This window comes from Papilio machaon, chromosome 22 (genome assembly GCF_912999745.1).
Source record: "Papilio machaon chromosome 22, ilPapMach1.1, whole genome shotgun sequence".
In the NCBI taxonomy this organism is placed as follows: Eukaryota; Metazoa; Arthropoda; class Insecta; order Lepidoptera; family Papilionidae; genus Papilio; species Papilio machaon.
In genome coordinates, this window is record NC_060007.1 from 3,928,172 (window position 1) to 4,072,350 (window position 144,179).

Below are 144,179 nucleotides of genomic sequence, written 5' to 3' on the forward strand. Positions count from 1 at the left end.
TTGTAGGAAAAGTTTCATTCAAAAGTCTCGCAAAAATAAGTTCAACGAATTTGATTTGTAGTATAAATGATGTAAATTTAAAATATTCATTCATCAGCTTACTAAACGTCCTCACTGAGGGTCTCGGAGCCTACCCCAAGTTAGTGGTGACTAGGACATAGTCAACCACAGCCAAGTGCGGGTTGACTTCACACATATCATTGAATTTCTTCTCAGATATGTGCAGCATCACGATGTTTTCCTTCATCATAAGAACGTCGTATAAATATACATATTTAAATCGAAAATCACATTAGTACATGGCGGGATTCCAACTTAGGACCTGCAGATTGCAAGTCAAGTGCTTAACCCCTGATTTAAAACAAGATGAAACAAAAGTATTAGATTTTAAGTTTTCATTTCATTTTTTTTTATTTTCCTTGTATTTTTTAGTTCGTATTAGCGATTGATGTTATAGGATGTTATTATTTCAGATTTTAACTTCATTGTCCTGTATCGAGAAGTATGGTAAGCGATTTCGAAGAAAAAAAATGTAGTTTTACTTCTCATTAAAATAAAGTCAAAAATGATACATTTCCTTAAAGTGATTATAAAAATTCCACCGTATATTGAATACTTACTGAAATTTTTCTCAGAACCGCAGCCACAGTAAACTTGTCAAATATCTGATTTGTGAGAATTTTCTTTGAAAAAGAAACAACGATTCAATAATAATTTCTATAATTATTGTAATATAAAAAAGTGTTGGTAGTTATTCAACCCTTGGAATAGACAATAGATATTTCTTCTTAAACATAACAAATATGGCGGCGGCGGTGGGCGGGGCGTGCGGGGGGCGGGGCCGCGGCGCTCGTACAAAAATATCGCTTTGCTTCTCGCACGCCCCGCCCACCGCCGGCACACGCCCCGCCCATTGCGACGCCCCGCCCCGCCCCGCCCCGCCCCCGCGCATACTTCTATACTTTACTCTTTATTACAATATATTGTGATCTAAGAAAAATAATATTTTCGTCTAGCGCCCGGAATGCGGGCGATTGGTAAACAATTTTTTTTTCTATATTTAGTTTGTCTCTTACTTTATACACTCGCTACTCGTTTATAAAAGAAACGACCGGCTTCCCCCTCCCCCTCCCCCCTCCCCGCCGGCAACCCCCCTACAAACTATCCACAAGAGTAAAAACATTCACTACAAAACATAATTTAGAATATCGTTAATATTAACACATTATGCGTTTCACTAATTTTACAATATACTCTCACTTTTGCTCGCGGAATACTTTTAGTACTTGCCAAGTTGAACAAAAATTAATAATTATAATTTTAAATACTAAAAGTACCCCGGTATAAATAGATAAATTATTTTGGCTAAGCGAGACATTGGCTTAGAAGCAGTTTGGGTCAAAATCGAGGTACAGAAATTGTAAAGGAATTGCACTTAGGAAACGATCTCTTGGCACTATGTCTTACACTAAATAATTTGTTTGTGACATAATTTAGTTAAATTAAAACATTGAAAAGGCGAAAGTTTCTTTGTAGGAAGATACTGAACAAGCGCGAAAGTTGAAAACATTTACAGAAGTGACGCTGGAGGGACATAAGCGGTAAAGAAATATCAAAGACTTATACAAATCGTTCTACTTTTACTTGTGATATTAAGTATTATAATAAAATATAAAATATATATTATAATTTAAAAAACGTCAAGAATTTGAACTTAGTGTTAGTTTTGTGAAGCAGTGTACAGCGGGTCGACTAGTGGGGACGTAGGGGTTGCTATCTTACTAATTTTACACTTAAGACACAAAAGCGATTTCACTAGACCTTATTGCCACGCTTAATTTATTGCTACGACATAAACATACCGCACTACTTATATATATATTTATTTTAATGTAAATATAATCAATAATCAGTTACAACATCAGATAAAACAAAATATATAAAAAACATTATTGCAATAGATTTACTTCGTCTACAACTGAAAGGGGGTTCTCAGTTCGAGCATCTGTACAAGTGCAGTTTATTAGGTACAGTGCGCTGAGATGACACTTAAACACGGAATCCTACAATCAAACAATCGCATCCATCGTCAAACAACGTCCAAACCAAATTGGAGGCTATCCAGTTCTCACTAAGGCACAATTTAAGTTTCCACTTTGAACTTTATTTTAACTATAAAATAAACAAAGTCAATTCCCCTCTTGAGTGATGAGGCGAGAACTACTTACCCCTAGCAAATTAACCGACGACCAAACAAGCCGCGTCTTATCCTTATTGCATTTATTTAGAACAAGGCATTTCGATCCAATGCCCGTTTTCACTAAGCTATATTACTTAAAATAAGTATCGAATTACTCGTATAAAAGATTTTTATCTTTGTCTAGGAATATATTGCGTATGCGTTCATAAACATGTCATTCCAAACACATGTTTTTTAATGAAAACGGTCATTAGCAGCTTATAATTATCACTAAAATTCTACTGAAGGCTGCACTTTGTTATTTGCTTGTTAAGTTTATTATTAAATATATAATATAATTATTAAAGTTAACCTCAAAATACATGTTTAACATCGATATAACATTTATGTAAAGTACAGATATCTTTGGCTTCTTTCATTTAGAATATTGTTATTGAGGCGCTTAGATGTGGCGAGCTAAGGGAATTAGTTATTTCAAGAGGTAAGTATAGGAACCACACTTGGTCCAACATAAATGTTTTTCGTTTAATAAATCATAATAATAGCTGTCACCCGCGACTCTGTCCGCGCGGAATTAAAAAAAAAACTTAATTAGTAGCCTATGTGTTCTTCCAGACTTTGTTCTACATCTGTACCAAATTTCATTAAAATCCGTTAAGCCGTTACGGAGATATCTTCTAACAAACATCCATCCATCTAAACTTTCGCATTTATAATATTAGTAAGATTTTAAAATATGTGATTCTTTATAAATTCTTTTCTTTTAATTTTGAAAATAAGATAAGGACTATTATTACATTAATTTGTCAATCTTAGCTCGCCAATAGCTTTATTATTAATATATGTATTGCTGCGTTAATATATATCTTATATACCTAACTATCGTATACAAAAGCTTGTAAAAGTGTATTCACGCATCGTCACCCATATTTTGGTTTCTTTCGACCGAATGCAAGCAAAACTACAGGTTGTTAATTTAATATTAAAGAACGTAACGTCTTTTTTGTTAGAAATAATGCTCATTAGGTGACGAATTGTTAAAGTACAAAAAGCAAGTACAACCGCGAATTTACACTTGTACAAAAATATACTACCATCCATTTGATTCTATTCGAAAAAAACCAAAGAACATTATTTTTGTACAGGCGTCTTGATAATGGAAGTTAATGACCATAAGCAAGGAAATCTTTGTAAGACGCGTTAAAAATTCCGATGTGTCTGCATACGTAGTGTTTCGTTAAGTTACCATTAATAAAAGCTTTTTAAATTAAATTAAAAAAAATCTTTGAAATATTTATATTTTAAGTCGTTTATAGGATGAATGCGTGCTGAATTTAGAAGAAAAAAATAATTCAATTGAATTCGGTGACCTTCCGTTTTTCAGAACTGCAAAAATTGACAGACAATTGATATTAATTATTTAATACTAATTTATAAAGCACTGTTTCAGATCGTCTCGTTATAATGAGGTATATATATGTCGTTTTAATTTTTTACACATAACCTCCAAATTGACAACTCGCTGTCAAAATAAATGAAACGAAAAAAAAAGGAAAAATAAGGAAAATAAAGAACCAAAAATATTCCATACATAAAAATTAATGTATTCTATTATCAATAACGTAGGGTATAGTTACACAAATAATAAAATTAAATGAAAACAAAATTTATACATATTTCTTAACGCGAATATAATAAAAAAAAAAACAAATTATACATACTATCAACACAAGATTCTACTTAAAAAAAAGAAAACAGTAATTTTTTTTTACAATTTTCTAAAACAATCTCCAATCGTTCCGCCGACCAGCGCTCATTGTTCATTGTCTTAAAAATATTTGTCAATAAAAAAATTTGGCGTCGATTTTAGGGAACTTTTAGATAATTAAAATTGACTCGGCTTCGATCCGAGGCCCGTCAGATTGCAAACGGTGAACGACCACCATCATTCGGCACTTATTTGACGTAAATAGAGCTGACAACACACAAACACTCCGTCATTACAACACTTTATATTGCGATACAAGGTCACTTAGCTTTGTCAAGGGATACCTCACAAGTAAAATAGCGAACGCATCGCTCAGCCGTAATCTTAACAGTTAGCTTCTTCATACACAAGACAACGTAATTTTTCGACACTCATATTGCATCCTTGTATCGCGAATTTCTCGTAACGCGTTTACCGTACACTTGCTCCGCCATCTTGGAAATCGTAGCTACTTTTCTCTCGACGTTTTGTAAGATTTCCGTTGCCTTGTGTAAGAAGAGCCGTAGACAACAAAACAAGAATTATACTGAAAACGCAAAATTAAGAACTAAGAACTATAACAAAAAGATAAATAACCGAAGTACATGCATGCGAGTTTTTGTGATGATAAATTTAATTTAAAAAAAATAATAAATTAAGCCAAAATTACAATAAATTAACATGCCGAAATAAAAAAAATATATAACAAAAAATTAAATAGCATTTATAAAACAGCCGCCATGTTTTGTCTAAAATTTAACATTTGGCGCGATGTTTTCAAAAATCGAACCATCCGACGAATAAAGTTACAACTCTTATGTTATCTGCTGAGTCTTTTCGTCAGATGGATCGAAATACTAATTGAAAAGCCGTTAAGTAAATTCCGCGCGTACACGCCGTCGCCGTATAATTAATTATCAAATATTTGTGCGAACCGTAAGTACCGTATCAAAGTAATTGTGATGGAGTTTACCTTTTTGTGGGTAAATAAGTCGAAAGCCATCTCGCTCGAACTAACGTAGGTAACTAGCTTGGGGTAATGCGGGGCCGAGGGGCATCACTAATACACTAAACACTAGGGATGCTCGATATATTTCGATAAACATCATCTTCAATGACCAAGACCGATAAAAACTATAAAATCAATTTGATACATTAGTTTTTGATCGAACTGAATATCATCGATGTATCGATAGATCGATATTACGTCGATATCGATCATCCCTACTAACAATTGAACGCTGCAAGCTCTATTAAGAACACCCGCACTGACATATCGACACATCTGACGAAAAGAGTCACATGTCATATGAAATGTAACTCTTTTCATCGAATTAATCGATATTGAGTTTGCTCGCGCGCAACGTCGCGGACATTCACACACTGACACACTCGACACTCATACTTTAATATCTTGTCCACTTAACTTATATAATTTACATATAAATTAAAATATTAGAGTGAAAATTACACAATTTCTTACAATTTAATATGTACAAGGCATCTTTCAAACTTTGTATTTGCAAGGAACAGCTGTATTACAGTCCGCGCCTCGACTGAACTCATCAAATGTACGTAAACCTAACACCGAGACAAACATCCCACACACGACCCACTCAATACATCCTCGCCCTAAAAACATTCATACAAAAACCTGTCTGCCAACTATCATATGTATAAATCATTACAAAATGTATAATATATTTATTTACAATCACAACATAAATTTGATAAACGACCGAGATAATTTGATGTTGCGGTTACATTTTCAATTCTGTTAGTTTGGAAAACGTCCAACACTCGATTCGAATACGTAAGTTTTTTCGATCGAAATTCGCTAACACGGCTAAGAAAAGAAATCTAGCATCATCCTAAAAATAATATTATTGTCACTCGAATTATTTGTTTTTAAAAGAAACAAAGAATTATTTTATTATGAAAACATATCGGCGTTTACTTTCTATTTAAGAGTCACTCCGAAAAATACCTAATGCTGATATGTATAATAAAAACATGTCTGATTGTTTGATCGTCAACATTGTTCTACGACCATGACATAAACGTTAGGAACATGCGGATTCTGCGCACGACCGAGCCCAGAAACTTTAAATTATTGCAAAATATGTCTGCTGCAAATTAGTTTTAAACTTTCCGATCTCCAATTATGAATTTTCATCTCCATTCTAAACTTCCTAGATATTATTTTTTAAATATCTTTCTCGAAGGTATTATTTTACATATACTGTTGGGGAGGTTGTTCGCGTTAAAAACGTTTTTAAGTTAGGAATTTAAAAAAAGTTATCTAACAAAAATAGGAAAAGCGATCTTTGAATCCAACTTAAGTCATTCAATGAAAGAAAAGTTAAGATAAAAAATAGACTCGGTTAATTCTGAGGTATAAAGTAAGTTTTTCGGATACGATGGTATAAAGTTATTCACTTGAAAGTACGAAAGCATAAACTAGCGAACATTATCCTGAATTTCCACTATCGAAACACATACAAAAAACATCACCATCTCTGTCATTTTAGAAAAAAAACCAAAGATAGTTATATGTTTTAGTACAAGTTTTCCAACAGTGTAAACTCAGGGTAAGAACGTAAAGTGTCCTACAATGTTCCCAAAGAGATATTAAATTCGATTGGCCCACGCGCTCATTTATATATTAATTATTTTCATCTAAGTTCCGAAAGTTATACGAATCAATTCGTTATATGATCCCGATATTGATAGAAGAGGATAGTTACTACAAAAAAAAATACGTACTTAAGATATGAATAAAAAAAAATCTAACTTCTAGTTTATTTTACAAATAGTTCGCCCCCGAGCCGAGTCGCTTTGCGATTATTTTTCTATTTACACTTTGTTACAATTTACATGAGTTTTTTTTTGGTCAACGTTTTGGAGAAGAGAACTATGAAAATGAAATCTTTGCAGATCTCAATGTATCATTGTTCATTGTAATACTATATTAATACATTTGGATTAAATCAACCAACAATACTTCAGATTGATTTAAGATAAAAGCAAGCGCGCTATGTCCAATAACTAGTACATAAATCTTAATTATACGTATTTAATTTACCTCACTTCGTATTTCTATTGGATCGTTTTTTTTAAACCTTAAAAACTGTAACACGTTTTGTTTAAATCCCGAGGTAATTTTTCACTTTAAATAGTTTTACAAGATTTAAAAAATACTTCGACAATCGTTCACAAATATATCTTTTTTTTTTATTAAATTATTATTGCTGTTTCCTTTGCTTTTTTGTACCACGACCAATATAAGGTCATACATAGAGTTATGGTCTCATAAATTTATTTGTGAATGCTTGTTGCAAAGTTCACTATATGAAGTACACTTTACACAATTTATTATCAATTTTCCCAAATTTATTTACACACAATACGACCCGATGTCTTTTTCACAATTATTTAAATGCAATCAAATACAATTCGATAACAATTTTATTAAACATCCACTCCATTGATGTCTATGTTCCGTTTTAAAGATCGAATCTATTATCTATACCAAACTCCCAACTTTCAATCAAACAATTTGGGAAAATTTGAAAGCTACGCAACAACACAAATGTATAAAAGTATTCAAAAATATATTCCTTTATACACAAAAATCGCACATCTATACCAAACAATAAATCTTCTATAACATTAATATCATCAAAATGTTAAAACTTTTATGCAACTTAAGTGTAAACATATTTGTAAACGTTGGTGTTACCATATCAGGGCAGGGTAAATAAAGTCTGACCAGGAAGATAAAAAACTTTGCCAAGAAATGAACTCTTTTTTACTGGCAACTCTGACACAAGTCAGTCATTTTAGAACTACGATTTTGAGTCAAAAAATAATAATTTTTACAAATACCAAATATTTCAAATAAAACCTTTTAGAGTCTATTATTTAGTTGCCATATAAAATTCAAATGCGATGTTTTTTATTTTTCTGGTCAAAACTTTATAAAATGTACACGGTTTGAGTAGTTTTCCTTACTGCTCGGTCTCTAAAAGTGATAGCGTGATGATAAATATATTATAACCTTCTCTGATAATTAGACTGTAAAATAGAAAAAGTTTCTTTTAAATTCTATTTATAGTTTATAATATTAACGCAAACAAACTTCTTCGGTTTAAAATATTAAATATAGATAAATAATTATAAAAAATTAAAGATATTATATAATTAATTGTGATTTTAATAATTGTGATGAATCAGTATTAATTAAATAAATAATATATTAAATCAATATCACATATATTTCATATTATTTAAAAAAATATATAAGTCTCAAACCGTGTACATGTCATAGTTTATAAACATCAAATTTGTAAAACCCACATTCGGGATGTTTAATCCAAAATTTTATTCGCAATACACCGCACAAATTTCCATCTTATTTAAAAATACACCGTGTAATTTTACACAATTTTAAAAATATGTGATGTACACCTGGAAATATATTGTGTAAAATGGGTAATGTGTATTGTAATACCCGTAAAAGTTCACAATATAATACGGCACAAGATACGTTTCGTATTTATATTATCTTCAAACATGCAAACTCGACAAATAACTACAAAATTTAGTAAAAAAAAAAGTTATTTTATATTCCTGTGTGTTTTTACAGAAAATTGTAATATTTTTGATTTAAAAAAAATTAAAAACAGTCGCTTGCAAAGATAATATAAATGCTCATACAAAATACATTGCGCGTCGCACATACCGCCACAGCACAGCGTCCATTGGCGGTCAAGTACGGGGGGGTTACAAGTGGACAGTGTATCGAGGGCGCGATGTACACTGTGCGCGGTGTCACTCTCGCGGCGCGTTCTTCAACAGAGTGATGGCGTACCGCACGTACTGCACCAGATGACGGAACGTAGAGAACAACGTCAGCGGACCACATTTACGATCCACTGCTATGAATAGATCTGAAATTTAATAATTATATGTCGATGAAGGACCAATTTGCATCAATGCGACGTTATAATGCAATATGTAAACGTTGGCTCAAACCTACTAATAGAATACAGTGACTCAATAGAAAACATCCCTATTTATCTACTTACGTAACGTCATCTATATTAAAATGTGATTTTTAGTTTTTTCCTTCCGATTTGAAGTGTTGTAAGCTGTTAACATTAACACATTGTTTCAAATTTATTACAATATTTTGCAGCGATTCCAAGTAAGCTCTGACCTTTTATTAAGACTTGATCCATGATAATAATCGAATGGTGGGATTCAAATCTGTAACCATACGGTTGCATATTCATACCTTCAACTATAAGGCTATTGGTGTTTAAAATCGTCCAACTACTTCCTTTTCTCATTTTTTATATCAAATTCCTATTATTACTACAAGATATAAACAGATGTATAACAAAATGACATACCTTGGTTAGGTCTGAGCCTGCAAAGTCCGTCTGCCTGCTCCCAGAGATCGTGTGCGACGTACAGGAAGGTGTAGTACTTGGTGAGCTGCAGCAGCGCGTGGTGCGCGTGCGCAGGCACTGAGTGCGCCAGGGAGCAGTACCCGGAGGAGGCGGAGGCGGCGGACCCCACTGACCCCACCGACCCCGCGGGGGAGGGCGTCGGCGACAGCGGGGACACGGACTCCGCGCACGCAGGCTGACACACAGACATACACACACGTTACTTCATGACCCAAGATATACCCCAAATAGAGGTCCGTGGTCTCTGCCTACCTCTCTGGGTTACGGTTATGTTGTACTTAAATCAATATCTTAAAACATAAAAGTGTTCTTGTGTTAAAATAATTCTGTCCGATCTCCAAAAGTTAATTTTGTTTTCGAAAAATGACAAAACAAAACACATTTTATTTAACAAACTAGTTTTGACCTTCGGAAACGTAACTTTTTTTTTTTTAACATATATTATATATTAAGATATGAAAACAAACCTTTTGCTGATATTCCTGTACAATTTTATAGTACTCCTTTACTTCTCTATTGTACAATTTGAACATTCGTAAATAAAGTAAGGCTTGCACTCGGAGACTGGAAAAAAAAAAATAATACATACTCAATTAAAAAATATCATTACCAGGATTATTGTTAGATCTTTACGTGGATTTCCTTCAAAACCTATCATACAAATTATGATATTATTTTATCTTATATACCTAAAAAACTAAGCTATTATTAAATATACATTTTATAAATAACTAGCTTTTAGAAATAAAATAAAAAACTTTATAAGTATCCTATGTATTCTTCCAAATTATGTGCCAAATATCATTAAGATATGTTCAGCCGTTACGTTAAATATCTTCAAACAAACAAACATCCATTCATCCAAACATTCGCATTACTATGATAGTAAGATAATAAGAGTCTTACCTTAAAATATCTAATTTACTGAAAGGCGAGCTGAGTGTGGAGTGTGGCGAGGCTCTGAACCTCTGCGGCATTGACTGTATAGACTTGATGTAGGCGATAGTCTCTCTGTACACTGTGAATGCGCGCTTCGTGTCTAACTCTAGCTCCAACACTCGCCCAGTTAGTACGAAACATAGAACTGACTCCAAATACAACATAACTCTCGCTAACGGCTCCTGTTCACGTTCAGCTGACGACCTCAACCGAGCTGCCTCGCTTAAGTAGTACCTGCAATATTAACTACACGTTTAATATTACACTTTAATCTGATAATTAAGAACAAAAAGATAAGTCAATAATGGTGTCATATACCACAATACTCTAAGAGATACCACACGATCTGTGCGTCAAATGTCAACACTATGCGTAAATTCATTTGGATATTCAGTCTTTAACTGTCACCCGCGACTCCGTCCGCGCGGAATTAAAAAAAAACTAAGTGAGTAGTTTATGAGTTCTTCCAGACTATGTTCTACATCTATGCCAAATTTCATCAAGACCCGTTCAGCAATTCTGGAGATATCTTCAAACTAACATCCATCTATCAATCCATCTCAACTTTCGTATTTATAATATTAGTAGGATTACGCAGTTGTCTGCGATTTCGTCCGCCGAATTAAAAAAAAAAAAGTGATAAATGTAGCTTATGTCACTCGAGAATACTGTAGCTTTCCAACAGTGAAAAAATTTTTCAAATCGGTAGAGTAGTTTTGGTGCCTATTCAATACAAACAAACAATCAAATCTCTCCTCTTTATAATATTGTACAGATAAAAGTTATGGTACAAAAATTTGGATTACGTTATCGCATCATTAGAACCATATTTTTCGTCCGTTTGTTTCATAGAGTGGCATCTCTCTCTTTCTAATGTTCGACCTCTCCTGAATACGAGCAAAGTATTTAAGTATATACATATATAAATGTGTTGTCTGTATGTACGTACTTGTGGTCCCGCTCCTCGTCGGAGAGCGCGTCTGCGGGCAGGCGCTCGAAGTACGAGTAGTAGATGGGTGTCTGTCCCACAGCCGCCCGCTCCTGAGACACGCACGCTGCCTCCACACCCTGCACGTTACATCGTTACATACAATTCTGTCATTTTAGTAGATGGATGTATTTTGGGATGGATATAATTTTATCTTATGTCATCTTTGTATCCTAATGTGTCAGAGAGTGTTACACTTGTGTGTCATACCGACCTGGTCAGTGGGCGGAGTGGGGGGCGTGGCGGGGCGGGGCGCGGGGGCGCGGCGTGGCGGCGCTCGCAACATCCGCACTGTGTCCGCGTGCAGCCGACACAGAGGTACACGCACCAGCACGCGACCTCGCACGCGCCGCTCGCTCACTGCCACTGCGCACACCATATACGTCACACACGTCACACACCTCACATTACAAACAAAACACAAAGGTAAATAGCTGAAATAATATCATGCTAATTATAGTAAAAATACTGACCATTGGACGATGCTTCCTCCATCCTCTCGGAGCCGCGACCCGATTTCAAGCCCGATCCGACATCCGCCTCCGCGTACACGAACCGCTCCAACGTCAGCTTGTCGTTCGGCAGCCGCTCCAGTGACGTCTTGTCGCCCGACAGACGTTCCATAGGTAACTTGTCGCCGGACAACCGCTCGTGCGACAGCTTCTCGCTCGACAACCGCTCCAGCTTGTCTCCCGAGAGACGATCGATCGACATCTTATCACTCGATAGTCTTTCGTTCGACATTCGTTCAGATGACCGACGCTCGTTGGGTGTCCGACCGACCGTCAGTCTGTCGTTGGATAACCGATCGTTATTCGACATTCTGTCGGAGGACAACCGATCCGACGCTATCCGATCGCCCGGCATCCTATCCGTGGGTATCCGATCTGACACTCGTTCGTTGGGTATCCTTTCCATCTGTAAACGATCGGCGGCCATCCTGTCTGAACTTCTGTCGTTCGGAATTCGATCTGAAGGTACTCGATCGGTCGGGAACCGATCGTTGACGGTTCGATCGGGTAATCGATCAGATAATCGGTCCGGTTGTAATCGATCACTAGATCGATCATTTTGAAACCTATCCGTCGACATTCGCTCCGGCTGGAGCCGATCGTTGGGTATTCGATCGTTCGACGTCCTTTCGGTCGGTCGATCGGGAACTCTGTCGGCGGAGCGCCTGTGGTCGGGCCGCTCAATGGACATGCGCTCCTGTATCCTCTCGTTGGCTATTCTCTCGGCCTCCCTCCTCCTGGTCAAGGTCTCGGGCTCCTGCGGCGGAGAGACCCTGGCGATGGCCTCCTCGTTTCTCCTCTCGTTGGAGCGCTCGCGATGCCTGCGCTCCTCGTCGTCTGCGCCTGACTCTGGCGCCGTAACTTCGATGATCGTCACCTGACCCTTGCCCTTGCCGCCCTTCCCTTTGCCACCTTTACCTCCCTTTCCTCCGCATTCATCGCCTTTTTTCGTTGTGAATACCTGGAAGTTATATTCTTACGTATTATCAACACTTTACTACTCAAAGTTACTATTTGAGAATCAAACAAGATGTTACCTTTCTAAAGATCTGTGTCTTGGGGTCGTGCAGGGCGTGGTGCGGCGGCGGGTCGGGCTCGGGGTCGCTGTCGCGTGTTGCGGGCGAGGCCTGCCGCTTGGGGGGTCGGCCGCGCTTCTTCTTGACGGGCCTCTCCTCGGAGGTGCGCGGCTTGGGCGGCCGACCTCGCTTCACCGGGGCGTTCGCGGGCACCGCGTTCAAGGGGGACGCCTGTTAATAGAGAAAATGTCACTTAGTAAAAGGAGGAAGTGGATAAAGATAATCTGTAAGTTTGTAAACTGACCGTGTTGTGCGAGCGCGGGGTGTCCTCGTCGCTGGAGGCGGCGGACACTCGGTTGGCGAGGGATCGCCGGCGCCGCGACGCGCCGGGCGACGGCGACGACGTCTCAGAGTCCGACAACTCCGAAATTGGACTCTGTTGAGTACACAATAACATATCATAACATATGGCAATAGAAAATATAATGCAGCAATCTTATTGCAGGTATAATTTTGTTGTTTTCAATGTAAAAACATATGAAGTCTTTAATAGTTAATATATTTCATTACTCAATGTCAAAATTCATTCAAACAAATAAAATAAAAGAGGGAGCCATGAATCCACAAATTATACTTTCCGTGGAACAAACTCCTACATTGTTATTGTTAGTTTGATTGTTTCTCCGCGTTTTATCAATGCAACATAAGATTGTTTCTCTACTTTCTAAGTTGCACGTTCGATAACTAGAGCAAACAAGTTTGAACTGAGGTTAGATGCTATTGAAGTAGCTTGTAGTCTCTTTTTAGTACTTTTTTCAGAAATTCAGTTTTGTTTTGCCTAAATCATACACAAAATCATGTTAGTGTTAATTATAATGACAAATATTACTATGACCTTATCTCAATGTTAATACAAGGCTAGATAAGTTCGCTTTAATTGGGTAAAGGTCGTGAGTTGTGATGAAGATATGTGATGCATAACTGACCGGTTTGCCTTTGACATCTTCGAGGGCGTGCCGGAGGTCCTTGCCGGCGTCGTAGTGCTGCGGCGGGTGCTGGGAGGGGGGCGCGAAGTTGCTGAGACTCCAGGAAGGACGTTCTGCGGCGGGCTGCGCGGCGGGCGCGGCCGTACTCGCCGCTGTCGACTCACTAGACGACGATTCCGACTCCGAATCGGACGGGGAGGACTCGCTGCCACTACTGGGACTACCGCCGGAGCCGATTGGGGATATGATACTGAAATTAAGATTAACAAGTATTTAGATAATAGATTTCAATCAAACAGTAGTTGATTACACTTTTTATAGAGTAAAGAGACACACGAAAAACACCTAATGCTATGTCATCCGGCCTCTAGGGAAGGTCTATTCTTAAAGGACTCTAAGTCGAAATATCCAACGAGTATTGAGTCATAGTTAACTATTCTGAGATCTTTAAAACCAGCCATACCTTGGAATGGAACGTCCAACGAAGAAACACAAGATTTGACGGCGACTCATTGTTTTGAAAAATTCTGAATTTGGGTAACTACATTCGAACCCGGATAAACGATAGTTCAAGGGATGTCTTTCTCGCTTATGGAGGTTGGACGAGACTGGACAGTGATTCTCGCTTGTAGAAGTTTCTCGGTTATCGAGGTTTGACTGTATTTATTATGTAGGGCGAAACATGATTACAATGCTAATGTTTAGGATCCTTCAAAAGTAATTAAAACAATAGTTATACATTTGAAGAAACGCAATTACTTTGAGGTGACTCAACCCTGAAAACAAATACCGCTGTCTAGACATGGAATTTTCCTTACTGGTGAATACGATTTCAGTCTAGTGAATCATTGATTTTGTTAGTACCAGACAAACATGAGCCCTTTGACTTATAGAAAAACATATCGACTAGAGTTTAAAATTGAGATCTAAAACGATACAAATTGTTTTAAAAATTAATTTATTAATTAATTTATTTATTAATTTTTACGAAAAAATAAAATTTAAACATAAAAAAATTCTAAAATTATAAATACAATTTTGTAAATTATCTAGAATCTACACTTTTTTTATTTACCTTGTTATCAGATACGGTCAAACTTGTGTGTTACGCACAGAAATAAAAAAAAATCTATCTACAAAATTTATTACATAATAATAGGCTATTACACGTTATCATTTATTAGCAATTAAAGCATTGATTTCAATACAAAATGTGTTTGAATAACTCGGGAACACGTGGCGCGATAAATGCTGCCATAAAGAACAATATTCGTTGAGGTGATTACGACTTGCAATGCGCACGTGTTGCTAGGCACGTGGCCGTGCAGACACGCAATTAACACCTTTATGGTTGTTCTTATAATGACTCATTATATTAAAACTAACATTGAACCCTAAATAATTATAACATTAACTTGAGTGATACAACGCGTAAACAAAAACATAAGACGCTAACGCAACTAATTTCATCCATTCAAATAATGACTCACCACACCTGGATAATTTTTTGAACGCTATAATAAGTCGATTAGAAACTCTTTTTCTAGTAAATCACCGGACTAATTATTAAGGACATACTACATCAAAGAGCCGAACAGAAGTTAGGTACAGATTGTTGAAATTGCTGCAAATAATAAAAATGTCAACTTACGGTCCAAGCCTCGCGGTGGTGACCGCGACCTCGTCATCACTCTCCGACAGCCCGAGGTCCTTGTTCACTACCTCACTACAGCCACGTGCGGTCACATGCTGACTGAAAAACAAATAAAAAAACATTGCCAGATATAATAAAAACAATATAACCCAGTAACTCTAAGTTAATCAATGTATGTTTGCACTTAAAAGCCTTATTATCTTACAAAAAAAAATACTTACGGTGACACTGAACTCCTCGAATTAGATATCCGATTATCGAGACCTGAAAAGAAAAAAAAGTCCATTAAAAATAAAAATCATAACACTAAGAGACCACCCGGTAACATATTAAGGTAAACAATTAGAAATTACGAAGTTTACTTTGGCAAACACCATAAGTTAGTTGAAAATAATTACAAAGGTACTGTTGTGTACACACACACACAGACACAGCGTGTCAATATTGGTGAGTAAATGTTTGAACAAACATTTTGCTAAGTATTTTCATATTTATTATCTATTATTGTAATAACAACACAAGTTTGTATTTGGTTTTTGTCTAGCCAATGTAAATCTGTGTGATTATGGGTATCCACTATCAAAACAAATTTAGAAAATATGTTTTCATTTTTTTTTAAACCGCGAATTCACCCTCGCAGAATTAAAAAAAACTGAATAAGTATGTGTTCTTCCAGTCCATGATCTAAATATGTGCTTAATTTCATCAAGATCCATGGGGCCGTTCTGGAGGTACCTTCTAATAAATCTATCCACCTAAACTTTCGCATTAATAAATTAGTAAGATTACCGTACAGCGGTTGATAAATGTTGTTCAATTAAAGAAAAAAAAAACTTCAAACGGGATAATCTTTAACATTGAAATTCAGATTTTAAAATTGATTAGGAGAAAACATATAAATGTTATAAAACAAATCATCTCAATTGAAGTAATACTCGAGATCGAAATGCCCTGGATGATTACGCCAAGTGAACGGAATCAATAAAGTGGTCATAGCCCTTACTGTTCAAATCATAATAGGGCGAAATATCACATCTTCAGTGTCAAAGAGTGTTCTAAAGTCATAAACAAGTTAGCTGTAAGTCCTAAGTTAAATTTTATAAGTTAGTTAAACTTTATACTTTGATTTATTACAAAAAGAATAGGAATATTGCATTTTTTTGTGTTCAGCTTTGGCCTATTTTTGTTTTCACATCAAGAAACAAATTTCCATAGAGAGGCGAAATAGTGGCGCTTTAAATACCTTACAAGCATTAGCGGTTGATTCAAAATGTACTATAACTAGTTGAAGTACAAGCAGAATTTCGAATCATTTCTAACTTAATAAATAAAGTCTATGTTTGTGTATTTTGTTAGATGCATGAAGTAAAACGTGTTAAAATTCTTAAATTACACTTTATATTATTTCTGATTGGGTTTATTTTTCAAGTAAGGAGTACTTTAAACATTCATTACTTTAAATCATTCCTGTGTACCTTATGTCTTTGAAACAAAGTTTAATTTTGAACTCGTAACAATTTGGTAAGTCTGTACTATGGTTAAGGACACAATGTTTACTCGGGCACTGAGTAGTTGTGCAAACATTGCACACATCCTATAAAGTTGGTAGCAGGTTTGGTTCCCAGTCGATACCTTGTTGACTTAAGCGGTCTACGAACTCTCCAGTGAGCACCAAACACTTTAATGTGATTTAATTAAAAATTCAAATCACATACTTTGATGTTCTACTGTTTAACAGAAAGCGTCGAACTAATTTAAAAAGCAACAATCATATGTTGCATTTTTTTAAGAAAGAAAAAAGAAAGAAATGATTAAAAAGAAAAGTAGTGAAAAAAGATAACAATATGGTGGAAGGAACAGAGATATTGTAGCCTTTGTTTAGATAAAACTTTGCTCAAGTTAGTAGTATTTGAATCGAGCAGATTATTCCCCGACACAAAACAACATCGCAACTTGAGCATGAACTTTAGTTATAAGTAATTTATATTATTGCTAATTAAAGTTAATGAATGAACGCATGAAAACTGCGTTCTTACGTGTTTATTAGCTTGTTTTTTTCTTTTATTAATAAACGCCATTAAAAAAAAAACGGAAAATTACTTTTGAAATTACAAAATTAGGGTTTTCATAAAGGTTAAAGTTTAACGGCGCACCGAAATAAATCTATTAAGTACAATAGATTGTTATTTGCCTATCACTGAGCTAAATAAAAGGCTTCCTTTACCTTTTAGTTTCACCCTCAGTGTCCTGAAATGAACTCAGACATCAACGACCTATGAGTCCATTGATCTGTAACCTTGGAGCGATACCTAACGCCGAAAAACCGCAGCAAGCAGTTGGAAAATTTCGATAAAACTACTTAAGGTAATTGAATTTAGACATCAATTTGCTATTACATGATTAATTTCAGTCATCATATTCGACGAATGACGTTGCAAACTCTTTGTCAAAGATGATTAAACTTTAAACCAAAATCTAAGATAAGTACGTAATATTAATTAAGTTTAATATGTAATTCTAACGGTTGAACTCAAAGTCAATTTAATGTTCACTAAAGGCCTCCTTTAGTGTACAATTTAAGATATTTACGTTAAATTATTGCATAAATAACCCTGTGTGTAGTAATAATATCAATAATAACATCAGTCATACTTGAGTGTGCTTTTTGTGTAAATAGGTATTGTAAGTTCCCTCCCACATAAAAGACGTAAACTTAAAGTTGTATCCATTTCCTTGGGATCACGTTCCTGAGACATGTGGCCTGTTTTAAAAGATAAAATATCTTTTGTAAATGTGTCGCGACCCGCATGCCAAAATCTTAACGGTATACTTGTGACGTCAGAATCCGATTGGCGAAAAACTATCGCCACAGATGTTAATGGATACAGATAGATTATATATTTAAAAAAAAATAAAGAACTTCTTTCCCACGACTTACGTAATATGTCATATTACATAATGAAAATTATCTATTCGTTAATAGGATCATTTATTTTAGTTGTCTCGCACGACTTCTTCCGCGCAGAATTTTAAAAAAAACTTAATAAGTATGTCCTACATCTGTGGCAAATTTCATCAAGATCCATAGAGCCATTCCGGAGATACCTTAAAACAAACATCGACCCTAAACGAGTTCGATTCGTCTTCTTCCGTCGAATGTCATACAACTACAGTCAGACGGGTCTTTTGGTTTTTCTAGTAACAAATGGTACTATAAAGTAAAACATTCTACACAGGATGTTGTATAAGAAAAATCTAGTGACCCATATATACAAGTGGACAGGAAAACCGGTGAATCGCAATCCGTTTGATCTAGGAAATTATTTGCGTCATATCCGTTGGCATGCCTTTGTACACTACACTACTCCGAAATATAAACACTACATCATCTGTTGAATAATAATTACACATGGTTACAGCGGCACAGTTTTTTGCAAAAGAATTACGCTTCTTTTTAACTATACATTGGAAAAATAAAACGTGAAAAGAAATAAACAACGGTCTTTAGTCAAAAGCTAAAAGGTAATTCCGATATCTGACAAAATGAGTAAACAATGTCAATACTGAATATTTCAACTTTCTAATTACAAGTATATCAGTTGATTAAATTTAGTTTTTAAATGAAAAACTACATCACTTAGTATTGATAAATAAATTGAAGTTATGTTTAAAATAAGAAATGGACACTAAATGATTTCAAAAACATTACATTGTACGCTCGCAAAGAACTCCAATCATTCAAAGCTGTAGTCGCTAATGGTGGGAACTGGGAAGACGCGGCGTTACTAATCATGAACAATGCGCGTCACGCTTCACGTGCGGTCCCCGTCACTCAAGCAACCGTCTGCCCACTGCCCACTGCCCAGAGGAAGTCTGGGTTGCCATTATAAAGCCAATCATATACCACTAAATACTAACTAAAACTAAATTGATTTAAAACAAGTGATACTTTTATATTGTGACATTTGCTCAGACATTGTTTTTAAATTTACATCCACGCTGTCAAGTGAAGTTCAAGGTGTTTATAATGACAAAAGCTATATTTTTCCTTATTTATAGTTACATAACTTATACAAAAAACTTTGAAAATCACATTAGTTAAAGCAGAATTTCGACGTGCAAAAGGTTTTCTCACATAAATCACAGCAATCTTTTACCTTTGGGAAATAGAAATAAAAAACCATGTATAATCTTACTTATTTCTATCAATAAATCATATCTATTTAAGGCGATGGTCGGGTAAATATTTCAAATGACGTATATCTAGGATAAAATGTACTACACTGTCGAGCGAAATCTTTTTAAGATGGCAACATTATTAATGTCGGCGTCCGGCGAGCGAGTCGGGTCTTTCGTCACCGTACACGTAACTAATGCTTAGGCCTTTTGTTTACGTGAATGTCACCGACAAGTCGTGTACGCCAATCATTTATAATTCGTCTAGTCAAATCGTAGAATACCAAAAGAATTCATTCACAAATGAATAGTGTTATATTTCGCCCTTTTATTAAATTGAGACTATTGGCTGCTATTTTCTGTGTAGAAAATAGTGTCAATAAAAGAATCACCGTCTGGCGGTCGCAGATGACAGTGAAATGTCATAATTATAAATTGACGAAAAATAACACTGTGAATGAATTAATTAAATACGTAATTTGTCGATTCTTTAAAATTTATTTAGACAAATTACAGACGAACGTCGTACAAAATTTGCCGGTGACATGAATAAAGGCAATAAAAATGCCTTTCTCAGAAAGTACCCTGCTTGCGCTAAAGGGGTCGATGCATTTAACGTCTTTGTACCACTCCCTTTTGTTTTATGTAAACAAGCCTATGAATAAAGGCCGCGTTGAAGTCTTTTTTTAATTTTCTCAAGTTACTGACATAATTTTATTTAAGAACAATTCCCTGACGGGGATCGAAGTGGAAAGTCATCCGAGACTCGTAGTCGGGATAAGGCTTTTGTGTTGCTAATTTGTTTACAGATTGTTAGTAGGCGGTCGGAAACGTGGGAACAAAATTTTCCTAGCTCCTCTGTTTTATAAAAACTTGGGTACCATTTCGTAGAACATTTTTCTTAATTAGATGATATCATAAACAGTAGCAACGTTCTATTAACTTTCATACAACATGTCCCCTTACACTACTTTATTAAGAGCACAATAAAGTAATAAATCAAGGCGGGAAAGTCCGGGAAACCCGTACACGTTTGGTTACCTTGCATAACTACGCATTAACATTGCCGCGAAGCAAGATTTATACGGAAAGCGTCTCGTATGCAGGTAAAATTACAGAGCATTCGGAGAATAAAACTAGCCGAGCGGTTTTAATTGCTTCTTGGGAATTATGGGGTAATGGGAGAAGAGCCATTGTGTGCGGCATCAACTGTACACACACACATACACACAGAGAAGCAAGGGGAGGAACACACTTCGTTTAGATATTTGCTAATCATTCAAAATTAAACTAAAAAGCACATAACAAACAATAGTAAACAAATCAGAAAAAAACGCATAATACGTCATCGGTTAAAAATAAATATGTTCGTAATTGTAAAAAAGTTCAGTACAAAATTTGTCACAGATAATTTCTGATGATCCAGATCCTAATTCCTTTTAAGTTATCATCATGTATATACGATATTATACGTGTATTGTGCTTTTTAAAACGCACCGCAACATCTCCCTTGTCCTTTGTTCGTAGGCGATATGTTAACGAGTCATTTATTATACAATCTTGACACATTTAACTAAGGACTTCCAACGCTACATTCTACGCGTAAACATATAGCGGGAATTATTATTATAAATTTCCAACCGCGTAAAATTTAAAACAATAACAAATAATAACTATAAAATGCTTCGAGGAAAGGATAATTCGTCGGAGTTTGCTTCAGCAGTTGCACTAACGATTCAGATATGATTTAAGATGCTTAGATTTGGTGAATATTATTTAAGACCGTTGATCGGGTGATTTCAAGTATATTAATACTTTATATTCGTATGTTTTATTTGTGTTATATAAATAAATTTCATACTAAGGAAATTATTAAGTTAAGAAGTGGGACACAGATTGCAGTTTATTTCCCACCGGAAACCTCTCTATATTGCTTCCTACAAGCTTTCCAACGTAACTCAATATAAAACATGCCCTTTGGCATTGAGTTTGTAAAGTTAGTAAAGTTGTTTACAAAATTTTGTGTTATTGGAAGAATAAACGCAGTAACTACAAGGGCTTGATTTTAGCTCGTAGCAAAAGTTGAAATTTGTGTAAATAAGTAATTTTGATACAATCAGAATAAAATAATTTACTATGTAAATTATTACTCAGTAATTTTTTGACATATCGAGGTCATTGAAAATTTTGTTATTATCTTACTAATATTATAAATGCGAATGTTTAGACGGATGGATGGATGTTTGTTTGAAGGTATCTCCAGAACGGCTTAACGGTTCTCGATGAAATTTGGTATAGATGTAGACTGGAAGAACACGTAGGCTACTTATGTTTTTTTAATCCCGCGCGGACGGAGTCGCGGGCGACAGCTAATAATTAAAAATTCGAAAAAAAATATTAACGAGAAATTATTTTTTGAAGTTATTATTTTTAATACATAAAGACATAATTTAATTGCTTTTAACTTTACAAAAAAGTAGATGAGAAAGTCTTCAGAGATTGGAAAGCGTCCAATTGTGTGCGATTCTTCATAGCTTCATTAAAATGTTTCTTTATCTGTATTTGTCAGTTACTACCTACTATCTTGCTGGCAATTAAATTGCGAACCGGAATAATAATAGGTGAAGCAAAAGAAGCGAAGATGTTTATTTATAACATGCAAATAGAAACCATTCAATTGTCAATTGTATTAACCGTGGATTTCTAAGACCAAAATCTCTGTATAAAACATATCGAGATAACAATGTCTTTTGAAAGGAGACTTTGGTCTGGTATTATTAAAAATTACATACTATACTATTATCAAATAAGCAATAGCGTAGTTACTTTAGCTAACTGTTTTCACAAACCGACTAGCACAGATAATAACACAATCATAAACAAAATCTTTCCTACAAAATTTCGCTTAAAAAAAAGAGGCCAAAACAATTGTAAAAAAAATTTGTTTAGACTACAAAATGTATTACATCTGTCAATGTGCAATAAACTTGTTGAAGTGCAAACAAAAACAGATCGTAAATTACGTTCAATAACAGTAGAGGAACAAGTTATCATTCAATACCATTTCCGTGAACGTCACAATTATGTCAAAACAATTGAAACATGAAGCGTGAAGTCATATTTATACTTTTGTCCTTCGAATTGTGAGATGTGTATGCACTACTCTGTCACCATTTTATATAACCTTAAAATATTTTATTTAAACATACGTATGAATCAAAATTAGCTGTATCTACGTGTGTATTTAGATAATAAATTGCTGTAGCTATTTATTTCTTTTAATTTTCAAATATTTCACCATAATTTCTAAAATATATTAAACAAAAATAAATCATTATATTACATCTTTCTCATTAGAATAAATCTTAAAACATTTGTCTGGAAATAATAAATTACATAGACAAAATGCTGCTTTATTAAGCATATAAAATAAATAACAATATACAAAAGCTTAAATCATTTGCAGACAGGAAAGGGAATGTTAGAATTAAAGAAAGTCAAAACAAACCATAAATATAGTCCCGATGTAAGAGAACATCGCCGCATTCGATAAGATGTTGTAACAACGTCAAACGGTTCTGGTATCCAAAATCCGACGTCAGTAATCCCAACATTATCACATTGTTACACAATCACTCAATAAACATCAAACATAGAACACTAAACTGTTGTACACCTATAAACACTGTGAATGAATCGACTGTTAAAATACGAATGTAGTTTTGGCGGGAATCGACAGATGCGCGAGCGCAGGCCTCGTTCAAATCGTCTTCCGAAACCCATTAAAGACGGACAGGTGGTGACAAAGAGTGTACTTCCCCCCTATTCACGGCACACGTCGTTCGACGATCGAACGAGCGCCGCGATATTTAGCAATTCTTGTAGTACAACTTCCGTTGAACATACTTGGTATTTTATGAGTAGCGTGCGATGACTTTAACGATTTTATAACACGAATTATGTGAATAAAACATTGACATATTAAAGTAAAAATATCGTATATAATATAACCTTATTTTTTAGATTAGAGATTTAAAATTTTTAAATAATTTTAAGTCTGTTTAAAAGATCTGACGAAGGGAGTATGCAACACAATAGTGACGCGGAGCATAGTGCAGGAGCGAGGGTAGGTGGGGAAAACGCCCGTCGCTATTATTACTCGGGACGCGAGGCGGAGGGTTGAATCGAGGTTTGATTATTCTCACATCAACATGTATGCATTTCATCGATTCGTTGCTTCGAGACGAGATCCATCGCGAAAATAAAAATAATACGAGTACATTACTATTGCGTCCAACAAACTCTGTATTTATTACGCGCAAAATCATTGAATAAATGTTTCCAAAATGATACGCATTAAAAAAAGTCCAGGAAAAATATCATACGATCGATTCCAAGAAATCGGACGGCAATAGGTATGAGAATACCGGACGTTAACCTCCCGGGTTAACGTTTACCGGATGACTCGAGACGAGACGAGAGTGTCCGGACACGGCCGGGCACGTGCAGCAGCGGCGAGGCACGGGCACGGGCACGGGTACGGGCGTGGCAACGGAACAACGCGCGCGAGTGTACTGACCGTACGCGCCTTTCGGACGTCACTCGATGCACTATTCATGCACTGCGTAAGAATAATGAGGATGTGACCCGTGTGAATTAGTTTTTGTTTTGTCCAAATTCTTGTCCGGAACAAGATAAACTGTCGCTGTACATCGTTCTGTTTTAATTAAAATAGAAACTGCATGTTCATAAAGCGTAGTAAAAGCATTTTAATTTCTTTTATTCTAGATTCGAATCCCAAGTAAAGAAATATCTTTGCTATATTTTTCTACCAATCTGTAATTTCGTCAAATATTTTGAAAAGGGATACAAAGTTCGAAGATCAGTATTTCTTTACAAAGAAATTCTGACAAGAAATCGAGCAAAAGTTAGCATAACCGATTAAAAAATAATCTAGTCTAACAACATTCTTCAAAAAGTCATATTCGGTATTCAATACGTCAGTTGTAAGCAGGCGGGGATCATTAATTAGTTATTTGGTGCATAAATCAGGCGTCGCAGCTTCCATACCGAGACGGGATCGCGGGGAACATGATCTATTTCCGTAACCACAACGTCGGGTATGAAGCGATATTTTATACGACGCTTAGGACACTATTTACGGTTTAATTTAGGACAAATACATTGACTTTTATATCCAAAACGTCCTGTAAAACGTAAATAAAAGTCACAACATGTAAGGGATATAAAATTTAATTATAATATGTAGCTGAAATAATCAACCTAAAATAAAGTAATTATCTAATAGGTACAGATGTAACTTATTTTTTTTTAATGAAATGAAATATAATCCTATATAATATGCAATATAAATATCCCTAGTAAGCTCAAGCTAAGGGCAAGACATGAGCGGGTGTAAATGCAAGGCTTGGTACAAGGGGACCAACGACCACCTGTTCACCACCTGGCACTGCCATGTGCCAACAATGCTTTATTACCTTCGTCTCATACGTATCCAAAGAAATTAACAAATTAAAATCTAACATCTATAAGAAGTAAGGAAAATTAAATACTACAAAAGACTTTAATTTCATAACAATAAGGTGCGCGAACTGGAAAAGATAGTAGTAAACATTTTCAAAGCCAATTTTCCTGGCAAATATCATGGGGTAATACAATTAATAACACCTTTCTTAAATAAATAAAACTGAAACGAAACCTAAATTCAACAATAAAAATGATAAATGATATTTAATGGAAAAATCGTAAACGAGTTTTCGTAAGCAATGCGAAGTCGACGACATCGTAAACCTCCGAGGCCGGGTCGCGCGTCGCTTCGTCGGCGGGTGTTTGACATTGAAACAAAAGATTAAATAAAACCGAATGCGCTGACGCGGGCGCGCCGTTTATTATTATTGCCTTGAATCGTCAACAAATCAGCTGCCTTTTTGCAAGTTGCGTGTTAAGAAGAAACAAAAGAAAATACTTCTATATCCATCAAAGGGGTAATTAGGTATTTTTTTAAAATATTTCCAAATATCCGTGGATTTTCCCTGCCATAACACCCGTAGAAAAATGTATTATATTCCTCAGAGACACATGTTTTCGTATAATGTTTCGATAGTAGTTAGAGCGTCGGTGGCTCAGAGGTTAAACACTTGCAATCTGCAGGTCCTGGGGTCGAATCCCGCCATGTACCAATATGTTTTTCAATTTACATATGACGTTCTTACGTAGAAGGAAAACATCGTGATGCAACCTGCACATATATTGGAAGAAATTCAATGATACGTTTGACACATAGTGGGTGCACACGGTGGTGGGGACACATAGTGAGCTGATGATGATGATGTTTCGATAGTGTAAATTCGTGATAAAAATGACTCACTTTTTACCTAAATAAACTATTTGCACCGTACAACTAAAAATAGAATTAGCATCACAAATAAAAGCTGATGTATTCATCGATAAGATTACCCCGACGCGACGTACGGAGAGAAGATAAGTGAAGTGACAGATGACGTCTTTCATCTGACAGAGAATTAGTGAGCATACACTTTGTTGTACAGCCACTCAACTCACGAATGTTCGGAACAATAATAACCTAAATCATATCATGACGCTGTGAAATCTTGATACTGTTTTATTTATAGACTGTAAGTAGATGACGAAACAGTTAAAGTAACATGTTTCATGGTAAGTAAATGTGGGAATTAATAGTGTTATATTAGAAAAAAAAAATTTAAGTAGAGATCAAAAAAAAAATGTATTTATCATAACAGTAGGATAACGAAATAAATTTCTTTCTTCCAACAATATATTGCTTAAGGTATTTTTAATTTAAAAACCGATACTGGTCACCTAAATAACACTGAATAAAAAAATTAAGAAATTATCCACATTATTCTCCATGCCGGTCCCTTGGTGGGGGTGTTGTTCAATGAATCTATCGCTGCGAAATCGTAACCCTCTAATAATAACCAAAACAAACCTACTAAAATAGAATGCACCCAATCTCTCACTTTGTCACGTGTTTTGCATGAACTTTTACATTAGTCGTATTACCATACCCTCCTTAGCAAATTAAAAAAATGTCATGACTCGATGGCGACGCCAAGCTTATCGATTAATAAAACTTCAATGATAAAAAGCAATTTAAAAGTTGATTCAAATATTAGGCTCCGTATGGGACTTAACATTTCTAAATTTTGAGAGGTAGTTAATTTATCTATGATAAGAGTATTTGCTGAATTAAAATAAATAAATGTTTAAAATCTAATGATATTTACGAACGTTACAAAAACTACTAATGGAACTCCAATCGATTGATAAAAAATGTACAGAAGCGAAGTCAATTTTAAATTTAATAACAGCATTTTATTCTTAGAAATCTGTACAAAACAAGTAAGAATATTGGTAACAGTTTATCAAACCAATCCCTAAATTGGTAAAACATTCAACTGGCAACCCGGAGAGGTATGAAAGGTAATCGTTCTAAAGCATTCAAGGTTTCTCTTTGAAATTCCAATTTGGTCGGGTTATAACACCCCTTGACGTTTTATGAGCAAGATTGGAGGAAGGGAGGTTTCATGTCGTGAAGTGAAAAACAATTTGTAATAGGAATTCTAACACATTTGCAAGTGATGGGGTTAAATTTGAGAAGATCCTAAGGAGCTCGTAATCTATTTATAAAAATGATTAATTTATTGAAATATATAACAACTATTTAATAAAGTAATTATACTGTAATTTGAGTCATTTTTTAAAAATAAATCTAGTTATAATTTTAAAGTTCATAAGCTAAATGATAATATTAATCTTACATAAAACTGTTGTGGACGTAAATGTTAATGGTGATAATAATGGTGGGGATTTCTCTGACAAAATACTCATACAAAAATATTGATCTATCAGCTTTATAAAAAGAATCTTTGTTCGGATATGACAGTGGAAACTTAAGCTTCAAATTTAAAATTCACCTAAAAAAATGGTATAACTTCTTTGCTCTCACAAAGATTTTAAAGGACAAAGAGATCGTAATTTTACATCATCTTAAAATTCTCGGAATCTAGCGGCAATCGCTTCATTTAGAGATCCAATGATTCACACATTCGTATCAACTGACTACCATTAATATAACGCTCTGAAACGGCGCCGAGAAATCTTCCAACAACTACTTATTTACATTACTTATGTAACATAGATTAGGATTCGATTACTATGACGTCATTAATTATTAAAATTAAACATACGAACTATATATGTAGTTATTAATGGAGAGGTAAGTATTTATTAATATAGATTTAAAACTATGAATACAACAGAAATATATAAGTAAAGTAAATAATATACTGTAATTTTAAAAGAATCATTATTCAAGTAACATTTATGCTAACAAAAAAAGACTATTTAAATTTCTGTTTTCTATCATACTTTAGCTTCGACTTCGAAATACTCAAATAAAAAAACAACACTGAAATAAACCACCGAACAGCGACAAACTTCAACAAAGAAAAAAATTTGTTCCCAGCGCGGAAGCGGAAAGTGCGCCTTTAGCTTTCAGACGCGACTGCATCTCGTCTACATAATACCAAACCGATCAAATTTAAATAAAATAAAACCTTAAAACTTCTACAATTAAGTTCACTTTCCTACCACACCAATGCGTCAATGTCATGAATTAAGAAACAACTGAAAACGAAGAAAATTGATTCATATCTCAATGCAATATAATTCACATTGATTTAACTGTAAAAGACTGTTACGACGTATTGCAAGAAACGCTTACGGGCGTCTCAGACGTCCTTGTGAATTGTCTCTCGAATTTTATAAAATTCGAACAAAGAAAAGCGCTGCTATAAAATTATTACCGTTAATAATGTCCGCGGTAATTTTGTATTTGTGTGAACACACAAGTAAAAACGTAAAGAAATTATCAATCAACGAGATTTTTATTGTTTTCCAAAGATATGTTACTAAATATTGGTAGAGTGCGGTGTAGAGGGCAGTGCTTATTTCGCTATTTTAACGAAATCAAGTGACCGTTTGTTTGTCATTTTTTAGTATTCAAAATACCCCTGAATAAATAGTACATATTCATCGATTACAGAAACACATTTATCGTATTGAATATAAGACGTGCCATAAAAGCTATGGTTCTGTAAGTACATGTCATCGGGAAGACTTCGTAACGTAGTGACGAGCGGCCCCTACGGTTGTTGACGACGTGCCCTGCATGCTAATGCTACGGCCCGCATTCGAACCCCCCACACCTCCGACATTCGATACACAGACCCCACAGACTATGTCATACCCTCATAAAATTACTGTCATTTTTTTATAACATCGCAGACCATTTTATGTCATTTTGTCGAAAAAACTGTTTTTATATTTAGATAATTTAATTCAGTAATTTATGTTCTAGGTGTAAATAAAATGGTGGTTTTAAACTATTTTTTTAATACTAAATAATAATACTAAAAGTGAGGCAGAGTAGTAGACAATGCAGTACTGCATTTGAACGTACACTCGCTGTAAAATTTGTACTATTCTTTCTCAGCATATGCACACTAGCAGTACTGTTCTGTAGTACTGTCTTCGTGTGATGCCAGCTAATGCGATGCAAAACACTTCCTCGCAGATGTCTACGAAAAGGGAAATATAACTGAAGGGAGAAAGAGCGAGTGGCGAGACCCTTTGCAAACCGCGCCCCACTCGAGCTCAGCTTTGTTCCCTAAGACACGAGATGCGCAGTTGTACGTTTGTTACAAGCTTTCTACCCTTTGAAGGGTCCGTTTGAAGCAAGTTGCTTTAAAGAAAATTAAAAGTGTTTCAATTAATGTGTTTATTTTCAAAGAAATGTGGCTTTTCATTTTAGTATATTTTTGAGGGGTACGAGTTATTACCCTTTACATACTACACTAACAGCATCATATGGGTTTTTGTACAGAAAGATTTCTTACCGTAGGTTTCCACTGCCGAAGTTTACATACAAAAACATATTATCATCCTCATGATTCCCTTTAAAAAGACAAACATAACAAAACGTTTTCTTACAAGTATTTCGACAATGTAAACTCACAGTTAAACAAGCAACATCTGCGTAAAATACATATGTCTATTTTGTCATAATAGAGATATTTAAAACATTGATTTGAATATATAATGGCTTTGAATATTCATATAATTGAAAAATATTTATTTCGAAGAACAGCCTATAAAACGCTTCGTGAATTTGCAGAGTAATAAAATGTCTCGAGACCAAAGATCCCGGCGCCCTATTCAAAGGACGCTGATTACGTTCGTTTTGTTATAATACTGAGAGAATTTGTATGTATACAGAAGCGTTTGGGAACATGAATATCGTTACTTATAAAACGAATTATTGACTAATTGTTGGTTTCGGATACCAAAATCTCTGTTGAAAACTTGTAATCTATTTCATACATGGATTTTGTCTCATGTCATGTCTCAGACACCTATGATAAGTGCAAATGTACCTAAAAGAGAAAACTAAGAATATTAAATTGAAAAAATAGATGAAGTCCAAAAGTGTTAAAAATAAACTTACGCATAAAGTAAAAGAAAAATCCGAGCCTTTAAAATTTTAACACAGATATACGCTTGCAACCAATAAGCTTTTAGCAAGCGTCAATAGATTATAGCGGTTGCAGTCTACTCTCAATATAGACGAATCTACGTTATCGTACTACGTAGTACACGTAGTAAGTGGGTGGTAGGGGGCGGGCGTAAGGGAGGAGACTCCGAAGCAACCTCCGCTCAATAGATGGCGTTGCGCGATTAAATTGCCACATCGAGACACGATTTCAGATCCAACTAGTCGCGATTGAAAAGCCCCGATGCAAATCTCCATCGCCCATACAAATCAGGATTATCGACAGAGTTAGGTGTAAAAGATTGTCTTTTACAGTTGAGGAAAAAATCCACAATAATTTATAGTATTTCTATTTCTACCAATATCTAAAACAAATGGAATTGTGTTTTTGACATTATCATGTTAGAAATGTTACTTAGGATTTAATTTGGATAAATATTTTAAATTAAACATTATAAAATCAAACCGTACGTATATTGAAACATGTTTACAGAACAAAATAAGTCCATCAATGCATAACAGGAAGTCTTAGAAAAAACAATAGCATTTCCATCTATAAACATCGTGAAAAAAGTGCAAACTATCCGATCGTAAAATAAAGACATAAAGGTATCTTTCACTGGGAAAACAAAGACTAACCAAATCTTAAGGAAAAAAGAACAGCAGTAATAATAAAACTATTTAACGAGATACTTAACGACATCTAGTTAGTGGAGAACCACTTAAAACAACTAAACACGTATAAACACAAATATGTCTGTGTCTTTACCCTCCTAGATACATTAATTAAAACTTAACTGAGAGGAGTCGAGGAAGAGCGTCTTATTGAATCAACACAAGTTAAATTTTAAGATCACGTAGGAAATTAAGTCTTAGTTAAGGAGGGAGATGAATCTCTTTTAACAAGTCTCGGATGAAACGTTAGATGGAAATTCGTTGCAGTTTTAAATTACGCATCGATTTACGTCGCCGTATTATGAAAATTATCATACGACGGTGACATCGTAATTTAATGTTTATGGAAAAAAATCATTAGAAATCTACAAAATAGAATAGTAAAATGAATCTTAAAGTTTCTCTGTAAAAAATAATATTTAAGTTAAAACTTTAAAAAACCATTGGCTTTTAATTTATAAAATGACTAGCTATCGCCCGCGACTTCATCTGCGCGGAATTTAAAAAAAAATAATATGTAGCCTATATGTTCTTCCAGACTAATTTCCAGACAAATTTCATTAAGATCCATTAAGCCTTTCTGGAGATACCTTCAAACAAACATCATTATCCATCCATCCATTTATCTAAATTTTTTAATTTTTTTCTGTCATAAGAACCTTCTCCTGACAATAATAAACAGAACAAAAAAAGTTAAATCGCGTGATGGCGTAGATATTTCTCTTTATGTACTTCTTAGGAATAATGTAATATAATCTACACAAACCAGTATATACAATAGGAACCTTGAAAAATGCAAGAAAATTTTCTTGAAGTTTGAACCGGGTAACCTAGTAAAGTGCATGACTTAGTTTAAGCCCAAAGGGCGTGGTCGGTGCAAAGCGAAACCTAAACACAGACGTTCCGGGACTCTAGCCGGGATATTGTACGAGTTTAACAAACGCCTTAGGGACTTGAATACTAAAGTAAACTTAATTTTACACCAATTTATGTTTAACATGTGTATTTATGTCTAATTTTGTATCCAAGTAGCACTTTAAAAGCTTTAATACAAACACTATTGCTCTGTGTTTCATATTTAACATTTCAAATTAACACGTGCAATACCACCAAGTAGAGTTCGTTTTGAAACGAAAAAAACACAGTGGCATGAAACGTATTAATATTCTATACTTTAATTTATGGTAAAGGCTCGAAAATCCCTGATAATTAAAATTATATATGTATTTATTTAACTCTAGTTATAAACGTGTTTACTCTCACATAAATCATGCGTATATCAGCATATTAGATATAGTATATTCAGTGCCTGTCATGTCCATACCCGAGTCTAGATTTATCGCAGTTAGAATACTTAGGGTTACCACGTGACAGTGCCTAGATAAAGTAATAATATATCTTGTTATCTTAAAAACTGTGATGGTATTAAAAAAAAAAAAGAATATCCCAGTAATCGGACACAAAATTATTTGCTTTTAATTTTGAATTTAGTGAGTTCTATAAATAAAATGTGATTATCATTTTGCAATAGGCAAAAGATAAAATCAATTAAATCCACTTATGTTTTTAGTTATCATTCATCTACATAACATAATAGTCTGTATTTAAATTAGCGATCTTTAACATCGTCACACGTCCAATGCTGGCTACATATCGCTGTGATTGTTACTAACCTATATTGATCCATACATAACCGTTAATGGATACCAGACGTTCCGTCGTGAACAACGTCCGCATCACGCTAACATAATAGACCGTTGGATATTGATACAAAGGTTTATTGGATGTACTATAATTTGTAAACAATTTACCCTTCCAAGTAATACTATATTAGGTTGGAATAGTTTAGTATTGGTTTAGAAGATAAACTTACACGTGAGTATGTTCCCTTATCTATCTTACTAATATTATAAATGCGAATGTTTGGATGTATGCATGGATATTTGTTTGAAGGTAACTCTGGAACGGCTCAACGGATCTTGATAAAATTTGGCACAGATGTAGAACATAATGTGGAAGAACACATAGGCTACTTATTTGTTTTTTTTTTTTTTTAATGCAGCGCGGATGGAGTCGCGGGCGACAGCTAGCTTATTTATAATCCAAGGTTACAGGGTTATCATTAGAATAAAAATATTGAATTTTTTTGTTTTCATTTTTTAGATTTTTGACATTTGAATAAGCCGAATACATTAGACTTTAACATAGTAATTAAATAAATCACATTCTATGTTTTAATGTTACAATACCTTATTCGTAAAGTAATATGTATCGTGTTTTAAAACCGGCAAAGCTACATACGGACAGGCTTTCTGTATTGCAATAAAATAAGTTTTTTGTTTGCTTTCCGTAGCGTTCTTGCGGCTACTTCATCTAAACGGAAAATATTGGAGCATTGTGGAAACCGTTGCGTATCTCGTTGCCAGATTGCAAGAGGCTTTTTTGATATCTTTTCTACTTGTATCTTCGATAGAACTCTCTTTTATATTTTACGTTAAAAATAGATGTTACTGGCAAATCGTGTACGCCGTCCGTTTGTTATCATAATACATATATGAAAAGAATATTGTTATTTCAGGATTTTCAAAGGGTCGGGTATATTTTTTACATGAGTGTTTTGGCAGTGGAAACTAGAAACTATCAATTAGTTTTAAATCATTTTTATACCATTTCACAGCTCGATTATTAATTAAGGATTCAACATCACGTTACGTCATTTAGGAGTTAATACAGAGAGTGAAACTGAGGGTTAAAGCTAGTTAATATAAACAGGGCGGGACTTGTAATGAAATTCTCGTCGGTAGCAAAACTTGGTGCGCTCTAACCGGCGTCATTATGCCACAACGCCGGCGGTGCTGGAGATAACCGATTAATTAATTATTCATTTTGTTATTATGAAATATCGATAACTATATCGATATAAACGACTAATAAAAGTTAACGATCCATTAAAGTCCTTTGTTTAGTTTAGTTGTTAAGTTGTTTTGTGCCAACAGATGATCGAAGATGGTTCTTTTAAAAATAATATGCTAAATTTTACATATACGATACGTTGTTATAATAAAAGTTTAATCTTTAGTCTAATTGATTTCATTTCCTCCTCGTTGGTTTCTGAGCCAACATTTACAAGGACTTTGGTCTCAGAAACCTTTTGGTAACAGAAAAAATAAAACATATTGTCCAAAGATAAGAGAGATGACGATATGTTTCAAGCAGGGATTTTTGTCTCAGAAACCAACGATTATCCAATTACCGATTAAGGTACTAGGTAATATTCAACTTTATCTTTTTTGTCTACTCTTCAACTTTTCTATGTTAATTCAGAAAAACTATTTGATCAAAATCAAAAATCAAAAAGCCTATTTTGGAAACAATAGCATTAGTCTATTGTTAAATAGATGTGGAGTAAATTTTCCATATAAATGGATATAGGATTAAGAGTATCCGAGTGTGGGATGGATTCATTGGAGATTGGATTACTGGGAACGATCAGCACTCGTAAATTCAGTTTGGGCGTGACGGATTACGAGCGCTAGGTAAAGAGGCAGCGGGACTTTATATTGTATCTGTACGTGTTTGTCTGCGATAAGAAGTTTCTTTTATATTCATACTTTAAAAAGGATTTTTTTTTTAAACTTTATGGTTTATTAAACCTTGTGTACCGATCCAAAATGAGTGGGATAAGGTCAGGGAGAAGATGATGGTCATGAAAAAGGAATATTTTTTATTCATTCATCAGGTAAACATATAAAATAATTAAAGAATAGTAATAACTTAACTGTTTTTGGTTAAAATTAAATTTATTAATTAATTTATCACTTAATTCGCAACTAATATAGTTTAAACTTTAAACAATCAAAAACTGTATGAAATAAATCGTCCAGTTGTCCAATGTAATAATAGATCACAGTCACTCTCAATGAAAGCTTTTAAAAATTCTGCAGACTAAATGGAAAAATAAAACTTAGACAAACGGACGGCAAACGAACGAAATTTACGTAAAATGGCCGGTGTCGGGCGCAGGGACAGAGAAAGATTCTTTTTTTTCGTTTCAATCGGCATTCGATAGTTGACATAAAGAGGAAAGTTAACGGAAATCACGAACGTACAAACATTATTACACAACTATTGAAACGTATTTGCTAAAACACACTGAAATAACTTTTTTTTTAATTTCTTTTATTTATAATCAATATGGTAGTTAATTTTGTAAAGTAAGAGATTGACGATTCTAATGACTGTCAAATTTTTCTACTTCTTAACTCATCGGATACTTTATAGTGTGAAACTAGAAGAAACATTTCCAACTATGACAGAAACCTAGGTATCCCAAAAGGCAAATATTATTCAAAGGATCTGCAGACATTTTGGTAAGCAAATCAAAATAGCATATATTGTTAGAGACAGACTTGTTACTCACAGAGTATTATATAATTCAGAAACCACAGGCTCTGACGGCTAGCGCTTTTTAATCTGTGCTCTCTGTTTTTTTACTGACGCGCTAGCTTTGCCAGGTATGTTGCAATTTACGAAAGCCAGCGTAAAAGCTATTCAACGTAGCTATTAAAATTGAACAAAAAAAAAATCACACGGCGAAAACCGTATTGTGGTGCATGACTCTGTTTGTCACTGTCAAAATACAAAAATACGGTAGAGTTTTCAAACTGTGATATCTTTACTTAGTATAAAGCTCAGAAACAGAAATATCTGAGGGCGCAATAGTACCCATGCCGAGGTGAGCATTGAAATTTTTATTAATGTAGTCAGCATTAGACAATAACTTCTTTTTCAAATTTAATTCTTTAACTTACTTAAAAACGTGATTATCTTACAGTATATAGAGAATATAGAGTTATAACTATACAGAGCTGCCTACCAAATTAAATTGAAAACTAGATGTTCAACATATGGACTGCTAAATTTTTGTCTTACAAATTCTGATGAGTTTAATCTTGAGGAACACGTAAGATTTAAATCCAAAAACCCTATACAATAATTAATCTCACTTACATTATTCATAACACTGTATATCTACATAAAGTTGCAAGTCATAAAACGAGTCGAGTCGCAACATTCGGCGTTCATTATTATTCAGTGAGGTTGCGAAGTATTCGCCGGTCGACTTTACGTGTCCATCGTAGCGAGCCGCGCCGCCGCTGCGGATGTCCAATGCAAAACTTTTTCAATTAAAAACGCCTTAATTAATCTGTTCGTAACAGGTAGTATTGTGTATTCTGTCGACATTTATTACTGTTAAAAATATCAAATGTAAGATTTTGTATTTTATGGGATAAACAAGCGCATCTGGGGGCGCTACGATGTCCTTGCCGAGGCGATATTTGCTACGGATAAGGATAAATTCACAAATATGTTCGTCAGTTTTCTATGCGAAATATTCATGTAACCATTGTTTTAATTAAACTACTATAATAAGACTTAATTACTCATTAAAAAACATAGAGTTACTATAAAACAAAATTAAAAACACATTTAGACTATAAACGTCCAAATATGTGCTCACAATTACAAAGAGCCTATTAAAAAAGTCGCCTTTATAAAGTATGCTCGCTCGACGCCAAATGTATTCAAAGTTTGTTTTGTTTTATTTATAAAAAATATTTATTTTCGCGCGTCGTCGACAGGTGGCGCTGTTCGGCGATCTGTGAGCCCGATACATTTAATCGTCCCCTTATACTTAAGGTCGCAGGTAACAAGCAGAAGCCACGACCAGCACAGCGCGCTTTGGGATTGCATTAGTGAATGCAGGCAGACCAAAGAAGTTCTGCCGGAAATTAATAAGCGAATCTCAAACACGCTACTTAAATTAAGTAAGCCACAGCTCAGAATAGCTGTAGCTGCTCTGACAGGTCACGGCCACTTTAACAAACACCTTTTTAACTTAGGTATCACAGACAGTCCTTTATGCAGGGCGTGCATGGAGGAAGAAGAAACAGCATTGCACGTTATACAACACTGCCCGGCAGTGTCCGACTACAGGGACAGATACCTCGGTTCGCCGAGGTCGCCGCCAGAGATCACCAGCAACATTAAGGGATTGCTGGGGTTCTTTGGTGAGCTGGGCTGGCTGGAGTAACCCACAGCCTGCCTTCACGCAAAATACGCGCTTGTCGTGGAGTTGCGGAGAACTGAGCCCCTACTACTACTACTACTACTACTACATCGTCCCCTTAATATTTCATTTATGTTTTTTATTTGGCTAGTGCCAGTCGGCCCTAACGGGGCGGAATTCATTATATTTTTGTAGAGAAATTCGTGAAATGTATTCAGCTTCGATAGCTCCAACAAGCTACCACAATTAAAAACGTTTTTAAAAAGTTATAAATCTTTCATTTATTTATACATTAGTAGAACTTTTTTTATGACAAGATAATATTACTTTTATTTGTATTACTAGCTGTCACTCGTGACTCCGTCCACGCGGAATTAAAAAAAAACTTTATAAGTAGCCTATGTGTTCTTCCAGACTATGTTCTACATCTGTGCCAAATTTAATCAAGATCCGTTGAGCTTTTGTAGAGATACCTTCAAACAAACATCCATCCATCTAAACATTCGCATTTATAATATTAGTAAGAAGTAAGATAACACCGTTGATGCAACATTGTGGTAAAAATTAATGTCGAAAGTGTTCTGTACTGAAAGAAAATCCAAATATTTTTCCAAAAATCGATCTCACAATTTTGTTTACGTAAATTCGTTACGTAATTACTTCTGTTAAAAGGTCATTCTATTTTTGACTAACAGAGGAAAATCTTTTAAGTTTCAAAGCATTTGCAATACGTATTTCCACAATTGTTCACGTTTTATTTCAACGAGGGGCGGGAAACCCTAAACTCGTCGTTGTTGAAACTTTTCAGCTACTTGAGTAATGTCAATTTACAAATTTTCCATCCGTTCATGGAATCTTTTCTAAAAATAAAACTGTTCTAAATTGAATTAAGTTTTAGAAACATTGTTCAGTAAAAGCACGATTTCAATATGAAAAATTGCATTTTTTGTCTTGTGTTTTATGAATCTTAGTGAAAAGAAATACTGATAACGGCGGAGTATGACGAAATAAAATCATAATTTTGTACAGTTGTAGTAAAATGTTGAACTTATAAAAGTGTACAACTTATTACTATAACTTACCAGACTTAGTTACAGGTGTTTTGAGATCGTTGTTCGCGAGCTGAGGGTTCTCTTGCACCTAAAATTAAATTAAAACGACTCAACAACAGTCTCAATTTCCTTTAACTCCACATAATCCGGCTCGAAGGACCATTTGTTAAACATAGGTATTTGTATTACGCCGCTCTCGCCTGATGATGCCGAGTTACAGGAAAATAAAACGGCCGACTTAGTTTCACAATGAAGGAAAATTGTGTTAATCAATACACACACAGAAAGGAAGAAAGAATGAACGAATGATATAAAAGGAACAAAATTGCCATATATGTGTTGGGGTTGCCAACATATACATGTATGTTTTAATTTGATATTCCTATTATTTACAAGGTTAATTTATAGCCCTATTTGAGTTTAGATTAATAGAGACTCTAAGTGTGGATTTATTACGAGAAATTTACACTAAGGGACGGCTTAAATAACCAATAAACGAATTCAATTTTATAAACCTATGTCTTGCTTTTGGAAACATAACAATTATTTATCAACTTCAAGATGATTTATTAATTAAAAAAATTAAATAGTTTTTTAAAAGGTTAAAGATATTCATAAAATACAATTGATACAAACATTTGAATACAATTTTCTGTAGAAAACATATTTAATATTCTCGTAAACTATAAAGTATTTTATCCATTCAACATTCTTCGTCGCGCCGGAGTCAAGAAGTGAAATTTTACAACAATAGAAATTGTGCATTTCAAGATATTCTTTGCAAACGAAATAATACAAATGCTCATGCTAAAAATATTAAAGTTGCAAATATTATAGCAGCTCGAAAAAACTACTATCTAGAATACTTTAGAATGTCTGCAACAGTTTCTATATCTCATGTTTTGACAGAAAATGAAGAAACATCTTAATACAATGGTACTTATACAAATAGAAATGTCAAAAGTGAAAATCATTTTAAATTTGCAAAATATTAAATCATACATTTTCACTTTATATTATATTTACAAATACAATACAAATACAAATATACTTTATTGTGCACTATCATGGAGTTACAAAAAAAGAAAGTACAACAGGATTTTCACAAAAGGCGGTCTTATCGCTAAGCAGCGATCTCTGCCAGACAACCTTTGGGTAGAAATTAAGCTAAGTAAACCAAATCGGTAGGGTGCACACGAACAGTGATAAGAAATAAAAATAAAAACAATAGAAATATTACTTAGAGAAAATAAAACTATAATATATTTACTACTATTATGTCTTGAAAAAACAAAAAAAAAAGAATTCCAAAGTTTAAATTTGTTAAAAAATCTTACCTTATTAGTGTAGGGGTTGAAGATGAACTTATTATCGAGCTCTTTCCTCGGCGTGGCCGCTATCACAGACAATGGGGTAGGCAATGACTTCATCTCCTATTAAAAAAAAAACAATTGTTTTCTATTTTTACTTGCTTAGCGTACTACAATTTTCTTTGTCAATTACATAGCTCATTTAATTACTAGCAAACCACCCCTGTTTTTACCTTTAAGAAGGCTCGCAAAGCTTTTCATGTCATAATTTGTTTAATATTTTATTTTCTTTTAATGTTTCGATTCTTAATTTGGAGTATTAAACAAAATTTATTGATTTAAAATTTTCTAACAGATGGCGTAAGAAATTTAATAAAATTACAATATAATATTCTTCTATTTCTTATATACAAATCAAGAAATTTATTGAAATTACTGTGCTAAAAAACAAATCTTAATAGTTACAACAAATTAATAGTTTCTTGTGTTCGGTTAAAGTGTTTCACAAAACTGTAAATTTTGTGGAATAGTATAGGCGTCTCTTTGTTCGCTCTGATTATTTTTGCAAAAAATTCATGATTAAATGACCATTGAAAAATATAGTATGTAAAATAAATCTTACCTTTAAAATACTTTCTATTGGCAATTGACTGCTATCGATACTTGAACTCTGCAAAAGAAAAAAAGTCTTTTATAAAAATACTTTATTTAATTTCAATTCAAATACGAAACGAACTAAATATACTTTTATATTTAATATTCTATCACAAGACTCCTTCATTTATTTCTCAAATAAAAGTTAAAAAGACTTGAAACTATTATAACTTTGAAATATAACCTCAAACTTTTTAAAGTCAAACCAAATACGATTGTAAAAATACATAGATTAACTATAAAACAGAGACATGTATGATTCTCCGTCTATAGATTAACTTGGACAGAGGGGCAACATGTACGGTATGTCAATAGGAGTTCAGTTTATTGGAATGTCGTATATGTCGTATGTTTGTATGAGTATGTATGTATGTAAGGCGAGGCTCACCGGTGGTTGGAAGCCATTGGATATCCGCAGCGGGGGAGGGCGGTGAGCGGGCGCGCTCGTGGAACTCAGGCTTTCGCTCTGTAACAAGATACACCCTGTACAACACACCTATGAGCATACCGTAACTGAAACTAGTACTACTCATTTTATTTGTAGTTCTATGTGTCAGCTTTAATATATACAAGATGATTTTATTGCCTTAATAATTATATTTTGTTCCCATATTCTTTGTCTAGGAGGTGGAGTAGTTGCAACTACGACTACCTATGAGCCATCGTAATCCTTAAGGAGCTTATTGAAAGGGCCTAAAGTTTTGAGAAAATCAGTTTTATGTACTGTTGCTTCTATAGATTTATTTAAAAGACTTAAAAAAAAAAATCAGTTTTAATGTTTACACTGAAAGTAACGAACAAAGAACCCTCTGCTTAACCTTATAGATGACCTGTGTGTTTTACATTATTATACAAGACAATATCTCGCTACCACATCATAAAGTCAACCTTATGGAAGGCAATTTTATTGAGGACGTTAAATGTGTTTATCGTGGTGTGAGCTGCAAATATTAAACCATCAACTATACGCTCCTATATTGTTATTGTGAAGGCAATATGAATGAACATTTATGAATTTATTATCAATACAAACACAACCAATTTAGCTGAATATTTGAATGGAATGAATTCTGTTAAAAGAAAATATGCATATAATTTTAACAAAACAAATTACAGTGTAATAGTGGTACAATTAACCATTGGTATGATGATAAGTGACAAAGTCGATTTCGAAACTCAACCCCATGGTCTTGTGACATTGTTATATGGTCCGTTCAATTTAAACGTTCAAGGTGTCTTCAATTTAAACATACGAACTAAAAACGGGTAGGTATGTTCGGATTACCGTTATAATATAAAGTAATTTGTACTCAACGTTGATTTAACCGCTCAATTTAGACATGTAAAAGTAAAAAAATAACTAAATAAAAAATTGATGAGGCCTTTTCAGTGTTCGCATATAAAGGTGTTCCGTACCTCTGTACTAATTTAAGGCTCTATGCGAATTATTATCAGCTTTAGTACCCTTTCTCACTTAATTTAACCATATCTTACTAATATTATAAATCCGAATGTTTAGATGGATGGATGTTTGTTAGAATGTATCTCCTGAACCGTTTCACGGATCTCGATCAAATTTGGCATATTTTCAGAACATAGTCTGGAAGAACACATAGGTTAAATATCAAGGTGTTTTTTTTATTCTGCGTGGACAGAGTGGTGGGCGACAGCTAGTATTAAATAAATTTACATATTAAAGCTTACAGCGCAAACTTCTTCAAGCTTCAAAACTGCAAGTCTGAGGCACCGCACCGCGGCTCACTTGAGCATAATTTAGCGGCAGCGCGCCGATTTTATTATAACAAATGCTTGTACAGTTAGCGAACTACAAGTTACTTAACAAGTACCACTTTGTAGTCGATTTCAAACTAAATTTAAAGGTAATTTATAAATTTAACTTAATTTTTATTGAATCCAAAACGTTAATACCTGGGTCGACCGTTAATAACAGGAAAGTAAACATCAAAAACAATTGACACGATGTATTTATACATGTGTTTCTTCAGTGGAAACGAACAGTAATAGTGAAATTGTAAGCACAGACCTTGTTGTAGGGGTAAGACGGTCGATGGTGTACTCGTCCGTTCTGGGGAGCGTGGGCCGGCTTCTTGAACTCGCTCTCCCGTCGGGACGGGTGACCTGTACAGGAAAACATTAAGTCATTAGCCTACTATGAATCACTAATATCTTAGTAATGTTACTAAAAAAAACTTCCTATATATGTTTTTTCCAAGATAATTTGGCTCTTAGATTCCGGTCTGGAATAGCTTATAGCCTATTTTATCCTAGAAAAACGGATGATTCTTATACGTCTCAGTTGCTCTTACTAATAATCTTACTTTCTATTAAAATTAAGTGTTTTATTCTTCTTAACATTCAAATCGCTTTAAAATATCGTTAACATAGGATAGATTAATATAAATGAGATTTTCCATAGGTCGGATAAAGTCGCAAGATCATAAGGTGGTTTAAGGTTCGTATAACTGCGTGCGGGTGGAGCCTCCACCCCGTGTCCCCGGGGACTCCATGAGGGGGACTTAGGGTAGGTGTTTAGCTGGTTTATGGAGATTGCGAACGGGACAAAGGAGCAGAGCTACCTACGATACGCTTAGATTGCGGATGAAATATAAACGTGACGGCTTTTTTAAAATAGGTTTTATTGTTTCTAATGCTTACAAAATGCATATTGATATGTAATCAATTTTTTTTATTGATTAGTTTTAACAATACATATTAAAATGTATATATAAATGTATATATATATTGTGTATTATGAATATTTCTATAAATAAATACGGTATGAAATATAAATGGAAAATTGTTGATTCGTTTAAATTATGATTTTAATGAAACCCTATTAGTATATAGATCCACAGAAAATATAGACACATAGGCGATACAGGAGGTTGTTTAGTTAAACTAACAATTCCTAGATAATCTCACTCATCTCACGGCTTTAGTCAGGAGTCAACCGAGCGTTCGATAATCTTTATTGGATTAAAAATTAAACACAGGATGTTTCTGTAATCCCAACGCGACCGCAATCACTGGAATATAGCTTTACCATTCAAACTATTAGATTACCTTCTTTGTAATCTTGTTGAATTTTTACGATTAAAAAGTTTTTTTTCGGTACAAAAAATATCATTTGTAAAACTTTAATACGCCTATAAATTAAACAGTTTATATGTGATTACATATTAATTTAATCCTTTTAAAAATCACAAATACGATACAATATAGTTTTCCTATATTTTTCCTTGTTCGTCCTTTACGGCAATATCTTCAAAGTACCTACACATATAAAAACTTTGTCGTCTTGCTAGTATGTATTAAGCATAGAAAATAATTCAGTTTTTTTCTCAGGGCTCCAAGTTATTGGCAATACGTGTCTGGAAAAAAATATTCTCTAATGTTTTATGCACAACTAAACGGCTAAGTCAGTTGGTGTGAATCTAACACGGTTTTTATTTTACACGACAAATAAGTGTTTGTAATTTGTAATTCAATGAAGCGTCTTACAAGCGATCGAGTGTTTCTTATGAAGAAAGAAAAAAATTAACAGCTATTTTTCACCTCCAAATAACTGCACTAAAATTACACAATAGAAATTATTGTCCATACACAATACAGCGCAAAACATCTAAATGCGAGATTATGTTCGGTCCCGATGGACTACCTCCATAAGCGAGATTCTCGGGCAGGACAGAGATACCTCTATTAGTGAGAAAAATATCGCACTCTCGCTTATCCAGTACTGTATTAGATGAGATTGTGTATGTGTATCCTGTTTTTGGAACGAAGTTCCTTATCGCGCGTTGTGAAAGGGGGCTAGACGGAAAAAATTCTTACGAAAAGTTGTCACGACACTTTTTGCTATAGTAACACCATGGCAACGACGTGACAATATTTAACGAAAATTCATAGAAATAAAATGTACTTCTTGTGAAGACTTAAGTATTTTATTTATAGAATAAACATTGGTTCCTTCACTAATTAATGGAAAGGAACTTCGTTCTCAAGTTTTTATTTTTATAAGAGAAGGGGGCAAACGAGCAGCGGGAACACCAAGGTGTTCACCGACGCCCATGGACATCGGCAATACCAGAGGAATCGCAAATTCTTGCCGTTCTTGAGTTATAAATAGTGTAACTAACACGACTTTCTTTTATATATATAGATAACAAAATTACACTTAAATTATAAGAGTGAATGAAGTAGGTATAGATACTTCGTAAAATTCTCAATAAATCATTACGTATATGTATTTTAATATTACCGATAGTCATAAAAAATATCGAAGATATGAAAAAGGGATAAAAATGTTTATAAAAGAATTTTATGCGTAACTATGAGCGACCACAGAACGTTAAAGCGCCGTCTAGCGGCGAACATTAAAGATTTGCTTCGCAGGTGTTTTGCACAGGTGATGGAGAAATAAACCGCAGTTGTTTTTTTATTTTAAAAGAATATTAAACCCTTGAAGAATATTGTTATTTCCAATCAAGAATTTTTATCTACAGACATTAAACCAGATATTTTCTTAAGATCAATAAAATGATTATTGAAAACTTAATTATTAGTTTTAAAACTGCATCTAGGTATTTATTACTAAAAAAAACTGATATTTTATCTTTTTGATGATGACAACTCCAATAAAATTAATCACCTTTAACTACTGAGACTCATCTATTTATACAAGACTTATTTAAAACCAAGTTTTTATGTTGAGTTTATCTTATAGATAAAGTTTTCGATGACCTTATCATCGAAAACACGTACAGTACAACAGCAGGAACGATGGGTCATTGGCCATTACATAAACCACATCAAAGTCAAATCGGAAAACAGTGGCATATGAATTATAATAAATAAATAAATTTACATTTATCTTATTGCTTATTTCTTACGTAAAATATCACCCACTGTACCTTTTACTAGGCAATAGCAAAGCTGATTAGCTGCAATCAATTAACATCTAAAGAAAAATGTATAACTTCAAAATTCTAATGCAAAAAATCTTCCATTGCACTACTTTAAAAAAAGTTAATAAAATTTTACTTTAAGTTATATAACCCAATGTTCTAAGAAAAATACTTAATCATATCAAACCACAAAGGTACAGAAAAACTTTATTTGCTGTCGATATCCGGTGGATCCAGAAATTGATACGATGTACAAAGTTGCATCTGAAACTTGAATTAAAAACACAACATATTCATAAAACTTTTGCAATTTTGATAAACTTGTAAACGATAATTATATTATTTAAAACTATCGATTCTTAGTTAACGTACACCTGAATAAGTAGCGATGATTGATAACAGAGCGTTCAATCGGCTCCTACGCAAACAGACATAACAAAAAATTTGGATTTTTGAGAAAAGTTTACTCAATGATATACCTATACATACTGCTGTAAATATCATATTCTAATGAAAGTTTTATAATTTAAAAAATAAACAGATATTGATTTCAATAAAGATTGGAGAATGTTTCGCATTATTCGAAAAACACGAAAATTCATTTTGCGAAATAAACGAGTTACTACATTATATGTAGGATCTGTCGTTTTTCGACAAAAATGCGAAAGGGAAATCGGCACTACCCTTGGTTATATATCGATGTCGGGAACGGGGGCGTGAGTGAGGAAGTGGGAGGGGTATGGACAACAATGGCGCCGTCTGGGCAACAACATTCGCACACCTGCGGCCGTTGACACGTGCGCGCGCGCCGCAAATCACGCAATACTCGCCCAAGCCTGCGCCCGCGATTTACACATGATATCTCGCTCAAATCCTTATTGGCAATTCAGAAGTAAATACTATAAGGGTTTTTTTATAAAGGTTTTTTTTATAAATATTAGTCAGTGTAAAGAAAAAAATGTCGATATTCAAATTGTTTTCAGGCTATTTCATTAGAAATATTTCATGGAATGCAGTCATATAAACTACACGGATTTAATGATTTACGTATTCCTCCGTTCTAAATCCCTTTTAAATAAAAGACGGAAATAAAACCTATAAAAGGTGTTGCAAAAACAATGCATTCGCATTATAAAAGGTGTTCAACACATATGTACAGGTTGAAGACCTCACGAGTTAATGACATCTATTTAGATTTCACAAGGTGATATGAGTCAATCAACTTTTTGTAACGCTCATGGAATTATTGCATTTATTTAATTAACAAGATACCTAACTTGTGGCAAACACGATGGCTATAATTTATAAATTACAGGAAATGTAACGGTTATAGTATTTAAGGCGAGATTTTTTTTAAACATAATTGATAAGGTGTGATTATTTTTTCGTAACAATGATCAACAGTTGACATTATGAAATAAAATAAAAAACGGTATATCCCTTTACGTGATTGTATTATTTACAAAAGTCAAAGCTATATATTATTGAAATATATAAGGCCCTTTATAAAAGTATATTTAAAGTAAATTAGTCGTCTATGAAAAAGTATACATAATTCTTCGTAAAAATATTTATTAAGAGATTTTCATTATCAGTAATATGGAATCTAGTGTAAAAATAAACGAAGGACAAACCGGCTTTCGACCGTATCATCTCTATCAAGTATTCTATTATAATTCAAGTGGCTTCAGATAAGAAAGATAGAGGCATTCGCAATTTAGCGCCTTTGGATAATCACGCGATGCGATCGCGCGCGATGTTTCGCACAGTAGGGTTGCCAACTAGACGATTTCAAAGAAATAACCAACCAAAATTTAATTTTCAATATTAAATAATATTTCGTTAATTATTTCTTCTCAAGACCGGCAACGAAATTTTAAAAACGAATTCAAAATAACTTTTATTAAACTTAGGGAGATCGACAACCCTAATTTTAAATAATGGCGGAATGTAGCTCGTAATAAAAACGTAATACGCAGCGACGGCGCGCGGACAATCAGCAAGTTTTCTATAATAAAGCGCATCGAGACGGCCACCGAGCACTTTGTATGCAGACAGCCGCGCAAAACCGCGGACGCGGTATTATTAAAGGTGTGGTTCCACTGACACCGTCTAAATATTAGTATTTCAATGTACAACAAAAAAAAATGCATATATAAAAAAGTCTATCATTCAACTTGACGAAACCACTTAAAAGTTAAGCCTAAAAGTAATGATGCCTATTAGACTACAAGTTGTTAATTTCGATATAAAGGTTCAAGTTCAAATTTCAAGTAGTCGGTATTGTATTTAAAAAAAAAAGCTTATATTATCAGCCTATGCCAGACTGTGTTCTACATCTATACCAAATTTCATCGAGATCTTAAGATACCACGTAACAAACATCCATCCATCCATCTAAACATTCACATCTACTTAGTCCAGCCATAAGTTCTGTTACAAATGAAAATGCATTTTTTTTAAATGAAGTAATGTAATATTAATAAAATTTATACCTACATATTTATTAATGTCTCAGCAAAAAACAAAAAAAAATTCTATTCGAAATGGCCACCTTTAGCATTTATACAGGCCTTTAATCTGTTTGGCCACGAATCTATGGATTTACGCACTGTTTCCAAGGGAAATGTCGCCACTGCTTGCTCCAAAGACTTTTTAAGAGACTCAATGTCGCTGGGTCGTTTAGAGCAGGCCATGTCCTCTAAAACTGACCATAATTTGAAGTCTAAAGGGCTGAGGTCAGGGCTAGATGAGGGCCAGTCTTCAACTCTTATAAAGTCTGGCACGTTGGTTTCAAGCCAGGCTTGGGTAGTTCGTGCTTTGTGACCAGGTGCAGAGTCCTGCTGGAAAGTCCACGGTATATTTTTAAAAAGTGTATTGCTGAGAGGTTTCACTACATGATCCAAGACTGTATCTTGATACACTTTGGCTGAGGTTTTCACTCCTTTTTCACAAAAATTTAGTTTGGTGGCTCCTTGATAAGACACGCCCCACCAAACCATCACTGACGCAGGATGATGACCACGTTGTACCTTTCCGACAACTTGAGCAGCTTCTTTAGAACTGTGAGCGTACACATTATCATTTTGCTTATTGTAGTGTTCTTCAATCGTGGAAATTTTTTCATCGGTAAAGAGGATATTTCTGTGCGCTCCACCTGCGTATCGCGACAAAAGGCGTTCTGATCGATTCACTCTCTTTAATTGTAAAGATTGATTTAGGGCATGTTCTGTATATCGGCGATAAGCACCGAGCTTCGGCTCTTGTTTTACAATACGCAACAGAATCCTAGCGGGAATCTTCATTTCTCGCGATAAGATTTTTTGCTTCCAAATGGGGTTTCGACGAATTCTGGCTTTAACAGCATTAACAGCCTTTGTAATTCTAATAACACGCGGCCGCCCCGATCTTTTCTGGTCTTCGACAGACGAAGTGTTGCTGTATCTGTTGATAGTACGATATACGAACATACAGCTGATACCAAGCTTTTGAAGTGTCTGGAATATGATCAATGGCTCCATACCCACTTTGTGCAAGGCGATCACTGCAATCCTATTTTTTTAATACCCCATTCCATATTGTAATTTGATAATGAACACAAAAAAAATATGTGAAATGGCGCAGAAACGAATTAAGTTTTTAAAATAATATATGTGTTCAAATTTAAAAATAATTAAAAAGTTGAAAAAGAGAAATGTTTTTATGTAACAGTATTTATGGCCAGACTAGTTATATATATTAAAGAAAGTCGTGTTAGTTACACTATTTATAACTCAAGAAAGGCTGAATCGATTTGACTGAAAATTGGTGGGCAGGTAGCTTAGAACCAGGAAACGGACATAGGATTATTTTTACCCCGTTTTCTAATTTTTTATTCCGCACGGACGGAGTCGCGGGTAAAAGCTAGTTTATAATATTAGTAAGATTGTGTTAATTTAATCCTCTACAAAGTTAAAGTGAAAACGCATCTTTAGCCAAGAATATGTTTTTCAAGGCGATTACAACTCACGACTTATAGATTTGCCCCGTGCTTCGCATGCGCATGCGCATATTGTTTTGAATAGTTCCTCTTCGTATTTATTGCAAGATATTTGTTTACATATACCACACAAACAAACACTCATGCTACCAACATAATGTATGAAATAAAATTACTGCCGACCATTTTGCACACAACATTAAATCTATATATATAAAAGAAAGTCGTGTTAGTTACACTATTTATAACTCAAGATCGGCTGAATCGACTTGACTGAAAATTGGTGGGCAGGTAGCTTAGAACCAGGAAACGGACATAGGATAATTTTTACCCCGTTTTCTATTTTTTATTCCGCGCGGACGGAGTCGCGGGTAAAAGCTAGTATTACATATAAATCAAGTACAACATAATACATTTAAATTTGAGCATTATAAAGTAATTCATTTTCAAATAGCTTTATTTACTTCTACTGTTTGCTATAAACGTTTCAAGATTTCTGAACAAACCAAATAATTGTACCTATTTCGTATATATTACATTTTTTCCCAATTTAATTCATAAAACTATTTCATATACATAATACATAACTATATCATAAGTATACACATAAATAAAAAACGTACTAGCCTCAACTCGTAAATTTGTCAAGCTGCAAAACTTTCCAATATGGAGATAGAATGTTCTCGCCATAGAAGCACTTAAAATTATTAAGAAAAATAAATAAATATTTATATTACAAATCATAAAAGTAAATCGGAAACATCCGCAATTATTCTTAAAGTGATGTCTAAGAGAGTCCATTAGTGTATATTTAGTTTACTCTATAAATTCTCTAAGTAATAATTTAATAACTCTGTGTACGGCAGTAAAATAAATAAAAAATTAATAACGTCTCTAGATTTGCCACAAATCATAAAATCATATATACATTGTAATAAATTTTTAAATAACTGAAATATTAACTTCCCATCTTAGTCGCTACGTAATTCTTACACAGATTTGTATTCAAATGAACAGCACAAAGTTTGAAATTAAATTTCAGATTACGGGCTCCAAGCTTTTTAACACAGATAAGAAAGTGACGTTAGAAATTATATTATACTTTTAAAAAAAATAAGTCTGTCAAAGAAAAAACTAAGAATCAGTTAACATGACACCAATTTTGATTACAGCTTTACGTTTTAAAACCTCACAACAGTTTTAGCATTTATTTACACGATGACAAGATGATGCTCCACTTCCGTATAAAAGAAAGAGAAGAAGCAAACTTTATTTCGTCAACGTGTCATCAAATCGTGTAGGAAATTTAGCATTTGATTGGCGCCGAGAATGACGTCATCATCGTTAAGGACGCGTGAATGTCGGTCAGAGTCGCGTGGAAAAGCTTCGGCTATTCTTGTACCAGACGGTGTGAACAAGCATTGGTAAATAACATGCTGTTTTGAATAACATTTGCCAAAAAAATACAACTGATTAGAGAAAGAAATTTATTACATTTAAAAAAACTAGACTAGTACACAACTTCATTTCTTATTAATATAATCCACACCCATATACAAATATATTTGTCAACATTCTATCTGCACAATATAAAGATAATAATCGAGTGGTGAAAGGCTATTTGTTTTAAGCGACATTTTTTGCGATATTGACTTATACATATATTCAGAATTAGGGAATTTTTCTGATTCTGAATATATATATATATGTGATATGTGATATACCATTTTTAGCAAAAAAAAAGTCTAGAGATCAACCAGTACAATACGCAAATAAGATGACTACAAAAATTTAAATCAAAATTTACCACGTAGTTGTAATAATTTTCTTACGAAGAGTAATTATGTACATAATATATTCATTCCGCGTTATCGTACTAAAGTAAAATACCATTAAAACTTAGTCGCCTTCATTTTTATTTCGGTAATTTCTGCAAATCATCTATGTCATCTATATATATAAAAGAAAGTCGTGTTTATAATATACTAGCTTTTACCCGCAACTCCGTCCGCGCAGAATAAAACGGGGTAAAAATTATCCTATGTCCGTTTCCTGGTTCTAAGCTACCTGCCCACCAATTTTCAGTCAAATCGATTCAGCCATTCTTGAGTTATAAATAGTGTAACTAACACGACTTTCTTTTATATATATATAGATAGATAAAGATAAGATGACAGACGATTTATAATCTATGATTAGAATAATTAAAAAGCTAGACAGTTAATAAAAAAAATTGCTTAATTGATGCATGATAACTTTAATTTCGAATTTTGTACACTAAGTTTTTACAAATTCTAATAACAAAAGTCTGCTTGTAATTATCTGTACCTATTAAATGTACATTAATCATACAAAATATGACAAGATAATATCAACATGTCTTCATATAAATGTACATTAAACGAGACAGCACAAAGATACATCAAATACAAGCAAAAGCAACATTATATGAGGAAATTTAACCTAATCGAACCTACATTGTTTACTCAAAGTAATTGTCAAAGGAAAAAGATCATTATCTCAAATCTATAAAGTCTATAAACGTGTATATATTTTCGTACACAAAGAATTTAAGTGTTTATGAACAAAATACTTAAATTACACAATTAGTTATGCGCGTTAAATGTTGTAACATGAGATAACATAGTTTTTGCAAGTTCTCAATTCGCAATAAATAAAGTACTAATAAAATAGCAAAATTAGAAGTAGTTCTTAAAAGTATAAGACAAATGAAATTGATGACTTTTTAATCCCTATATTACATGATGAAGTCTGGATGAAGTACAGATATTTATGTCCATCACGTAAGATTCTTAAAGGGCAGATATTATAAACGAAAAGTTCCGAATTATTTGTCAACTATCTCGGGGACATTAGAGTGGTCGTCGTGTGCCTCAGGTTGCTAACCCCGGTGAGTTAATAGTCAAAGATCCGAAGCTCACTTGGCCACCACATGTTTGAAACTGTTACCGTTTAACGCATCGTAAATCATAGTGCATTCCTAAATATATTTCTGTACTAAATTTTCTTCTTTAAAGACTTTAAAGTGATCTCTATTAAAATAACTGCTTAGGGTCCGATCACACCGGTAGTAGAGCAAAGCAAATTTTTATCGCAAATAAAATTGAGCGTCATAAAATTTAAATAAGATTTAATTTTACTTTGCACGTCTTTTCTTATCAAGAGCAAGAAAAAAAAATTTGCTCAACTCTCCGCCCTGGTTTGTCTGAACAGACCCTTACAAATTTTAAAAACTCCGCGAGAAACATCTTCTATTTGACTCATCAGTGTTACAATTTTACTCGAAACTGATTATATTACAATGTATTTATTCTAGTTACGAATGTGTCCGCACGTGTCAAATTTTTAATGAGTACCCATTCAGTATCTATATTTAGTATCAATTTAAATAGGAAATACTTTGTAGGAACATGTGGTTTAACCCCACAGCTGCGATAACGCTATCTCCCCTAGACCAAAAAACAAATGGCACAAAATTAATAAAAACCCAAGTGATTTTTTTTATATTACAAGGTGGCAAACGAGCTCACACTAAAATCTTAGTGCTTTATAAAATTAGAAAAAAAATAGATTTTGAATAAGCCATTTTGGGTTAAACTTCTTAATAATTATTCTGTTATGTTTAACAAAATCAGAAGGGCGTGTAACAGAACCCAATTTAATCGTCAAAATGTTCAGTAAAAAGGAAAATTAAGAGTACCGCAATACAGAGGTCCCTTTAATAATACCACGGCGCCCGTTATGGCCGTACATTTATTTGTTTGTATTTGGCATTTCGCGCTGCGGTGTCAGAATCAATTCGCGGGTACCATGGGGGTCCCCGGGGGGTCGTGCATCACGCCAGCCTCGAGGTGACCCCTGCAGAGGTCGCTACCGCTGGGAACGTTTGTGCCACGCCTTTATCCACACATTTATTTAGGCCAGAGTAACTGGAGATATTCACAAGGAGTGGAAAACTCAGACGTATTGCATTTTCCAGTACGTAACAAACAGTTGACAATCGTAAAAGGCTCCAAATCATAGACCCTTTCTTTCAAACTTTGCTTATATAAAACAAAATAACCGAGGGTTTCCACTACCATAACACTTAACATATCATCTTTGAAGGATTATATTATGTTGGTTTAGTATTTCAGTAGCACTATAATACTGTACACAAAAACAAAAATTTATGTACAAATATTGTGGTATACAGATTCTTAAAATTTTATTGCGAATATTATTTCACTCACGGTTGGGATAGCTTCACAATGGACGGCCGCGATCAAAGGACGTTACGTCGGAGTAACTTCGACGCTACGTAGAGTTAACGTCAACGTTGCGTCGCGGTAACGTCAAGGTAAATCGGATACGCGACACAAAGCGCGGCCCGGCTACCCCACGCTATTAGGGTGGCTTAAAATGAGCAATTCTCATAAATATTTCATTCGAGACCAGTAAATCACCGCCGGCTGGGCTTGGATTATTAAAATAACCCACTTTCGAGTTTTGTACGTGCGGATTTTCTCAAGGTATTTTATGTGATTGCCATTTATTTTGCTTAATTTGTATTAAGGTACGTAATGCGAATATTTTGCCACAAATTTTAATGATGTCTTAAGAATCTACTCATGAAGATTCATTAATGCCATGGTCTACATTGCAACAAAACTTAATATGTTTAATTCTTTAATTCTGTTAATCTGTTAATGTGTTATATTTTGACATTCCATTATTTTTCTTTTTCTTTTTCTATTAAAATCATTACATCACACTTATTTCAAATCACAATCTTTAATCACTTAAAGGCATGTATAACCCATCATTAATACATTAGAAACCATTAATCAAAACAATTTTTGTCAAGTCATCGGATTTATTAATAAAAACACCAGTTTACATTTTTTTATAACAATACTGCGTGATTGCGTTTACGAAACACGTAAACATTGTTGACGTGTTGAATGAATGTCAAGGGTGGCAGCCTCACGCACGCCGCGTATACCGCTGATTGACATCCGGGGTTGCCAGTTGACAAGAATTGCCGGAAAACGGGGAATAAAGGACAAATGCATGTCAAGACTAATAAAGGAACGCATGGTTATTCTACGTTTTAAAATCAAATATGTATAAACGTATACTTATTACTCTATACATTACAAACAAAGAGAGTTATTGTTTCGATTATGCTAAATTCTAAAGTAATACCATTACCTAATGAATATCTATCGAACGGTAAAATTCCACATCAACACAGAAGACAGGTGTGAAGTGGAAGCAATTCCGTGTTTCGCTTGATGAATTTACGTGCTGGAGAAATAATTGTAGTCCACCCTTCCCAACCTTTTCTTATTAGGAAATAGTGCGAAGGGGAATTGAATTTGACGGAAGAGCTGACACACAAGAAGGGGAAATATCCTCTTTCTGTGTGTCATCCGTCGATTAAAGGTAGGCAAAGAATCTGCCATTGCAGATACCTAACGGTTGACGGTTTCAAGTGGCCGCTAGCCACTTTACAAGCATTTTTACTCATTTGAATTTTGTAATAAACTCCGTATAGAACCGCTAAGTTCGTCACTCTGTTCTCAACATAAAACGTCGAGACGGTTCGTAATGAGAGTAAAAATAGGTACTGTAACGTTGTAAACTGGCTGCGCTTTTTATACTCTGGCTTATTACTGCACTTGAAATACAGCTAGAGTTTTTTTAAATGGGCCGCGGGCAATTTCGTAGGATTCGCTAGAGGTTCATTCCACAAGCACTAAATATTGTAGCGGCCATAACAAGCTGAGAGTAATGCAATTATTAACATCCATTTAAAAACTAACTGGCAATTTTAATACTCTCAAGATTCTACGGTAACCTAGTTTTACATTCAATCATACTAATATTATAAATGCTAAATCTAAAATAATCTAGCTAAATCTTGGATGGTTGGTTGCTTTTACGTATCTCTAAAACGGCTTACGGATCACGGTGAAATTCCGTACATTTGTAGAACATAGTTTGAAAAAAGTTACAAAGTTTTTTTTTTTTTCATCAGCATCAAGTCAACCACTTGCTTACTATTATTATAAAATGTAAATTAAACAAAACCTGTGTCCGTAGCACTACGGAGTAATAACTTGAAACTTGATTAAAATAAAATACATATAATGTGAAGTAATTTATTAAACAACCTGTAGACGGAACAAAGGCACAAAATAAGCAATTTTTTAACTTCGACAGTTATTGCAGTATCTTTTGAATTTATACAAGTAATTGAATAGATGATATCTTAATGTTGAAAAAGCACGTAATTAAACTTATGAAAAAAAAAAAAAAACGGTGTGACTTATAAGACGAACCTTTTATACTTCAAAGGGATAAAAAAAATATTCTAACCCTTTGATGCATTGGACCCTTTTTATTACTAATACAGGAACAAGAAATAGACACACCGAAAATTTATATGTTCATTTTATATATTGGTGTTTTATGTTTCATAAAATATTTACACATATAACTCTTTGGATATATGTACTTTTATTTATTTAATGTAAAAGCCATTGCTGTATTTTCCATTACTATAGAAATAACTGGAAAACTGGTACATACAAAAAATCACACATAGAAACAATACTCGAAAAACGATCGAACCTTTACATCTTTTAAAAATAATCTTTTCTAGTAATCTTAGCGAAATTATAAATGCGAATGTTTGGATGTTTGTTTGTTTGAAGGTATCTCCAGAATGGCTCAACGAATCTCGATGAAATTTGGCATAGATATAGATCTTAGTCTGGAAGAACACATAGGCTATTTATTATGTTATTTTTTTAATTACGCGCGGACGGAATCGCGGTGACAGCTAGTCTTATCATATTTTGTAAAATAATTTCGCAAATTTCTAAAAATGTAATGTAACATAAAATTTAAAAAATCTCTTAAGACAAAAGAAAACAATATTATCCAAAGTTCATATAGAGCCAACATTAAAAGTTAAATTCTCACTATGAGTACAAACAGTCAGCCCCATTGAGTTGCCTCTGAATGGAGCAGTTTGTACAAAATTAAATTCTCGCTCAGGTAAGATCTTAGAATATTACAAGAGATTCTGACCCACTTTAGAAAAGCACGAGCACAAAGTTGCAGTATATGAATAACTTAAGTTTATTATAAAATTTACACCAATTTACTTTGTAACCAAAGTTATTATATCTCCATTACTTTTAAATATAATCTAACACATTCAATGCCACTATGATTTTTTCGTATGTAAGTTAACACGACGTAATTGTACATGTTCAAAGATAACCACCTCATATAATTTTAGAACGTCGATAAAAAACGCGCGAAAGTGTTACATCACTTAAGAAGTAGGTGTCTATCATTCCATCTATTTTTGTTTTCTATTATACTTACATTCATTGTTTAGTATGAGAAAATGGTACTTTCAACGCCGGGCTTTTAGAGTGGGACAGATCGCCTTGTTATTTCAGCATTTAACATATCTATTATTAAACTAGTTGTCGCCCGCGACTGCGACCGCGCGTAATTAAAAAAAAAACTTTATGCTTCATACTATTGTGGCGTTAGCTAGATCAATAGCTTAATCTATTAGTAGCTTTACATTAGGCGGTTTGGGCTTCAAAAACTCCGTTTATCAGATAAATAGTGACTGTAAGATTCAACATTACTTATAAGAGAATATGCCAAATATGTTAACCAAATTAACAGCATGAATAACACTGTAAACATAATTTAAATCCAATTCTTTTAATGTATAGTAAATCCATTTATTAATATTCAATGCAAAAAAGACAAGCCAACTACTGGGTAATATATCTGAGATAAGAAATTGTGTGCACACAAATCCAAGAGGCCCGTGAAGTCGTTTATCATTACCACTCATCAGACGGTACAGCCCACACACACAGTCACAGACTCAGCCGAACATATACAATGAGTACACTAGTGTGTGTTTTCGAGGGAACTCGTTAACGGAATTAAACGGAGCGTTTACATGTCAAATCGGAATATCGTTCGCGCTTTAGACTGCTTCATGTATATTCGACGCAGTGGCATTCGACCGACAGTCGTCCGACCAGAACGTATGCTAATTGTGCTTGAATATTCGCAAACGCTGGCACAAAATATATAACTTATTCTCTTCCCGTAAGATACTCGAATCGCAATCAGTATTTCATGATGAAATATCAACAGATGAAAATTCAACTTGAGCCAATTACCTACTGCGACATAGGGAACTTTATCGCGTGTTATTTATTGAAAATTATTCCCCTAAATAGAACAGGAAAGTGACGTTTAGTGTACTCCGCGATAGCATTGAAATAACTCAGATCGCGTGGAGCAGCGGTGAGCAAATAAGGCGTCCGGTGTCGGCGGCGGAGGGCCGATAAGGCCCCGGTGTGACGTGCTAACGGCCAGCGGCGCTAGGGTTAATATATTGATGTCTAATGTCGGATACGTTGCGGATAGTTACGAATAAATTTCGATACATTCACGTACAAGATACACTTGGAATGTTTCCAAATAGAAACGGATAACTAAAACTCCTTATTTTAAATTCGCTTTATTCTAAGTTGACTTATTCTAGCCGCGAATTTACACTGCTGAAACACTCATGTACATAAGCCTTTCAGACAAGGGGCTAGTGTACTAAATATATTCACGGGAAATACCCCGTAATATCTAAAGCGTGGTCACCCTTGAACCCATGGCTAAAAAATGGTAAGTCAAAACGCCATTGACCGTAGCGTTTTATAAAATTTTCACACGAAATTATTTTAGTAAGCACATTATATAAAGCTAAATAGAATAGAATAGAATAACTAAACTTCCAGTGTATAAGTCTAACTTATCACTTCAGATATATTTCAAAAGCTACATTAAGCAACTACAGAACCCGTAATCTAGGTACTAACTGTTGGTTTCTGAGTTCAAAACCTATATTATAAAACATATTCTCATCCCTGTCTTTATCTTTGACAAAACAGATATAAAAATATGTTTTAAACGGGAATTTTGGTCTCAGTAACCCAGGTTAAGTAAGTTCTAGTGTCATAATTCCTTTCAACGTTTTCAATGTTTTATTGAATATTTAGCCAGCCAATGATAGAGGTCGCTTTATCATGGTGAACTGATGCGGAAACACTAGGTACTCACTGTCGAATACAGGCTTATTCGATTTTAGTTATCAATGAATTGTTTAGCAGCAAAGCAGGGCTACTGGTAGTATTCAAGTAAGAAATTATGATATGAACCTACTTTAAATAATCGACAAACGAATAAATTAAAATAATTGTTGGTTTTTGAGATCAAAATCCCTGACAATCCTCTTAGATAAAATCCCTCAGTAACCAACCATAAGCCGAACTTACTACAGTCCGACTAGCTATTACAATCAGGGGAAAAAAACATTTTGACCTCAAACAAACAATTATACATATTATACGCTATATTTTATATAATAAATAGATAACATTCTTTATATTCATTCTTGATACAATAATAGTTCGTAAACATTGATCGTAAAATCATTTCGAGGTAACGAGTTTTGGTTACGCAGTTCGATTAACAATAAAATTCCACCTTTTATGAATTATTTCTTAATAATTAGCTTGTTTTATATACTACGTGTTATATACAATGTATCGTACATTTATCAGTGACAGGTTACAAAGTGAGTTAAGGACAGGCTACCGAACATGTCTCATGCACGACTTAAACAAGACCACAACTGATTGACGGAAAAACCGACAAAGCGACAAAACTCCCCAGGGCGTCCCTCAATAAATGGTACACGTGTTTACATTATAAACGATAGCAGTGGATGCTGAAACATTCGTACAAAAATATATTGCTATTTCAGTTTAGAATAATGGCATGGCAAAATGCTTTTTATAAGAGTGTATCGGCATTAGTAAAATAACCACTTGTACATTATATTTGCGAACATAAATCGAAAAAATATAGATAAATATTTTTGCTCATCATCAGCTCACTATATGTCCCAACTCTAAGGTAGGCTGGGTTAGTGACTAGGCCATAGTCAACCACGCTGGCCTAGTGCGGGTTGATTGACTTCGCACATATATTTGAATTCTATCTTTAATGGATTCTTTAACGCTTGAGTTATTAAGGTACTTATTGCATTTTTAAGAACAATGTTAAAGAACACGAAAGTTAAAAATTAAATTTAAAATTACCGAACAACATATTACTAAAATTTTAAACTTAAAGCTCTATTGAAATCGGTATTAACAAACATATATGTTAATCTTACAGACTATCTATTTCGTTCGGCCGTTAGTGAGATAGCGGTGAGGCCGCAAAGTTCGCAGACCTATTTGTTGACCACGCATCGTCTACTTAGAGGATTAACCCTCCGCTAAAAGCTAGCTTTGGGCAATCATTTAAACTTTTAAAGGATTACTTCCTAATGGGAATTTAGACTGGAGTATTTAACGGTTACATAATATTTAAAATGAAACCAGCAACATTTAAAAAAAAAACAGAGATGACTATCGATGAAAACTTTTGTTCAATAAATCAAATTCTAAAATAAAAAAAATGTATCTAACGTAAAACTGATCAGGGTCTAGCTCGAATATACGTGACAGTCGCCATCATATCGTCATCGACAAAATTTGTATTAAAATTTGTGCTGCGCTCTCTATGGCGTATTGCAAATCTCATAATAATTTTGTTATAATCCATGATGACGATACGAAGGCGAATGTCACAAATATTCGAGCTAGGTCCGCTGGAAAGTCTTGGTTAGATTAGGAACTCATTTAAGCTGCCGAAACACACCAATTGTTGTCTCTTTCCTTTTCGTAAAGCATGAGAAGGATGGTAATATTTTTGTTGCGACAGTGGCAACCTACGGTTACTACAAACTCAATATAACTTTGAGTGAATACAATAGCTATTTTATCAAACATCTGGATCTAGATAGACAATCACTAAAGCTATTTTAATTAAGCCTCCGCACGCACAAGTGAATACTCTTAAAGAGTCGGTGGCCTCTTAACGCCGTGTCTTACAATTATTTACTCTGTGCTGGGTATCATAATTACTAGTTTTTATAGGGGTAGCGCTCTATTCCGGCAATCTTCGGCGACCGTTAATCTCTCAAGTTAGATTCTCTTACTACCTTATTACTGTATTACAATAGCTTTTGTTTAAGGTTTCTTTGAATTATAAGAATAGAGATATATCTTATACCGTAATTAACACTTATAAAACAAAAAAAACTGTATTATTTTTCATCTTAAAACAAAATTATTCTTCTAACATCAATGAGGAATCACATACAATTAATTAGTTAACATCAGTGCAAGCAAGGTCTAAATTTGAATTAATAGAAGAAACAAAACATTTTACTAACATTATAAATGCGAATGTTTAGATAGATAGATGAATGGATATTTATTTGAAGGTATTTCTAGAACATTCAACGGATCTTGATGCAATTTGGTACGGTTGTAGAATATAGTGTGGAAAAACACGTAGGCTACTTATTAAAGTTTTTTTTTAATTCCGCGCGGACGGACTCACGGGCGACAGCTAGTAACAAATAAGCGAAAAACATTTTAAAGAGAAATTTGTCCGTATTATCTTATTGGTGTAAATACACACAAAGTCAAAAGTAATGTTTAGATCCACATTTCTACAAAAGGGCTATTTCTCGATAATCTTACAAATATTACAAATGCGAAAGTTTAGATAGATGAATGGCTGGATGGTTGGACGGATGGATATTTGTTTATAGGTATCTCCGGAACAGCTCAGCGGATCTAGATGAAATTTGGCACACATGTAGAACATAGTCTGGAAGCACATATTAAGTTCTTTTAATTCCACGCACACGGAGTCGCGGGTGACATGTAGTTATTTGATACAGATAAAAACTGATCGATACCGTAATATATAAATACTGTGACATTAATACATCGACATTGTCTCAACCCTAATCAATTGCAGGCAGGCAACGGTGTCGGTGGGCGGGATACGATAAACGGAACGCGGGTAAAAAAAAACTCAACGGCTCGAGCTCCCTCAAATTATATTACCTCGGACTGCTTGTTTGCAGCGCTCTCCGCTTTTCCAGTTACAATAATGGCATTAACCACTTCACTTTGAAGATTCAGTATAAACGGTTTGATTGACAAAACATCCAATACTTAGTATGAGTTTTATAAGATCTTTACAAAGAATAAACAGTCAATAGACGAATATCCATGATGAGTGTGAGTTTATTTGTAATTTATTATATTAACTGTAGAAACATTTTTACGTTTGTATTTGAATGAGGAATTTGGTGCACCAAATAGTTGAGGAATTAAAACTGTATGCAAACAACGAAATTGTTAAAAGACGGACAGAGAAAAGAAATATCGGTTGCCTTTAGACACCTGAAGAAATTAAAGCTACGCCACATTGCTCCCGGGCGCTCGTGAATCAAATAACTTAGCCGCTTTTGTTATGTTAATGCTCCGTCTAAATTATCCGTTCCTCGCATAATCCCAAATCAAATAAAAAAAAGTTCGCATCGCCACATAAAACCTCGCTTTTATTTTCGACTTCACCTGAAATCTATACTCTCGTCGCTATTACGTGAATAATAAACTCAAGAAACTTCTACAAAGATTCCTATTACAAGGTGGATTTAAATCGAACTTTGGTTTTCCAATCAAATGAAAAGCTTTTGCATTAAACGTATTGGTCATTTCAAACATACAACTGAGGAATTCCACTGCCAAAAAACTTTTATTAAAACACTAGCTTTTACCCGCGACTCCGTCCGCGCGGAATAAAAAAAAAAACAAAAACGGGGTAAAAATTATCCTATGTCCTATTCCTGGTTCTAAGCTACCTGCTCACCAATTTTCAGTCAAATCGATTCAGCCGTTCTTGAGTTATAAATGGTGTAACTAACACAACTTTCTTTTATATATATAGATGTTGCTGTCTCTGTTTCTATTTTTAAAAAAGTGATGGTAATATGTAAACTAACGGTAAAGCTCACTTTAGTGCATCAACAAAACATGTATTAGAAAATTATTTCTTATGACGCTTTTATGGTATAAAATCGTGGAAACTTATAGTCATAATTAATATACTAAATGAAAACAAAATCTTAAACTTTCAACGTCATAACTACATATTTAAATCTAAATCTATCTTGTAGTCTAATTTGTATTTATGAAGCACCCTCAAAGGGCTCATTGAGTCATGTCTTCTCCCTCACACCCTTCTGTCTATCTCAGTCAGCGCCGACAAATCCGAACAAAATTAAATCGAATTTCTACTCGAACGAGTCGAAGAATCTTAGGGGCCCTTTGAGAATGGAATGTCCGTTATTTGAGACACGATCAAACGGATTGCCGTATCAATACGTGTAGTATAAATTTAAACGTAGTCTTACTAATATTATAAATGCGAATGTTTAGATGGATGGGTTTTTGTTTGAATGTATCTCCGGAACGGCTGAACGGATCTTGATGAAACTTGGCACAGGTGTAGAACATAGCCTGGAAGAACACATAGGCTATTTACTAAGTTTTTTTTAATAATACGCGGACGGATTCGCAGGCAAAAGAAAGAGAAGAAAGAGAAGACAAATTTTCCATACACACATATTTGAATGGCAGTGAAAACTTAAAGTATTGTTACTTAACTATAATAGGTACTTGTAGCTAATAAGTGGATATGGATAATGTGTGTCGGATATCCGCACTTATCCACCTTGATATCTCGACAAGCGACCTTAAATAATATCGAGACATGATTTATGAATCAGCCATACTGAAATGTACAGTCAGGGAATTTCGCGATGTTCCACTTATAAACTACCGTGTTCCTTGCAATGACAAGCTCCGCCCCTCTTAACAAAAAAAAAAAAAGAATTGGATAACAGTGAAATGCGCAAACGACGGAATAATAGTAAAAAGCAATCTGTTGTATACCACCTGACCTTTTTCAGTATAGACATTTAAAAGTTGCGTCCAATTGGATATTGTTCCGCGTCGTCGTCTCAATGCGTACGAAACATTCAAATGACTATCGCTTTAGGTTGAATACCGACAGTTTCCCCGATTACACAAGTTCATAGACATATTTTTTTATTCTTGTATAATAATAAACAATGAATGGAACATAAGTTATATTCTGTCCATTCGTTATGTTTTGTAAATTTTAAACATAGCGTATAAAATATATAATACATAATATTATTAGTCAAGTGCATGGAGTATTTCCATCGGAAAAAACTAGTTAAAGTCACATATTTATTTTGCATTTTAGGTAACATTTGTTACATTATTAACAGAGTATAAGTATTTTTTAAAAGAAAGCACTTACGTGATAAAAAAACGCAACAAAATATTACGAAACCCATTACACGTTTTAATTTCACCAATTTTACATCAAAATAAAATTTTAACACTGATACCAAAATTATAGAAGTTTCAAAGATATTTTAATTAAAACGTGTTCGTAAGAGACGTCCTGTTAAATTTTAAGAGGCGAACCGAAAATTTTGTGCAATAAAATGAAGTGGAATCTTGTTAAATTAACAACTTTCGTAACTTTTTATTCAAAAAAGAATTATACCATTCGAAAAAAATTTAACGTTTTGAAATAACTTAATCAGATTTTTTTTAGCGTTTTACTAAATTTCGGGTTGAATTCATCTGACAATTTAAAGGCAACATAAAAATACGTTTTTTTACAAAATTACTACCTGTTATAAGAAGATGGAAACCCTTTTGATAATTTAAGCAAAATCAATGCTAGCCAGCGCAAACCGTACATTTTTCTAGGATAAAAAGTCAAAATCGAATCAAATAGACAACTATGTAATAAACTATTCCTAAATGTGTAACGACTATGTCCCGTTTCAGTTACGGGGGTGAACGTTACGTTATAGTTTGCATTATGTACTCACATGGCGCGGGGCTGGGGGGCTCAGCACAGATGCCGATGGACTTGCTGGGATCGTCGAGCAGCGTCTGCGCGATCTGATAGTCGCCGAGTTTGATCTGAATCTGCTGGCTCACGCGGTCCCGGTTGCCCACGACCTACAAACAAATTAAATACTTAAAACAGAGCAATTAAGGTACAATTTTATTTGATTAGCTTAGCTTATGAAACAAAGACATCTGATATGGATATCGTTATATTTGGTGCTCGAAGGACCACATTTGAGGGCGTAAACTTCATTTCTTTAGACTAAACAGTCGTGAAATCAATCTCAATAAAACTTTGTTTAATTGAAACACACATAGCAACTTCATCTGAACGTAACTTCACCATTGTTAATCACGCGCTACTCTCATATTTATATATACGACAGTAAAAAACTACAGTATCAGAGTACAAAATAATACCTTCTCTTTGTTCTCTCGTACAAAAAACAAACATGAAATGAAAGCGCATATTCATATAGACTTTGTTCTGCAGCTCTAACAGCAGCGATGAGAGATTCGTTAAGTCCCGGGCGGCGAGCGCGGTTTTTCACGCGCCCCTTGCACACTGGTGCGAATAGAAACGAAAACAAAACACTTATAGTGTAGGTGGACCAATTTAATAGGCCACATTTGACGGCTATCAATTTTAACTTCACAGTGAGGTCTGCTGCTTTTAAACATCGATTAAATCGAATGGATCGATTCGGACTTCCAACATAAATGTTATTGAATTCAGTTGTTATAAAAAATCCACGGTTTTTTGTAACATACTAGAAGTTTCAAAGGAAAAAGAGTTCACTAACGTAACATTGTAACGACGTTCCATTGGCATTATGGCAATAAAAATGTAATCGAAATATGAAAAAAGGTAAGCAATTGTGCAGTTCTAATTTAAAAAAAAAATGTCATACCCGCCGTTACAAAGTCATGTTGTTGGATTTTGATGAAGTGTCAAATGTGACCTATTAAAATGGCCCACCATGTAACAGTAGGCATTTTATAGTCAAGTATCAATGGTAGTGATTGTAAGACTTGTAAGACTGCAGAGCGGAATTCGTTCGAGTGTTTCGGTTACGCACCGCTTTCGTACGATAGTGTGACTGGGGCGTACTAGGGCGGCTAGCGAGGTTTCCACGTCAAACATTCACGATTCACATCGTGTATTTGCCGTCCACAGACTAGTATAATAACGTGACGTGCAACGTGTGGAAATTATCGCTCAATGATGTAATGCAGTTCAATCCTAATTAGAACTTCTGCTCCTAGTCTAAATATTACGTTACTTCACTGAATACACAATGGAAATTTTAACATATACGATACAAAATAATGTAAAGTTTTGATATATATAAAATGAATAGCTTCAACGAAATTGTAAATTGTTCATCTAACTATGTGATGAAGTATTTATTTGATAAATAAAAAACAAATCTCAAACAATCAAAATCGCAGGGAACCGTATTTTTAAGAATAATTTATATAAGCTTGTCATTTAAAGAAACACTGAAGATCATTTATTTCTTGCTTGAACATTATTAGAACAAATATTTTAAAAAAAATAACGTTTCATCGGCTGCCAACTAGTGAACGGTCAAATTAAAGCGCGATAAATGGGCTTGTTTTTCTTATCACAACTAACGTCATAACCTATTTATATTTCACATAGTTCGTCTAATTGGCAATAAACAACGCGAGTAGTAACACATTAAAACGTGTACATTGTACACACATGCGCAGTGCTCGACGTCTCGACGTTTAATGAAGCTCACTGGAGAACTACCAGAAGATTAATCGTTTAATTACTAGTTTCATGACATTGGAAAAATACATTCATTTACACTATAAATGTGTGAATAACTTCGATGGAAAACAAACCAGTACAGAAATTAACTATCAAATTTTTGACTCGTGAATTCATAGACAACATTGCAAATATCGCATAATACTATATTTTAGTTACATATGAATCAAGACCCTCGAATTGAAGTTCTAAGTAAGAATACATAGATATATTTTCGTACTATGTCGACTTAAAGTCTATTTGAAATATAACTAATCTTGAAGGATATTACAGCGTCGAAGTAGCAGAATATTGTGTTGCAGAAATTTTCTACAACAGTCAATGAATGTTGACTTTTTAATGTTATAGTTATTTTACGACAATTAATATAATACTTAGCCAAAAGAAAATTATCCTTAAGTTTTTATAATTGAAATTTACTGAAACATCACTTATCTACTTTCTTATTGATTAAAATCACATTAAATCTAAATCAAAAGTTATTCCTTATAAAACGATCTCCTACGTATACAAAAACAACCACGACCTACATATGTATTGGTAAACATCTGTCTGTTAAAGCAAGGCCGCTCGCATAGCACGCGATTGTAGACCCGAAACCGCGCCAAACCACACCTAGTGATGCTCAAACAATATCGATATTTTAACTAACGATTAATTAATATTCATTTGTCACATAATTTAACTTTGAGTAATCCACTGTAAATTAAATACCACAGAATTATAGTAGGGGGATGTTCTTAAAAATGGATCTGAAAATTTAGAGTATAAAAGGTATTCCACAAATTAATATGTCCGTTCTATTATAAAATAGACTTAACCTGATGAACAATTTTGAAGAATGAAGTGCCAGTTGTCTGGTAGTCTAGGTTCACAATTATTTTAAAATATCGATTCTATCGATGTCAACATTGTCAGTTTCAACAAAATCGATTATCACATTGCTGCAACATGCTGATGATTCATCACGAGACGCTGACACATACGATTATAGTGAACCCTGAGTCTTTGTATGACTAACTGCCTATGACCAATCATCGTTATTAAGCATATACCAAAACTGAACTTTAATGTATAAACAGAAACTACTATTGGTGGCCTAATTTAAAAGAAAAAAACAATTATACAAGATGATAATTCAACGAGAAGACGATACAAATATTTTAGAGGAACAACATTTTATTATCAACAAAATTACTGAAACTTTACATATACAGTACTTAGTAAAGGTAAGCAGACATTTAAAATGAAATGAATGAAAGAATAACATGTTTAGGATTACTTAATGCGATAGAATTAGTTCTATAAAAATTGCAAAAGAAAGTCATTCATTGAGATAGATACATAAAAGGTAAGAAAATGTAACTACCGTAACACGCAAGTATAACATATGTAGTTTAGTAGGCAGATATTTACGTCTTGTATATGAAAAAGCTTGCCCAATCATAATCTATTTTAGATCGTGCAGTGAGTCGTAGTCATACGCGTCATGAGACAAGACGCCAGATACAAATCAAGGTTTCGAGTGTTTACATATTTAATAATAAACATCCATAAAACAATCACAATATAAATAAATACGAAGTAATATATTTTAGTAGGCCTACCTTTTACATCTACAAATCTTAATGTCGTTTTTAGTATCAATAAACTGATAAACTCGTTTATCAGTCGAATACAATAATCGGTCTCGAACCATTTTTGCTTATCCCCAGTATTTTTAATTACCATTGGAAATCCATTCAAAATAAACCGATCTAAAGATAGCAACAGCAATCAAAAAAACACGATATAACTCAATCGAATAATTTTTGTAATCCACATCTTGCAAAATAATAAAAATAATTTCGGAATTGATCTCCAGGATCGTATATTGATTTCGGTTGTATGTGTACAATAAATATATGGGGCCACGCCCCATCAGTGTCAATGCCCCTTTGACAGCGGGGCGACGCCGCATAGTACAGGGTTGCCAGTGCCAGGTGACCGATATATCACCCAGAACTACGCAGTTCGAAAAGGTCTATGTTTTATTCAAGGGTATTTGTAACTTGAAGATATCGATAACAGATTTAAATTATACTATGAATAGACATGAACTGCAGCACACAAATACGCTAATCGGTTATTATTTTAGATCCAGTGTAGACATATACTAAATCTAAACTAAGGGAGACAACGTCTCTGAGTGCGGAAGTAAATATACAGAAAATATGTATGTTACACATAAATTTTGAAATATATTGAAACACATAAATAAAAATCAAACATTAAATACTCGTAAATGTTTAATAAAAAAATCAAGATCGTTATTTGAAATATTACATTAATGTGTCATCAATGACACTCGACTACGGTAACAATAACATCATTATAAGTAAATACATGTATGCCACAAGAGTTCAGAGGGTTCAAAGCCCTCTCGGAGCCAGTAATAAAAATCCCGAAAGACAGGCGAGGGTGACTTAATAAAGAATAATGTAAAACAGACGTAAGTGACAAAATAAAGCATGCAACAGGAAAACATACATAAAATCAAGCGGAAATCAACGATAAATATCGTTTAATCAAAACAAGAAGGAAAACATGCAAATTTATGTCTTAAGCATTTGGAATAAACATCTCGGTTGGAAATCGAGCTGAAGATAGAAAAAGAACAAAGCAATAATTTTAAAATTAACCAAGCAAAAAGTAAGAAGAAAAAGATCACTTACATCAATAAGCGACTTTACGCTAAGAGCTTTTTCCAAGAAACTTCGCAAGTGCAGCAATAAACTTCGCCAATTCTAAGTTATCACATCCTAACTGGATATTTAATTGAATATAACATTACTTTAAGTACTGGTTAAATAAACCATGACTTAGTAGGGTATTAAAATAGTCTATGTCTCTCTTTTTGTATTGCTTTTTCGCTATATTTTACCATCTCAATTTAATTAAACTAATGAGCTAATGACTTCTACTATGATTAAGCTTCAGAAATTATTTAAATAAGCAACGCGTGATTATATTCTTAATGACACAAGGATAGCAAGTGTTTACTGTTTTTATTTTTTTATTTTAATCAACTACAAGTGATCACAAATTCAATCTTACTAATATTATAAATGCGAATGTTTGAATGTATGTTTCTTTGAAGGTATCTTCAGAACGGCTCAACGGATCTCGATGAAATTTAGCATAGATGTAAATCATAGTCTTGAAGAACACTTGCTTTTAATGTTTTTTTTAATTCCACGCGGACAGAGTCGCCGGCGACAGCTAGTGTAAATAATAAAACTAACTCAAACATGAGTAATAAAAGTGTTTCACTACTGTACTACCTAAGTCTCTAACATGTAAAGAACTCGATCAATCTGATGTACTAAACAATAATTTCGGAAGAAGGCGTTTTTTCAATAAAAATGATTCGTAATCTATATATTTACTGACAACCTCATTAATATCTGAGTGCGATGTCGAATGGCGTGAAGTAAAGATGGGTGCTTCAAACAATACAATAACGAAGGCATACTTTCCTCGGATGCCAGGGGAGTACTGTGCCGGGGGAAGGCGTGCGAGGTGCAGGAAAGGGGGCTAAGGGGAGGTTGGGCGAATGTCTAGACGTCGCGTTTGCACGGAGCACTACAATACTGTATTTGTATTGTGGCCTCATTGTACAACGACTGAGCGATTCTGGCTTATCGTTCCCTCTTGATTAATGACCAGCTAAATCTACTTTAATTTGCGGCCTTTTAAAATATACAAAATTACAAAAACGTTTGCGGCGTTGCCACAGATTTCTGAGCGGGGCTTACTTTATTTTATTAAACATTTAAAATTTAGCTAAAATAATTAGAAAATCTCTTCCATTGCCGTAATAAGTAAAGATGAAGTAAAAACATTATTGAAACAAAAATATAATTTTCTCCGCTTGACTAATTCCTAACGTCGGTGGCTCAGGGGTTAAGCACTTTACTTGTGATATGCGGGTCCTTGGTTTGAATCCTGCCATTTACTGTTTTAAAAATAACGCAAATTTTAATTGCTACAAAGAAAATGAAATAAAGATCAGGTTAAATATAAATACATCTACAGTATAATATGAGATCGCGACATAATCCAAATAAATCGACATAAGTAATATTATCGCATAGCTACGTGCAGACAATCAACAAACTCAACAAATCCGATCCAGTTCGAAACTCAATTTCAAACAATCGCAGAGGTAATGAAACTGACTATTCGAATGGAGGCTTTGATTGCCGAAAAGACGCTAGCGAAATTGAGTGACAACTTCACAGAAAACATTTTAAACACCCAATCTTAAAACCAACGTCTACAATTTTTTTTAGTAGTAACAATGCACGGATATTCTGCAATTTGTACTCTACCAAATATTACAAATGGTTCGTACTAATATTAATCTAATGACCTGAAGAAATGAATGAGGTTATAAAATTTTATCAATGTATAATATATATATGTATTATGTACAATACATCAATGGAAGAAAGAGAGGAAAAGAGAAAAACATTTATAAAACACATACAAGGCACAAACCCGATATAACAGTGTGGCGAACGAAATCCAGCGCAGCGAAGCAGTGTCCCTGCACTGGTTTTCAGCTGGCACCAAAACTCATAAATCTACGAATTTTGTAATATTATAACGAGTTTGATAATATTAAATTTTAACTCGGAATAAAACCGTCATAAAATAATATAACAAGTTTCACGCTTTAATTGAGGAAAATAGAGTCAAATCCATCTATCTCTGTCTACCCCAGTTAAATAAATTATAGTGAGACTTCCTTATTTTCTTACACTACAAAAACAAAAATAAAGGTAAATAAGGAAAATGCGTTGACTAAGCATTATAAATATCCTGAAAGGTAAACGGTAGTAGGTCGGCCATTACCCGGTGTAACCAACCCTCAGGCTATCTCACAATATCCTATAGGTTAAAAGGTGTCGGCGAATATTTGCATGGGGAGGGCGAATGAAGAAATATTAGCATTACAAGTGTACCCAAACACCTGAGAATTTTTGTCCACAGCCTTGACAAGGTTGAAACAAAAACTGGTATTGTGCGAAACGAGTAATACCAACACACAAAAAAATGTCGTTTCAATACTGTTAATGGAACGTTGTTTCAAATACGTAATTATTATATTTATTATGTTGGTACACGTAATATCAATATCAACAATCGAACACATGTTATCAATAACAAAACTGGGAAGAGCAATGTACGTGGAAAATAAAGCGATATATGGAATTTCGAAGATTAAAATTCTCCACCTCTCAAATAAAAAAAAGTTAAATGCATTATTTCAAATTGAATAACAAATAGACATCAACTGATCATCTTTAAAATTACGGACTATTGTTAGTTTCACAAAAAGTATATATTTGACATTCTACTAGGCGCCGCGCCGTAACGTAATGGAATGAATATATCATAATTACGACCAACCATTGTTGATGGTCTGCTCATCTTGTTAACTACGATTATTCATCGCTCGTTTCAATACCAACCTTAAACGTATACGATAAGGTTTAATATTGAATTATTTATTAGCTGATATACGAAATGAACGCGTAAAATTATAGAGATAAAGTTTAAATTCGATGATTACACAATTGGTTTCATCCGTCAACATAACGAACAGTTACTACGGACGTTGTCGCAGTTGGCGCCTGAAGCTAAATGAATATCAAATGGTTTAATCCAAGTTTCTCCAAATATCAAAACGAGGGTTAAACCATTTTTTCATATAATAAATCGTTGTATTTAATTAAAGAGCGGTTTATCTGACAAATGCTTTATCGGTATAGGCGATGTATCATTGGTTTACGACGAATTTTGTGCAAGAAATTATTTAATCGTGGGTTCCTGAGACCAAAATCCTTGTTTAAAACATTTTATATCTATTGGGCAACTAAGTAATTGCGGATTTCACTCATACATGGCTTAAGTTGAATTTTTAGGTTTGTAGACGTAGTACAAATGTAAAACACATTTTGTTATTTAATAGTTGGCAATTCAGCTGTCAATCAGTAAAAAAAGTTTATATTATATTATGTTGTTATATTGTTTATATTATGGTCTCAGAAACCAACAATTAGACATATTGTTATTACGTAACTTAGAATAGAAATAAAGGATAATCACATCGTACCTCTTTTATTATAGGACTGAGGTACGATGATTAAAACACTTAAAGCAATTACACTTCTACTATCCCATTTCAAAAATAAAGACACGGATTGACAATCAATACACCATCCGTTCAAGTTCTACCAACGAGACGCATCAATGTTCGAAATCGGTCAAGAGAACCTTTCACGAACTGTGAATGTAATTTGGAATAGCGGATTGGTTTATCCCTCGTACTTCAAAACAGGAAAATTCGTGCAAATTCATCACTCACCAGTCGGAAATATATCAATTAAAACTTTAACAACGACATAATTAAACATTAATAGAAAACGCTAGTTTAAAAAGCATAATAGAACAATATTTTGCATTGAATTACTTCAGTAATGTAAATACATCAAAAACATTTTGCCATAAATCACAAAGGTTATCGATAAATAAGAATAGGGGAGTGATAAATCAAGCAACACAACACATTGGTCATCGGCATTGTTAAAGAAACTTCGCGTCCGGTATTATGGTATATTAGTTCTTTATAACGGTGGTTAATAATATTTTCGAATCTTATTATTGTGAACATGACATCAACATTAAATAATTGTCCAAACTATCTTCGTACAAATAACTGAATCAAGTAAAACTGCAACATTAAGACTCCTTAAAGTTTAACTGACTTTATTATCAGCATATTTTTTTGTATTCAATTAATTATGAATTTTTAAGTGCAAAATTATCCCCCAGCCTAATCGAATTTGCAAGTAATAAATTAGCGATTTTGATACAACAAAACCACTTTAGATTTATGTAACACTAGATGTCGCCCGCGACTCCGTCAGGAATAAAATAAACTTAACAAGTAGCCTATGTGTTCTTCCAGACTATGTTCTATATTTATGTCAATTTTTGATCGAGATCCGTTAAGTCGTTCGTTAACAAACATCCATCCATCTAACCATCTAAACATTCGCATTTATAATATTAATATGTAACTTAGTATAAAGTGTCTAGTTTGTACTAAGTTATCAAAACTGTGTATTTATTTACAATTGATATGTAGTTGAAATAAAATTTAAGACAAACATCAAGAAAGTAAACATTAGATTAGAATTGGCCCGGTAACTTCATTCCTTTCCAACATATTCATTTGAAGTAATAAAAACATTTACAGCGTCATAAATTCTCTAAATATTTCTATACGCACTCGCGTGTTGTGGTTATAAAACTTAAAACAACTGAGATGGTGCGATAGCAAACAAAATATTTTAAACAAAAATTAACAAGCCACAGACAAAAAAAAACACACATAAAATACCAAAATTTACATATTTACAAATCTACACTAAAGAGTTCCCTTGACCATTTGAATATCTCTGAGTACGGTAGTATTTAACTAAGTTAAACTGGGGAATTCTCAAGTATATTGTACGAAAATAAAGTGGCCAGTCTTAACAGCACAAACTGTATCTACGAAAACTCCGCATACACAAACCGTCATTACTATTCAAGCTCTTTTTAGCCGACTTCAAAAAGAAGGAGGTTATCAATTCGACTGAATTTTTTTTTTTTTTTTTTTTTATGTGTGTTACCGCGAATCTCCGCCCCTGGTGGTCCGATTTTGATAAAAATTATTTTAATCGAAAGGAAGTGCTTGCAGGTGGGTCCCATTTTTTTGTTTTTTTTTTTAAATAACTAGAAGACTAGTAGATTTTGAATAAGCTTCAAAATTTGTTGCGAAAATTAGGGACATTTTTGCTTTCAGCGCTTACGTAGGCTAAACTATAAGACCTACATCAAAATGACGTATGGCGAATTGTAGCTCTTTAAATGTGCTAAATAAAAGTCCGCGATAGCATATATCTATCTTTTATAGGTTTCTCACAATAACCATTCTTTTCTTTACGAAACATTAATTAAATTCTTGCCCTATTTCCGACGCTATTATTCAAGTTCAGTATTAACCCTTATGTAAATAAATATGTTCATTATCAAGAGAATTTAATGTAGATTATATTTGCAAATGAAACTATATCATTCTGTCTAATAGTTTAGGAGATATCGTAAGAATAAAATTACGCGAAAACGAAAAATGCTACATCGCGTTACAATGAATAGCACAAATTTGCTTTCTGGGCTTACGTAGGTCAAACTATATGACCTACATTAAAATGATGTATCGAGTAATTATAGATCCTTAAATTTGCTAAATAAAAGTCTAAGGTGGCATATATCTATAATCTATGAATGTCTCACAAAAACCATGTTATTATGAACAAACTTCGATTAAATTGCACACGAAAAACAGCGTCGTAAGCTTACGGCGCTATTATATTATATTCGATATGAATCCTTATCCAAATAAATATGTTTGATGGCTAGAGTATTAAATGCAGATTACATTAGCCTTTAAACTATGTAATTCTGATCAATAGTTTGGAAGATATTAAATTATTAAAAACTACGCGCATTCGAAGAATGCTAGTGCGGCGCGCGGCTGGACAAAATTAAAGGCACGCTACGATGTATTAGTTCGTTAATTTTCAATTTGTATACCGATTTTGATAATTATTTCATTGTTTAAAGGATAAGTGGTTATCTGGTGTATTCTAAATTAGTTTTTGAATTGAAGTACACACATATTAAATAGGAAAGTCCTTTTCTTTATTTGTCTTATTTATGTCCTTATACGTATTAAGGAAATTTGTAATTAAACTTCAAATTCACTAAAAATTGAGAAATAAAACAAACATTTTAAGAAAAAAAAATAGCCGACTTCAAAACAAAAAAAAACTATCTCAAACAAAATGCGCTCAAAAGTAACTTAAAAAAAAAACAATTTCAAACAAAATGCACTCAAAAGTAACGTAAAAAAACAATTTCAAACAAAATGCACTCAAAAGTAACGTAAAAAAAAACAATTTCAATCAAAATTCACTCAAAAGTAACATAAAAAAACAATTTCAAACAAAATGCATTCAAAAGTACCATAAAAAACAATCTCAAACAAAATACACTAAAAAGAAACAAAATAATGTCATGAAAACTTCTTCCTTTCTTTCTTCTCTCTTTCAAAAACCCTCTAAACTCTAAAGAAAGTTCTCTTCTTTCTTGTAACATGTCTATATTGTATAATTATTGTTATTTTGGAGTCGGTTTCGGCCTAAGTAGGGACATAAACGTAAGTATGTCTAATACATCTCAAAAATAAAATGTCACCTATTTACTTCGGCCGACACCGACTGCGAAATAACAATAATTATACAATATAGACATGTTACAAGAAAGAAGAGAACTTTCTTTAGAGTTTAGAGGGTTTTTGAAAGAGAGAAGAAAGAAAGGAAGAAGTTTTCATGACATTATTTTGTTTCTTTTTAGTGTATTTTGTTTGAGATTGTTTTTTATGGTACTTTTGAATGCATTTTGTTTGAAATTGTTTTTTTATGTTACTTTTGAGTGAATTTTGATTGAAATTGTTTTTTTTTACGTTACTTTTGAGTGCATTTTGTTTGAAATTGTTTTTTTACGTTACTTTTGAGTGCATTTTGTTTGAAATTGTTTTTTTTTTAAGTTACTTTTGAGCGCATTTTGTTTGAGATAGTTTTTTTTTGTTTTTGTTTGAAATTGTTTTTTTTTAGGTTACTTTTGAATGCATTTTGTTTGAGATTTTTTTTTTTTTTTTGAAGTCGGCTATTTTTTTACGCCAAATCGCTTTTTATTCTACGTAAAGAACATTTTACAATAGAAAACGTAATGTACGAACAAGTGAGTGAATTTTGCTGTCGGTAGATTTAAAAAGCATTTACAATCAGACTTTCTTTCATAACTACTTCAAGTAAATGTAAAATAAATATATCTGTCATGTCCAAGGAACTGAAATGTCAATGTATAAAAAGTTTATCCTGTGTAATACAATTGCTGTCGCACGCACAGTCATACATTCTTTACTAAGTGTATGTACGTTAAGAAATCCACACTAAGCGTAGAGTAGGAATTAAAGATCGTTTACTCAACTGGCAACTTGTTGTACCTATCTTGCAAGAGAACAATTACCAAAATGTCAGGGATAACTGACAGGGTCGAAATAAAACAACAACATTTAAACGGGAGAGAAGCTTCACTACAAAAGTCGTTTCCTTTTCACGACTTGTATGAATTACTTCCGCGGCGCCGCAATCTTAACATGACATTGACATTTTTCGCGCTTTTACGACACATATGCGTCAATGATAAATTTGCGTCATCATTCATAATTGAGCGAAAATTATTTAATACTAGCTGTCTCCCGCGACTCCGTCCACTTCAATACTCTACAGCCGTAACACTTCAATCATAGCTACTCCAGGAATTTGTTGAACCAATTTGGGAATAAATTTTCCGGGGTCTTTTAAACCCCACAAAATGGAATGGAATTTTATTAATTGGAATAACGATGGAATTATTAATGTGTTTTTTACCACTGTATTACAAGTGATATGTTTATAATTAACACCCGTATACAAAAGAGTATCGTTAAAACACATCGTGTATTAAGTGCGCGTCATCCAATCGTGCGAATGATCGTGGCATTGGAAGGTAATGCGGTATTCGATAGCCGTCGTTGTGACCCACATACCTCAAAATCGTGTTTTTATTACGACATCGGGTCCATTGATACCTTATAATCTGGTTCACTCTTTGATGAAATGCATTCCAATTAAAATTCCTTAACCATGTAAAAAAATGCACACTTAAATTGTGTTAATAGCACTTATCTTACTAATATAGTTGTGGATGGATGGATGGTTTTTCTTGGAAGATATCTCCGGAACGGATCAACGGATCTTGATAAAATTTGGCACAGATGTAGAACATATTCTGGAAGAATACATAGGCTACTTATTACGTTTTTTTTAATTCCGCGCGGAGAGTCGCGTGCGATAGCTAGTATTATCATAAAGGCTCAATTTTCTACGCTACTATTGTTTTTAGAGCAATGAGTTATTTATGGGTCACACTGAAGTAAGAATTCCTACATTTCTCGGTATCTCCGGTACACCTAAAAGGTAATTAAAATACAACATGCTGCGAGCCAAGTGATAAAAGACCTTCTTCTGACCTTATCACCTACTTTGCATATTGGATTATATGAGGAAACTGCAATAAAGTCGGCAAAAGGATTCTTACAAAGAAACATGAAATTATTCTTAGACAAATATAAACTAAACTCACTTCTGCTAACTACTTACTGCGTAACTACATTCAATGCTATATTTCCCAACAAACTGTAGGGTATCTAGTCAAATCGAGTAACTTAACATTTGTCTCCGTAACTACCACAAAAAGTACAGTTGATTTGTACGTGCGTTGCGTTCAAATCGCCCGGTAGCGGATACCTTGAGGGCTATCGCTTATATTGAGATCAGTGATGTGTCGCGACAGAGTCACAATCGCGCCCTCTTGCGCCACAGCATTGTACCACAAGGCTGTCGTGTCGGAACAATGTCTGAGTTCGAGGTCATGGCTTCGTTTGCTGTAGATAATACCAAGTGACATTGTTTCAATGATTATTCGCTTTAAACAACAATATTTAACAATTTAAAAAGTTCATTAAAAACAGAACAAGTGAACGGTCTTGTCACATTTCGGGGTAAACAGATATGACCTACTTTTTGCACATACCCAAAATATAAAATTCAACGTAGAGGCCGATAGGGCGGATAGATTGAGAGATTACAAAACAAATAATTAAAAAGAACACAACCAATCCACGATAGTATAGTCACATACACAAGTGTGCATTTTTAACAACAAATAAAATAAAATCGAGCAACAAATAAAACATTTCCCGCGTCAACAGTTTCAAAGCTAACGATATCAGCTTTACCTCCCCCGGTCTGTACCGCGAGAGCTAAATACACTCACAATAATGTTTCCGAAGCGACGGGCTTATCACAGCCGGTTGGCTCGCCACGACCCACTTCGTGACACAAGCCTAGTATACGCGACTGTACACACGTACACAGTGCACACAAGCGGACTGTACACATTTATCATAATTGTGTACAGTGAAAGTAAAAACACAGGTCCGCTGTATAACGTCGCAGACCACCCTAGCGGCGAATCAGATTAAGAAACTTTAACACTTTAAGATAAATTTGACGGACGCATTACAAATAACTAAGGATAATGAAAGCAGTTTTCGGCGGCGAAAAAAAAAATGGGTAATGTTTTATTAGTCAAAGAGCAAAAATATATTTCTGTAAAAAATATTTTATAGCGAGAGATACTAAATACAGATCAATTAGAATTAAACTATAGCCTTTCTAGATTCGAATCTATTTAACCACTAGTACCACATATCGGGTATTGAATAGTATTATAATACATCGGTAATAGCTGCGGCATGCTGCGGTGCGGGTAGAGAGGGTATGTTTGCGGTTGCATTTGAATGCTAATTAGAAATTGCGGTGGCACCGAGAATCCTTTAAAACTTTTTAAAGTCTCGATAACCAACGGTATCACTCTTACGATAGTTTGTTAAATTATTTTAAACGCTTAATTATTAAGCGTCAACATTGCTCATTAATTCCATTGTTATAATATACTTCCTTAACTTGTCTCTTCTACGAACAATACGCCATTATCAACCATCAAGTTTACTAATTTTATTGACTGAAGTAACAAACATTTTACTTCTCAACAAATTGACAGTTGTGTTAGACATAACAATAGGTTTCCACAAAACGTATCGTTATGACAATTTTTCCAACAATTAGACGATTTACAATATTGTTCGTATTAGTGTATCGACAGTGTAAACCCACGGTAAACACGAACTACATTTAATACAACTACATTGTTATCAGTGTTATAATTCAACAGCTGTCCTGTAATAAACACCGTCAGTAATAAGGTATGGTGGAAATCTTCGGTTGTAGACATCAGGAGCGACTGTCCGCATATTAAATACACACGTGTGTTGCATTTGAATTGTAAATCAGCTGAACCTGTTTATGTAACGAGCTATTAACGTTAATAAGTCGGACACGAATCATTTAGATATTGATAGCATATGAAGTTATAGTCAGCTGGCAAAATGTTCAATTTGTTTTATTAACACAATTTGGTTGAAGGTTGCCTGTAGATTCTTTTGGTTGTTATTGTGAAGATAGTGTTTAATTATAAAGAAACCCACGAACTTGATGGTATGAAGTCGATATAAAGTTGAATGGTGGAGATGTCTAAAAATATGGTCTAGATAACAGAAGTGTTATGAATAGAAAGAGAAAGAAATTTATCCTTAAAAGAGATCAATGGATGTTCAATGACTGTTGAGTTATTAAACACTCCATTCCGAATTAAAACTGCTTGAAAAATCAGAACACGTTTACAATAAGACATGCATTGTACGTGTCAGTTTTCGTTCTAATATATCATGAGAGTAATGTATAAAAAGCTAAAGTGCCTAAGACGTAACCTGAAACAAGTACAAGGCCAATACATCTCCTTTTCAATATTTACACAAGAATCATGATTTTACATTTCACAATTTACAACACACTTTACAATTACGCATAGTTTGAAGTTACACCGGTACTCATACCGGTTATACTATGCTAGTGTAAAATATTATTCACTGTAAATACTTCGCGATACTTTCAATACTTCAAGTTCAACCCACGATGAACCACCCACGAAAAACTAACGGAGTGGAAACACTAAAAAAACTCATCTTTTCGTAGGCGTAAAAGATTAAAGCCTATATTTCTGAACTTTCAGTCTTCAATCATATTTTACCAAATTATAGCTACTGAAGCGTGAAATTATTTTCATAAGAAGCAACACACCTACGGTAAAAAGTTAAAATTATATTCGACTAAATTTTACACCTAAGTAAATATGACGACTATACAGGTTAAGATCATCACCTTGTAAATTTATAATTTTTTTATACTTCCTAATGGTAAAAGATTACGTGGCCCTGAAATAGCGAAGTGACCACTGCTATTAGAAATCCGCAAAAGTGAAGGTTGTAGATAAGTTGCCTACTTTTAGTAAACAAGCTATCAAATTCGTATATAGTACTAAATACTCGCATCTTGTTTTTTTTTTTATGTAATTATTAGTTACTCTAAATATAATTTGATATTATCTTATTGTGCATATATGTACAATTTGTTGTACAATTTGTTACATTCACAAGGGATATACATATAAGCAGTGTGGGGGGGAATTGTACATGCAGTATGTACGGCGCATCACAAAGTGGGTCGGGCTCCGGCGGCTGCGATAAGCCAACCAATTCTAAATCATTACGAGTACCACACCGCCACTGTAAGTGGATTGCGTTTCCTGAATAATTGCGAGCGACTACATCTGGGGACATTGTCATTATTTACACATATCATTTTTGAAGTACTTTAATGAGTTGGAATTCGTATTAAAATTGAAGACATCGTCTGTGTGGATTTTTTATGAGCAATGAACAGCGGGACTAACGAGGTTATCATCTCCGGCCATGGACATTCGCAACAGCAGGGGAACTACAGATACGTTGCTAGACATTGAGGCCGAGCCTAACCCCTATTCCGTTCTATATTCTACTTCTGTTTCAAATTTCTTACAGAGCAGTTATGTGGCAACAAATATCTATGTATCCGAACTTTCGCATTTCTGGAATTTGGAATCTAATAAATAATAAATCCTAAATAAGTACAAAAACATATCTTTTTTTCGTACACAATAATAATCTGCTCAGTCTGCGGAGTGGCGGCCGTAGCGTAGCTATGACGGTACACAAGGCTTTTAATAAATCATTTTTGATGTGTGCGTTATCGCTTGGGATTTACCGACGTTGCGGAAAACTATCTAATTTAATCTGTTATAGCTCGTAACGACGATAAAAATAATAGCCCGTTGTTGCTACGTATTATGAAAATATTAAATCCGAAGAGTTTTATCAAATAAAAACTTTATTGGTCTTCGATTTGTTTTGTTGTTTTTAGAACTATCTCTAGATCTATTAAAGGTCAAAAGAGCTCTGTATTGGATTTTTTTTTATATGATACACATAGATGACAACTAAAAAAGACATCACCAATAGAAAGAGGATTAGTTTATCGATACTGCAATAACAGTTTTATTACCGTTAAGTTGTGGTCCAAAGCTCTGCTCATTCCAGTAATTAATGTATATGTACTGGATGCTGTATAGTTGAGATGGTACTTACTCTAACAGGTGCCGGGAAGAGCGACGCGGCGTCCGGCTCGGCGGCGTGCGCGTGCGACATCTGGTGCGCGCGAGCCTGGCGCTCGCGCTCACGTTCGCGTTCGCGATCGCGCTCGCGGCCCGCCCACGCGCCCCCAGCGCCCCCAGCGCCGCCCGCCGCGCCGCCGCCCGCCCCGCCCCGCTCCCACTTGTCGTACCTGAAACAACACAATCACATTTTTACAATGTTTATAATTGTACCGCTTCTAACAGTCGGTATAGACAACTTCAAACGAATTCAGAGCTAAGCGGTCAGCAGTTGATGTCCCGCAATTGCAACCGCTGCAAAAAAAAATGCAGCACGTGTAACACACCGCTTAAAGCAACTCAGAAATATGATCAGAAAATTATTGCAGTAGAAACTTAATAAGATCCTAAGTAATTAATGCATAAGGAGAAAACTATATCTTTGCAATAAAGACTGTGCGAGTATTATCCTTTGATCACAAGATAATAGGACATTATAATTTATTACCATTTTCACTATTAAGATATTTCCTCTCGGGAAAAGTTAAGAAGTCTATCGCACGGAAAGAAGAAAAGATCTGTGCAAATTCTCGTGCTATTGTTTCAATATAATTAAGTACATTGTTAAACTTTTAATAATAAGTGTATGACCTTATCACATTAATTAAAATAGTTTTATATATATTATTGGGTTCGGAAATACACGAAAGAAAACCGCCTTTCTCACAGATACATGTGAGAAGCAAATGGATAAACTTCTGAAATTCTTGTAAATGTTTTTTTTTTTTGATTATTACTTCTATCAGAAACAATCCAAATGAAATAATCTAAAACTCACGGATATAATTCACAGTGAATATCGAGAGTGGAAAAGCCGGGACATTGAGATTCCAATTGAAACGAACAACTTGAGACAACGTTTTAATTAACTATTCCGTCCGATTTATAGGATTGTTAAAGTGTTATTCTGAACTATAATAATTTCTAAGTTACAAAGTGGACGAAAAAAAACTTTTCATTAGTAAAAAAAAGGATTGTCACTACCCAGAACAAACAATCAAATCTTTTATCTTAATGCTCTTTATTACTGAAGAGTAAAAGTAAAGCGAAATGCAATATTCTTCAACTACTAAAAATGTAAGACAATTCGTAAGCATTCCCTAACTCTCAATATATTAAATGATCAAATAATTCGGCTCTTCCCATGCACTAGAGCGCTATGATCATAAAATTCCAGCTACCCTCTTAACGTGTCGTAAAACGCGACTAACGGTTCGCTGAGAATATTTATTTATCATTTTTAAAAACATCTTTCCACCCCTCTGGAAGGGCGCCAGTAATGCGTATAATTCTCGTATTAACTTCGTCATATTTCTCAAGCAACTGTAAACTTTAATGAGTTGAGACTTTAAAGAAATTGTCTATGACTAATAGCCGCAATCAAGAGTATTTAATTTGGCACTTAGGAAGACCCTACTCTGGGTGCTACAGCAAATTTAATCCACGATGCATTTCATACATGGAACAATTTCATAAAAGCTGTGATATTATTGATTTGCTTCACTAGAATTTACATTTTATGTTCTTTACTTTCATGGATATTATAAAAGAAACCGTTTTAATATTATTTTAAATAATATTTATTCGAATAATATAATCACATATTAACCCGTTAGGAATCTTACTTTTTAAGAACTCTACAAAAATACTAATCTCTGAATCAAAAATACAATTCTATTAATACTAATAAAGTAAACTTTCTTGAAATTGTCGTAACAATTTACTATGCTTTTACTTTAGAGACAAAGGAGCATAGCGCAATTAACCTCAATGGCATGTTGTTCGCGCTGGCAATATTAGTGCCGAACTAAAAAGTATAAAAAAGCGTTCCCGCACGAAGCTTATGCTTAGGGCTGCCACCTATTCGCGTATGAACACTCACAGTCCAAGAATTCTCCAGTTAAACATAGATGTTTTCAGTTTAGAATGGGCTGAGATTATATAAGTAATTTCCCGTCGTCTACTAAGCTTCTATACCTACTAGAGATTCCCAACCATTTTTCTCGTAGAAACCTTTCAAAATTTCATTGGTCGGTTTACTCTCACTGCTCTAATTCTTCTTCAACTTGCGATCTTAGCTTCATTTCCCGCCAGGACCACTTTGGGAACCACTGAGCTAGAGGTAAAAGTCAATAGATGTTTTTAGACGGTAAGGCATCATGATAGTCATTTTTTGCAGACATTTTCGGGTCTCAATTAATTGAATGTTGACAACCCTACTCATGGTACGTTCGACACTAGGTCAGCCTTTTGTATCGCGCAACCAGGACTCAAATGAACAGATGAAACGCCTCTAAAGGTACAAACGTAACTTTTAAATGTAGAAAAAGATTTTCTGATTTTACTTACTATTTAATACAAAATTTTCTACATATTATAATTTGAAAAGAGTATTCTCGTTACGTCGTAGCAGAAAATTGTCACTATTAAAAAATAGCGTTATAAAAACTAAGTTTAAAATTTTAGTTCTTATGCTTAACCAAAATTATCACTTTTTAGCTATAATTTCTAATACCATTGGTAAGAAACTTAAATTAAGTTCGGTTTATAATTATTTTGTGTTTAATTGTTATAATTCCATATTAACGTCAATAATATTAAATAGAAAACAGCATGATTTGAAAACATTGTATTTATAAAAGCGATAAGTTCCTCGAAACAGGTCTTATCTAAGCAACGGGTTAACAATAGCGACCCCTACCATTGCATTATTAAATAAAACAAGTCTATCGTAATGAGTACTTTAGCGTACATTGTAATAAAACTGTGAGAAAATTAATCCTCTATCTATACAATAGCAGCAATGTATCGCATATTGAAACGATAGTCGCAATAACGGTGCCCGTGCGTCTGTCTTGTTGCCCTTGAAGTTTGCATTAGAAAACTAGTTTTCACTTTAATTCAGTATGCCGTCAATAGACGTTACACGTGATTGATACATGAGAGAACCTTCAAATTATACGAATAATACACGCAACATGGTTAATTTTTTATTGCTTTAAAATTTTAGTATAGGGCGACTAAAAATTTTTTATTTAATAATACTGCAGTTTTACATTTTACATTATACATCGGAAAAGAGCTAACGGAATAATTGTACACATTGGTACAGTAACGGACAGTTAGATTAATCTGTCCAAGTCTCCAATACCAGTACAATCCATTTCATTTACAAACAAATAAAGTAAGACTTCTGGGTACACTCAGACAGAACAGTGAAAAATATCTGTACACTCGCGTACAACAGTTACCTAGAACCTACCTTACGGGTGTACTTACATAGGTTACATAAACTCAAAGTGTACACAATGTACACTTCAATTATAGTGTACAATGCTCAGTGTACATTTGATTACTGTACAGTGTTGGAAATAAAAGCAACGCTCGTACATTAAATAGGTAATGGGGCCTAGGCGTTGGACAGACGGAACAATAACATTAAATTGTAGGCCGCTGAGAAGTAAGTGTTTAGCGAGTGGAACAATATTTTAATAAACAAAATTGTGTTGCTGTTAAATTTCCATTGTGTGTCCTTGTGTGACGCACAATGTATACATTTTCAACTAGAAATGATATAATAATTGCTTATTATATAACAACAAGCATTTATTATCAAACTTAGATACAAAATATGAGGACCTTGGCATATCTATGGCATGCTTGCAAGTATTATTTGATTTTCCAACTTGTATGCCTCAAAAAGAAGATAAACAGCACATTTTATTGCGCATTTTCGTCACTCATCACTTTTAACATCCGCTAAGTCTGATAATGCTATTAATTTAAATTACAATGTTAATAGCGCGTAAAATACAATAAAGAAATGACAAATAATATCGTGAAATATACGATCGACTAGCAATTATGGTAACCAGCTATACCACTTTCACCGTTTGTCGGCGCGTCCGTCACACTATGGTTGAGATTTACCGTCGTAATTACTACGCTTCGAGCTACCAAGAGCTATCAATGAATACATTAAGGAGCCAAACCGTATCCATATATCGACTTCCACTGCAGCTGTAATTGAGATTAGCATTTCTATGGCGAAAATTGTACAACGAATTCATCACATCAAACTTGTACAAAATAAAATATCAAGATAATTTTCAAAGAGAAACTTTGTGTGTTTTTACATAAACTTATCAAAAGGTTAAATAAATTTACGTACTACACGATTTACACCAAAAAAAAAATCAACAAGGTCAACACAAGGTTACAAGTTATCTACGAAGTCCACGAAATCACCGACGATATTTCAAAGATTTCAGTACGGACGTTTGTTAAATTTTTATCAAATAACTTCTAATTTATCTTAGGAATTGACAGACAAATTATGAACAAACGATAAAACTATTTAATATCGAATTAAAACTTTCAAGAAAACTAACAATTTTATATCGATTTTTATTTATTATTAACTAGCTGTCGCACGCGACTCTGTCCGGGCGGGATTAAAAAAAAAATTAATAAGTAGCCTGTGTGTACTTCCAAACTATGTTCTATATCTATGCCAATTTCAATTTCATCAAGATCCGATCAGCCGTTCTCAGAGATTTAATTAGGATCTCTATCCTATATGTTATTAAACTTATCAACAAATAACTGGAATAAAATTTCCCATGTTGCAATTGCTATTTTGGTAAAACCAATATTGAATGGACTTAATTACGTTGTTTCCTTTTACGAAAACAGTACAGGTTAAATAAAATATTTCAACTATAAAAAAAAAAATTAAAAAAAATTGACAGCAAACCCGCACTTGGCCAGCGTGGTTGACTATGGCCTAGTCACCCCTAAAATTGGGGTAGGCTCCGAGCCCCTCGGTGGGGTCGTACAGTGAGCTGATGATGATGACAGCAAAATGTACTACAGCAAATATTTTTTTAGTATATAACAATAGTTTAGGACAAAGACAAAGATTTAAAATCACAGTTACCTACAATCCATTAAATAGCATAATTAAACAAAACTAACAAAACAATGTGTAGACATTTTATAAGGATACAAAAATTTATGGCACCTGTTTACTACCTTCAGATTTTGTATATTTTATACTAAGTCATAAAAAATCAAAAAATACTTTTTAAAAATTTTTCAAAACTAAGTTCATAAAAAATCTTCATATAGTCGTTCTACAAGTTTCAGTGTTAGGAGGCACTAAGAAAGTAATACATTTACATTAAAAAAGTGTAAAAGTGTACACTCAATCCAATAAGTAAGCAATATACGCAAAAATCATCAGACAAAAAGTTGTTACCTATCAAAACGTTTTACTCTCTTCATAGTCGATATAATTTATAATCAGTGTAGCGCACCCGAACACCGCGGGCCCCACCCTTAACTTGGGTCGTTGACACGAGCCACATTTTTCGTCAACGGATATTTTTTATCACACTTGATAACCGACGAACGACAAACTTGCGGACAAACATTAAAACGGGAAACACTGGTTCTGCTAATCACGTGAAACGCACGCCGTTTGACGAACCATAAAAACCATAATCAAGATTAAAATTGTTTAATTCTCCTTTATACGGATTATGTAAGATTAACACAAGCGTAGGAATTGAAAGAGATTTATTCTGTGTGATATTATCACGTAAAATTAAATTTGCCATCTTCGAAAACATCACTGACATCAAAAGGGATCATTTACTAGATTCTTAGATATACTTAGATTTCTAGATCTAGATTATCTATACTAATATTATAAGGGAGAAAGATTTGTTTGCATTGAATAGTCTTTGAAACTATCGAACCGATTTGAAAATTTATACCACTGAGAAAGCTACACTGTCCCCGACTGATAGACTTTATATATTACTAGTTTTCTTTTTAATTCCGCGAGAACGAAATCGCGGGCAACTGCTATTTCATTATAAAAATATATCATGTTTAAAATATATAATTACATGTAAATTCGAGTGCTATATTTGCTTCATGTGCTAAAATATGTAGGTAATTAGTGTTACTTTACTTCTTGTTTTTAAAAACGAAGCTAAAAAAATAATCTATAAACTAGTGCACTATAGCAAAATACAGTTTTGTATAACATAATCGTAATTCACAATGTCGTTAGGTCGTTCACCTTATACACTGACATTTGCTCTAAGCTAGTCGGAGGTAGTAGGCGCGGAAAACGAGAGACCTCTATCGATACACATCACAAACGCAGATGGAATATTAAAAAGTAGTCGGTGTATACTAAGAAATTGTATTTGGACCAGTTTCAGTAAAATGCGACGTAAGATTCCAAAGGCATGTTACATTATTTAGAAGTTAAAGCACTAAACTATACAATAAAATGTATTATTTATATGAATATAGTATGAACCAAGTAAATATAAAGATGTGTAAAAATGAATAAATTACAAATTAAATTGTGCATCGAAGATTTAATGAACAACATATTTTATTTTAAAATTTGTAACATTTCTCTTTAATATTAACTTTTGAAGCGGCTTCAAAAGTATTCAACAATATTTTATCGGAGTCCGCAAGTTCATGCAATTAGTTGAGTCACGTCTGGCCGTCTTAACCGGCGATTTATCAACGGTGGTCTGTTTAAAATTTCCAGTAAAATTTGCTTATTCAATTAACTAGGCGATTGAATAAGTGAGGGGAATTTTGCAAACTATAACTCTTTGAACTTCAGAATGTTGTGAATTGTTTTATTGGAAATCATAAACGCTTCAAGCAAAACAAATTTTGTGCCTCATTTAAATAGAAATTTTTACCGTGTTTCGCTGTTAAATTATGTTACTTTATAAAAAGCAATATAGGTTTTTAAACATGACTTATTAAAGGTTTACAATGTTGACACAATTGTATAAAAGCATACTTCCGTCACTCATATTCCCTTTGAAAATAGAGACACCCATATGTTTTCATACAAATTTCACAGTGACAACATAACAGTAGTATCTTACATTAGTTCAATTTTATAATAAGAAATGAACTATCGTTATTGAAACAAATAGTGGCTGTTATGACGTATAAAGTTAATGAAATTTTAATGGCCACAGATTAAATAAATTCACGTAACAAGTCAACAATACTATTGGTTCCAAGTACGTAATGATTAACAGCTCTGTCGTTGCGTCACAACAGACCGGTTGTTAATAATGCTGCAAATACACAATCTGCTTTCGTAATGGTGGATCTACGTTAGTATTAACGGAACAAAGCCTACGTAAGCAATTAAACTACCCGAGGCGTTAGTTATTTATTTTGAATTTTGTACCAAGGTCTATTACAAATTTCCAAATTGCGAATCAATCTGGAATGTTTCAAAAAATAGTCCAACTTTTACCTTAGTTTTTATTGGTGATTGTTTTAATAGGTTGGAAAAAACTAAGATCAGCGAAAGTAGTGAAGAGAAGTAATAGTTAAATCTGTACTAATTTTTAGATCTATAGGTATTCGTAATTTTCTGCAGCATTATGACATGTGTTCTCAACAATGTGTTATGAACACTAGTTAAACAAATGAAAACAGTTTTAAAACAAGTTCTCCGGCCTTCGCATTGAACTGTTTTGCATAAAAGTAGAATAAATTTCATATAACTAACACATGAATAAAAGCAGTTGAAACAATAACTTGACAAAACCTTGAGAATATAAACGAAGACTATGAATACAAACAGGTATTTAGATTAAAAAAAATATTGCAAAATAAAGTTTGTTATATGACAATTGTCGAGTGCAGAGTACAAAAGAGTGAACACGACAGAACACCGGATGAATTAATTCCCGCCATTTTATAATCTATTTAGCGTCGTAATTGGCTGCACAGTCGACTGATGCTCTATTTAATGTCGTAACGTATATAATCTCAAAATCTCTCAATATCACCGGATTAATGTTCCACGACCCTTTCAAACTACCATAAGAGCGGATTTATTATTTACTACGTAATCTACCTTCAGTAGATTGAAGTGTAAAAAATTTATTTTATTTACATTAAATTAAAGTTAATAAAAAAACATTTGTCACATTTCCGTATTTTAAATATATTAGTTTTGATTACATTTAAACTTTTAATTGATAACAAATTGCATATTTATGTTTTCTTGTCCAATATGCCATTAAAATTTAAGAAATATATAATAACTGTATTGTTAAAATGCTACGTAAATAAAGAGGTACAACTATAAACGATTGAAACAATGGATCACAGGACATGTTAACAAAATGTCTGACTACAACTCCAATTACACACCGCGAAAGAATACGAACCAAATAAAATCTCAATCGCTAAAAAATCGCTAAATTCTTTATGGTGACAATTTGCTGTACAATATTAGAACGTAAATGGGAAGCGAATTTATTTCTGTGACTATACAATTTGAGGACCGGTCTTATTCAAGTAACAACATATGTACATCGAGCGTACCTCTATAAACAGTATCGGGTTACAGTGTATTAGTGCACAGCTAAGGAGGTTGACTCAAAGCCACTTGCAATCCAGATTATTGGATTATCCGCAAATGGCGCGCGTGTTCGCGGCGCATTTGCACAAGGCCTTAGTTGTTGACAATTTGCGAAAAAGTTGCATAATAATAGAAAAATTGCACTAAATTGCAATAATATCAGATAAATCACTGATCGATGCATTAAATCTAAATGAGACAAAATAAATTACCCGAATTTTATTAGCTTTTTCACCATACATATATATACAACCTAACGTTGGAGTATTTCTTAAAAGTTAAACGTCTAATTAAGAGTCGACTATCGAAAAATTACTTTATATTGTAAATGACAACACTAAGAAATTTTTTCCAAAAAAAGACCTCCGCAGGCCTTTTTTCGCTTCAATTTTATACTACAGATTAAGTAATTATTGCAGTTTCTAAATTTATGATTTGTAACATTATTTAACCATGTGCATTTGATAGTAGGTAATTCTAACCCTTAGTTTACACTGCTTAAAAACGATGACTTCTTGTATTTGTTTCGACAGTGAAAACTCAGGATTCTAAAAGCTTCTGCGTCAAGATACAATACTTTCAGATCTTATAATAATTATAAGAATATAATTTTAACAAAAATTCTTACCCAACGCCTCCTTCCAAGGCGGTCACCAAGCCTTGCGTCACATAGCACTTAAGCATACCAGCTAGGTCCCAACACTTATCACCACTTATCTCAATCGTTAAAATATCTCAAAACAAATCAAGTATACACTAACACAACTAAATACTTCAATTAATAAATTAATCCACACCACGTACAAACATTGTCTTCGATAATTAACTTTTAAATCCGTAGACGAGAACTGTAGAAATAAATTAGTAATTGGTCACACTAAGCGTAATCGACGTAAATCAATTATAAAGGTATTTAATTTAAAACAATTTGTACATATCACTTGGTTACCGTAACTAATTCATATTCCATAACAAAAACAGATACAATTGTTATGAATAATAATATATCAATTTGACATAGATATATTAAAACCCAAAGATAAATTATATTGTGTATAAAATAAATAATTTAATTTCATTTGAGCTATATGTTATAAAGTTTTTTATCCAGATTTGATTAAAACAAAATACTTAAGAATGTAACTGACATGTGTCATAAATAAATAGAATAAAAAAGAACAAATTAAATTAAAATAACCTATGATAAATGTACCTAAAATATTAATCTTTGAAGAAATTAAGTTCCATCCAATCTTTACATATTGTTAAAAAAATGGAGTGTTTTTATGTAATATCGAATTTCGTATTTCGTACACGAGGTATATTGACTTTGCTAATAATGAAATCCACCACTTTTTTTCTGTCTATATTATATTCCAAGATATCTCTGGAACAGATGGACCTATTCGGACGTGACTTACATGGGTAGGTAGCTGATGCATACGGGCACATTATAGGCAGTATTTTAATTTTACGCTGACAAATTCGCAGGCCAGCGCTAGTTAATTAATAAATTGTGGCAATAAGCGCATGAGTACACAAATACGGTAAAATTTCTAAACCGTTAAAGTATAGAAAAACGTAAACAATCAAATAGCCAGAACAACAAAGAAGGGAAATAGTCACAAAGAGGTTTTGAAAGGATAAGGAAGACGGCTAAAGAAAACTAATCTCAATTTAAAAAGACAGACATTTCGTATGAATTTCCTTAACAATTTTAATTCCGAAGTTCGAGGTAAAACTTGATATTTTCCTTATATTTATCAGTACAAGGTAAATAAGAACAAGTTTTTTAAGGAATCTAATCACAGTTAAATTATACGTATACATTAATAGATACGTTTTAACACTGGTAGATCCCGCAACAACAATATTTGTTGGGTGCACGAATTGGCCGGGTCGACCGGTGCAATACCACGACCACACAGAAGACAGGCGTGAAGTGGAAGCTATTCCGCGTTTCTTCTGATGAGTGTGGTACCGGAGGTCTAATTTTAGTCTTCTTTTCTTATTAGGAAAGAATGGGAAGGGGAAGTGGATTTGGCGAAAGAGGGGACGCATAGGAAGGAGAAATATCCTCTTTCTGTGCGTTCCATTCTCCGTTGATTAAAGGTAGGCAACGAATCTGCATTTGCGGATGTCTATGGGCAACGGTCGCCTCGCTATTGCGGCGAATCCAGGTGGCAGTTTACTCGTTTGCCACCTTGATATAAAAAAATGTCATCAAAAAGTTACTTGAAAGAAATCATTCAATAGAAATAAAACCTTAATAAAAAGTCGCAGGCAACTGATAGTTTGTTTTAAAATGAACTGGCAGGAGTCGGTACTACTAAAAGTGTACGAAAAAACTTACTTATATAACCATTGTTTTAGATGTTTCGTTAGTTATCTGTATTATTAATGAATGAGTTTTATTACTGATTCATGTAACTACAGTTCGAGTTAAGATGTTTCCTAGACAACGGGAACTGTTACAGAGGCAAGACCACGTGCAATTATTTGCCAAGCTTAATTACCGTGTGTACGTGAAAGGGAAATTTACTATGCCGAAATACTGTTTGCTCACATTTAACATACATTAGTCTATACCCACCTTTGGGCCTATTGATCGGTAGGCCTATCGGCCTCAAGACCCAATATAAAATACACAACTACCTGTGCTACCTCATTTAAAAATGTAAACTAAAAATGTATAAGACTTGTGTTGGAATATAAATTTCTAGAAATACTTCCGATTCGACGAATATAGATCTAACTAAACACACCTTTACGATGAATTTTGCATAAGTTACGTAAACGCAAACATCTTTGTTCGGAGAACTAGCTCAATCTCTAGATAACTCTGAATGACAGATTAAATATGAACACATAAATTTAAAATTTATAATCAAATTTACAAAAAGGATTTAATTTTTTTGCTATTATTATGACACCAGACAAGAGTTATGCCCGATTACTAAAAAAAAATCTTTTGTCTGGTTTAATGAAACGTATTGCTTTCATTGTTTTCACTGACATGGCAACACATGCCGATTTAACTAGTGGTAATTAAAAAGCAATACATATTAAATTTGAATGTAACAATTATTATCATTTTTAGTGAAATCACTAATTTCATTCTTTAAAAAAAAGTAATATTTTTGTAGCGTTCGTCGACGCCATCCGGTGACCAAAAGCGATACTAATCAATATGCAGTTTTTCTGGCACCTAACTGAATTATCGTTGGTTTCTGAGATCAAAATCTCTAGATAAAACATATCGACGTCCCTGTCATTATCTTTCAAAACAGGGATAACAATATTATATTTTTAAAGGGGTTATATTACATGTTTACGTTATTTAGTCTTAAAAATTTGTCAAAGACTTTTGACAAAGACGTCAAAGACTTGTAACTACCCACTTTTCTAGGCTTCCTATGGTTAGGTACGATTATTCAATTTCAATACTTTATAAATTAAATTTTCAGTCATTTTGAAAAACGTAATAAAACGAACAAAGGATAAGCAATGAACAAAATTATTTTAGTCATCGTTATACAATTTTATGACTATTAGAGATACAACTCTCCAAATTGTATGTTTAACTTAAAAAAAAAATCAAACGCCCCATAAATCGCGCCTAATCGTAAACAATTCCTAGTTACAGCAACCAAGTGAGCGTCATGCATGAGTCAACATTATGGACATTACATCCGTCGGATTCTTAAAAAAACCGCAGCGAACACCACAATCCTAACATCCAAACACTGCAATCCAAATGGTCCGAGTCTACGCGCACGGGGGTCGTGCTCGGCGGCGCTTCGTTCGCCTTCGTGCGAATACCCGCCAAAAGCGAACGCACGCCCTCAGTCTGTTGTGGTTATGTTGTGACAGGGCGAGAACTAACGTCAACACGTCCGCTCCGTGGGCAACACAGCGCGCGACTGCCGCCGGAGGGGCGGGAGCGACGACTCGCTCGCAGGTTATCGTCACTCGGCCACAGATAATGATGTCAAAAGTGGATCGGACTAATGCTCTCTATTATGTTGTAAACGTCCCGAATACCACGCTGAGCTTGCACTCAACGCCAAGAGACAATCCTACCAATTGATTGAGGAACCATTGATATGCTAATCACTGACAGATTGATCGTTTACTATGTAGGTATAGATTGAGATCGACATTTCGGAAGAAAAGGATGGAATCGATTTCATAGTACTTGATAATTGATATTATGCTAAAATAAATAAACGTGTCCAAATTAAATTTAACGCAAGATTTGTTAATCGTTATAAAACTAAAACATATTTATCGCTAAGTAACAGATCTTTAACAAAGACGAAGTCGAATTCCGAAACAAGTCGAACGCCGAGCTTCGACATTGACGATAATTTTATTGTCCCTAGCGCCGATCAACGTCAATGTAAACAAAAAGTCACCTTAAAACAAACACGCCACGACAATAAATCGCTTAACAGACCTCACTCGCGCACACTTACTCCCTTCTATTTGAAAATTGTTGAATTTTTTGGCGAGCCTCGAAATTTGCACCGTATCGTTATTAAGTTGGAGTTGTTAAAGGATTGCTTGCCGTAATTCGATACGTTTCGTACATCTCGAAAGTTATTAACGGATGAGGATTGCTGGAAAAGCGACCGTAACAGCCTGTACACAAGCTTGTGATTACAACACAATAGAAGCGAGGTATTTCCATTTAGCAAGACGTTAGGAAGCTTTACATTTTGGTCGTATTAAGACGCGGGTTTCGTTTGATCAATGCATTTTATCTCTGTTGGTCGAGATTGTGTATATGATATTTAGAATCATGAAATAATGGTGAAGATATCAACGGACATAAGTACACGAAAACTAAATTTATTCGTAATTTGAAATTCAAAAATCACGAAATCCAATGTAAGCTCAATTGAATATCATTGCAACACTAACAACTTATAGTTTGGCACAGATTTTTATTTTACTTTTAAAACAAAACTACTAAGATACATCTACAAATATTTAATAATCACATACACATATTATACATCCATACATTTTATACTCATATTTATTGTCATTAGAAGATATCTCCGGAACTGTGCAACGAACCTTGACGAAACTTAGCAAAGATGTAGAACATAGTTTGGAAGAACACATAGCCTACTAATTAAGTTTTTATCAATTCCGCGCGGAGGAAGTTGAGGGCGACAGCTAGTTACTCATAAACACTACATATCTCTAAGAGGTGAATTCAAATGTGCTAAATGTTTATTATGTAGTCTGCGAGTGCAATCCGTTGCTAAAATAAACACTGACATCAATTAGAATGCGTCCTCACTCCAGTGGAAACACAGTGGCAGCTACAAATAACATTGAAGACAAATTAATATCTGGACTGTGAATTAATGCTCCATGTAGTTCTTGCTTAAAACATTTACGATAATTAACTGGAAAATTAAATAATTTAATATCTTACTAATTTTATAAATACGAATGGATGGATGGATGTTTGTTTGAAAGTATCTCCAGAACGGCTGAAAGCATTTCGATGAAATTTGCCATAGATGTAGAGCATAGTCTGGAAGAAGGCTACTCAGTTTTTTTTTTAATATGGCGCGGACGGAGTCGCTGGCTACAGCTACAAATTATTGTCAATTTATGAAACAAAAAAGAAATGGTTAATAACCTATTACACAAAAATCAACATTTGGCTCTACAGGGTTGGATGTAGGATGTTGGAGGATCTCACAACTGAATAGACAAGAACATAGTACTATCGTACACCAGACAATCATTATGTGACAATCATTCCTACTGCTAAAGTGGTAGTGATACAAGAAAATGGTCTTTATTGACCGTTAAGAGAATTGTACACAGATAACTAATACGCCATGACCCAAATTTCATTTGACGGCCGGTCGTGTTCAGGGTTGCCACTGTCTAAAATATTACCACAAGACGTGACGTGCATGTGAAAATATCGTTTGGGAATAAAAAAAGTGTTTCTCGGAACATAATTAAAATCGATAACGACCATACTCGGGTTATGTTGAATATCGTGCTAACTTTATGTTATTAATAACAATTGTCGAGTAAAGAAACGGAACGAAATAAAAACAATTAAACTCAATAAATCATACGTACAACGTAAATGAAAACCTAATTACATACAAATTAATATTTTCTATACCTATTATATAAATTAGGCTCAGGTAATGTTAACAAAAAAAAAAACGCAATGAACAAAATAAAACAAAGCGTACAGTACTGTACTAAAGTAATATCCGTCAACTTTCTCAATGCAATAAAATGGCAGAGCTCAAAATCCGGACATTTATTTCTCACGCGCAGCACTTCCGGAGCGGCGGGCGCACCGGACACCTGCCAGCCCTGTGCGTCCGGATTACGGAGCCGGTAACGCACGGGAACAGGATTATCCCTTAGGGTAAAGCGGACGAGATTTAGTTTGGTTACACCTTGACAAATCAAGGAGCAATAGTTAACAAAATTAAAAGAAATGGGGGTGGCGGGACCTCTGATTTTATTAGCAAGTATTATTTGCGTCGATTTAAAAGGTTACATTTTTTTTTCAATATTTGAGGCCCCTAATGTGATGAGGTTACGGAATATATTGAGGGACATACTTAATCGAACCCTAAAAGACTTTACCTCCGATCCACACAAAAAATAGTTAAAGGTGAACAAAAATGTATTTACCAAATAACCTGATCTGGTAGCCACCGTTAAATCGTTTAAACCCAAACAAAGTGCGTACAAGAAATAGTGTCGCGCCCCACTTGAGTGTTAAGATCGAATCTGGCAATAAATTACATTCTGGATTGTTCGACTAATTCCGTTTTACGGTAGCGCCACACGGGGTGGCCGCCCCGAATACCGGTTAAATATGCACGCAAACGTCCAGACCCGGGAATGGTCGGGGTAAAGAACAAGCGGGAGATGCTCTCTAATGTGATTACACTTTGCACATGCCATGTTTTACGACTGAATGAATATCCCAGAGTGGGAATTGCGGTCCGAATGGGTGATCCTGAGTGGCTTTGAGCCTTCATGTGTCCGTAAATATTTTGATTAACAATGATATGAGTAATAGTTGCGACTATAAAAAATAATAAGTAGTATTTATGACACTGTAATAAAAAAACAGAATTTTTACTTCTATCCCTTCCCTAGATATAGCCCAAATATCTGATGGCACAGCTCTTGCCTCATATACGCAAATTATTGATAGTAGAGGTCAAAGTATCATAAAGTTCATGTAAAACTCATGCAGAGTGAGCGCGGGGTGAGATTATTATTCCCCGTGCGCAACACAGACGTCTAGACAGCAGGTGAGCGGCGCTCTGTACGACCGACTGCGCGTGATTACTACTGTCGAATATAAATTGTAATAACCCCCCTCATTTCATTTAAATAAACAAATTGAAAAGACTATCACATTATCAATCTATTACTAGTACATCTCTATAACGTCACGCCTTGTTCAATAAGAAATGTATACTAATATAATAAAGCGTAAATATACATTTCTTTATAGAGTAGAATCGTAGCAATCTCGGCAATTATTTTTGTAATATCAAGCCTTATATTTACTACACGGTTTAGGCTAATACATTTTCATGCCATTAAATTTAGTGGATGAGTAAATTGAAAAAAAATTATGCTAAACAGGGTTTATGAAGCAGACCAATAGGCAGCCACTCGTATTCTCTATGGATTTTAGTTCTGTGCTTTTATTAGCACTCATTAGTAATATTCATACTCTATTTTTTACTTCACCTATTTGACTCGATTAACAACAATGCATAATACCCTACTTGATGACATCGGTAGTAGTTTTTGACTTTATTCAATACAAACACATATAAACAGCTCATATTTTTAGAAATAGAAAAACTTACAATTGATTTGTTTCCCATAAAGTGTTTACACAAATTAACATAATGTATTATGTTAAAAGATTATTGTTCAAAATAGGGGTAAAGATTAGAGGAATACACAAACCCTTATAGTTCTATCGCATAAATTAACATAAAAAATATCCCCACTATATATAATACTATCACATTCACAGACCAAATATTCCTTATATTTAATATGTTATTCAGAAACTAATCGCCATTCTGAAACTAATCGCCAAATATTCAAATTATTAAAATCATTAAGTTTTTAAAATCGATTATCACACTTTAAGACTTTATGGGACCACTATAAGATTCCCTTAGTGTATATTTAGTAAGAGAATGTAACAAAAAGTTAGTAAGGATAGCAACAATGAGACAGTTTGTAAAACGTAAAGGGATCTGTAGTTCGCATGAATGAGTGAGTGCGTGCTAGCGCATTTATTGACTAGATGTTACTCGCGACTTCATCCATACAGAATTTTTAAAAAAATGGTATAAATATAGCTTATGTCACACTTGGATAGTATAGCTTCCATACAGTGATAAAATTATTCAAATCGGTTAAGTAGTTTCAGAGCCTACTCAATGCAAACAATGAAATCTTTCCTCTTTATAATATAAGTATAGGCAAGAGTTTATGATTATTTTTTCTACTATCGTATTTGACTTCTTTAGCTCACACGATTCAACTTATTAATTTGTAATCTCACTCTTTCAAGGAGAATCAGTGTGTTGGCAACATGTTTCTGTACGAATTTTCCATATAAAAACATTGGGAGTTATAATATAATATGCAAAATAAGGATAGAGGGATCATTCCCCTGTCTCTACCAAGTATTAGACTAAAGGAGGCTAATTCACTTGCGTCAAACGGTGCAAAGTTAATGCACAAAGTTGGGAAGTTGTTCGGTACTCTGAACTTACTTCTATACATGCAAATATTAGATCCGCGCGTCTGGATCTTGGACTATATTGCAATCTGTGATCCGGTAAATTGGAAATTTAATAAAATGGAAAATAATAGCTGGATCCGCCATATTATAAAGTAAGAAGGGAAAAAGGAACATATTGAGTGACGTCATTTATATTTTATTTTTCAAATTTTAAATAGTATGTCATTTATATAGATTCACTACCCTACTTTAACTAGTAGTGAACTTAATCGATAACTAAACATAAAAGTCACTAATCTTCACATTTTAAAAGCTAATTTGAACCTTAATCGTATGAAGCAATTATTCGAAATGCGAAGAAAATCGATTGGTAGCGAGTCCAACTGCAATCGAGGTTCAGGAAAGGTCAGTGGCATGTGTGTACAGTAATTACAAAAACCACATTGTGAAACAGTGCCCTGCCACGTTATGACAGCTTGCTTTAATTGCAACTCATTTATGCTAGCCTAGTACAATTCGTATAGATATATAGTTACGACTATACTGTGTTATGGAGTAAACAATTCACCAAAACTTTTCTTTAGGCAAGTTAATCGATTAATTTATTCCTTAATTTGGTATATTATAACGAAATAAGTTATTGTATATCTGATAAAATGTATATTAAATACCGCAACGTAAATAAATAATAACTGCATCGAGACAAGCAAGGTAAGACTTAAATACAGCCGCGCTATACTGGGGGGAGAGAAAAAATACGAAGTCGTTCAGATTGCTTCTCTATTCTGAACGCGAAATGCAAAGTATGAAATAATTATGGAAGTGAGAGACATGTTGCCACCCCGCACGCCCCAACCCTTGCCACCCCAGCCCCGTCGCTTATAAGGCTTTTGCAATCTTACCACGATTATATTTAAGTACCTACTTTGAATCGCCGATTTTATAAAATAAAGAAGGATAAATAAAATGTCGTATTATTTTTACACAATATCTGAACCCGTCGCGTCATGCGTTGCAAATATCAAATTTATAAAACTGTCAAAAGTTTAATTAAACAAAATAACGTCAAAGGATGTCATAGTGCAATAAATATGTCATTAAATATGATTTTTTTTTATCTTTTGCTTAACATCAAATATGATCATGGCAAGTAATAGTTTATTCAGTATGTATAAAAGAAAAATTTCAACTAAGCAGTAAGATAGACCAGGAATATTGATAATTCAAGACACGCAAATTATATACCAAAAAAAAAAATCAACGAAGTAACCGCCCGCCCTGTATTCGTGATACAAACGGCAGGGAGATATATTACCATCGCTACAAAATGTACCGTAATGTCATCTTCACATGAGGGTAGGAGAACAGTACGCCAGAGCAATAGAAGACTCAATTAGCGATATGGCTAATCAATAAGTCGAAAATGAATGGATGTAAATAACTTTCATAGTTGTCGTGTATTCTTTTCTGTTCGATATATTTTCCAGATTCTTCTAGCGATATCCTTAGCTGTATGTTACAAGGTCTACGGGATATAATTTGGTAGTAATACTAGTAATGCACTGCCTAATTTCTGTGATTTAGTTCCTAAGTTCTGAGCTCTCATTTGATAGTATGTGTCCGTTCCACCCATTGCAGTACTGCTTTGTCTATTGCTCTTTCTGTCTTCGTGTAAATCTGGTATAAGGGACTTGTTGCTTTATCAGTGTCACATTTTGGTGTATACGTCGAGATAATTTAATAAACGTCGACGCGCAGTTGCTTACGACAATTTTTCGTCGCCTGTCCTTACATTGTGTTGGGACGCGGTCTGAATTAAATGTCTTGTTTTCCCTTACCTTGGCCTCTATTAGTTAATTTAATATTCTTTGTAAATAATACAAAAATAATTTATACCATCGTATTTATTTATTTTGTCTAATAATAAGAGCTGTTACGGCAACTTTATCCGCATAGAATAGTGACTTTGGGTAACATTTCCCTATAGTTATTTTAAATTCTTAAGGGTAACACTTTTACAAATAATTATGAATGTCATGTCGGTGTCAAGCTAGCTCTAAAAATGACGATACTTCAAAACAACATTCCAAACCCTCATCATCCTTATTTTACATTCAAAAGTAGCCTGTGTCCTTCTAACTCAGGTTCTAGACTATCTAAACCAAATTTCATTTAAATAGGATTAGTAGTTTAGTTGTGAAAACGCGACAGACAGATATAGTTACTTTCAGATTTATAATATTAAAAGAGTAAGGATTGTCAGTTTACTAATCTTATCACCAAACCTATCTATCTCATATTAACGAAATTGCTTAAATTTTAAAAATTGCAAATGTTGCAGTAGAAAAGTATATTATAAAGGTTATAAGACATATTGGTACTTAGAATTTGTTATAAAAAATATGATAATTTATAAAACGAAAATCTAAAAATTCTGAAAATCTTCCAAGTTAAATCAACTTCTTGATTCAACTTATTGTTTATTTATTCATAAAACTTGACGTTAAAGTTAAGGGAGCTCGTACAATGAGCTTAATTTGCGACGCCTCTGGTATAATTACCTCAACTTCCCCGCGCTACCTAACAATTTGAGTCAGAACAATAAACCTATTTCAGGAATATGGTATAAGTACTATAGTAACTTTTTGTGTAAATTTAAACGATTGCGAGATACAATTTTGTAACGTACAAGATTTTAATCGAGTCCAATGTACTTACTAAGACAAAAAAAATTGTAGAGTTAAATAGGGTTAGACAATAATCTTACTAATATTATAAATGCGAATGTTTAGATGGATGTTTGTTTAAAGATATCACCGGAACGGCTCGACGGATATTGATGAAATTTGGCACAGATTTTAACATAGTCTGGAAGAACACATAGACTACTTATTAAGTTTTTTTTAATTCCGCGCGGACGAAGTTGCGGGCGAAAGCTAGTGGATAATGTTGTGATCACCATACAAAATAATTTCTGTCATGTTTCATATAGATTTAGAAACACGCTGTATTACTCTAAATAAATACTGTTCAGTAGTAGTAGTAGTAAACAGTGTTCTTAATTAATTTGTTATAATGTTTCACTTTCGTGAATCATGTTTAAACAATTTAAATGTTTAATAAACACGTTTTTTAACCCTTTGACCACCGCAGGTTGACATTATTGACGACAACGTGGTTATATGTTTCATCATGAATATCACTACAATGTACATGCATAAGTGCTTCCTTATTTAATGGTAAATATCGCATTTCAAGACTACGCATCATAATATTTCATTAATCATGATTTGTCGAAAATCCACGCTGGGCGCTAGTCACGGTATAATGGGTTAAAATATGATTAAGCTAAAATGTATTTGAAACACTAAGTTTTTTATGGTAATGTCCACGGCGTTTGTTCATTTGTCAAAAAATGGTAATGTACAAAAATTACACATCATGATAAACACGAGAGCTATTTATAAATATTAAAAAAAATGAAAACGTGTGTCTCTAAAATTGCAACACAGCACTCTTGTACAGCGGCAAATAAGCTAAAATATTGCCTCGACGGCGCCGTCTGTATAGGATGATATTTCACATAGCACGCTTTTTGCTGCCATTGCGGGCTTTTACCCGTCCAAGCTCGATGATGCCAGTACTGAGAACTCAATGAATGTTATATTTCGTCGTAATGCGATAGCTTCGCGCGTAATGCTAAAGGTAGTCCTCTTATTGTCAAAGGTAATATGACGCTGGGTGTATTTCACTGGGATTTATTTAATAGGCCATAAAGCGCACGGTCGTCGAGTCGATGCAGGATTGGTGATTCCATTTGCGGACATAATTTATACGTACAATGAAATTTAACATTTATACGACAATTTATTGTTAACAAACCACGTGAATCATCGTAATGGGGTGACTAAAATTTGTCACAGTGAAATTTCAAACTATTTTTACCACACATATCAACTTTTTCTATCAACGTCATACGAAATTAACACTAATAGTTCGCTGCGCGGAATTTTAAAAAAATATAGCCTATGTCCCCCGGGGATAGTGTAGCTTCCCAACAGTGAATAAATTTTTCACATCGGTTCAATAGTTTCGGAGCTTATACAATGCAAACAAACAATAAAATATTTCCTCTTTATAAAATTGGTATAGATCACAAAAAAAAGTATTAAAAGCAAAAAAAAAAACGTACCTCTAGCAAAGTTGGTTATGTGTGTCAAAAGAATTATTTTCAGATGCAAGTTACGGCTTCTTTTTGTTCCATGTTTCTGTGTCATTGTCAGGCACATTGGAAAGTTTTATGCATTAAGTGGAAAACTACGCAACAACTACATGTGCATATCTGTCTATGCACCTTGACAACCTATTGCTAGGGCACTATGGCACTTTATGTTCTTTCATAATATAACAAATACATGTATTAACCTCAAGGAATTTATACCCAAATCTTTATTTATTCCTTTTGCTTATTTATATAATTCTTATCTTTAAAGGAATATGTTTTAAAACAATTACAATTATAAAAAAGGAAGCTTGAAGCTAAATGTTGTCTTTTTTGCATTGAAAATCATACAGAATGTATTTCCTTAATACAAAATAACTAGCTGTCGCCCTCGAATCCGTCCGCGCATAATTAAAAATAAAAAAACTCAATTAGTAGACTATGTTCTACATCTATGCCAAAGTTCAGCGAGATCCAAGGAGCCATTCTGGAGACACCATCTAACAAACATCCATTCATCTAAACATTCGCATTTATAATATTAGTAAGATTATTAAAACAATGAAATATGACCTTGGCAGCAGTCACTATCGCGCGCGGGCTAATGAATGCTAATATATTCTATATTGAGCCTTGTTTGTGTGTATCACGTACCGAGTAAACAGTGACATCTGCCGGGAAACTGAGACCTTATGTGATGAAGCTTAGCTTACAATGTTATTAACATTTCAGTTGTTTCTATTTTTTAAATTCACAGAAAGAAATATTAACAGTTAACAACATAAATGAACAAATAAGTATAAGGAAAATGTGAGAAGGAAAAACTGTTTCAAATTGGGTAAATTCAAATGTACATGCGACCGATTTCGTGCAAATATCATACACCATACATACATTTTTATGTGATTTTTTTTAATCTGCAATAACTGCACTATTAATACGACTAATCATAATATTTCTTGGAATGTGAGAAAACAAGTAAGTACATTTTCCAATATGTATATGTTCAATTCTAAAATAGCAGATATCGGTCTTTTATATTGTCACCTCATAGGCAAATGATCATTCGGCCACCTGAATTCACCATCCACAATTGCATATGCATTGACTACCATTAATCGACAGAAGAGTGAACACACAGAGAGCAAACGGCCACCAGAATTCGTCGAAATAACCAGGCGACCATTGCCTATAGACATCCGCAAATGCAGATGCCTTTCCTACCTTATATCAACGAAGAAGGGGACGGTCTTCCGCCACATCCGCTTTCCCTTCCCATCCTTTCCTAATAAAAAAAGGGTGGGAAGGGAAAGATGGCTAAAATTAGGCCTTCGGCACCACACTCATCAGACGAAACGCGGAAATGATTTCACTTCACGCTTGTCGCTTCTGTGTGGTCGTGGTATTTTAGCGCTCAATTCGTGCAACTGATGTTGTTGTTGCTGGCATCAATTACTGTTATTTTTAAATAGACATTGTCAAACACACTAGTCATATACCATTGAAAAAATAAAGACACGATAAACAGTTACTGTCCCCCGGTCCAAGATTATCATTCCAGAGATGCGAGCGTATCTTTTACTCGGAAAAAGACATTCAGTTTAAATTGCAGTCCATTCGCTCTGTTACCACCATTACAAGTTACACTGGCAGGATATTAATCTAGAAAATTCTAGCCGCAAGTCCGAACTAGACCTGTTGCGAGCCGACGACGCGAAATGTTAATAAAACTTTTAATTTTCCCAAAGAGAAAATGAGAGAAATGGCTTTAATAAATAAACTCTAGAGTTGTTTGAATTCTGTGGGGAAATAAAATTTACACAATTCAATTACGTATACAACTTTTAATCATCTTGACAAATATTTTAATTTTCTGAATAGATATGAAAAACAGAGTAGAATATAATTGTGATAGACAGAGCTCATTATAGACTTAAGTGTTTGTATGATGTGTAACAGTTAATTCTACATTTATTCTATTAAAATTATAGACACGACAAGCTTGTATAGAAGCAAGTGTTCGCCCCACATAAGCAAAGCAGCTGGCAATGTCAAGGTCTCCGTTAACGCGCTAAGGACATTTCTAACACGACAACCGTATCCAATGTCGACACACCTAATATATTTTGAATGAAATGAATGCTTAAAAAATTCTAATTATAACTGCCACATCTCATCAAACAGTGATTAGATCCCACAACAATATTTGTGAGGTGCACGAATGGGCCGGGTCGACCGGTGAAATGCCACGACCACACAGAAGACGGGCGTGAAGTGGAAGCAACTACGCGTTTCGTCTGATGAGTGTGGTGCCCGCAGGCCTATTTCTAATTTTAGTCCTCTCTCCCTTCCCACCCTTTTTTTATAAGGAAAGGATGGAAAGGGGAAGTGGATTTGGCGGAAGAGGGGCCGCATAGGAAAGAGAAATATCCTCTGTGCGTCCCCCTCTTCTCCGTTAATTAAAGGTAGGCATCTGCATTTGCGGATGTGTATGATCACCTCGCTATTTCGGCGAATTCAGGTGACCGTTTGCTCGTTTGCCATCTTTTGACATAAATAAAAATCGTTAATTGGTCACTAAGGAGGTCTCATTGTTGACTTTTCATGAGCTATTGGCACTTAGGTATTACATGACTATGGGTGTTAAATACTAGATTAAGATACCAGATAATATTAAACAGTATTTTAGCTAGGTTAGCATAAAATCTGAGATTGAATTGCATAAAAAAAATTGCTGGCATAGTTTGCAGCGGTAACAAGCGAGAAGCTTTCCGGCTCGCGGACAGATTGCAAGACAACACGGGCTTACTTCGCTTCCTATAGCTTATGAGATTATAGAGAAATCAATCTGTACATTTTATTGGACTTTTTCATGACAAGTTTTATATGATAAATTCAAATATAATTGATATAATATCGTACGATTTAGAACTGAATTTAAATCTATATATAGGTATATAAAAGAAAGTCGTGTTAGTTACACTATTTACTCTCAAGATCGGTCAAACTGATTTACCTGAAAATTGATAGGGAGGTAGCTTAGAACTAGGAGACGGACATAGGAACTTTTTTATCTTGTGTTCCTTTTGTTTTATTCCGCGCGGACGAAGTCGCGGGTAAAAGCTAGTCTATATATATAAAAGAAAGTTGTGTTAGTTACACCATTTATAACTCAAGAACGGCTGAATCGATTTGACTGAAAATTGGTGGGCAGGTAGCTTAGAACCAGGAATAGGACATAGGATAATTTTTACCCCGTTTTCTTTTTTTTCTTTTTTTTATTCCGCGCGGACGGAGTCGCGGGTAAAAGCTAGTTTTATATAATTTCTTCCCCGACTTAGATATAGATGTGAAATCAAGCAATTCGCACAAGGCCAGCTTTGTTGACTAAGACCTAGTCACCTATAATTCAGGTTAGGCACGATATTCTCCATAACGAGCTGATGACGTTTCCCGTGCTAATAAATTTAGTAAAGATGTGAATTCCCAAAAATTTTAGTATTAGTAAAATTATTTAATAGCAAATAAAATGATATCTCATAATCGAAAACCAAACTGTCATAATATTTTAAGATTTAATATAACTCGGTAAAGTAGGAAGTGAGGAGAAAAGTTTTCCATTTCAGTAATGAGATGCGGCAAAGGTCAGAACCGCCTCTTACTTAACTTCGTATAAAATGCGGATACCAATGAAAATTCGGCAAATAAGTTAATTGAATTTTGTAGCTTTAGGCGACAGTTTTGATTACTCAAATATAATTATTAGATATTTTTCATATACACACAAAAATAGTTATGGCAAAAAGTAAACGTGTAACCTGGATATTCAAACGCTAATAATGATAATAATAAGCGATTTGAATATGAACTTGTTATAAATCTGATTGGTTATCTTACCGTAGACATATATTCACAACATACAATCAAGGAAAACCATAGTAAATCCATTCTAGTATCTATTACGAGAAGGATGAACAGCACAGTTTTTGTAACTGTTTATTTCATAAAATAATGCATTTCAATTATGCAATCAGGCTCTAAACCTTAATATCACATTAAAGTTTTGTTACTTTCATAAGTAACTAGCTTTTACCCGCGACTCCGTCCGCGCGGAATAAAAAAAAATGCACACAAGATACAAAAGTTCCTATGTCCGTCTCCTAGTTCTAAACTACTTCCCCATCAATTTTCAGTCAAATCGATTCAGCCGTTCTTTAGTTATAAATAGTGTAACTAACACGACTTTCTTTTATATATATAGATAGATAGAAGATAATGGAAATAAATAGAGATGGATATAATAATCCTTTATGAGCTCGCAAGTTGAAATCTTTTGCGTTCCGGGGGCCTTATTCTAGTCCTATTTCCCACCTTTTTGGATTCGATGGAGTAGGGAACACATAGTAAGGGGAGATATTCTTTTTCAGTGCGTCTCCTCCTCCTCTACAATCGTGGATGTACAGGAGAAGCTGTTGCTTCGCCATTTCGGCGAATTCAGGCCGGTGCTCCCACTAACATTGCATTAAGTCCATTCATTTAACTTGGATATATATTACGTAATAGAAGCAGATATCTACGTTAGCTATAATATGCTTATGACAAAACACTCCCCAGAGATTCCTTAGCCATGCACACCGCGGCAGTTACTTTATCTAACGCGATGCATATCATATGCACCCGAACAAACAGACGTTTGAGCAAACATTTGTTGAGCACGGTCCGATACAGTGACATCAGCGCAGTGACGAGAAAACCAACTCAAAATACCGGCGCCATGAATAATTAATCCGAGAGACAGTCGCCAACAAAAGGGCGTATATCTCAGTGCAGGCGCGCGGCCAATTTGTCCATCGGAATTGCTTCAATCATTCATTGGGGGCTTTAATGAAATATTGAGTAAAATAATTGATCGTTTCGCCGCACGACGATGGCGTATTGGTACTTGAAAAATTAAACTTTAACGGTAAAAGTACAATGGTTATTGTAAAGGTGAGATGGAGTCAATAAAGTACCTTTATACATTTTCTCACAATGACTTCAAACGACTTGGCATCATAAAAGTACAGGTATTGAAAAGATTATCACGTGGTTATAGATGTGATAATTATATGATTATTATTATTACAAAAATTGTAATCTATCGGTAATAAAGATGTATGTAAATTTGTAACATGTGATGCAGTGAAGAGCGGCGGTATTAATTTGCTAATGGAAAACGAGCCCGCGGGCAGGGAGGGGAGCGAGCGTACTCATATCAAAGCCAACACAGAAGCATTGTGCTCATGTCTTGTGTTATTCGATGGCTCGTCAATTACACTCTATTAGCCGTATTAACGTTCAACTAGATGTGATAGCATAACCGTTGAATTCCACTGCTGTTACACTTGTATTATTACATTTTTATAGTTGAGGTATAGGGTAAAACATCTATCTAATTTCTATATAAGTTTGTTGGATCAAAATATTACTAAATCTAACTTTATTTTATCTACCACATAATTTAAAATAAACTTACTATTTGCAGGATAAATAGTCCAATGGAGTAATATAACACTTAAACACATTTTATGTTCACTAACCCACATTGTAATGCAATACGAATAGACATAGAAGTGACATCATTTAGTGCAATCAAAATTTGTATAAGGTCACATTAATTTGCAAGGACACTTCTATAAATATTTAACACTGTAACCAATGATGATACGGATCTAATAAAAAAAAACACTAAAGTTTAAAATAAGATATTACGCAGGCTAAAAACAGCGCCCTTTGTCACGGTTGAACTGACAAAGCGCAATATCGGCTTTGTTTACTCGTTTTTAAGACTACCCTCAGCCGATAATCTTTATACATATTACATGTTAAACATTTCGAAAGACATCTTTATACCTCAGTTAAAAAAGTCGGTATTAAAAAACATTTATAATTAATGAATTTCGAGGCTACTTCTTAAGTCTTCAAATTACAAAGACGATAGTATCCAAGAGATGTTCATTAGTCAATTAATTTTTAAACTTTACCATTTTTAAATTATTCAGGATTCGCAAATGCCCGATGAATATTGCATACTGGTCGTAGATTTACTACATACCTGAAACAAAAAAAAAAACATAAAAATAAAACAAAAACTTCACTTTTAGGTTAAAAAGTTTATCTCGATGACTTAAGAAACTAATCGCTATACTTAAAATTGATAAATAGTTAAATAACTTGTCTCTTAGTGTGGTTATCTAATACTAATTTTTCCCTAACTATGGTGGCAACATCAAGCGAGTTCTATCCGAGCCACCGATAGTAGAACGTCATAAGCATACTTGGCGACGAGGAAAAAATACAAAATGTAAATTATAAAAAAAAGTAACAACTTTAAGTGTGGCAGTAAGTCAAGTAAAAAATATATCAAAATAAAAAATAACAATAAATAATCCGGGATTAAGTCAACACAACCACCTATTAAGATGTAAAAATGAAACTGTTATAACGTTTAAAATGCCACGTTGACGCTAAAAATACTTCTGACCATGATAAAAATGTCAGATTTATGAAGCTAAATATGTAAAGCGCTCATCTCAGAATATATACGAGGGCTTATTTAAAAAAATTAAAACATTACACTAAATGTCAGTCATATTTTTTGATGAATTCACATAAAAATTGCGATTTTATGTCGCTTAACAATGTTTTGTTGTTACATTGTACTTTATATGTGGAGTTGTTCTATTTATTCTGCTAACGCGTAGTGATGTGTCGTTTAAAAACAAAGAACGTTCATTAGTTCATCAATGACCTTGGTCAGAGGCGTCTTGTACCATTTTAGCTATGTTTTCGTCCATCGTCGTTTCTCAAATGCGTCCATTCTTTGACAACACCACTTTATTGTTAGATTTTGTGTAGATATAATCCATGTAAAGACACTCCATGTAATAGTACATTAAAATAAAACGACATCTTCCCAAGTGCTGAGCAGTCAAAGAAGTTTAAATTCAAGAACCTTATACCAGTCAAATAAAGTCAGATCTCAAATAACAGAAAGAAAAAGTATGCTAAACGAAAATGATGCACTGAGTACAACCTTAATGCATAACTATAATAAAACTACATACATTTTTTTCTATAATCATGAAATTTAAACACCCCAAGCATCACATAAATAAATTTAAACCTTAGCACAATATTTTATTAGCTGCTTTCGTTACGTGATAAAATTATCAAATGCAGAGTTTCCTCGAATTTCTGTAACGTTGTGACCCCATAACAATTTATCAGGCGGCAGCGCGTCACGCGCCTTGCAGCGACGTACACCTCCCCCCCCAAGCCCCCACTTTCCCACGTCTGATTTATGATAATTACTCGCCACAATGGTCACCAGAAACAACAACATAATTTTCCACGTCCGAGCGCAAGATAAGGAACTCGATTCGAATGGAGCGGACGGTTTCGGTGTTGACAGAATTGATTGCTTTAAGTAGGTTTGGCAGCCTTTAACTATACTTTTAATCTTTACAACCTTTAAAAAGTTATCGGGATATTAATTTCAAATAGCGCACTTCACACACGGAATAACTAAGTAATTATATAATGTACCGGAGCAATGAAAACAATCATTATCTCCCTACCCATACAAATGAATGGTATGGACAAACAAGGCCTGGGCAAGAGAGGCGCTGCAATCTAGGTTCTATCTGAATATATATATAACCTACTTAGACGAAAGACAAAAAAAAAAACAAAATTACATAAAAGCTACAGTATCTGTGACATTTTGGAACGAAGTTCCTTATCGCGCGTTGTGAAAGGGGGCTAGACGGAAAAAATTCTTACGAAAAGTTGTAACGACACTTTTTGCTATAGTAAGTATGGTAACGACGAATGCGCGCTACTTCACCATGGCAACGACGTGACAATATATAAAGAAAATTCATAGAAATAAAATGTACTTCTTGTGAAGACTTAAGTTTTTTATTCATAGAATAAACATTGGTTCCTTCACGAATTAATCGAAAGGATCTTCGTTCCTTCCGGGTGTCCCTTGACACCTCTCAAGTCTTTTTAATGTCGACAGGGGCGCTAGTGAGCTGTCTAAATTTAGTTTGACTTATAATCACCGGTGCAGATAGCTTCGTCGGTCTATACCACCCTTCCATACACCTCAATCAGTTAATTAATTAAGAAACGGCTTAACTCACGTTTGATCGTCCGGTGACGGCACCGACTAGTTTCGGACCCATCGGGGGTCCATCTTCAGGGCGAGTGTTTAATCCGAAGACTTCGCGGTCGCGTCGCGTCTCGCACAGTGCGAATTTAAACAATTTAATCACCTCAATCAGTCGTCACATATCACATATATCCTTTTTCACACAATCCATCTAATCGGGCTTCCCTTAAATATAACCAATAAAAAAGTTTAGTTTTTGTTAATAAATTTATTTTGCTTGAAAAATTTCACTACTAACCGTGAATTTCTGAGACCAAAATCTCCGTTAAAAACATGTTATCTTTTTTGTCAAAGATAATTACAGTGATGACAATATGTTTTATACAGAGCTTTCGGTCTCGGAAACCAACGGTTAATGATTGACATATAAATTACATCATGTCAAAGGCAACAGAAGCTTTTAAAGCAATAGAGTCGTCGTAATAACAAACTATAATTTCATGCAATTTGCTTGTAGCCGTGAATGGATAATTGAAGAATGCGCCATTCTTAACATTTCTTATATCTGTAGTAGTGAGCGTGAGAACGAAGATTGGGACGTTTTTACATTAAAAAACTCGCTTGCGCTGCCGAAGAGAAAGTATTTATTCTCACAGTATTTCTATTTAGGTATCTTAACGATTTAAAGACTTACAAAGTCTTAATGAAACGTTGATTGACATTTCATATTGATTTAACACTAAACATAAATGGAGAAATGATATTTTTTTTTATTAATAAAGTTATCTTCTTGTGTTAAAGACATGAGTGAGTGCCAAGTCTCAGATGAAGATGACGAGGACAGGGCGAAGTGGAAGAAACTAATTAGGAAAGTCGACCCCACCACCATGTGGGATACGAGCTATGCACAGTGAGATAGAGGTTATCATCTCCTTGTGTTTATAAATAAAAATCAATTGATATCTTTTTATTGGAACGAAGTTCCTTATCGCGCGTTGTGAAAGGGGGCTAGACGGAAAAAATTCTTACGAAAAGTTGTCACGACACTTTTTGCTATAGTAACCATGGCAACGACGTGACAATATATAACGAAAATTCATAGAAATAAAATGTACTTCTTGTGAAGACTTAAGTTTTTTATTCATAGAATAAACATTGGTTCCTTCACTAATTAATCGGAAGAAACTTCGTTCCATCCGGGTGTCCCTTGACACCCCTCAAGTTTTTTTTCTATGCGTTTTTAAATCACTGAACAGATTTTGATGACATGATGTACTATTCTTTGGAAGTCAGCAAATCTTTGTGTCTTAAAAATTTACATTCACACTTACACACTTGATGAAAAGTATTTATTCCTTATCAATAAATATGTATACTTCTTGCAACACTTCCGCGTTCTTTTTAAATTAATAAGCCGTTAGGCAACTTCGATACCTTGACCTAATGAAGTTTCGTGTATCAATATTACCAGTACTATAGCGATAATGTACAAATGAAAATTCTTATAATAGTGAACATTCAATGGAATTCAAAATAAATATTTGTTTATTCCTTAATGTTCTTATATAAATTTGTAATAAAGAAGTTTACGGTGAAAGTAAGTTTGTTAGGGACGACATACACGGACCACTTCGGTTTTAGGGCGATCAGCAGTTTACACAGACTAAAATTTACATTCGCTGCTATAACTAGTCCGTTGACCGCTTGAAATTGAGTCCGTTTATGTCAGCCCTTAGGTGTTACGGCTACCGAAATCATAGTGTGTGAAAATGAATGCACTCGCTTGATATTATACAAGATTACAATACCTCCAGCTGAGTGGTCGACAGAACCACACAGTCGCACACAAATACCTTCTCACGATTTACCAATAGGGTCGCAAGCTTTTCTGCGAGACTCAACTGTCTCAGTCAAGCACTATTTTTAATACAAAAAAAAATAATAATTTAACTTTATCTATTGTTCTGTTTCGAACAGTTAAATGTTATTTAAAAATTCAAAGATAAAGTTAATAATATAAATCTGCCATCTTCATTAAATTCTCTGTATTGTTATAAGTTAAGCAACATTCAAAGTGATAAACATATACACATTCATATTTCAAAGTTAATTTTCATGTTATTAAGTATAATTTGATGTTTATATATTCGTTATAACAATTATAAAAATTTATATGTTAACTTTTTGTTTAACGTAAAAATGTAAAAACCTTCAATTAATAAGAAACCACAAAAAATCCTTATAAAAACGTGGTAACCTTACATTAAACGGTACTGAGAAGTGACGTGACGCACGAGTGTAAAGTCACGAAACACCCTTGTTCATTTATATATTGGTGCAAGCGAGACAGATGTATGCAAATAGTAAGAGACAAAAAACTATTTATTAGAGTTAGAGTCCTCAAGATTGATTAGATGCACCTTTTTGTGAGAAGTAAACGGTGTTGGTCCCTTTCTGCGCCGTATAACCATTGTCCGTCCGTTTCATATAATGAGCAATTTACAGTAAACTAGACAATAACGACCACTTCTCACTGACAAACGTCATAAAAATAACACAATACAATTTGGAATTCTAGGAGACCGAGCTTTTGTTTTCTGGTAATATAAAAAACATTGAAAATAATTGTAGGTAGAAGATTTCTACCGCAAAACAAAAAGGTAAACAAAATATAACCTTGGGTTTCCACTACATAACAATCATAACAAAATCATAATTATTAAAGTACGAGTTACTTGCATCCGTATGCAAATTTCTGTTGGACAAAAACGCGCGATTCACGCACGTCTGGGTCCGGCATAACAAGGTAGTCGTAAAGCTGCATACGCATAGTCATAAATCGCATCGCGACAACGCGAGGCAGTAGGGCTGTCACCTTCGGCTTTATACGGTGCATATTCGAGTGACAGATTTTTACTCGTCGTTTCCCCATAGTCTAGGGTTGGCAAATCACTGGACCTCATTTCTTTTTCACTATCAGGTCGCGTCTAAGTTACTTGATAGTTGACAACCCTATGAGGAAGGCGAGTGCAATGCAATGTGATCTGAACGGCGACCGCCTGCGGCCCCCCTCAGAAAACATTAACTTAGCAAATTAATTTAACAATGCATCTGCTAATCTTTAATGAAAATCATGAATTAATATACATAAGTACACGCAAGAAAATCCTTCTTTGTATTTTTATACCATAAATATTTTTAACATTAATTAGTTTGTGCCTTTAAAGTATTTTTATAATGATACGTACAGTGCCATTTGAGTTTGCACATAGGTCGTTAACAACAGTATTATCCTGCCCAACATGAAAACCCAAAAATATTACTAAACTGATAAATTACATCAATGCTAACATACACCATGGGTAGCTTTCTACCACGTACTGCCGCGTCTGTCCTCGGCAGAATTTCCAAACCGCTACGACTTAGGGTCCTTCAAGAAGCGAACGTATCATCATCTCAAAGGCCGGCAACGCATCTGCGATTCCTCTGATATTGCAGTTGTCCATGGGCTCCGATGAACACCTTGGTGTTACCGCTGCTCGTTTGCCCCGTTCTCTTATATAAAAAAAAACTGGGTGGTAAAAAATATTAGTAAAAGATTATAAGCAATTCTATTTTCAGTTTCCGTTTGTAAGATTTCATTATTATGACGTCAACTATTTCATACTTGGACAAGTTAACTTCGCGAACTAACTTCAAGGAGTTTATATGATAAGCAAAAAATAAATTTAAGTATATGAATTTTCAGTATTATAAATATACATTTAATTGGTAGCGATAAACACAATTGATTTACATACAATGCTCACACATCCATAGACAAGACGCCAAACGGCTATGAATAATGCAGGCCTCGAGTTACTTGTTTTAAAAATATTTCCCTGTATTGTTCCGCAACTCATAGCATCGGCGCATCGGTCAACGATTGTCGACTGCCACCTACTGAATTATTGTTTTTGTCCGATTAACAGAAGGGTAATATTTCTCGCCGTTTAAATTGCAATTCCTACATCTCATTCCAATTATTTAAAAAAAGAAACGTCAAATTGCAGTTTTAATGGAACTTTAACTTGCGGTCGCATGTGACTTCATCAACGCAGAATTAAATAAGAGCAAAAAGTAGGCTATTATACGCCTGCACACATCACAACCTTTCGTCAGTGAAAGTCCCGTCAAATTTGGCCCAGCCGTTCCAGAGACGCGGCCTGCAGACAGACAAACGGACAGACATACAAAAATTTTAATAATTGGTTTTTCCTTTTAGATACACACGTATACACAAGATATGATTTTTTTTATCCGTTTTACATACAGAAACGACAATTTTGTCATACATCATCATAGATTGGGATTCCTAATTGCAATATGAAAGTCTAGATAAAAAGTAAAAATATACATTTATTGGACTGAATCATTGACAAATACAAACTGTAGTTGAGGACTTTTAATTAAAGGTTCAACATAATCGTAAAAGCGCCATCTATGAACGAAACAGTGAAACAAAGTAAATGAAATCTCACGATAGCCATGAAATGGATAATAAATAAAGTGATCGACATTAACGAGCAATATTGTGTAGTGGGGCCTTGAGGGTGTTATTTTGAGTGCACCGCACGCTCGTAGACGAAACAACGCTATAACGCTTAGGAGAAACATTACCTTATTCATTGCACACGAGACTTTACAACAACTAGTATGAACGATGTTTACGTACATGATTATGTTTTTCGCATGTAAATAGATTAGATTTATGAAAAATGAAGTAACAGGAACTTCCATTTAATATTTATCTCTATACTAGTTGTTTTGTGTAATTAAAATTCTAAACTGTATCGGATCGGACAATTGTGGGGCAATTAAAAGTGATACTGCTTTAAACATATAAAATGTTATATCACAAAGCATCCAAATTCTAACCGATAATGGAATAACTTATGTGCAGTTAAATTAAATCTGTTGATAGTAATCCGTTTGTGACTTAATAATTACGCATGCTTTATAGGAAATTGGTTAATTAATTTGGTGTTTAAACTTCGGGCAACACAGTCCGGCGCGGCGCGGTCGAACCGGGCGTGTGTTTATGATCGCGGTTCACGGCCGTACACACCGAAATAAGAAACATATGACTGTCTCTGTCTAACACTAGACATAAACAACGAAGTCAGATTTCTCTCTCTAACCGTGATTTATGATGTTCGGAGCTTTACCGAGTGGAAGCTAGTAACATGCTGCAGAACGCGGGCATGCATTATGATGCAATAAAGTAATTATTTTATCTCGTTCACTCAACGCGATGGTAATTTATTTAAAATCTCATATTATAAACGACAGATTGCTTATTAGGTTATTAAGTTTACATCTAATATATAAAATTCTCGTGTCACAGTTTTCGTTCCCGTACTCCTCCGAAACGGCTTGACCGATTCTCATGAAATTTTGTGAGCATATTCAGTAGGTCTGAGAATCGGCCAACATCTATTTTTCATTTTTTTTAACTGCGTGCGGACGGAGTCGCGGTCGACAGCTAGTATTTAATAAAAACAAACACAAAGGATTTTTTTCAAATCTTATGTGGCCAAATTTACAAGTTAACGCTTAGAAAAGTTTTCTTAAAACAACCAAAGCTCATTTAAAAGAAATTGCAACTAATTAAATTGACAGAATATTTAATTCACTGACGGTAAATAATTTAACTACGTTAAAGATATAACCACATTATTAATTTATTAAACCGAGCGCGAAGTAAATCGACCAGTAACACGGCGTGGTAATTAAACGAGAAGTTGGAAAATGACACGCTTTCACGTAACTGATGCTTCGAGGTAAAGATACGAACGACTTTATTAATTACTAGCAATTGCCCGCGACTTCATCCGGATTTAAAAATAAACTGTAGTAATAAATAAAAATTAAACCCATGTCTCCCGGGGATAGTGTTGAATCCCAGAAGTGAAAGAATTTTTCAAAACGGTTCAATAGTTTTGGAGCCTATTCGATGAAAACATTAAATTCTTTCCTTCTTATAATATTAGTATAGACTAGCTGTGCCTTACTTTTACTCGCCGAGTTACACTTTACTCGCTTATTTTTGTTACTGTTCGGCTCCTTAAGGGTTTAGCGTGATGTTAGAGCCTATAGCCTTCCGTTATAACAGGGCAGTGTAATACAAAAGTAATTCTTAAAATTAGTTTGATAATTTATGAGATCAACGGTTACAAACATACAACGCGGTTTTATAATTAATGCCCGATTTACATTACGCCAGTAGCGCAGAAAATCAGCGCTGGGATAATGTAAACACTAACTGACGCCAGAGATCCCATGCCGTCCATGCCAGGTCAGCGCTTTTGAGCTACTGTACTGGAATAATGTAAACCAGGCGAAGAATAGATAGATGAAGTAAAGAATATACAGCGCCCATTGCTTAGCGTGCGGATTGTTAATAAAATACACATTAGTGCGTGACTAAATTGAAATAGTTATAGGTTTTGCATCAACAAGCATATTGTATACCGTACTGTGTTACAGTTCCGGGTCATTGATGCCTATTGAGTTGAGTAAGACTAACCGTTGGTTTCTGAGACCATAAGAAAATATCTTTATAAAACATATCATAATCATTGACAAAACAGAAATAGGAATAAGTTTTAAGCGCTGATTTTGGTCTCAGAAACCCACGGTAAGTGATAGTCAGATTCGTCAGAAGCTTACTTAACACTCCCTTAGTAGTATTTTGTGTTAGAGAATTATGTTTTTTTTAAACTATATGCCCCCGTTTTAAAATACAGACTCAGTTTTTTAATTCCGCATAAACGAAATTTCGGGCATTAGCTGGTTTATTTACAAAAATGATGAATAAATAGCATTATACCTTATATATCAACCGTCATCATCACTTAGTATAAGTTCAAAATATCGTAATAAGGCACACTGTCGCTGTTAGCACGGGTCGAGTCATTAATAACGTATCATCTTTGACTTGCCGCCGGTTGCCGTCGCAGCTGCCGGCAAGAACAGAAAAAAACATGTCCTTACGCCTACCGGTGCAAGCTGCGTTGAGACTATATTGATTTAACAATACGACAAACACACTTTAAGGTAACAATTTACTATCCTATATTTATATACATCAGGTTTATGCCAGATTAGTTAAATTTTATACTACTGTAGTATGTGTTATTACGTCAATGGGACAACTAGTTATTAATAATAAAAGAAAACAATAAACTGATTAATTGTAGGATATTCACAGCTCATTTGTGGAGGCTCGGCAAATATTTAGCAAACTTGACTAATGGACTAATAAATGTGCAAAGAATAAATACTCACCGGCTCGACTCCAGCATCATTTTGTGCGGCCTGCGGACAAACAAATGACAATTAGATAAGTACTAATTTATACATTTTTTTTTATTAATTGATCTTACTAACATGAAAAATTCTAATGTTTGGATGTATGGATGGATTGATGGATATTTTTAAAAGGTATCTCCGGGATGGCTGCATGAATCTCGCATACGCATTAGCATACATAGAACATAGCCAGGAAAAACATAGAGGCTACTAATTGTTTGTTTTTCATTCTTCGCGAACGAAGTCGCGAGAAAAATATAGTCTGATATAAAAATATGCGTTCACTTCTCTCTCTACATTAGCTTTATTTCTACACTAGCTGTCACCCGCAACTCCGTCTGCGCGGAATTAAAAAAAATAATAAATAGCCTATGTGTTCTTCTAGACTATGCTCTACATCTGTGCCAAATTTCATCAAGATTCGTTGAGCCGTTCCAGAGATACCTTCTAACAAACATCCATCTATCTAAACATACGCATTTATAACACTAGTAAGATATACTTTTTCAGTTTATGTCTGTTATCTATAATACAGAATTTTAAAATAAAAACAAACAATTATAAGAAAATATTACAGCACTACTCGATAAAACGTGGCAAGAGACTGTTATCGTAGTTATACACAAATAAACAATAATATCAAGTGAAATGTTTTATGCACCACATATTTTATGATCACATTAAAACTAAAAGATTGTCGTATTTCGATAAACACAATTCATATAAAATTGTTTTTAAAACATATTTTTATTTCAAGTAATATTAGGTCCTTACATATGAAATTGGCGTTTTTCGTACTGGCCACTTTAATCACGAATTTCTCCTCTTTGGTAAGGAATTCCAAATTCAAATTTGTACAGCTATAGACTCATGTATTTGTGGTTCGATGACCGTCATTCATTTGTTTTTTTTCTTCTGTTTTTTTCTGTTTGCGTCACTCATTTTACAAAATGGAAAACTTAAAATATCGCATTATTTACGAGTACGAGTTCCGCCGTGGCACTAGTGCTGCGGAAACGACTCGAAGGGTGAATGATATGTATGGCGGTCGTGTTGCAAAAGAAAACACAGTACGTTTTTGGTTCCAACGTTTTCGTTCTGGAAATTTCGATCTGCAGAACAAGCCCCGTGGACGGCCTGAGACTCAAGTTGATAATGAAGAGTTGAAGGCTATTGTGGAAGCGGATCCATCGCAAACCACGTCCGAGTTAGCTGCAGGCTGCGATGTTAGTGATAAAACTGTTTTAATTCACTTGAAGCAAATTGGGAAGATTAAAAAGCTTGAAAGGTGGGTACCTCACGAATTGACTGAAGCAAACCGGCAAACGCGCGTCGACTGTTGCGTTACATTACTAAACCGGCACAATAATGAAGGTATTTTAAACCGAATCATTACCTGTGATGAAAAATGGGTTCTTTACGATAATCGTAAGCGCTCAGCGCAATGGTTGGATCCTGGCCAGCCAGCCAAATCCTGCCCCAAGCGAAAATTAACCCCAAAAAAGTTACTTGTAAGCGTTTGGTGGACTAGTGCCGGTATTGTTCATTACAATTTTCTCAAATCTGGCCAGACTATTACGGCTGATGTCTATTGTCAGCAATTGCAAACCATGATGGAAAAGCTAGCGGCTAAACAACCTAGGCTGGTCAATCGCTCCACGCCACTGCTGCTTCACGACAACGCTAGACCACACACTGCGCAACAGACGGCTACTAAGTTAGAAGAGCTTCAATTGGAAAGTCTAAGACATCCTACGTACTCCCCGGACCTTGCTCCAACAGATTACCATTTTTTTCGAAATTTGGATAACTTCTTGCAAGGGAAAAAATTCAACTCCGATGGGGCAGTCCAAATCGCCTTCAAAGATTTTACTGATTCCCGTCCGACTGGTTTTTTTAGTAAAGGGATCAATGAACTACCTATGAGATGGCAAAAGTGCATAGAAAATAATGGTTCATACTTTGATTAATTAAATATATTATATTAAAAAATATTCGACTTTTTGTTCCTCCCATACAAAACGCCAATTTCATATGTAAGGACCTAATATTAAAATGTTTATTATTACTTTTCTTACATTGTATTATATACATTTATCTCTATTACGTATACATAAATTCTTATTTACCAAAACAAAATCAAACTAATATTATAAAGAAGTTCCATTTTATAAATTGAAACTTAATCACGCCAACCAATAGACATTTGATTGTAGTCAAATTGAAAAAGAATCAGAATTTCTTCTAAAAAATAATAAAAATATTTTACTGTAGTAAAACTCAATACGATTTATATCAAATAAAAATTAAAGTAACAAAATCGATTGATCTTATTTACGTGCGCAATTATTTTTTTATAATCGTCAAAAGAATTTATTGAACCATATTATAGACTAGTAAAACTTCCTATTTAACCTCACAACCAATGGAAGAGCAAAAAAATCCCTACATTTATGCAAAATCTAGTTTTTGCCCGCGACTCCGTTCGCGCAGAATCCAAATTGATATCTTTTACTTGTAGCATTTACCATATTAATAATAGACAAAAAGAAATCGACATGTCACAAACCTATTGCCCTTAATAAGCAATAACTCATACCTAGAAAGTCGGAAAACTTTCGTAAGAAATCACGATAATCTTCGGAGTGTCGTAAAGCCTCCCTAGAATTAGGTATTAATCGATCGTTTAGGGGAAACTTCTTATCGCGTTATCCTACTATAAGTACATTGAACAGAGTATATCAAAGAATCTTTACGACTTATCAACCGGATTTATTTCGTAGAATCTTTTCGAAATATTAACCTATGTTAACTGATTTCTGAGCCATAAATTGAATAGAAGATCTGTAAAGGTCAAGTGTAAGAGAATATGTGGTAGAGGTCGCAACAAAAATATTTGTTGGTAGCAAGAATGAGCAGACTTGCCCCTTGCAATACCACGACCACAGTCAGGCATCAAATGGAACCTATTTCGCGTTTCGTCTGTGTGCGTGTAGGAGGCCTAATTTTAGTCCTCTTTCACTTCCCATCCTTTTCTTGTAAGGAATAGATGGGAGGGATTTAACAGAGGAGGGGACGCATATGTGGAAATATTCTCTTACTGTGCATCCCCTCATCCGGCGATTAAAGATAGGTAACCTTCCGTAATTGCGGATGTCTATGGGTAGAGGTCGCTTCGCTATTTCGGCGAATACAGGTGGCCGGTTGCTCGTTCGTCACCTCATAATATATTAAATATATAAGTGGAATCAAAACAACAAGTTGTTGCTTCATTATTCTTCTTATCAAATTCGGGGGTTAATCCCTTCTTACTAACTGTCAGAAGTAATTATAAAAGTTAACTATTTAATCAAACAGAAAGTTGTAATATTGTACATCGAAGATTGAACAAGATTGATAGCAATCTTTAGTTCCGACCATGACCTTTAAATTTGCTGACATGCTAAATATAATGTACAAAAATAACTTCGTTACACTTCATCGAAGCAAAATAATATCATTGATAATATTTATATAACACCCCTCGTTTAAAACACGTTTTTATCTTTATTTTGTCAAAGATAACAGGAATGACGATATGATTTAAATAGAGATTTTGGTCTCAGAAACCAACGCTTAGTAATACTATCCAGAACAAGATTTTTTAAAACAATTGGGCTCAATGTTTTGGATTCAGGAGTAATGATTAGATAAAAATGGCGGTAGTTCAAATATTATATGCCTATTACAATATTTGAAGGTCGTCAAGGTGGCTACACTCATCTATCAATTTATCGCACGTTATCGCGAATGTATAACGCACGTATCGTACAGACTCGATGTCAATATTACAGTGGATTTCCACTAACGGAACAAATTTCTAACTAACGAAAAATTCAAAGCGGTATTGTTATATCAGAATTTATCAGAGAGAATGATAGAAACCAAAATATGATTTTGTAGGATAGGGGAAGAGCACGGTTAACAGTTTACGAAGTGTCTTTTAATATGTAATTGGTGATCGAGTTTATATCATCTGTTAAATTATTGAATATCGTAATCCACTGATATTGCTATCTTATGTTATAGATATGTAATTAATTTTAATATATTCATACCAAGTAGAGTTAGCGATAGGCAGACGGCCGGCCGTAAAAGATTAAGCCAAAATTTTAGGGTTAATAAAACCTTGTGCGCCGACACCACGTGAGTGGGATAATAGCTGGGAGATGATGATGATGAAATATTTGATTCGCTCCTTTCAATATCTTCACAAGAAAGAAATTAGATTGAATTTAGGCCACAAAGGTAGAGGAAGACTGAAGGAATGAAAAGATTGCGTGAAAGAAGATACACGTAAGAAAGGAGTGAATTCAGATTATGACGTCTCATAGAGATGTATGGTATAGTAGGGAAAAGAACAGGTTGATGAAATATTTGGTTCCACTTTATAATTTTCTATGAATATATTGATTATTTCCAAATATTTTTAGTAAAACAATTGCACGAGGAAATGAATTTAATGAAACATTATGTCTATTATATTGTTGAAACGACATCTATTTTAAGATATTGGACGGTCTAAGTTCTCACCACATCCTGTTACAACATTCTGTGGTTTGTTTCATTTCTATTGAACTGTAAACCATTATAAATAATTTCAATATACACCAATACATTTTTATTTCACACAACAATTTAGGACACAATTACTGCTATTATCAGTGTTCTACGATGTGTAATGTGCATTCTTTAGATCCTTTATTTATCTTTTGACTTAAATATAATGAAAACAAAGTGTTCTAATAAATAAAATGGTAAATAATAGTTCATATTCATACAAAACATAACATATAATTAGTTTTATTTTCAGTTTAATAGTATCATATTGTAAAAAATTAAATTCATAACCAATGATAAAGGAACATAACTAAAGTTTATCTAAGATTACACTGCTCTGAGCAGGTAAAATTTGCAATACCCCAAGCGCTCCTTTCGGCGTTTTCATAAGAAAATAAACGGTCCTAACGTAACATATAGTCAACTTTATGTGTTGACTATAAGATCTATTTTTGATGTACATTAGTGTGACATAAATCTATCCTAATAATTTGTGTTCTATCAGACAGAAGAATGGAGTTTAAATTGCTTTGATAGTATTTCGTGGAGCGAGACCGTCGGTATTCTACAATGAAGATTCCACGGAAAAATATTTGAGTGTTGCAGTTACAGACAAAAACGTCTCTGAATTTAAAAATGATCAACAAACGGACCACACCAAGACACAGATACGATGACTATAAGAGAAACATTTTTGCATTAAAATGGAATATGAATCCATGTTTTTTTGTTTAAAGAAAAATGGAAATAGTGTAGGTGGCTACTACTCGATGATTCCTACATATTATTATACACAAAAGTTCGCGAAATAAAACAACACTCGGTGTAATACTGCTGACCGAAATCTAAAACTATTTATTTATTTAACTTTTCAAATTAACTACAATACAAATATATATTACATTAATATTAAATATTATAATATGAATATGTATGAAATATTTTACATGACACATTTAAAATATCTATCCCGTTATAAACACAAAATATACTTTTTAACGTAACTCATAAACATTGGGGCCTTTTTACCAGCACGATCGGCTTTGTGCCCTGTAATTTAGTTTTGATGAATTATCCAAACAACAGGATATCAACGATTGAGAGCAAGGCCTGAACAAGAAGGGCCCCGGCTAATCTGTAGCGGACATATTTGCAAAATGAGAACGCCGCTCCGTTTTTTTTATTCCTCTGAGTTCGTTGCTCTTTTAAATTAGTGTTTCAATGTTAAGGATTTCGTTTGGTAAGTTAATGCTCGTAAATTCTTAAGTTAAAGTTCTGTAGAAGTAACGGTTCTTTCTATTTGTTGCAAAACCGCTTGCAAAATCGATTATAAAATATTTCATTTTGAAAAGGCGGCCATATTGGAATTTTCATAATGTACCATACTCTACTCGTTAAGTCCTTTAATTTGATGCCCATTTTAAAAATATAGGGAAGATAGTATTAATTATTACCACTGTAGAAACTAAAGTAGCCTTGTGACTTTCTAAATAGTAAATAATCTGTGGGTATCAGAATTTTAAAACTACTTGTTATGTGAGAAACTTAGTTGTTATTTTAAAGTGATATTGGGTTAATTAATCGTTTTAATTTCGTAACGAAGTCCTTGCGGTCGGAAGCCGACGAGATATTGCGTCAACGCTCATTAAGGAGACTTGAGAAACGTGGCGCAGTTAGGCCGATAAAAGTCGATACGGAATTCACTAAATCACTAAATAAAATAATAATCCATTAAGCACAAATCTTAATTGTAGCATTTTAAAATTTCCTTATGCTTATTGGCATTCCATAAAATGTTATTAATTAACATTTTATGTGTCGACGAATAAATTAATCAAAACAAATAATACAATTACTCATATAGATATGGCACGAGTTGCAAATGCTCTAGACCTGTCGAACTAGTTTATAAACATATCTATACACCAAGAGTAGTCACAGATAAAATAAAAGTCACAAATAAAACGAATTACATCTTACTAATAATATAAAAGCGAATATTTAGATGGATGGATGAATGGATGGATGTTTGTTACAAGGTATCTCCAGAAAGGCTTCATGGATCTCGCTGAAATTTGGCATGGATGTAGAACATAGTCTGAAAGAACAAATAGGTTGAACTGGCTGAATAAATTAAGTTTTTTTTTATAATTCCGCGCGAACGGAGTCGCGGGTATCAGCTAGTTATTATAGTTTATCGGTACTGATACGTTATGAAAAAAGTAAGAAAGCCAAGGCCACAAAAGGCGTGTACGCAGAAGGCATTTTCCCAGTAGGAAGACTGTTATTGCTTTATAATTTTTGTTATTAAAATAAGTAGCCAGTGTATAAGTATTTATTAAGCTAGTATAATACAGTCTTCGATTGAATGAAGCTTCATTAATCTATTCAACTGCAGTGGAACTATACTTTCAGACTGATTCCCTGTTAAATCATGTGCTGACGGTCATGAAAATAATGACAGAGAAATTATGATTGTAAAGGTATTTATCATTAAAATGCGGAACGCAATTTTCGTTTTACTAATTAAAATGTTAAAAAACCGATAAATTTGACAGGGGTGTCGAACCTTTAAGTATCAACGTGTCATTTTAGTAATAAAATTTTTAATGAGGTTTTTAGACGTGCCATCAAATAATTTGGATATCATTATAATGAACATTTCGTAGCGTAGGGATCAGTCGTGTTCGCTCCTCATAATATACCAACTTCAAATTTTCTTCATAGTGCATAATGAATTTAGTGATCATTGACGTGCCCATAATATTGTGTCTAATGCCATTGGTTCGTAATTCCTGGCTTAGTGTATTAGTCAGGACATACACGATTTAACAATGTCAACAAAACCTTTAGTTCATTAAATATAGTAGCGAGAGACAATATACGCACGCCGCACGCCGCGCCTTGTTTACTTCTAAAACTCTATGAATAAATCTATAAATCATAGGTGAATTGCTTTATTCAATACTAGCTGTCGCCCGCGACTCCGTCCGCGAGGAATAAAAACACTTAATTACAATGTGTTTTTCCAGACTATGTTCTACATCTATGCCAAATTTCATCAAGATCTGTTGAGCAATTCTAGAGATACTTTCAAACAAACATTCATCCATACATACATCCATCTAGATATTAGCATTTATAATATTAGTATGAGTATGATTTGTCGAACAACGTATGTAGTTTGACTTGTTTATTTTTATTAGGTAGGTACAACAAAATAAGTTTTTTAGTTTCGCTAAATAAATATTATTTTTGAAATAACACTGTGTAAATATTTCTGTATTAAAGTGCCCGTTCTTCCGATGATATGATAGTAAGCGACCTTTGCAAAATATTTCTCAATAGCAAAAGAAATGAAAACACCTTGTAGCCTATAGAACGAGATATTTTTAAAAACAACTTTTGGAGTTTTTTTTCCTCACTTACCATAATCAAAAAATTGACAATAATATTGTAAGACAAAAATCTGTATCAATTTATCAATACTGAGTCAAAAGAACGATGTGATTAAGCATTCAAACCCTCTAGCGAGAGTGATAACGCCCCCATTTAGGAGTTGAGAACGCCGACGGGCGGTGAATCCTACAGCCAACAAGTTGGTGATTATCGTCTCAGCTTGCAACTACATCTTAGCGTTAAATGAGTACGAAGATTGACTCGATATTACGATATATATTTATGTCTCATTACAGTTGTTTGAATTAATTTCGTTCGTAAATAGAATCGAAACAATGTGCTTAGTTAAAACCAAAATATGGGATTGAAAGCAATTTCGTTACATTAGTTATTTCTTATGAACAGTTCAACGGATCTTGAAATTTGGCACAGATGTAGAACATGGTCTGGAAGAACACTTAAGCTATTTATAAGGTTTTTTTTTAATTCCTCGTGGAATAAAATTCACGGATAACAGTTAGTTAGCCATACAGTAAACTGTGAACATGACACTGGTATACCGTTGTTCATTTTAACTTCCTATCACCTCCAACAACTAATTTCAGATAACTTCATCGAAAATCTGGTATCCACCACGTTTGTCTCCAGGCGTTATTAGAATTTACATAAGTACGTCAATCTTTACTTCCTTTTATACTTACAGGCTTATATTTAAATAATACCCACCAACAATATAAAGAGCCGCTTTTACTATAATTTCTCATCGCATATTCATAATTGACCTGCATTGTGTTTATCCAGTGAGAAAAACGGTGTGCACTTTGCCAGACAATATGAATACGGTCTAACATTACTGCACACATAAAATTGAACTTTGCTACAATGGGGATAGAATTTATATTCGCTTAGTGTTGATACTGCCGCTTAGGCAGTATATTTGGCCGTTGTACAACGGGCGTATAAATTAGGGTTGTGTTGTGCCATCGATAGTGCTTCGAATATTTGTCCCGGCCGGCCGGGTGGAGCGTTAATCTTGTTGGACGATCGTCGAGGCTTATTTGAACAAACGCTCGCTTTCGGTTGCAAATCCTATACTCAGGTAGCGTAGCGACCAATCAAATACACCATGTCTTGATTTCAAATGCAATTGCAAGTTACTTTGGCTAACGAAGTGATCTGATTGTTTTAGTTTATGCTCAGCCCTTTCTCTTTAAAAGCTTTTGTGTGTTTACTTTTTAATAGTATTATTTTTTAACTAAATTACGAATCTTGTACCTTTGTTGTAATTCAAGAATTAAAAAAATTAGCCCCTAACAATTTTAACTCGCCATAAATTCTGTAAAGTTTGCGACAAAAACATTTACTGTAAATAAACAAATTATCGCTATTTTATTTCTAAATTTTCTATTTGCGCGGCAACAAAAAGTATACGGTAATTTTTGTTTATATATCGTGAATAAGAAAATTCATCGTATTAATTTGACTACCTGCTACACTAAATGCTTATAAGCTATATTTCTCTGAATTAATCTGACTATGATTGTAAATAAACAGTAAATAATACTATAAAAATAAACAAAAAAGCAGGAAACAAAACAAAGCCTTGATGGCATGTTGATTAGAAGCCGCAGAGTCGCAAACTAATAGTAATTAAGACAGCAATTCCGAGTTAAACAGCCGGCGGGCAGTGTAATTTAGCCGCTGTACTAAATCGTCCTACACAACAGGTTGAGGCGAGCACTTCTCAGAACGAGACGAGAGATGCAAGCAGAATGCAACATAACTCGGACCGACGCATTACTCGTAATACCCACCCTACTCGATTAATAAGACGTGCCGACAGCGATCTAAATATTTTAATGCAAATAGTTATTACAACTTTAAACTCGTAGAATATAATAATTTGCTGTTTCAGACAAAATATACTCGCTATTAAACCTACTCCATTTGATGATCTCTCATATCTACCTAAGTTCAGTACTAGATATGGGTCCTTGAACTAAGATGAAGAAAATAGTGACGCAGTGCGAAGTTCCATTCCAGTCTTATTCTATCCCATTCTCTTATCCTCTTTCATACCTATCGCCATTCGATACAATGATTTACTACTATAACAGTAGTTGTGTTTTGTTATTATTTACATGGGTAGTGAAGTTATCGTTTATTTTATATAAACTAAAATATAGTTTTTGAGTCGTTATACTCGATAAGGATTAAATTCATCGATTTAAATAAATGAATTGCAAGTAAATCAATGCTACCAGTAAAACAGAGCGCATAGTTTTTGCCCCTCAATGCCAACCTCAATGTTTTTCCACGGGCGAGTCGCTCGCAAAAAGTTATCACGAACCGAACACGGGTATGTTCACGAGACCATTGTCACGGCATTCGCGATCTTGATTCACGTAAATCACTACGACATCATAATGCAGGCTACAGACGCTAGGTTTTGCATAATGGTTTTAACCTTGCACGCTGCTGACAGGCAACCTAGATTCTATTTCACACAAGCTAGGGTTAGCTTATGTTCTATAGAAACTAGGTAGGAAACCAAACGTGTGTGGCCTGCATAACAGTTCAGTTGGTATAATGAGACGTCTCGTAGCACACTCGGCCCCTCTCCTTTAGAACAATACAAAGTTGTGCAGTAAAATGGAAATATAATTAGATACACAATGATGCTTGCTTTAATCAAAGAGTTTCAAGACTTTAGATTGCGTTAGTGTGCATTTTTAATTGTATGTTTACTATGAAAAACATAAGAGGTCCTTCCGAGGCAACCTATCATTTTCGCTGTTTCCCTCTGTTTTTATCTGGTATGTTAGTACTCAGCCACGCATGAAATGGTATCTCTTCTAGAGCCCTACAATGTTAAGAATAATTATGATAGAATATCGAAGTTTTGGACATCGACAAATTAGTGAGAGAATGTCTTTATTTTTCCCGACTAACAATCGGTCAAAAATAAATTAAAGAAATAGTGCAAAATGACTACTTTATGACTTCACTGACTACTTTAGTCGTATTGACCAAATCACTTTGTTGCAGTCTTGTACCAGGGTTGCATAAAATCGTAGAACACAACACGATCATTGTATTTCATCCGCAGCGTAGTTAGAAGTGACGTGGGCTCGCTCATTATCCTCCTCAGTGGCTCAACTTTCCCGGTCACAATATGGTTGGAGGGGATCGGAGAGGGAAATTCCAATCAAAATGTAAATTTCCGTCCTACTATTTTACATTAACGAGTCTCGCAAACGAGATGTACCCGCCACTGTATTGTTTTGTTCGTTCGATCACGTGTATTGTTTTAATAACTTGCGAATATTTTTAGTTTTAATTATTATCAACTTCCTGCGCAGATAGTATTGGAAAAAACAACTCTACCAATTACTTCCTCGTACGTAATTGAAAGTGCAGGGGGAATGTAGTACGTATTTTAAATTGTGTAACGGGCTGTGACGTAAAATAAAATGCAATGCTATAAACACGCACCTACAAACTATCATAATATATTGCCAAGATAACAATAAACTTAAATTTAAGATGGGTTTCCATTGTGGAAACAGTCTTTAATTAAATTATATTATTTTCTCAGTTTTATTAAAGAGAATGAAAGACTACAATATATTTTTATGTGCGTATTTTTTTTACGTGCAGTGGTAATCCACGGTTAACAATTAGTTACTGTATACATAATCATAATAAAATACAAGTAAAGTCACACATTGTTTTATACATATAAGGTAGTGGTGGAGCGTACGTCATTTTCTACAATATAGGTTTAACAAAATACTTTAAAAGTCGCGTTCCACAAGCTTGTAATTGCAGCCTTCTCTTTAGAATTTCATATCTGAACGTTATTTAAAAAAATCTGCTTTTATAAAATGTTATATCGCTGCGGTAATTAAATCAAGTGGCCGCGCCGCAAGGACTCTAGGGATCTGAGGCTGGCTTACTTCGCAATTATAATAACAGATTTAGTGATGAGCCAGCAAATGTATAATAACTAGTAGCGAAACAGTATAACATTATGTAGTCGGATTGCACTTTAAAAATTGCATTTATCTAGAGTAAACCAACTACATGATGTTAAGTATTGGAACGAAGTTCCTTATCGCGCGTTGTGAAAGGGGGCTAGAAGGAAAAAATTCTTACGAAAAGTTGTCACGACACTTTTTGCTATATCACCATGGCAACGACGTGACAATATATAACGAAAATTCATAGAAATAAAATGTACTTCTTGTGAAGACTTAAGTTTTTTATGCATAGAATAAACATTGGTTCCTTCACTAATTAATTGAAAGGAACTTCGTTCCATCCGGGTGTCCCTTGACACCTCTCAAGTTTTCTTTTATAGTAGAATTCCACTGTAGTAACACTAGTATTAATACATATTGCTGTCTCTATTTTGATAACATATGTTGATAAATTTTTCAAGGCTTTAAAATTATCATGAAAAGTACATAGAATTCCAACTTTAATAAAATGGAATAAAATTAGGTATAAGTAAGACTAGGGTCCCTGAAGTTGCTTATTAAAGTATAATTAAAAAAAATATTGTTGTAGGTTGAAACAACAATGACAAACTAAACGTCAGAATATTTGAAAAAAAAATCTCTAACAAGTGTGTCGACAGAAAGTTTAATAGAAAACATGCTGCAATCACAAAATGAAGTCAGTTCAAAACGGCGCTTATTTTTTAAATGAAATTACATAAATTCAAACGCTCCTATTGAATTTGTTTTGCGATTAAATGAAATTAAGTATAAAATTTAAGCATAATAAACAATAAATTTATTCACTGTTGGTTGTCTAGTCTAGTCAAAAAAAATAATCAATGAGTTTTTGTGTCGTAATTTGACGACACTTTACAATTTGTCTAGGCAAATTACAAACAGGCCACGATGGATCGATAACATCAATAACGGAACATATATAATACAGTTCAGTTCAATAAACGTGGGCATAAACTGCGGTAACTATGAGGCAGGTTCATGCCAAGACTTCAATTAAGGCGATATTGGACTATAGGAGGCCTAGTGGAGGTAGGTTGTCTTAAAATAATTTGGGTGACCATTCAACGGACAAGGTTGGTATCCTCAACAATTGAGTTCACTCTAAAACCATAAGGAAAATATACAACATATTTAAGTAAGTGACGTAATAGTCCATTGTCAAACCTATAGGATTAATAGTGATGACATAAATCGAAAGAAAAAAAACATTCTGAACCACCATAATTGTATTATTTTCACCATTTTTTTTTTAAATCGGAACCGATGCTAACAATAACAATTTTTACTGTATACATTTTGCTATACTCGATCCGACAAGGCACTAAAACGTTTTAATTCTGTTACAAATACGATTAGAGAAAATCGAATATTCAATCGGAGATTTCGCTCCCATCGTACAAACATAAAGCAGTCTCACTTCATAAACAGGCCTACTTTGACTTTAAATATACAGGATCTGTCAAGCGCGTGTATTCCCTGTGTGCTCGTTTAGAGCGTGTAAAATTTCCAGTCAGTATGAGTACATAGTTTTAATTTTAGTCAAGTACTAGCATGATATGCACATGTGAGATTGTCATCTTTACCCAACCGCCAGCGAGACGTGGAAGAATTTATTTAGTACAACTGCGGCTCTTTGCCTAGTCTGTGTCTCTCTGGTCAAAGATAACGTCTAAGGCTAAGTATAAAGATGCCATACAAACGGTATTATATCTGCGCTTGGATTCACGCCAACATGTAGACGATTATTCCGGAGTTCGGATGTTCTCAACAATTTTATACTTCCATTTCGTAGCTTTTAAATTACTAACAATGCATATCGACTGGGAATTCCGCGACTCGGTGATGTTTTCTTGCGGCGTGAACAGAAAATGTTTAATACGTATACCAACAATCCGACACATAGTTGAATCTTAATGCTAATTAAAATTATATAAAACGCAAGAGGCAACGGGGTTCCCAGTAAGCCGATGGATCTATCATCTGTGTGAAAAGGCAGAGAAAAATTATATCAAACGACCAATTTTTTCAGTATGATTCATAAACCAAATGTTTTAAAATAATCTAATAGAAAAATTACACTTGTGCTACATTTGTGTTTTAATAGTCCGTGTAATTTTATTCGCCAATCTTTTACCTTTTGGGAAGACCCGAATTAATCGTATAAAATGTTAAACATTTAGAACTCGATAATCGTTGTACTCTCATTTTATAACCTGCGGTAATTCGAGACTGTTTTAACAAAGCACGGTTTTCACGGTTCATTACATACTACCATAGCACTGATGTCATCCTGGTAGTGGCCGATGAAGCGTGCAACATAAACCAACCTTACCATCAAATTTCGCACAGAGTAACCGCTAAACACTTACGTCTAATTACTAACCACGTCACAAACATGCACAAATAGCAGCAGTATTGAGCATACAATCACATTGTTTTAACAGTATTAATTTGTTTTCGAGTAAAAGCCAAAGTAAGTTACTGCGTCTATTGAAATGTGTAAAATATTGTAAGATTTTTTATTCCATGTCATTGAACATGTAATCGGTTATGTCCTCTGAGAAATGATCGATGTGACATTGAAAAGAAACAGCGTAAAAATTAGTTACATTAGAACAAAATAGAAGTTACGAATATAAAACAACGTGCTTCCAAATTTTATAATGTTTACGCGTATTTAGCACGGTAGGTAGCGCTTGAATTGCTCGACTCGTCATCATCAACCTGCCCTTATCCCTATGTAGGGTCGGCACAGTATGTACTACTCCTCCATACATCTCTATCAGCCGTCATATCTGAATTTACCCCCTTCTTACGCATATCCTCTTTCACACAATCCATCCATACTTTCTTTGGTCTTCCTCTACCTTTATAGCCATCCACATTCAATCTCATTACTTTTTTGTTTATATGATTATCATCCCTCCGCATAACATGTCCAAACCACGCTAACCTTCTGCTCCTCAATTTCTCGATAACTGGCGCTACTTTCAAACTTCCTCTGATATGCACATTCTTAACTTTATCTTTTCTTGTCACACCACACATCCATCTTAGCATACGCATCTCAGCTACATGCAATCTTCTTTCATCCGAAATCTTGGTGGCCCAACATTCAGATCCGTACAATAAGACAGGTCTTACGATTGACTTGTAGATCTGTCCCTTAAGCTTGGGTGGCATTCTTGGATCACAAGTCACACCGGTGACCTGTCGCCATTTCATCCAACCTGCATTTATTCGGCTTTTCACATCCCGGTCAACACCACCATCGTATTGGACTCGACTCGTCAGCAGCGATATTTCAAGATAAGCCATTTCGTTGAACACGACTGCATGTTCCGTTCCCACGACCACCGTGCTCATACCGTTGGCATTAATAATCTCGACTGATTTTTTTTTAAATCAGTGTTAAAAATAATAATAAAAATAAATAAATAATTAAAATAAAAATATTCTTTTCATGATTTTTTTTTAAATATTCGTTTAAAGTACCAGGGGGACATAGGCCTGGAGGAGGTAACGGGACCTACCTCAAGCGTGACCGGCGGAGCGAGCGGTCTTCGACCCGAACGTCGGCGACTCGCACTGCCTTGACCCGCCAACTCCTGCTAGCCTCCTAATGCCCTCTGCGCGCCTGGTAATACATTGTCTCCCCAAATATTGAACAATGTCAATGAACCGAACCACTTATGTGTTCGCAGACGGGTATCAATTACTGAATAAATTAGTATTTGGGTTCAGGTGGCTTGTATTATCATTGCCCAAATAAATCTAGTAATTTTAATTCAGCACGTATGCTATTAAGTTTCGTCGTAAAATAGTTTTTTACATGTAAGAGCGAGCACGCTAAGAAGAGCATTATACTTTTGAATTTTAAATACAGTAAAACAAATATTAAAAAATATGTAGTTATACAAAAATCAAATACTCTGTACAATAATTATGATCATAAGATATTTATTAAGCTATAAAATATAACCAATCAAATTGTTACAAAATGAATAAGTCGTAATATTTATAATAAAAGTCAACTCTATTCCAACTTGAACAAAAAGAATTAAGCTTTACCGTACATAAACTTTAGTACTAAAATCGTATACACTAACCGTTATGCCTATCAATGTTTAGGCCTTTAGTCTGGTCAGACTAGACAACGTGGATACAGAATAACTTTTATGCTTCCTGTTTTAAAGTTTAATCATATATTTATATAAGAAACTATATAATAAATACATAAACGAAACATAATATTAACAGAAACCTACTTATCTAACATGTGACCCTGGTGAATACATATGTGAACATTTTTTTTCACGGTCTCGGGTTATCTTGAATGACCTAAAATTGTGTACAAACATAATTTATTAAAAAGCGACATCTACATTTGTAACATAAAAACAGTTACTATAATACTTTTAATTCATAACATTAATTATTTTCGGTCACAATCATGAGTCGTTTAATAATAAATTAGAGTAGCCCAACAGCGAAAGAATTTATCAAATCGGTTTAGTAGTTTCGGAGCCTATTCAATGCAAACATACAAAACTTTCCTCTTTATAATATTAGTGTTGATAAACATTTCTCTCATCAATTCCACACTAAAGGTCTTCTTTAATCGCTGCTGTATTAATAATTATGTAATTATATATTTAGTCAAATGAGGTTTTATTTAGTTTTTAAATTGAATCATTAAAAAATATACGTAATCCATTCATTTCAATGTATCTATCAAATCTGTTTAGTTTGTTGTCTGTATATCCGCACATCGCCGTTTATCAGGCGGGCTTGTGATCAATCGCGTCTGATTTACTGCGGCATTGTAGCGTTGCAGCCGAGGTGGGGTTTTGACGCAATGATGTGTCACTACTCACTACTAGGTACTACTAACACCACAGAAGTTTGTATTGTTTCTAAAAAGAAAATTTATTCAACAAATTACCGTATGTTCTATGTCTAATGTCTTTGAATGTTGTCAGAGTTAGTAACGAAATATGTTTAAACCGATGTAATGAAATGGACAGTACTTTAGTCATAATTAATTAATAATAAATAGTGTTAATCGCGCGGTGCGAGGTGGTTGCGATTATTTAATCTTTCAATTGAGTTCGCGCTCCGCAACGAGCGAAGCGCGTAATGAATAATACTGGTACTCGTAGAGCTTGTTACAACAGATATTAAGCAAAACGTTGTTTATATTAAACCTTTAACAAATAATTTAATACAAAAGTAAAATAATCATTGCACAACTTAATAAGTCAGCTTAACCGTGGGTTTCCGAGACTGACCGTAGTATCTCTATTTTGTCAAAGATAATGACAGGGATGACATTTTTTTACACTGAGATTTTGGTCTCAGAAACCTACGGCTAGAAATAAAAGTAGGGTAAAAATGCGATCCTATGATAAGTAAATAAAAGCCAAACGTGCACGCAACACTTTTACAAGGAAGCATTAGGGACCTTATTATAGAGAACTTAGACAATGTTTCAAATACGTTTTAATTTAAACAAAAGTCAACCCTTTTATACCGTGACTTTAGCGCCTAGCGCGAACTTGTAACAAACCATGGTTACTGTAAAATTATTATGTGTAGGCTTGCAATCTTAATCAATAAACTACTTTTAAGTAAGCAATGTGGCGATCATATTTATGGTCAAACATATAACCGCGTTGACGTCTATAACATCAATCAGCCGCAGTCATAGAGTTAAAACGCGTATTTAACTTAACAGTGTTTAACTATATTTTTTCAAATAATTTACTTAAGGTTAAATTTATTTGTTCATTTGTAACAATCCCATGACTGTCTCTATAGTTTCTTATCAATAGTTGTAAGCAAATGTAACGAAGACATAGGCAAAAAGCTGCGATGTCGTCATTACAAACAAAAGTAAGACACAAGAGGCTCGTCATGACGACATAACGGTACAAAAGCGGATGCGCCTCGTGTTATCCCCACTCCGAATTGGATTAGGGTTGCCACAACACAATATTTACGACAATTTAAAGGTCTAATTCTAGGGCTTTTGTACACTAATAATGGAAATGTTTAAGAAATCTTTCTAGTATTATAAATTGAATAGATGATTGGATGGAAGTTTGTTGATCTAGAATGCCTGAAATAAAATGCAGAATGCCTGAATAACAAGGATGAAACACAAATTACAGTCTGGGGTAGTCTTCTCAAACTTTTGATTCCACATTGACACCCTTTTTAACATATGAATTTAAAAAAAAAATCATTTATCAGTTACTATTTGTCAAGACATCTCGCAGCCTAATATAATTTATATTTAGGCCAATATGCATATAACATATTCTTAGTATATTGAAGGCATTTATAAGGCAGTAAGGTAAGGCTCTACTTGCATTATCGCGTAACAGGCCTCTGCAGATTAGACATGGTTTATAATACATAAGGTTTCTGTGTACATTTAGCAGCAGTTCTGTTCAACCAACTGTGACCAACATATGCATTATTACCCTCAAACTCTCTATTTTTAACAATGTACCTACTTTCAACAGCAGAAACTGTACTTATTCATGTCTTAATGTAAAAAAAGCCGAGATGTGACAATGTTTACCACTATAAATACTTTGAATAACCACATGAACATCCCTTGACATTTGTCACAACAAAAACAATATTAAAAATAATCTCTGAGTGATTACGGAACACGTGGCAAGATAGTTAGCCCCTAACCGAAGATACCAAATGGTTGTGGGTTATTTTACTTCCGTTAGTTTGAAGGGGATGGTAAAAAATGATGTTTAACTTATTCCTGCTCGTTAGAATGTAAATGTCACCGACCGATTGTGAACTTAACAGATTTTAATCGGAACAGATCAAACAAAAAAACATAAGAAAAAAAGCCATAAAAATAACACGAATCGAGCAAAATCCAACATTTTTCTCTTTAAAATAAAATCCATAAAAACGATATCGGTAGTGCGTGGGGAGCTATTACTTACCGGCCCACTCAGCTATACATCGGGACATCCTGTATATCGCCTCGTGCCTACGTTTAATAACACCTTTTATTTGCATTACATACTTTACGAGCTAGCGCTAAACAGATTCATACTTAATAACTTTATAGAAGGTGATGTTTTATTCATTCATGGTTAGTAGGTAATAATTTAAATAGTGAGTTAATAAAACTGTTTATGTCCATTGATTTTAAAAAACTAACATTTGATAAATTTAAATAAAAAAAACACTTTTTGAACACGAGACGCATAACTCGTAAATCAATCCCACACTATTAGGTCACGCTCTGTTTCTATCTACAATCCGCATTATCATTGGGTACGTAATTAGGACATCCATGTTTGCGGATTTCTTGCGTATACCCGGCGCACCTCCCGCATCGGCACCGGATGTCACTGCGAAACACTAACTCGGCCAAGGTGTCATCGGTGCGTTCAACTTTTAACTTTCAATTAAAACTGATATATTATTTTGATCAATGAATTTGAAACAAAATTTTTAGAAATCAAAAGATTTTTTATCGAATACATACAAACAGTCAAATAACTGAAAAGACTTTATAACAATTAAATTGTGAAAAATCATTTTTTTTTATATTAGCTGAGATAAATTAATGATATTTAATTTTTGAATACTTCAGAACTATATAACAAAGGGTATAGTCCTATTAAGTGTGGAATTATTTGCCATTCAATTGCCATAAAAAAAAAAAAATCTAATATTTAACTGTGTGTCGTGTGTAACGGTCGTCCGTTTCCGTTACAAGGCGGGGAAATTTCCTCGTTATAAAACGGCAGATATTCCATGGTACAATCGGCTTTATAAATAACTGGACACGTTAATTTTTAATGGCTACATACAATCCTAATTATAACTTGAATAAGAGATAACAATGATTTACTCGTATAGCACAAAACAACAACGACTATGGAATTTAAATTATAAAAATATTAATCACCAGTCAAAAGTGTTTTTTTATCTGTGTATCTTTACTTTTAAATAATTTGTGCACAAGTCCAGATTAGTGAGCACATATTGTATTGTATTGTGAAACAAAACAATTATAGCGGAAAAAATAATTCTGTCCATTTTTTAAGATGGTCACCTTAAGCGCGTATACATAAAAGACGGCAGTTGGCAGTTGCCACCCTGCGCAACCATCGCGTGACCAGCGTACATCTACTTAGAAACACCAATTAGAACCTAAGCAACTCGCTATGCCTCCGAGATTCTTGAACGTAGAGATTCTCAAAGTTTTTTAAGAATTCAAGTTAAAATATATTTTTTTCGTACATAATTAATAGGTACTTATCCTATGCAAAATATACGTTTCTTTCTCTAAAACTGTTTCTTTACCTAACAATATTTATGTACAAAAGTAACTGAATCAAGTACTTCAAGATTTAAAACTAATAACAAAAAAATCACTAAGTTACATATTACAAAAATGTACTGATTTTACAAAAATAAAACAACATTTAACAAATATAAGCATTGGTTTATAGTAGTGGGTGGTTTTATAAAACTAAATAATAATTCCGACGCCCAACGTGTCAGCGCGCGAGAGCCGAGACCACAAATCGTGGCTCAGGCGGCCAACAAGCTGGCTATAGAAGCGATAAGCTTTCCGAGAAATAAGGACCCGTTGTTAAACTTTTTTATAAATCGCAAAGATTCTTCATTAAACAAGGATTTTATTCAACTTTTTGCCTCGCCGGTTATAATACCGAACGTCCGGGCTTAGCATTTAATTGAGGTTCTACTATAGCGCAATTAATGAATAATAACTTCTGTCAGTCCTTTGCCAATTTAAAATTATTTCTAAGAATGTAATAACCGTCACGGTCTATTCAAATTGTTTTAAACGAAACTTTTGCTTAACCTCTATCAAACCCGACATCCGTGTTTTGAAACTTACCTCCGTCTAGAGGTTATACATAGTACGTGAATTAAATGATTTGAGGAATTAATTAATATAAACTTGGCAACGCATCTGCGGATGTCTATGGGCAACGGTCGCTTCGCTATTTCGGCGAATCGAGGTGGCATTTGCTCGTTTTTTTTATATAAAAACCACAACAATTATATCTATATATATAAAAGAAAGTCGTGTTAGTTACACCATTTATAACTCAAGAACGGCTGAATCGATTTGACTGAAAATTGGTGGGCAGGTAGCTTAGAACCAGGAAACGGACATAGGATAATTTTACCCCGTTTTCTATTTTTTTCTTATTCCGCGCGGACGGAGTCGCGGGTAAAAGCTAGTTTAATATAAATTGAAATCACAATAAACTGTGCGTTTGAAATACCGTTTATGGTGAATTTATTTAAATTCGATATTTCAAAAATATTTCATATCTTTTCAAATTTCGGACGTTTACAAATTGATAAACTAGATTTTCAATTTGGATTTATTGAGTCTGAAAATAAACGATATTAGAAAGCAACAAAAGTATCGATTGTAGACTACATAATAAAAATGTCAATCATAGTAGGGTAGTAGCCACAGTTATTGTCGGGGTTCACGCGAGTCACGGCAAGTGATCAAGTCCTCCACGGACCTGCTCGGTTGTCCGAGTGGGCGGAGAGGTGAACTCCGACGTGGCGCGTCCCCGGGTGGTGGATAGGGGAACGCCCCGGCCTTATGCCGGGGTAGGGCTTCGGCCCCGTGAACCAAACACTGTTAGGTTAGCTAGGGTAGCTTAGGCTAGTTAGATTAGGATGAGGGGTTGGGGTTGGTGGCTGGGTCTGTTACCCCGCTCGCCGACAGCCATGTGTATATATATGTATACATATATATACACAGGCGACCGGGGTTGCCGGCTCACCACACCGGCCACAGCCCCCCAGCGGGCCCACTTGTGGGCTCGCCACTGAGGGCGGCGTCTCGCCGTAAGGCGAGCGTCTTTTAGTTTAAGTAGGCTAAGTAGGTTAGGCTGCGGGCTCATTTATGGGCTCGCAGAATAGAGGGAGGCGAGCCCGAACCGAGTAGCTGTAGTAGGGCAGCGAAAGGTGAGGGCGAACCTGTAGGTTAGTTAGAATAGGCTAGATTAAGCTAGGCTAGTTAGGTTAGGGTGCGGGCCCACTTGTGGGTCCGCAGCAGCGAGGGCGGCGAACCCAAACTGAGTAACTGCCCTTTTCAGGGCAGCGAAAGGGGAGGGTAAGCCTAGCGTGGAGGGTGGCACGACCCATTAGGGTCGGGGCCGCCGGTCGGGACGTGGGGGCACGACCTCGGTGCACTCTGCTTACAGAGCTGTTACTCGATGGCGTGTGATCCTGCGTCCCATCGCGTAATCCCGGTGACCATCACCGGGACCGCGGGCCCCTGTCTTGATCAAGACGGGGGCCAAGAGGCGGGGTCTCTATAAACCCTAGGCGGCACCAGCGGGGGAGGCGGGGATTCCGAACCTGCATTGCACGGTGCCGTCTTCAAGGAGCGCCTAAGGGCGCAGCGCCCCCTTTGGGGGCGCAGAGAGGGCCCCTCCCGGGGCGGTCAGTGGGGCGTCGCGGTGGCAAGCTCACGCGATCCCGTGGCGCCCCACATTATGGCCATGAGGGAACAAGGAGGTTTAGTGGGTATGCTCCCATTCGGGGAGAGAATCTCACATAACTCTCGTGTCTTCCCCGAGGCACGGAGTATGCATTAAGCATTCCTCCTTGGAAAAAAAAAAAAAAAAAAAAAAAAGTGATCAAGTCCTGCGGGATAGCGAGCATAGTGTCACAGACTCGCCTGTACGGACACCCGTGGGAGACAGGAAGCGTCCGAGTGCGTGTCTAATTATATTGCCTGATTTAATTACCAAAAGTAAGAAGCTGGGTGGTCGTCATTTTTATTCTGCTGATCCAAATCACAGATGTGACTGCCACACTCAGAGTTAGTTAATGTTTAATCAAGCAATCCCTTAAGAGTGTAAAAGAAATTACAAGCATGACACATGTGGCCACTCAAGTCACATTGAAACTTCCGTTAACCCTAAAAATAAAACATATCACTCACACCATCAATTACCCTAGCAACTAAAATAACTTTACCAAAAACCTTGATTACTTCCGACATCAGTCATTAAGGAAGTTGGCCATAAAAAAGACTGTGATACTTCCGAATATGAGACACTACTCCTTCGACAGTAAGCCAAGCACAAGCCAATCACAAGACAAAGTCAGAAGCTATAGAACTGCTTGTGACGTGTTTAAATTAGACAAATAAAAGCGTTACTCGTTGTGACAGATGTTTTATTTTTGGACTTCACATTGACAAACACAAACCATCCGGGATTACAAGTAAAAAAAACATTTATCTAAATTGATATAAATTGATTTGTTTTTGTAATGCAAAAATTTTTGACTTAAAAATACAATAAACTAAAAGCAGATCAAAACATCGACAATTCTATTGTTCATATTTTATAGTAAACATGTAAAAAGGACTAATGGAGTCAAAACGAAGAGTAAACTATAAACAGAGTAAGAGTAACATATTAGGCGGCTTAGTCAACAAGCGTTGGGTGGTCCGACTCTTCCGGTCTACACATTAGTTCACAGTTTATCTTTGGCGCGGTTATCGCCTCGAACTATGAGAGAATGCACTGAACCCCCTCCCTCTTCTCTTTAACCCTCCCCCGTAACAGTTATGACCAACCAGGTATAAAAACAATTATTGTATACCTTTTGATAATGTTTCTTACTGTTGATTTAGAATGCTGAAGAACTTATATAAATTGTATAGCCATCTCTCTTATTATCTTCGAAAAAAACAGAGACAAATGTTTGTCAATACAATTATCACTGCAGTAGATTTTTACGGTTACGATTACTGGTTGCAACTAATAGTTGTTACAATTAAAAATAATTAACTAAAAATAGGAATTCCTTTAGACGTAATGTATTTACAAATTGAATTTGAAGATTGCATGGAATTAATAAAATAATACGGAAGTTATAAAATGCTCGTGATCTTGGCTTGTATTTGTGTGAGCTGAGGACGTCTATAAAACTTGTAATTGTATTAAACGAAATACGCCATTTTCAACTCTATTGATGTCTTGTTTACGGAGAGACAGGTTTTATGGCAAAATATTCAACAACCAAGATATTTATAATAAAAAAACTTGTATATGAACTTATGATCGATAGAAATAAGTAACCCTATTTATTTCCACTAAATCATATCACTTTTCAAATTTAAAACAAAATCCAAAAAAAAAAACGGAGAAGCTAATAGAAGCAGTTTGAATAGAATTTAAGACTTACAGTATGTTAAAGGAACGTAAATTAGTACACAAAAACCTAGTGTGGTTGCGAACATTTGCAGAGGATAGCTTGAATTCAAACAAAAAGGAGAGAAATAACCTAGTGCTTGGTAAATTCGCAGCTAACCATAAAGTGAATGAACACGCCAAAGCGAACGCCGGCATGCAGAAATCGCACAGACGTAAACAGTACCGACTTAATATCACGTACTATGCAGTGCACTAGAGATGTAACAATTAGATTAAAATATATATCGATATTGTGCTAAATATTTAAAAACAGTTAGAAAAGGAAAGACGGCAAGGATCTTTACTAGCTTGAACTTTACGGCTGTTTTTTGTGAGGATATTTCACCGGTGTACTACTTTTAAATAGTAAAAACGAATTTTTATTCAAATCATTCATTAAATATCGACTTGTATTTATAAAATGTCGATAAACGCTCAGCTTGTATTACAAAAATCAACAGATATCGATATCCGTGTACATGTTTGTAAATCTAGAAGGGAACGAGTCCACAATCTGTAGACGCCGTAACTCCGGCGACTAATTTCCGATTGAAAAGCGCTCTACAACAACTCCTATATCTTATATTCCAGTTTTTGATATCCGTCGATGAATTCCTAAACGAAGTTTACGAGACGGTCCGTAATATAGTTTGAAAACAATTCAATGCGTACAATGGAATACCTTAAATGTTTGTTGCATGAAAATATACGCGGCAAGTCTTAAATGAAACACTATGTAATTCTTAGCTGTATTAATAGATGAAAGATTATTTTTTCTTTTTCTAACTCGATATCAAATCGTTTTATTTTTTTGTGATTGCTCTGGTTGCGAAAAAAACAGAAGAAAAGAAAAAGCGAGTTACACAGAGCACTATAATTTGAGTAAACACTTACATTTTATGAAATTAAGTAAATTAAAATATTAACTACTGAGCTCCATAGATGAAACATTTCTTACATATGTTGTTAGTTAGAATCTCAGATAAGTCTCTCATTGGAAGTAAAGTGACATAAGCACATTTTAAAAAAAAAATTGGTACTTTATCCACACGCTTAAAAGTATATGATAGATTTAATTATAAATTTAGGTATGCCTTTGTTCATTTTCATATGGGTAAAAGTAAATATTTAGTAACACAACTTGTACATACATATACAATGTGCGCCGACCCTCCACATTCTTATTTATGACGCACTATTTTAACATTCCAACCTCTTAACATACCTGAAACAAAATACAAACAAAGTTATATAATGTTACTTTATAACACACTAGATGTCGCCAGCGATTCCGTCAGGAATTAAAAAAAAGTTAAAATGTAGTCTTCGAGACTATGCCAAATTGCATCAAGATCCATTGAGACGTTCCGGAGATACCTTCAAACAAACATCCATCAATCCATTCTCATTTATAATATTAATTAAATTACAAGATAGATGTAGAACATACAACATACAATTTTGTTAGCTTAAGATTAATAAGTAGGAAATCTTTGAGAATGTAATACCTTTTGTAAGCCACAATTCATTATGCTGGGCAAATTAATAATTACATAAGAGGTAGTACTAATTACGTAGAGGTACTCTTGACAGGAATATTTTCGAAAAAGAATTATTCCACTAACTGTAAACGTTTATAGCCTAATTATTTTGATTAAGTCTTTTAATATTGGTAACAATTTGAGTCAAAGATTTTATAATTCGTATGATGGATATCTAAATGTGAAAAAAGCGTTGGATAGCGGACATAGAAAACGACCTGGTTTCAATTTAAATTGG

General features: G+C 34.2%; 1 protein-coding gene across 1 annotated transcript; it reads right to left on the minus strand.

Moving 5' to 3' along the window:
* Window positions 1–8,601: 8,601 nt before the first annotated feature.
* Window positions 8,602–93,703, minus strand: LOC106720813 (AF4/FMR2 family member 3). The gene is made up of 21 exons (XM_045683531.1): window positions 93,290–93,703; window positions 90,228–90,447; window positions 81,101–81,296; window positions 63,932–64,064; window positions 42,116–42,210; window positions 40,460–40,537; window positions 40,040–40,087; window positions 39,445–39,540; window positions 38,138–38,195; window positions 15,741–15,783; window positions 15,517–15,591; window positions 13,866–14,115; window positions 13,184–13,315; window positions 12,901–13,110; window positions 11,825–12,824; window positions 11,566–11,717; window positions 11,313–11,431; window positions 10,331–10,597; window positions 9,892–9,988; window positions 9,365–9,599; window positions 8,602–8,899 (listed from the first exon to the last, which is right to left on the minus strand). Exons 2-21 carry the CDS (start codon window positions 90,281–90,283, stop codon window positions 8,781–8,783), a joined length of 3,459 nt encoding a protein of 1,152 aa, XP_045539487.1. The 5' UTR covers window positions 90,284–90,447; window positions 93,290–93,703; the 3' UTR covers window positions 8,602–8,780.
* Window positions 93,704–144,179: the final 50,476 nt, after the last annotated feature.

What these genes read in the sequence shown, in the direction of transcription:
- LOC106720813 (XM_045683531.1), bottom strand. Translation starts at nt 90,283, where the DNA reads ATGCTTAAGTGCTATGTGACGCAAGGCTTGGTGACCGCCTTGGAAGGA. An exon ending in CCAATGGCTTCCAACCACCG is followed by an intron (nt 40,088 to 40,459) that starts GTGAGCCTCGCC and finishes TTTCTTTTGCAG; the next exon opens with AGTTCAAGTATCGATAGCAG. An exon ending in ACCACCGCGAGGCTTGGACC is followed by an intron (nt 14,116 to 15,516) that starts GTAAGTTGACAT and finishes TCTTAATTTCAG; the next exon opens with TATCATATCCCCAATCGGCT.